Source organism: Tamandua tetradactyla, chromosome 7, assembly GCF_023851605.1.
Source record: "Tamandua tetradactyla isolate mTamTet1 chromosome 7, mTamTet1.pri, whole genome shotgun sequence".
Taxonomy (NCBI): Eukaryota; Metazoa; Chordata; class Mammalia; order Pilosa; family Myrmecophagidae; genus Tamandua; species Tamandua tetradactyla.
In genome coordinates this window covers 80,004,618-80,148,796 of record NC_135333.1, presented here as the reverse complement: position 1 = coordinate 80,148,796, position 144,179 = coordinate 80,004,618, and the positions used below count along the sequence as shown (strand labels likewise).

At 35.3% G+C, this 144,179-nt stretch overlaps 1 long non-coding RNA gene across 1 annotated transcript; it reads right to left on the bottom strand.

Annotated features, from left to right (window-relative positions):
* Positions 1-38,223: 38,223 nt before the first annotated feature.
* On the bottom strand, positions 38,224-104,004 carry LOC143689816 (uncharacterized). Its single transcript, XR_013178923.1, has 3 exons — positions 103,916-104,004; positions 81,932-82,086; positions 38,224-38,330 (listed from the first exon to the last, which is right to left on the bottom strand). It is a non-coding gene; the product is annotated as an uncharacterized LOC143689816 (long non-coding RNA).
* Between the last annotated feature and the right edge of the window lie 40,175 nt (positions 104,005-144,179).

Genomic DNA, 144,179 nt, shown 5'->3' with positions numbered 1-144,179 from the left:
ATGTTAAGACAGCAGAGCTAAAAGCTTTAGAGGAATTTATTGGTAATATATGCGATTCAAATATGTTTTAAAGTATTTGAAATTAAAAAGAAGACAATATTTTTGGGGGGTAAAAATAGTCAACCTGATTAAAAATTTCTGAAAAAGGAAAAATATTCATTTAATAATTTTTAATTTTTCTGACAATTGAAATCTAAACAAATGCTGTTGGTTCTCAAAATTTCCAAAAGTTGTGACTTTTATAATTTGGTGTCCACCAATCTCCTAGCTATCTAGGGGACAGAAAAATTTTGAGTTCTAGGAGTAAACCAACTTTTGAAAATTCGTCCATTATAAAGGAAAAAGTATAACTTTTCCATCCAACTTTATGGATGATATATAGAGAGCAGACGGTTAAAAAATAGAATTTTGATGCAAGACCTCATATTCATCATCAACACTCTTTAAAAAATCTTTGTAAGATTGAGGAAAATCTCCACTGTCTTATTAATATTATATAGGATATAGTGATGCATATAGAATATTAGTGCTGTAAAGCAAATCCAGAGCTTATTGGCCAAAAGTGTTACATGATTGCACATTATGAGTTCATTTTAAAAAAGCGAAGTGTGCAATGTCATTACATGGATAGTACTGTCGGGTTATTCTACAATTTCAATTATAATAAGTTTTATCATATAGTAAATTTTATCATATTATCCCTTAGAAAAGCAGGCAACAGTTTTACTGTAAGTCTTCCTATTATGCTATTGATTTCTTTGTATGTCTTGACCTTTTTCACTTTTTGGGTCTCAGCTATAACATTACTTCCTTGGTGTGCCTTCTGAGAATATCGAAGTTCATATTCCCTATCACAGAACCATGCATATTTCCTTCTTAGCACATTGCATTTTCTTGTTTGCTTATTAAATTTTGATTATTTGTTTCATACAATAGACCATAAGCTTTATATAGGCAAGTACCTAATATCTGTTTTATCAATATACAATATCTATCATAGCATTCAATGCATAATAGGTATACATAATATATTGTAGATTGGAAGAAGAAATGAATTTTACTCTTCTCTAATTGAAAAATTGAATATTCAAATATTGTTCATTGCTTCTTAAACTATTAATGCTATGATCAATTTTCTTATTCTATTATGTAAGAATATTTAATTAAAATGTAACTTTAATTGAATTATAAATGCTCCATATTGTTTTAAATATGATGAGTGATATAGGCGAATAGGCAGAGTGCTGGGCATTTTATAGTATTTCATTTAATCCTCAAAGAAATATTAATATATAGGTGTTATTTTCCACATTTTATATGAGATGGAACAGTATCCTCTCAGGAGAGAGTGAAAAGAAAGGGTGAGTAGGAGAATAATTCAGCATGGATTAGCTATGATATGGAGGATAAGAGAGAAAAGGTGGAAAGGGTGGGGGCAGAGAAAGAGAGAAAGGCAGAGAGGAGGAGATTTTGAGCAGCTACCCTGAAAATACTAAATGGAGAATATAACATGAATGAAGAATATCATTTGAGTAATTTTTTTCCGTCGAGAGAATTTAATATATATTTCAATTTCTATTTTGAGAAATGTGTGTATGAATAAACACATCCCTGGTATTTCTTGTGAATATGATACAATACTGAGGTAAACTGGCCTGTGGTACATTACAATTGAGAAGCAAAGTTTATTTCAAATCTTTTCCCTGGATTTGAAATTACATATATATATATATATATTTTTTTTTTTTTTGGAATTATATATGTATTTTTTAAAAGTGTGACTTGACAAGAAATGACCTCTGATTAGATACCACTGGGTGTAACAGACACAAAGCATTATCAATTCACAAAATTGAGGAAGTGAATTTTTTAAATTAAATTACAAGCCTCTATTACATTCTGTCCCCTAAGAATTTGTGATCCTCTCTGGAAGGAGAAAGAGCTCAGTGGGTAACATACATGCATGTATTTAGGAACTTTGCCTCTAGTAAATGGAGGAGACCATCCCTACTGCATGCTGGTGTGACTGAGAAATCAGGATTTAAGGGATGATTTTGAAGCGTGAATCGTTATATAAAAACTCCTTTTTACTTTCTGGAATATCGGAGTAAGCAGGGAAATTCCTGGAATCTCTGAATCAGCTGCTGCCTTGATCTCTGATAATGACTGGATAGCCCTTTTCTCCTGCCCCTATGATTGTAAAAACCTTATGACTAACCTTCATTTATACCTAGGTACTCAGTTTTTCAACTTTAGAATCTTGTAATCACTAAAGATAGCCCCTAATGGATGTTAATGAAGGGTCTTGGGTCCACCCAGAACTAACCCACCCTAAGTCCCAAATTATCTTGACGTCCAAAGCCAGATTTCACCTCAGTGGGCCCACGGGACACACGCAGTAGCTTAGACTTTAACCTCCAAGTCACCTATTCCCCATTCCACCATTTTCTTTCATACACTCAATGACTAAGCATGTAATCAATCTGCACATGCTCAATAATCAGATCACCTGTAATCACATCATCTGGGAACACTGTAGTCATTATCCTAAACCCTGCCCTCCTTTTCTCTAATAAAACCACCCAAATTACTGCAATTGGGAGAGACAGATTTTGGGCTGTGAGGCCATCTACTCTCCTACTACATGTGTGGTAATAAACTCTTCCTCTCTTTGAAACCCTGGTGTCTCAGGAATTGGTTATTAATCGTGCCAGACAGAAGAATCCATGGTCTTTGTCCAGTAACACTGGGAAGTCTCAGCATGCAGGTTTGAAATTCTTGGCTACATGCTACTACAAAGCGGAGAGGTGCTAAGAGAGTTCTGCACTGGGGATGTGAGCAATCTCTTTGAAGTGTGAGTAGAATATTTTATTGAACTCTGAGGGGCAGCAGATCTTGGAAGTACAAAAGTGCTAAAGATTAACTGAGAGTCACTGAAGTCTCACATTAATTTTTTTGTGCATGTTCTTAAAGTTAGTTTAGTAGATTGAATTATGTACTCCAATTTAGACATATTCTTAAGGTTATCCAAATTCCTGTGAGTGTGGACCCATTGGTAACAAGATCTCTTGAAGATTTTAGTTAATGTGTGGTTCACCTGAATGAGATCGGCATCCTTTTACTGGCATCCTTTATAAGCAAAAGTAATTCAGATGTAGTCATTTAAAACGGGGAGGAGTGGGATGCAGGAATTCAGTGGAAACCATCAAAGATAGAAAGGGGTATCTCCAAGAGAGGTGAGGCAGGGATATAAGCCCAGTAACCCCTGGGATCACCTGCAGGCAGAACCAGAATGTCATAGACTTTGGGGAGAAAGCATCACCTTGCTGACACCTCAAATTTGGTCTTCACCTAGCCTCAAAGCCGGGAGCCAGTAAGTGCCCATTATTCAATCCATTGTGTGGTATTTATCATAGCAGCCTGGCAAACTAAGATGATTCTTAAATATCTTTTGTTCTGTGACAAAATACTTTGCAGCCATAGATTGAGATGCAGTTTGATGAGTAGCAAACTGTTCAAGTAAATATATAACAATATGCATAAGAAAAATGTTCCATATGTTTGTTTTATCTGGGGAACTTCTGAAGATCGGAATTTGATAGGAAATTGTGATAAGAAATGTGGAGGCTCAGTTACCCCTGAATCCAGTCAGTGCAGTAGCAATGTGCAACCAAAAGCTGAGGAAAACAGTTTAATGTCATTTCAAAATCAAGAGACTTTTAAATTCTCAGTAATAGAAAAAACACTTAGAAAAGTGAAAGTGACAAAAAGAAAATAAAGCCAAATAGTTTATGGTCAAGACACCAGGGTGAATTTGTGGAGCAGAAGGTAACATAGATAAGACTTCATCTCTTGAAATTAAAACTCTGACAAGTAAGGTCTTTGTGCAGCAAAAAAGGGAATTCTTCAAACCCAATTATGAGATCCTTAGGGTTTTGATTGATGAGTCTGCCCCTATTTATTTTTCACTGATAAATGTGGATTTAGCTTTTCTGTTTCTTTGTTGATTTCAGAATGAGTGGAGTATATTTAGTTTTAAAGCAGATATATTCTAGGCTTTTGATGTTTGGAGGTGAGAATTTATATGAAGCCACCTGTGGACACAGGTTAACAGGATTGAGTACTAAGTCTGTTTCATTAACATGACAATTATTTGATGGTCTGTATGAATATGAATTTGTTATTCTAGGAAGTTTTCCCATGCCACTGTATTAGTTTCTATTGCTGCTGTAACAAATTACCACAAATTTAGCAGTTTAAAGTCACTCCATTTTTTTTATCTCACAGTTCTGTAGGTTGGAGGTCCAGGTACAATGTGGCTTCCTGGTTCCTCTGTTTAGTTGACAAGGCTGACACCAAGTTGTCTGCAAAACTTTTCTGGAGATTCTTGGGGAAATTTTGTTTCTAGGCTCATGCACATTGTTGGCAAATTCAGTTCTCCATGCAGTTGTAAGACTGAGGTCCCTACTTTCTTGTCGCCTGTCAGCCAAGAGTCTTTCTCAGCTTCTATAGGATAATCACATTCCAGATTGGAAGCCTTCTTCAGACTTCATAGTCTTCAACAGTGTGTCAGGTCCTTCTCATGCTTCAAATTGCCCCCTCAATTCTCCTCTCTTGTCTTCTTCCACCAAAGCTCTCTGACTTCAGTTGGATAATTTCCTCTGCTTTTAAGGGTTCATGCAATTAGAATGAGCCCACTCATATGATTCAGAATAACCCCTCCAACCCTGTTTTAAGGTATATAATCTTGAAAGTTTGCAGTCCCCTCACAGCAGTACCTAGATTCATATTTAATTGAAAAATCAGGGAGCATGATTTTAGGAGGGACATCTCGGGAATTCTGCCTACTGCACCAGGAAGATGAAGTTGTAAGTTTTCATTTGTTTGTTTTCCCAAGAACCTACTGAAAACACATTTAACTGAAAAATAGACTGGGCAACTAACCTTCAAACAATGCTGCCATTTTGGCACAATAGATTGCTCATCTGGTCTTATTAAATGGCTATTTATGCTTCAAACCCTCCCCCTGCTGGTCCCATCAATTTTAAACTATTGTATCATTAACTTTACCCCATCCCCATCAGGCCCCCTGATTGAAAGATCATTGAGTCAGATCCATAGAACCTTATATTCTATCCACCCCAATCTCCCCATTCAGAAATTCTACTAATATTTGGTCAAGGTAGTAGTTTTTGCTGCAGTAAGCAAAATCTGGCTTTCCTTGATTGCCAACTTATTTTGGGAAGTCACAGTCAACAGAGGTATCTTACATGCTCCTACATGACTCTGAAAGAAGAGAGATTTTAATTTTTTATTTCTGGTTTTGCTTCCATAAGAGTTCCAAATTCCAAAGTCTTGAAATATTGCTAGACACTACCAATATGGACACACCCAGGCTGAAGTAAGAGCACTGTCTGTAGTATCCCAGAGGAAGCAAATTAGTGGAAGAATAAAGGGAGGACATTGCTAAGATTTAAATATGTCCACGACTGACAGAAATGGGTGATGAGAAGAGAAACCTTTTAAAAAGTATTCTGTCTTCCTCCTATCCGGTTTGTTTTGGTGTGGGCCTAATAGACCGTGGAGCAAAAGTAAAATTGCAAAAAATTGATAGAGGATTAGAAGATATATACACAGCATTGTTCATGATAGAAATAATAGAATAGGAGAGCTGGAGAAGGGGAAGTTCAGGGAAAATAAAGAAAAGAAAGTCACCATTGGATTGTTACTTTGAAGAGAGTATGGGGGGAGAGAGATAAGACCTTTGAGTAGGAAAAGTGAACATTTTGGGGTATGACTGAAGGTATCAATTTTTTTTTTTTTTGCAAGTATGCAATGAAATTTAAAATTGCTTTTCAATGTCTTGTTTTGGATATTGTATTTGAGATATTTTGCAGGCTTTGGAGTGATAAAAAGGACCAGTAAAATGGGGCCCAGCTTTTTACAGATTACAGAGAGATAAGCAAAATGAGACTCAGAAAGGTTAAGTAACTTGCCCATGATCACTAGCCTGTAAATGACAGAGAAATGATATGAACAGAGCTCACTTCGAATCGTGAGTTCTTTCCATTAAACACTGTACAATATTCTTTCCCTTGTGAGGCAAGAAAACTTTTAATGTGACAAAAAGGAAACTGAATGTAGTCCAAAATGCTGAAGAACTCTATGTATTTCTTTGTGTACTGAATTTAAAGAAAATCTATTAATATGTTTTGTCTATTCTGGTTGAGATAATGCCTGCAAATTAAACTGGCAAAGATAATATAGGAAAGAAATTTGTACTCCTTTGAAATGAAATATAGATCAAACATTCTGCATTAATGGAATTAAAAAGAAAAAAAATCTTGTAAAGCAATGTTTTACTTGCAATAGTAACATTTTCCCATATTTAAAATACACACTTATGTAATATTTACTATGCATATGCATATGTATGCATAGACATACAGATAGATGAGATATAGGTGTCATGGTCAGGTTCATGTGTCAACCTGGCAAAGTGGTGGTACCTGTTTGTCTGGTTAGGCAAGTGCTGGCCTGTCTGTTGCAATGAGGACATTTCATAGAATTAGATCATGACCACGTCAGCTATATCCACAGCTGATTCCATTTGTCATCAGCCAAAGGGGAGTGTCTTCTGCAATGCGTAATGCTTAATCTAATCACAAGAAGCCTTTTAAGGAGGATTCGGAAGAGACAGGCTCTCCTCCTGCTTCAGCTAGTAAGCCTTTCCTGTGGAGTTCGTCCAGACCTTCCATCGGAATCACTGGCTTCACAGCCTGCCCTGCAGATTTTGGACTCTGCCTTCCCACGGTCACGTGAGACGCTTTTATAAATTTTATATTTGCAAGTGCTCCCTTTTGATTCTGTTTCTCTAGAGAACCCTAACTAATACAATAGGTAAGTAGACAGATAGATAGGCTGTGAACACTTTGAAAGCAAGTTTCTTATTTCACCCTTATTATCTCAGTTTCTTACAAAATTTTGGGACAAAGTAGGTACTCAATACATATTTGTCAAAACAATCTCTTTTACATCTCTTATATCTAACATTATTTTTAAGGTACAGTAGATATTTAGCAGATACTACTTTACGTGATGACATATGCATTAGCAACACCTATGAGTGAGCTCTAACACTTGGAAGTTACATACAAAAAAATTGGAAAAGAGCAGTAATATACCCAAACATCTGCACTGACCAAGGTACAAAGGACATGAAAACTGAGGCTCTGCTTACCTAGACATGATGGATAAAGTAGATTACTTCAGATGTAGTCAAAGTACAGGATCATGGCATTGAAACATATGCTATTAAGAGGTACACAAACAATAAACAAACAATATAAATTAAAATATGATGACAGGAGAGCCTGAAACTTCTCTTGAGATTTTTCTGTACTTTAAAGTGCTTGCTCATCATTAGCTTGCAAAATATTGTCCAAACTGAGAAAAAAATTAAATTTTTAAAAATTTTTGAATTATAAATCTGCCCCCAAATATTTAGGAATTGGAGTAAAAGATTTTGAAAATTATTTTGAAGTTTAATTAAACAGGAGCAAGAATCTTTTCTAATTCTAATCACAAATAAATGTATAACCTAGAAATACTAAATGCATGTAATACTAAACCTCAGATGGAAATAGGAGACCTGCTCTCAGGAGTCTTGGTTTATCCGTACATCAAAGTGAGACACCTTTTGAAAGGCCTTCACGCTTATTTATTTTTTCTGGGTCTCCTGACTGCTGCAGGGTCATCTTCTCTCTTATCTCATATGCATTTGTAACTTGCAAAGTTGGTCCTCTGACACCACATTTTCCCTACCATTAGTCAATTCTGATCAAATAACAACATCGTTTGGTTCAGTGTGACAGACAAAATTTAAGCTAGTAATATATGCGTGATCAGAATACACTTTTGCATTTTGTAGAAGTTTGCACAAAATTTCAAGCCCAGATTGGCGCACATATTTATGGAACTTGTCACAGTAGTCACATATTCCTTGTGACTACAGAAAAAAAAAAAAGGTAAACATGCATCCAAAATGAAATTTTGATAGCTTTTGACTGAGAAAATCACTTGTATGATTTACTGGGGAAATACCCAAATTGGACATAATTCACATCCATTTTCAAATGTATTCCAGTTTAAGCATTTTTTTTAATGTCCAGCATCGTCCCCAGTGATGAATATTTAGAATAGTGATATATATTTGTGTGTGTGTGTGTGTATATATATATATGATATATATTTAAACATACATAAATTACTTTTTCAGTAAGCTTTTAAGTTTAAGTGGGTCCCTTATCATTGGTTGCCTTTTTAAAATGCTCATTTACAATTAAAATATTAAGACAGTTATATAAAAAATCAGGATTGGCAGTAACCCATCATGGTGTCCTATTTAAGACTAAAATTCTTATAAATTGCTGTAGTAAAAAAAATCCCATTTGAGCTGAATTGACAATATATTAGGATTCAACTGGTTGACTTTTCAGCAAAGTACTAGTAGAAAAAGTTCACAAAGATTAGAATGATGGTCAAATCTTGGTGGGAAGAAAGAGCAGAAAAATATATTTTATAAAAATTTACTTGTTCATATTACTTCCAAGATTCACAAAAGATGAGCATAATTAAAACCTGTAATGATATATTGGAGGAAGTTATCAATTTTTTGGCAGCAGTGTTATATAAACTTAGAACCACATTGTGTAGCAACATTGTTGCATGTTGTATGACTTACACACATATTTTCAAAGTCTTTCAAAATTATATTAAGTATGTATGTTGAAAAGAAGAAGAAACTGAGTCTGGAGAGATTATGTAGATTGTCCAAAGTGACCGAACTGGTAAGTGGGATGAATGGGTTTCAAATTCAGCCAGTTTGATTCAGATCCTATGTTCCTACCACTACACTACTGTAACACTGGCAGATTTTAAAATTGGCCAGCATTCTACTCTTAGCAGTGGATAAAAAAAGAATCAAAATAATCTAATCAGACCAGGTATTTTTTTCCTCAGGTACAGTGATAATCATGGTTGCAAATAATGCAACATATCCAGGAATAGCAAGTCAGAGCCAAATGCTTCTTGCCCTGGTGACAGACAGGGCTACAGATCACAAAAGTGATAGGAGATGATTCATCACTTCTCAGATGATAATAAAATTTTGTGTCCATGGTAAATTTATGTTTATTGATAGGATGATTGAGTTGATTTCATAGAAATTGCAAACTTCCTGGTGGGAAGACTCAACAGGAATTGCAGCATCCTTATTCATTCTTTGGATTAGGTTTAGTACCTCAAGAGAACATTAAAGGGCATTTACTAAATCCTGAAGCATTGCTAGAATTTTCAAGATCCAGGAAGGAGTCAAGGGGGGTAAGAAATCTCCTGGTTAGAGATCAAGACATTTTTTTTTGGGGGGGGGGCAGTCGGAGTGTGGCATGGTTCCCAGATTGATACACTTCAGAGACTGTAATGAGTTAGGAGAAGCAAGAAGAGAAAACAGAGTAAGCCAGGTTTGAAATTTTGCAGAATTCTGCGTCTTCCTTTTTGCAGCCCAAGGAAAAATTTAAAATGCATATAAATTTTCATTCTCCCATATTTTTGTGCCTTTTTCAAGTTTCCATTTAGAGCATCCTATATACCCATTAGAACCTGAAATGCTTGGTCAGGCAGTGGCTGGCTGGCAAGCAAGCCACAATATCTCCTCATGAGTTTAGGCAAGAACATGCTGGAAGGGCGATAGCCCTTTCCTCTGGAATAGAATATGGTGTCAGTTACCTCTTGGTGAAAATCCCATGGCCTGAGAAGTACCAAGACAAACAAAGTGAGTAACTTTTTGATTGTTGCCTACCACCACCCACTCATACCCAATATAGGTGTCAATGATAGCTCTAAGGGGATGAAAAGAGTGTTCTTTCTTATTAAATCCAGTTCTGACATTTGTGTGTGCATGTCTCTTCATGTTATGTAACACAGAGTTTCATTTGTTTGGAATGGTTCAGGTTAATTAAGTTTGTATAATCCAGCAAACTCTTAAAGTGTCATTTTGGGCCTATGATTCCAGTATTATTCAGTAGTTTGCTCAGTATTGTCAAACCAATAAAAACTAGAACTTGTCATCCATGTTCTCCATAACCCTTTATCACGAGTTTGCAGATTTATTTGGTAGACTGAAGTGACTGACCTTTTCCAAAGAATAATTTTGCAATATCTGCCATTTTCACATTAATTAAATAATTTCACTTTAATTATAGATTGATGATTGGGACAGGAGATCACAGGAAATATTCACAGGCCAAGGAAAATGACAGGGACAAGAAAAGGGAAACTACCCCCATGTGCTTCCTAACAGAAGATTCTATCTTTATTTCTTTTAACAAAGCAGTTATTATCTTCCTAACCATAAAATGAGTAAGGTATGAAAGGGAAGAGAATGAAGTATTTCATGGAACTGTCAACACATGACCAAAGAGATTTCACTTACCTTATATGTGTTTCAAGCCTTTTAACCAAAGAAGTCATTAAAACTGCTAACATCATCAGTTAAGCAATCCCCACCCCCTGAAGTCTAGTCTGTCTTTCTGCTAAAAGTATTCCTAGCAGACAAATTAAATCCATGTTACAGAGTTCAGGGCCAGACTTGTCCTTCTTAACCCTGACTGAAAAATCAGGCCACCATATATAGTATAATTAAAAGTGAAAAGTCATTTGATCACAGAATTAACTAACAAGAAATGGACAACCATAATTATATATTGTAATTGTCCAGGCTCCACTAATTCCAATATTAAGATATTTCAAAAGAAGGTGGGAAAAAACAATGCCACATTATTTCGCCAATTCATTAATAATGATATAATTTTTTACCCACTGTTCTTCATGCTGTATTAACATGTGACAGGGGTCAAGACTACACTAAATTATAGAATAAATTACTACAGTTAACAATGCATTTGACAGTTTTGTAGGTAATTGCTGCTCTTGAATATGTTCTGCACAAGTTTTTTTTCCCCCTCTATTTAATGCACTATTGGAAAAAAGTGGATAAGCCCAAAGTAAATATATGTTGCATTTAGTTTGTTTAGATTGTACTAACTTATTAAAGCAGTAAGAGTCGAAGGGAATGATTCTGAATAAGGACTGCTCTCAATCCCTTGCTGACAAATAAAGAAAGAATTATAAAAAGTAAAGGCTCAATCTCTTTGTCTTTCAAACATTATTTTCTAATTGTGGACCTGGAAGGATAACTTTTACAGGAAAATGCGTATTTATATTGCATGGAAATGTGTCCCAATGCATATTTTAGAGCATATTTTACTAGAAACATGCCTAATGTTTGAGGAAAGTGGTACTGAATATACAACTCTAATAATATTTAGAAGGGTCTTACTATTTTTGTTACTATAGGTTAAAGCACAAATTGAAATTTAAAATAACAGCATAGTTGCATGCTATTTTATAGAAACTAATGTGTTTATGTCCGTAATTTATATCTACAGCTATGTTTACATCTCTCTCTATATATACACATACATGTATAGGTATATGAAATACCTATATCTGCTTTAAGTTATAGTAAAGATTTGGGTTTTCATTGTTATTTATTTAGAACACCTGACCATTTTAATTTGGCCATAATTAACTGGGTACAGCTTTTGACCTTAAAAGGGTAGCATTTATGTAGGAAAGCTCATCTTACCAGGATGCATCAAGATATTCCCCTAAAGGCATAATACACTACTGAAAATTACTAGAAAAAGGTCATTATTGTATTAAGTTAAATACAGTTGTTTTTTTAATTCAGAAGGTATTAGAGTCTCTCTAAGAAAACTTTGAAATTATACTTTCAAGCTTTCCCTAATCTACATAAGACTGTTTTAGAGCTCTTAAATAAAGTTTTATTTGCTAGATTTAAAATAGTTTCCTTTTTTTTTAGGTCTACAAATGTAGTACAAGGTGCTTGATCTTATGCATTACAAGCAAAGAATCACAATCTTAATTTTGGAAAAAAATCTAAGAGCTTATTCATTTTTAAAAAAGGTTTTGAAATCTTTACTTAAGATATTATTAATCAAATCTTATTGCTATGTTTTATAGTAATGAAAGACAAGCATCACTAATCACAGAGTTATGCAGCAGTAAAATATAGGAGTTGTGATTTATCTAATAATACCTTCTAATTTCTAATAGATATTCTTTAATCATTGCTTGCAACCTTACATCTAAATTACATCTAAATTTGGCTTTTCAAGTTTTTTTTTTTTTTAGTTCAGTGATTTTGCATATTACCAAGGCAGAATTGTGAAGATTCAACTTTCTTATTTATGTAGTCAGTATACATTTGATAGTGTTTTCGATAACAAAGCACTTAAAAGATGTCATAGTTGAATAACAAATTTCCAAATTTCATAAAATGTGGAATATTAGGTTTAAGAAAATAAGGGCATTTACAAATAAGCCAATATTAATGAAATAGCTAGCAATAACATGTTGTAAGATTTATCTTTATTTCTTGTGATTAAAATGCATGAAAAGCATAAACTTAATGGACAATGTTTTTAATAAATCTATGGTAAATTTAAAAGGGAATTTATTTAATCACTTTCATTGATTCAACAAATATTTATTGAAGATCTACTGTGTGTAACACTGAGCTAATGGTTGGGACTGAGTGTTGTAATTCACTTCCTCAGGAAACCCACAGTCTGGCAGAGGATTCAGATACAAAAGTGTATTATATGAAACAGTGCCTTGACTATATAGATGCACACAGTATAATGCTATTTACTTCTTAGGTCATTACAATAATATTCAGTGCTATGATGAATCAACTGCCAATATTGGTAAAATATTCTATTTTATTTTAACATATAACATAAAAATAATAAGTTAATAACCGTAAAATCATCGGTACACATTAAATTTCTTGTCTTCAGCTAGGAGTTATGTTCGAAGACTTAGCACATTGTAGTTTGATTCTGAATATTCAGTTATTTATTGCATGGAATGACTTCTCAAGTGAGATAATAAAGGAATCAGAGTATTATTAAATTAAATAGTTAAGATGATTTGGGGAAAGGAAGCCTTTCCACTGGCTTCTTTGAGAACAGCAATGAATCATTTGCGAAGTGCTCAACTCCACTCTGTGACCTAACCTCTCAGACTTGAGAAGCTGAGAATCTCTCTGTAGCACTCCAACAGATACTGCACACCTAGCCCTCCTAACCCCTGCCTTTTTCTTTTCTTCTACCTTGCATAATGCTTTTTAAAATATTTAAAATATTTTAGAATTTTTGCATGATCCTCAGAAACCCAATAAGATGCCTGGGTTGGATTTAAATGCAAATTTTTGGATTGGAAGAAGATGCTTCCACAATAAAAGAAACTAGTTAAATTTACAACTAAGATTCTGCCCCTGTAAGCAGGTGAGATCCTAACTACTCAATCCTCAGAGTCATATTAAATACGTATTATATTAGATTTAAATCCAGTTATTTGAAATGCCTTTAATCAATAGCCATACTATTGTACAAAACATATCTAAATACGTTGGTTTTTTGATAAATATATGCAAAATATTTGCATTTTGACGTTTACATAAATATCTTAAGTATAGAATTCTGAAATTCACTTTGGTTTTCTCATTGCTCAGCAACATCTATATTTTATAGATTTCTTGCAAAAACTATTTTCAGATATAGAAGTTATTTTGTTCATGTGTTTGACTTACATACTTCATTGAATTTTGACTTTGGGTCTTTCTGGGTCTATAATTCTTGTGCCATTATGTTCTTCATTTAAGTATGTTTGTGTTTTGGGTTTTCTATAAATCTGTGTTTCAGCTATGATCTGCGTGACTGAAAATGAGTCCTTTTTTTCGGTGTGTCTGCATGTGGTACAATGTATAATGTAGGCATAAAAATATAGCTACTCACAAATATCAAAAAGTCAATATAAATGTAGTGTCTTGAGTTGCAGACTCAGCTTCTCATTTAGACATTTAGCGGATAGATGGCAATTCTTTAACATCAGATGAGACAGGTCGATTCACTGTGTGAAAAGTCACCTTGCTAGGTCTGTTCTTCCAGAGAAGATACGTAGTTACAGATTCCACTAGTTGCCTTCAAATTGTCATTCCCCTAATTAACATTTATTCGGTGCAGGCAGGCATCTAAACACTGTACTTAGCAGTTTCCTCAAATAAGTCTGAAAGACAAAATAATTCTAACAGATACTACTATTAAGAAATCCCTTATCATTGTGATGCTATTTTTAGTGGCAAGGAATATGGAAAGAATTCTCTCTCTCTCTCTGTCTCTCTTTCTCTGTGTGTGTGTGTGTGTGTGTGTGTGTCTGAGACAAGCCTAAGAAGGCAGAGATAATGATAAAACGGTCTAAGAGCAACAAACAAATGGAAAGTAGTTCTGCCCTTTCTCTTAATTCCATTTCTTTCTAGTTTTCCACTTCCAAACCCCAGAAGGTGAAAAAAAAAAAATACTGACTTAAATGAAGAAAACACTGGCTGTGTTAAAATCAATTCCTTTACCTAGATACTAAGATCCAGAGAAATTATATAGGTCAGAAAAAGGTACTGCAAATAGAATAAGGACTAAAAGTGGAAACATACACATTACTCCACCTTGGCTTGGATCCTTAAAGTGTTCCAACTCCTCCTTGTATAAACTCATGACACTGCCATTTGTATAAGGTTCTTAGTTCTATTATCAGTGCAATAGGAATACAGACACTGCAAATCATCAAATGCTTCACATTTTATTATTGGACACATTTTATCAGAATCTGATTCTGTTGCCGTCTAATACCAAATATGTGATGCTGACCTCTTTTATGTTGGCTTTCTTTCTTACTTCAGGTGTTATGCACACAGGTACTCAGTCACATATACCCTGATGAAAAAGTTCACTGTTTTCTGAAATAAGAACTTGATACGTTTTTCAGCTTTGATGAATAACTGTATTTCTTTATTATGAGAATTGTACCTTAAACTTTCCTTTTCATTTCTGCATCTCTATTGTAGGTGCAGAATCTCTACCCAGAGTGGACAATTTTTTTAGAAAAAAATTGAAGTAGCATGTTTTTAATTGCATGAGGAAATTTTACAGTTGTCTCTTTACCTAAAAGTGGCTATTCTGCTATGTGTCATAAATACGGAATGGAACAAAGGTCTTAAATTAAGCGAACTATCATTCATATCGCACAATGTTTGTATTATGTCTATCATCTATAACATATAAAAACATAAAATCTAAAATATGTTATATATAAAATATGAATTGCATATAAAAATACAAGATTTTTAAAAATATATATGTAATATATAAAATATGAATTGCATATAAAAATACAAGATTTTTTTTTCTTTTTATCTGTTTGACTTCTGCTTGCCACAGAAGGCAGCATTTTAGGTTATTTCCTCCTTACCTCCTAGAGTTGGGAATGTACCTTTGCTGCATCCATCCATTATCTGTCTGTGTTGCTGCCTAACACCTCACCGTTGGCACTGGCAGGAGTATGTGGCAGAGTGTCCACATTCTAACATGCACCTGTACCTACCTATCTATAGATACAATAAAAACATTTTAAAGAAATGCTTTATATTTAAGAAACTATCATGTGCTTTCTGAATAATGTGATGTAATTCCTCAATTAATATATTTCACTTTTGAAGGACAATATTTTTCTTGGATTCTTTCTTATGAGTAGTAGAAATTCAATGAAGATAGTCCTATAGTTCAGAAAATAATCTTTTCAGACATGTCTATGTGGATTATTTATGATAAAGAAGAAAGGTCTTAAACATTCTCAGTCTACAGGATAATTTCAAAAATTTTAGAAGGAAAAACAAGAGAAACTTCTCTTAGAGCAACTTAAAACACCATATAATTCATTTTTAATCATTTTTTAATAAACTGCTAGGACCACATTACTACATCCTCCCACTAAATCTAAGCTTGAGCTATCCTAAATTCTAAATAATCCTGGCTGGACAGATCAAAGATACAGTTTAGGTAGAAACGTAGTGACAATATAAACAGTTTCTATAATATGTAAACCATGGCAAGGTATTTCTGCCAATCAATAATTTGTTTAACATGCATTTATCAAGCACTGACATGTGAAAAACCCTTTATTATACACTGTATCTAGCCAAAACAGACAAGATCCTTATTCTCAGAGAGCTTAGATGTATAACTTCATCTGGAATAATTTATAGGTATGAAACAAATAATCACACAAACAATTGTGGCATTTCTCCTGAATTGCATGTTAATGATGTGAGGTACAGAGTGAAATAAACTTTATACTGTGATGTCAGAGAGGACTAAGGGGTCTATCCAGAGGAAGTCACCTGGACTGAGATGTTGAGGAGGAGTCAAAATCAGAGTTACTTAGAGAAAGAAAGGACCTCTTCTGACAGAGAAAGCAGTATTGAGAAACTGAGGCAGGGGAAAGGGTGAAGAGTAAGTAGGAAAGTCTGAAAGAAGGACACTGTGACTGGGGTCAAGAGGGCATGGAGGAGCCCAATATGAGATGGATCTAGAGAAGTACAGAGAAGTTTGAGCTGATGGGACAATGGAGGATTGAATTGTGAGCCCTAAATTAGAGGACATGTTCTTAATCTTAACATGTGGGCAAGGACCCAATGCATAGGAGCTCTTGAAGATGTCATTTCAGTCATGGCATGGTCCAACAGAAACGGAATTAGAGTGGGCCTTAATTCAAATTCCTGGAGTCCTTTGTAAGAAGAAGGAATTCAGACATAGTCAAAGTAGGGCATGGGGAGGCATGGGGAGGTGTGGGGAGCTGGAAGTCAATGGGATCCAAAAGAAAAAGGAGAAGACATTGCAGTTTCACACAAGGCAATGATACAAGCCAAGGAACCCCAAAAATCTCCAGCAGCCAGTACCAGAATATTACAGACTTTGGGGAAAATTCATCATATTGCTGACACCTCAATTTTGGACTTCTCCTAGCCTTGAAACTTGAACTATTAAATTCCCATTGTTTAACCCACTGTGAAGTATTTATTATAGCAGATTGGCAAACTTAGACAAGGACCTTTAGGCCATTCAATATTTTTTTTTACTTATACCACATGCCATAGAAAACCTTTGCATATTTGAATCAGAAGGATGACATGATTAAATTTACATTTTGGAAAGATGGATTATAACACAGAGTGAGGAATGGATTGGTTGATGACCAGTGCAGATATATTTAAATCACTTGAGAGACTATAGCAGTGGTTCTGAGGAGAAATCATCAATGCTTGTATGGGATGAGAACTGATGGAGATGATAAGTAGACATTTTGAGAGATGCTCAAGTATATGATTAAAGAAACTGCTCTGCAAGATAAATATTACTCTATGAGATAAATATTATAATTTTGCAGTTAAAGAAATTGAGCTTAAAGAGGTTACGTGAATATTTTGAGGTGACAGAATCAATGATAAACAGAGCAAGGGTTACAGTCTAGATCTGTTGACACCAAGTTCATTGCTTTTTCTATCATTGCAGAAGTTCCAAATCTCTTCAAGAGAATCTCACAGTGAAAAAGCTAACCAGAGTACATAATCCTCTCTCTCTTCCATCCTACACGTAGTCCCAACAAAGAAAAGCCTTATTTTTCAATATTTAGGAAAAATTAATTCAAGAGATACTCTTTATATCTCAATTCAAGGCTCAAAGCTTTATTAGCTCCAGAGAACTCTGCATAGTAGGGGGAAGTCATCTCTTTGGACTATAGGTTTTTAAAAATGGGCAGGTTATGGACAAATGGCATCAGGGAAAGGAAACTGCAAACAGACCACCGTGGGATGTGGAAAACTGCACGAAGAGAAAAGAGAGGGGTTTTTACAGATGGAAAAGAGAGGGGTTTTTACAGATGTTGTGAATGTGAAATTTTAGATAGAAGAAGATTTTTGTGTTTTTTGTTTGATTGTTTGATGTTTTTATTTGGCAGGCACAGTTAATTTTAAATGTACTTTCATTAATTTTGTTTTTACTTTTAAGTTTGAAATGCTTTTAGACTTATAGAAGAGACTTACAGAAGAGTGGCAAAGATTATGCAGAGGATTCCTTTTTACCCTTCACTAAACTTAACCTAATGTTAAGATCTTACAGAATCATGATGCAATTATCAAAGCCAAGAAATTAATATTGACATACTACTATTATCTAAAATACAAATTTAATTCTGATTACCCCATTTGTTACGCTAAGGTTCTGTTTCTGTTCCATGAGTCAATCCAAGATAGCATATTGCATTTAATTGTCATATTTCCTTAGTCTTCTCCAATCTGTGCCAATTTACCAGGGAGGAACTTGTTTTATATAAACTCTAAACTTTTGAAGAGTGTGCAGGTTAGATATTGTTCCAGTTTGCTAGCTGCCAGAATGCAATATACCAGAAACGGAATGGCTTTTAAAAAGGGGAATTTAATAAGTTACTTGTTTACAGTTCTAAGGCTGAGAAAATGTCTCAATTAAAACAAGTCTGTAGAAATGTCCAATGAAAGGCATCCAGGGAAAGATACCTTGGTTCAGGAAGACCAATGAAGCTCAGGGTTTCTCTTTCATCTGGAAAGGCACATGGAGAACACGATGTCATCTTCTAGCTTTCTCTCCTGGCTTCCTGTTTCATGAAGCTCCCCAGGAGGCATTTTCTTTCTTCATCTCCGAAGGTCACGGGTTGGTGGACTCTGCTTCTTGTGGCTGAGTTGTTCTGTTCTCTCAGAATCTCTCTCATTCTCCAAAATGTTTCCTCTTTTATAGGACTTCAGAAACTAATCAAGACCCATCCAAATGGGTGGAGACACGCCTCTATCTAATCTAGTTTAATAACCACTCTTGATCAAATCACATCTCCAGGGAGATGATCTAATTACAGTTTCAAACATATAATACTGAATAGGGATTAGAAGAAATGGCTGCCTTCACAAAATGGGATTAGGATTAAAACATGTCTTTTCTAGGGTCCACACAACATTTCTAACCAGCACAATTATTTTGTAGAATGTCCCTTAAAATGCATTTATATGTTCTCAACATTTGACTGCTGTTATGGATTTGGGGGAAGAATACCACGAAGATGATATTCCCTTTTCATCACATCATATTAGCGGTACAGATATCACCATACCTCATTACTTATGTTAAACTTGATCACTTTGGTAAAGTGGTCTCTGCCAATTTTCTTCACTTAATGTTACTATTTTTTCCTTTCCATATTCTATTCTTTCAAAGTGGGTTACTAGGTCCAGCCTACACTCAAGGGAGGATGAATTAAGTTTCATCTATTGGCGGGAAGAATATAAAAGAATATGTGATTTTTAAAAGAAAAATGAATTTGGCTAGGCTGGGGGAACTGGAGTCCTCATATGTTGCTAGCGAAAATGTAAAATGGTGGAGTTACTAGGGAAATGAGTTTGGTGGTTCCATGTGACCTAGAAACTCCACTTTTAGGTATACAGAATTGAAAACAGACTCAGATATTTGTATGCCGATACTTATAGAATACATTTATAATTGCAAAAAGGTGGGGAAAAGCTCAAGTTTCCATCAATATATAAAATGTATATTAAAAAGGTGGTTTGACTATATACAGATACATAAAATAATATTCAGCCATAGAAAGGAATGAAGTTCTGATATGCACTGCAACAATATGCTAAGTGAAATAAAGTCACACACAAAAGAACAGCTATTGTATGGTCTATTTATATGAAACATCTAGAATAGGCAAATTCATAAAGAAAGTAGATTAGAGATTCATCACCAGGAACTGGGGAGAGGTGAATGGAAACTATTGCATAATGGGTTTCTGTTTTGTGTGATGAAAATTGTTTAATTGATGGTAGTGATGGTTGCATAGCATTGTGAATATAATCAGTGCTAATGAGTGGTATACTTAAAAGTGGATAAAATGGTGAATTCTTTTTAATATGTCTATTCATGTTAATTCCCTGATTGTATTACCCAGTATGGCAGATGTATGAATGTAAATTTGATATCAAGTTAAGATGGGAAAAAATCTGCTCACTCATTCACTCAATAAAAATGTATTGAGCAACTACTTGGTCTCAAGCACTAACAGGCAAACTCAAATCCATCTGAACCAGAGGATTTGGAATCCAATTGTTTTGATCTGAGTTATGCTGACCAACATTTGTCAGTATTGTGACCTTAGAAAACATCACAAGTCTTAGTTTCTCATAAAAATACCTTCCTCACTGTTGTGAGGATTGAATGAGAGAATCCATGGGGGGTAATTAGATCCATCCCTGACACTTATAAAGCTATTAATAAATGTTATTATTTAAGGAACAGGACTTTCCAATATCAATTGCAGAAAATTAGGTATTCATTTACATGGTATAATTTCATTTAGTATAAAATATGAAGAAATAATTAAGCTAAATATTCCCATTTAATTATCAGTAAAACATGATTAACTGCCAATATATAAATTATGTGTAATTTATGTATTTATGTATGTATATATTTGCATATAAACATATTGCTTATGTACTATATATGCCCCAATGTCATAAAGTAAACATGTATTGAACCTTTTTTCCACCAGAAGAAACAAGAAAATTAAATTGAACAAAAATATGTCCTAATCATAGCTTCACTTGATTTTATGAACAAATTAAAGATTTCATTTGACCATACTGGCTATGATCCATTGCTCAACTGATTGCCAAACCTATCACAGATTCATAGAATTGTTGTTTCAGGACAGCCCAAGAGTAATGAGATTATCAAGGGAATCAGTTTATAAACATTTCTATATTTGTTCCCGTGGTAATTTCTAACCCAATTCACATGGAATTTGGGAGTAAAAGCAAGTTCAGTTCCCACGTGATGATAAGAATTTTCTAAAAATATTCCTTCTCTTCTTTTACCTGCCACTGCTTTATCTCACATAGTCTTTTTTTTTTTTTTTTCCTGCCTAGGATTATTGTAGAAGCTGCTGAATTAGAGTCTTTGCTTCTTGTCCCTTCCATTCAAATTAAACTCTATATTGCTGGCAGATGGATTTTTCTAAGATGCAGTGTGAATTATATCACACTTCTGCTTTAAACCCTTCAGGGGCTTCCCACTGACTTTGGGATAAAATCCAAAGTCCTTAGAATAAAGCATGAATCCCTCCTAATCTGGCTCTGAATACTCTCTAGCTTCATCTCTCAACACTGCCATTTTAGATTGATGCCCCAATCTTTCCAAACTCTTTGTAGATTTCCAAACTGCCTTTGACATTTCAGGCCTTACACACCTCTCCTCTGCTCTCTGTTCCTTTTTGGCTGAAAAATCAAAGCTATTCATATTTCAAGAATAAACTTTTGCAGTGACCCTTTTCTGACCCCAACCCCAGTAAAAGTGACTTTATGTTTCCAGAGTATGAAAGGGAGTTGTTTCTGATTATATGGTTTGTGTTTCTTCCTAAAAGTATAACTGAATTGTGTTTTACTAGGGAAAAGATAGGGGTGTGTGTGTGTGTGTGTGTGTGTGTGTGTGTAGTGTAATTAAAGAACATGATCACTAAAAATGTAAACTTCTTTTTAAAAAGAATATGGTGATTCCCATATTCCTAGTCAATCTTCAAATGAATTTCCACATTATTAACACTGGGATTAAAACATGTAATTCCAGGAGTGGCAAAGATTAAATGAGGTTATACATCTCAAATGTTCAGCATGGCACTGGGGACATATAGGTTCTTAGCAAATAGCATTCCCACCAACCCCCAGCCAATAAGGGAGCTCTTGACCAATCTGAATTAAAAATAAAGGTAATGTAGAGAGTGACCTAATGGAAATGATCAGGATTAAAGATAAAACAAAACATATCAATGGGCACAATTTGAACACATTCCTGCTCACAGGAAAGAAAATGTAGCTTGTTTATTTTGTATAAATGATCTGGTGGTTTTTCCTCACTAGCCTCATCCTGGGGTCTGGGGAAAAAGTGTACATTTACATTTAACTTCTCCATTTCTCTTTTTCTTCCTGTTTAGGTAGTCTTTTTTAGGCAAATGCTTTCAAGAGGGTGTCTGAATGCTTTGTGCTTTTGACGGCCTCATGGCAAAGGGGAAGGGGTCTCAGGTCCCTCTGTTATCCTGTGCTGTTCTTTGTGGCAGTGGAGCATCTCTCGTCTGATCCTGGGGCCACTGCATTGATACCCTCTGAGAAGGAGCTGATGCGCGTGCCTCTTGTTGTCTTCATTCATGGTACATGTTCTTTCTGCATTGCCCTCTCTTTGGCTTTCATAGGAGCTTCAGGCATCGCTAAGTTTCAGTAAACTTCTTCCATCCCATATCTGGACTGACCACACATGGCCCTTGTGGCAGCATTATTTTACTCTTTGCTATGGTAGCCCCATATTAGGTATCCTAGATTTCAACTCAATCACTTTTGATTTCACCTGGTGATACAGAAAGTGAACTTCCAAATACATGGGATTCTTTTCCACCTCTCTTTGGAGCCAAGGAAGAGCCAAAGTGGTTCTATGTAACATGCTATGCTGTTCATTTTTACCCTAATATAACTGTTCTGAGTTAGCATAGAGCCATCCTGCATGACAGTCTCCTCTCAGCATTCCAAATCAGGTTCCCAAAAAAAGTCTCCTTTATTTTTTCCCTCCATCTATCAAACTGCGCGTGCACACACATACACACACACACACACATTACATGGGGATTCCAGGCCAGGTCCAGCGGAGGGAAGTGAGAATGATTGATTACTTCAAGCAATCTCAAATGTTTCTTTTATTCCACAAAGGCTATAAATATTCTACTGTTAGTTATTGGGTAGGATTTATTGGTTAGGATTAGCTAGGATTATATTCTTCTTTCTGAAGTGGAAGGTGGAAGAGGAGAATGCTAGGGTTGGCTTCAGAGGACTAGATGTAGGAAGAAAAATTGGTTTCCCGGTATGGGAACAGGCATTGGGTGGCATTTTGAAAATATTGTCCTCTTTACATACATCTGCAAGTAGTAGAACATAGTTTGGTATGTATATAGGTGGCCATGTGATTATATAGAGAAGGTTTGGATGCTAACATCATAAGGGATTATTAGTACTGCTATTATTTTAGTCATTAACCTTCCCTGTTAGCTCAAACTACAAATACTGGACCTTTAAATACCAACCAATCAACCAACAGGCAAACATATAAGCAATTTGGAGATTTAGTGTTCTTCCCAACAGTTTGCATAATTCTTTTTCAAGTTAGTCTACCAGTAGGGATTGAAGGGACAGACCATATGAAGAATGAGCACTTGCATCATTTTACGAGCTACCTTTAATTATGTACAGTACACAGCTACTAAAGGTCACAGAACTAATCAGTGGTAGGTTTATGACAAAAATCCACGGCTCCTGATTTCCTGACCAAAATTTCGTCAAGGAAAATTTTTTACTCCTTTAAATTTTTTTTTTATCAAATTCACTTATGTATATAAGGTTAGAATTTTTCTTTTCCTTAATTTTATTAAACATCAAAGCACTTGACTGCTTATAGCCCAGTGTTATCTACTTGGAAGCTTAGTTCCTATTAGATGAGGAGAATTTTGTTTTTGTTTCCTCATTTAAATATAGTAATATTAAGTAAGACAAAAGATATATATATATATATATGTTTGCTCTGTTAAAGAATTATTTAAAATAAAGAACTTAACAACCATCTGCCTCCTACAAAACCAGTGACCTTGACAATTTTTTTTTAAATAAACATGTATGACGATAATATGTACTTTCTTTGGATTTAAGTCCTGATACAGAGAACCCCATTTAAAAGAATTATTTAATACCAAATGTTATTGAGTGTTAGAACAGATATAGTATGTTTATTTTGAAATAAATAATGGATTACTTGCATATATTTGCAGGGATTGATTGTTGTCTGTTATACTGGAAGGTAAAAAGCCATATTTATGTTACTATATATATTATGTGTACAAGAAGAATGATGAAAAGAAAGAGATAGAAAAACTGTCTATTATTGTTGAATTAAATTAGAATATAATCATTTCTTCTTGTCTTCACAAAAGACATTTTGTAACATTTAAGATTTCTGCTAATTGCACAAGGTACATTATCATGCAAAAGAATGTTAGTGAAGGTTGAAAAGGACAAACCAACTATTCTCGTACATCACCATAATTATGCAGCCCCATGTTCGAACAATTACATTTATGTAGACCCACTGTTAAAATCAATGTTACTTGTACAGCTAGTCCTTAATCAATGAAATCAGTCAATTTACCATGGTCACATCCTTCTTCCTAATTAAGACAGTGATATCTCTGGAGCACAAGGTCTCAAAGAGATAAATAAGTACAGAGGTTGGGAAATGTCAAAGAGGTGACTCCCCAATTTTACTCCCGACGAACTTGGGAGGAAATAAGACAGTTCCTTCAGCTCAGAGAAGCAGTACAATCTTCTAAAGAGATGGCTTAGCATTCATTAAGAAAAGAGCAGGTAGTAGTGTCTGACAGAAATAGCACTAATGAGCAAAGAGGGTTTTCAACATGCATATCCTTCATAGTCATACTCTGAATTATGAAGGTTGTGCCACATAAGCCAATTTTAATTAGAGTGAGCATGGACCTCTTTGGACAGTTAGCCTTTCTTTCTAAAATCCATTTCAATATGGTGTCATTTTGTTGTCATAATCAAAATGGCAAAGTGATGGAATAACCTACTTAAAATGTCTGTGGTGTTAAAGCAGATATGGCAAACATCCTCAAATGACACATGTAATAAGGGTATTACCTGGAGGACATTGACAGCATGCTCTGTGTTGTCACTGGGGCACGGATAATGATAGCGGTGACAACAGAGGTCTTCAAAGATGCAGTTTTGCCTCTCTATCCCACCAAATGGAGTGTAAAAGTCCCATTTATTAGAGAAGAAAGATATGGAAAAAGAAAAAAAACAGCTCTATTAAAATAGCAAGTGTAGATCTCTCCCACTTTTTTGTTTCGCAAAGCATGTTCTCTTTACACTTTGCAACACGTATTAGTCATCGCTATCTATCCTAAGGAAAGCCCCTGTCAGACCATAATGGCAATAAGTTTAAGAAAAACAATGGATATATAACCCTAATATATTTCCTTTACAAAATGGATACACTAATTTTTTTTCTAACAAACTCATAGAAATTTATGTTTATAAAGGAGAGAATTATTGGGTCAAGGTATAAAAATAGAATTTAAAATATAAACATAATTTCTTAATCCAGGCTTGATTTAGCATATGCACACAAAGATGTGATAATCTGTTTGATGTGTCTCTGGTAGCAAATAACGTCTTTAAGAAATATGTAAGACAATTAATGGAAAATGATATTGCAGATTTGGAGCAAATATCCTCTACTAAACTTGGGCATACTGAATAGATATGCTGAAAAATAGTAGGCATGATTTTATTAATGAGTATTATTAACATAAGTTTTCTTTTTCTTTCTCTCTTACATTGAACACCTGAATAAATGTACACATTTTAATAGGTTTGAAAATGGTTGCTCTTTATTAAGGAAAAATGTGCTCATATCAGTTACTCTGTAAAAAATCGTCTTGTCTGTTTAATTTTATTTTTTAACAAAAGAAGTGCTGTAAAAATTAACGAAGTTATAACAGGTTTTTTTTCATTCCATCATTGGTTTTAAAACTAACGTTTATCAAAATTACTTTGTTGACCATCTCATTTTTAATTATGATTTAACTAGGAGACATTAAATGGTTGGAAATAGATTTACTTAGGGGTGTCAATCTCTCTGTTAGCATCAGAAATCTTTCATAGGGAAGGAACAGAACTGATTAGAATTTCAGTCATTCCTCCATAACAATATCAATAGATATACAAACTCAAGAGCACTTATACATGAATATTTAAGTAGTGAGAGAGCGGAATATTCACTGAGCAGGTAATTCAAAATCCAGAGATAACTCTGAAAGAAGCTGCTAATTGACAAGGAAAGAGAAAAGAAAGGATTAGAATGCATTTAATGGAGTGAATTTGAATGGAAGGAGAAAACAAGAGGAGAAGAGAAGAGATGGAAATTTTAGCAGTTTAAGAGTCAGGGATTAAATAACACATAAATTGTTAACATAGATAACAGTAATAGTTTATGATATTCTAGTCAAGTTAAAATTTTATTTCTTTATGATCTACATCATAAGGACAAGAAATCAACAGTAAAATAAGCTATCTTACATCAAAAACAAAGTAAAAAAAACATTGCTGTCTATTGTCAATTTGTTCATATGAACTTGTGACCTATTAAATGGGTAGAGTTGTTTCTGAGGCCTTTTTTGAGTAGCCATCAACCAAATGAATATGCAAAGAGCTGAAAACATGGTTCTAAAATGAAAGAGAGATAAGCAAAATGGAAGAGCTTCTGTACTAATCAGAACTTTAAAGTTATTAGGCACTAAGGAATAAACCATCACCATACCCTTTCACCCCCTAGTAATATCAGTAGACCCAGAGTATTTGTTAATTTGAAGAGAGAATCCTGAGTATCTATAAGAGGAAGCATAAGAATGTGCAGAAGGAGGTCAATTTTAATTGTCAATCTTATACATTTTTTGTAATTAATAAACTCATTTTAAAAATTAGCTAAAATGCATAGTCAAGTAAAAAGCAGATTATAAACTCTTATAAGATTAGAAATATAGCTTCATATATAATAGCTGCATCTATTATTTTCATGAGAGATTGGATAAACCAGTTTGTGCACTTTGGGCTTTACTGTACTCAATGTAATTTCCAGGCCAAATTAAAATAGGGCCTCTGGACCACCTCTTTAGACAGGCAGGCATTTAAACTTTCTACAATGAATTTTATTTTAATTCAAATAAAACCACCATAAAACACATAACCATATATATAGTTATGATATAATTGAAAAATACTCGACTCAATGGCATATTAATCAATTTCATTTCCATTAGGGAGGAGGTCGTTCTAAGGGCATGCAAACGATGCTTGAGGAAAGAGTCATTTTTGGTGGAAGAGGGATTCCAACTCTTCTCTCTATACTATCGAACCATTTTTGGCACATGTATGCAGCAATCACAGACAAAGCTTATGGCCAAGTAGGGTAGAATCTGATGGAAAAATTGCTACCTAAAAATGGTGTTTAAATTATATGATATTCCAGGCTGCTGCATGAATCTCTTAAATCTTTCCCACAACAAAAGTGACGGTTCCTAGGAAAGCCATAGATTTCTGGTCCACAAGCAGGTTTAGTCCTGGTCAGGCAGGAAAATTATATTTTCTCTCCCTAAGGAGTCAGCTTAGCTGGACTCCTGCCTACCAAGAGTAGAACAGAGGTGATTATTTCCATCCTTCTTTCTCTTTTTCGTCCTACTTTCTCTTTAGTAAATGCATCGAATTTTTCCTGTGTGAGTATGGAATACCACAATAGCATTATGTCACCTAGTGCTATAAGCCAAATTCACTTCCATGGTATTTCTTTTTGAATAGACTCTTCTTTCCCTTCCCATTCTAATGGGTTTCTTCATTTAGTTAAGAGCCACATCTAAAAACAATATATAAGATTAAACTAATTTTAGAGTGATATAGAAGCAGATGCTGACAATAAAAAATTGCTAAGTAGTAATAATCTGTATAATTGCTGAGTGATTATCAAGCTTATCATTTGTTGAACACAACTTATGTTCACAATGAACCAATTAAATTTATAACTAAAAAAAAGCTAATGGTTATAGCTTTATAGTATGAAAAATTTTATGCAGCGAGAAATTCCTGCTTATCAGTAGAAAAGGAATAGAAACCATTCCAAAGTTCAAAGGGTTATTCAACATACAGATGTAGAAATGTATTTTTTATTAATTCATTATCTCTTGGGTGAGGTTATAATATAAAAGAAGGCAGAACTATGGAAACTTTTAAGACCAGCATCAAAGTAGGCTAAATACATGGTTTTTATTCTATTATAAAGGTACAAGAAAATGTAAATAAGTTCCTTCCAAACATTTGGAAAACTTAAACATTAAGACTACATTTAGAATACTAAAGAGATGATTTTCTAATGGTAAAACCAAGGATTAAAAGAATGAATGAATCTTTCCAATGCATCTTAATGATTGGAAATAAGAAAAATGCACCACAGAATTTTTAATCTCCCCAAAGCAATTCCATCCTTGACTTTTATTTTGTTTCTCTGAGGTTTCAGATAAACTATATTTATTTGTTGGGGGATGGTTGTTACATTGTTTTTAAACATGAATGCAATATGCCTTATTTGATACAGAATGTGGAATTACTTCATGGACTTTTACTTAATTCAAATGAGAGGAAATTGTGAACTAAATATATTAGCATAGACTCTGGGGTATACAAATGTATGGAAGTAAAAAAGACTGGGATTGGAATGCAGAGCCCACCTCCCCCGTTACCAGCTTTACAACATCAGACTCACCATTTCACTGCTCTAAGCCACTCCTTCTAATTCTCATACAGTGGGAATACTGCCCTGCAGGAAATCGGTGAGGGTTAATGAGACAGATGCCAGTCAAACTCCCGGTATGGTCGGTGCTCGATATGAGGAAGAATTCTCTGCTGAGGTTGGAGTACTCTAAAAATTAGATGGTAAATATTGGTGCAATTGGAAGATTCTTTGCAAGTTCTTGCTTATAGGGCCCACTTCATTTATATAATAAACAGAAAAATTGTTCTTTGTCGGTCAACCTGAATTTCTGAATTACCAGAAGTTCTGAATTATCAGGAGTTAAAAAAAATAGAACTAATTTTTCTGTTCATCTTTTAAGAGTATAGCAAGTTAAAGCCATTGTCTGAAGGAAAGGAAAGATGAAAGCTTATTGCCAAAGCACCACTGTATTCAGAATGGCACCTGGGTACATTCAGATATCTCTGGTGAAGTTGAGGAACAATACAAGTAAAATATATAATGTACTTGTTTGTGTAGCATTCCTACAATGTATTGGCAGGCTTTAAAAAAATAAAAATAGTAAGTTCTACCATAAAAGATGAAGTATAAAACAGATTGAATCCATTTGAAAGAAAGAAAAATTATCTTTGAGAGTCAGATTCAGTATTATGTTTAACTATTCTAAACCTATTTGCTTCAGTATTCAGAAGCATTTGTGATAGGATCGGAAACTGTGAAATGGAAATTGTAAGTGATTTAATATTTGGAAAAATTATAATAAATGTAAAAAATAATCAGGTTATGTTTTCACAGTGCTTTCTGCAAAGAAAGAGAATTAAGAAGAAAAGCCAAGAAAGCTTTAGGGATTAGAAGAGATATTTTCTAAGTTTGAAAGCAGATGTTCTACCATATGTGCTTACCTGTTCTCTTTGTATTCACTTTGGCGGGATCATTACCAACCTGTCTTGTTTTTAATCTAGTAGAATCACTGACTGAATAACCAATTGTTTCACCTCTATATAAATTCAGTTAACTATGATACAATGCTCCTGAAATAGATTATAGGCAAGAGAAGCAAATTCATGAATTAAAAAATAAACACTATGAGTTCCCAATTCATCAGATTGTAAAATAATAATTAAAAAAACTGATTTTGTTTCATTCTATTGTTTTATTTCATGTTGCATGCATTAACAAGGAGATATTTAATTCTTAGCAGAAAAGGTCTCACATAAACGTAATCTTTTATGTATATATTTATTTCACATTTTTAAAACTTGTATAGATAAAACTATATCAAACACCCAATAGAAAGTTCTTGTTTAAAATATTGGAAGTCAATGGCTTTTTTACTTTTAAAAAACTAGCTGTGCCAGAGAATAATCTCAAGATTATATTTTAAATGGCATAAGTGGTTATGCCATTTCAGATCACTTTGCTATTAAAGAAAGGTTTTCAAGTTGTACACAAACAGACATGCTCAAACCAATTTGTATCATTTACTTAAGAACAAATGTATACTTTCAGGGACTTTTTTTTACATAAGTGTTTTTATTAATGTATAATTTGGTGAATAATTTAATGCATATATTATGCAGAAGAGTATAAAATAATATGTGCAACTTGATGAATCTCCACAAAGGGAATGCACATGCAACCAAATCAATCAATAGAACATTTCCATCATCCCAGCAGCTGCCAGGCTCCTTTTCAGCTATTACCACCACCACCACATACTCCAAAGGAAACCACCATCCTGCTTTCTATCATTGTCAAATTGTCTAGTTTGTTTTTGACGTGCTATGAATGGGATCTTGACTACAGATTTTTGATATTCGGATTTTTTCAATATTTATATTAAATAAAATGTTAAAGATTTTCCACGATGTCTCCAAATGTCTATTTCCACCTATACTTTAAAAATTAGAGAGCAGATTTTGGGATCTTTAGTAGCACTTAATATATTCAAAAAACCTCTCTTTTAAAAAATAATCCTTCAAGAAAAGTAATATAATTTCTAATAATTTTTCAACTTTAAAACCAGTGTAACAGTTTTGGTCATATGAAAGAAAACTAAATTGCTTGGAAATTCAAACATTTATTTTGAAACTGAAATGTGGAAGTAATATAGGAAGGGTTTCAAAGCATGAAAAAATACATTTTTTAAATTAACTGATGATGAAAACAAGGAGAATCAATAGTTAGAAATATTTTTCTAAGTGGTTCGTGAAGTGGGGCCCAAGAACTATCACCATCAGTTTAACCAGGAACTTGTTAGAAACGCAAACTGTGAAGCTTCATTCCAGACCTCCTGAGTCAGAAATCTGGAGCGGCACCCAGTCCTCCAGGTATTTCTGACACGTGCTGAACTTTGAGAAATATTTCTCTACTCAACACTTTTCAATTCAGCAGCACTTCTTTTCTAAACTTATTTCTAACCAGCATTTCTAAAACTATGGGTACATAATCTGCAACCATGAATTCTGTACACTGGGTTCATCATTTCCCTGTTTCTTTGGTTTTGACAGATGAGCATTTATTTATTCAATAAAAACTTATCTCGTCTATTCTTTGACAGTAACTAAGTGTATTCATTTTCAATGGCTACTATAAAAATTATTACAAACTTAGTGACTTAGAACAACACAAATTTATTATCTTACATTTCTGGAAATCAGATGTCCAAAATCATTCTCACTGGACTAATGTCAAGGACCGGTTCTTTCTGAAGGGTCTGAGGGGAAAATCCATTTCCTTGCCTTTTCATCTTCTGGAGTTTGCCTGTGTATGCTTTGGCTTGGGGCTTCTTCCTTGCACCATGCCAATCTCTTGCTACCATCATCATAGCTCCTATTATCGCATTGTACCTCATTGTCTCCCTCTACGGAACGTATGACTGCACTGGGTTTACAGGATAAATCAGAAAAATCTTCTAGTCTCAAGATCACTTACTTGATCACACCTGCAAAGACCCATTTGCCATATAAGATCAAATATTCACAGGTTCTGGGGACTGGGATGTGGATAACTTTGGAGGACCATTATTCTGTCTTCCACACTGTGCAAGTGAGTTAATGTTCTAGAGAAGGTGGAGATCAAATGGGTAATAAAACTCTCTTCTCTATAATCAATTATAAGATTATGGTAAGCAATACTGACAGATTAATTTTCATGTAGTTCAGTTTTAACTAAGTGAATATATGACAACCTTGATCAAAGGTAGTAAAATCAATGAAGTGCTATTAACTAATTAATTCCATTAATAGGTATTTTGCAGCTATGATACTGTGCCAATCATAGGGAATGTTACAGGTAACTGGACCCATAAAAGTATCTGATTTTCTGATGATTAAAGTCTAGTGAGGTATACCGAGAGCCATTACCACACAGTGTAAAAAGTGCCATTATAGAATATACAGTGAAGATAAATAAAGCAACATGTGATTTCCTATGAAGAGAGGTTACTGATTTGAGGGCCAGGGAGAGTGAATACTAAACCAAAATATGAAGTGTAACTCTATGAGTGTGCAATTATTCCAAACAAAGAGAACCTTATGTTATAGGTGTCTTGGTGCTAAGAAGCAGAGTGTACTCTAAAAATCGCAAATACTTATAAGAATGGGACTTTGCAGATGAGGCAGGAGATGATGAAATGATGCTAGAGAATTAAATAATTGCCACCAAAAAGGGTCCAATAAAATAAATTAAGAAATCTGAACTTTAAGCCAATGGCGAAAACAAGATTTTAATTATGGCAATGACATGGCGATTTTGCATTATGAAAGATAACTTTGGCTTGGGTGTGGCAATCCAGATCCAGGGAGGCTTCGGGTATTGTCCAAATAAGAGAAAAAGGAAAACTGGACTATTGTGGGGACAGCGAAAATAAGGATAAGTCTGGTGGAAAAATTACAGATTCAGCAGATAGAATTAACAGGATTCAGTGTTGGACGGGCTGCACTGAATGAAGAAGAAAGGTCAAAGGGAATGAGTGGATTTCCTGCTGAAGAGTCTTGTTATATGATGATGCTATTAATTAAAGTCAGAAAAAGGAAGAAGAGGATGTTTGGAGAGAAGATGACATAACACATTGTGTTTGTACATGTGCTTGGACATTTGTTCTACTAATATTTTCAAATTGGTAGTTTCCCCTTATCTGCCTACTGCAAGTCTTTCTTGTTTTATTCTCTCATAGAACTTTTCCACTGTTCTTTCATTGCACTGGTTAATGTCTGCATTTAAAATCTGCATACAAATAGAAAAGAATGTAAGTTTTTTGACAACAGAACATATATGTAGCTCATTTTTAATTTCATAGTCTAGACCTGATAATTTTATACCTAATAGACAATGCATACATATTTTAGGCATGAAATTTTATTTCCATGTCTAAATACTTTGTCAGAGAACTATACGCAAGAGAAAAATTAGACATCGCCCCTGTCTTCCTATTGATTAGCATCAGATTGAAGAGTTATACCACAAGTCCTTACCAAGATTACTTTTGTGCATTGGAAGTAACTGAAATTATTTTGGAAATTTCAAAATAGTTTCATTTGTTACTATAACATCATCTTCATTAGTAGTTTTGTGTCTTACCTTTGAGGTATAATAATAACCTAAACATAATTACATTATTGTAAAACTGCTTTCCAATTTCAATTTTAAATTAAACATAATCAATCATTTCTCATCTTTTTACTTCATAGAATTCTTGATGTAGGGGAAGGATTATACCCTTTGGAGGGAAGGAGAGCTGGGTTTAAATCCTAATTCTTACATATTAATAGTGGGAATTTGTGTGAGTTCCAAAATCTCTCTGCCTGTTTCTTCACTTTTAAGATGAGGGTGATAATGACTACTAGGTACTGTTATGGAAATTAAAAATGAAATATATGAAATGCCTAGACTGTGTATCTCAAGTATCAAGAAAATAAATTATATATATTTATATATTTAAAAAATATATTTTATATATATTTTATATATATTATTGTATATATTTTTTCCAGTACTTAGCTTACCTCCCAGAAAATCTTCCCCCAGTTTTATTTGTGGAGCACAGGAAAATTTGCTATAAAATGAAGTTTAAATCCATAAGACTTGAACTGTTTTAAATTCCCATTTATAAGATTAGTCTCCCTTTAATATATAATCAATTGAAAATTGTTGTACTCGTGTCACTATCATCTACAGATAAAATCTTGAAAAAAAAGTCTAATCTGTTGTTTAAATAAAACATCAGACTTAGGAGAAAATCCCAATATAGGAAGTCATTTTAAAACTCTACCAAGATATAATTCTTAAAATTTTAGCTAACTTTGCTTGTCTCGCTCAAACAGGTTATAACGTTCAAGGCTATAATGTGATCGATTGCTGAGTTCGTAATGACAGTCAAGTTTGCCAACACAATCACTGCACTACATTATCTAAGCCATTGCTCTGTAAAGTGCTTTGGGATACCTTGAGTATGAAGGGCCATATATCAAATGTATTATATTTTACTCTATCTGGTACCTGAGTTTCAGCAATGCATATTCAACAAGCTGAATAAAAGACCTTTAAAGGTACTTTATTAGTGTTCATATGCATTCACCATAGGATGCATAGGCTCAACTTGAACTAAAAGAAAAAACTGCATTGGAAAGAGGGGGGAAATGTACCTTTTTGCTGAAAGTGGAAACCCCAACTCAATACGTATCCCACTAGCATCCGTGACCTCAGACTTTGTCTGCCTCTCACATGTCACTCAGAGACCTGAGTTAGTTTCTTTTCCATACAAGAGTGATGTATAAGCGTGGGAAGTTTATCAGCATCATTTATCTTTTTTTTTGTTTTTAACTCTAGGTCTCTAACACTGTACTTGAATGAATGAATGAGTGAATGAATGATTGAATGATTTCTCTTGGTTTTATCCTTACTAAATTCTTCCCTAATATACTTTTAAAGCAGCATTTCCAACTTTGACAAACAGCCCAACCTGTGTTAGAAATGCTCTTAGACCTTATCAGGGTAACAGTTTTGCAAGGAAAAAACATTATCCCAGAGGGTAGGCAGCTAACATATAAAGTTGTCAACTCTTGCTATAGGATAGTCTTTCAGGAAAATTGATGTTTTATTGTGTTATATAGACACATTAAAATATATCCTTAACTAGAAGAGATGCGAAATGTTTGTAGTCTATCATTCAATAAATATGTATTGAAAGAATAGCAGCAAATGTGAATACATACATGCTTGCATACACATAAAAATCTATCTAGATATATATACTTTTTATAAAATAAGTTACACATATATCTTAGAAAATTAGAAATATTTCTCTCATCCCAAGCTTTGATTTGACTCACTAACTTTCTCCCTCTTTTGTTTTTGCAACATCTTGCAAATAGGAGTTTCCCCCTTTATTCACACATTCAGAATATATTTATTAATTATCTTCTATGTGTTAGAGTCTGTAAATATGCAAATATTATTAATACTGGCCTTATTTAATAGATTTCAGGCCACAAAGGGAAAATAAGGATAATGTTTTTGTTAAATATTAAACTGATATTTTAATGTTTTGGTTATAGGATTATGTGAATTATTCTATGTATTAACGTATTTGACTTGAATAGGAAAATGTTATTTCAGAGAAACCAAGTGTTTGCTTATTCTGAATAGATAAACCATTAAAAATCCACCAGTATGTCTAAGCAATATGTACTCAACCATCACTCCTATAGCCACGTTCAACCTTTGCTCAGTGTTGCTCATATGCCCAGAAATGCAGAAATTATAAAACATAGCTGTTCCCTTGTGTAGTTATCATCAATTGTAGAAAAGAGATAGCTTAACTGTGTCTAAATTGACATCGCACTCAAGAGTGAAAAGAATCATTTTTTCAATGACTGCTGCATCTATTTCCATAAGAAAAATGTGAATTTTTACCCTCACCTCAAATTATGAACAAAATCTATCACAAACTAAGTTAACAGCTAATTGTGAATGGTAAAACATTTTTCTTGAATTATAAAAAAGAGTATGTCTTTAAGAGCTTCTGATAGGTGAAAAATTTTTAAGCAAAATGCAGGGAATATATTTCCATGGGAACAAAATCACAAATCGGGCTACATTAAAACGGAAAACTTTTGTTCATTAGAAGATACCATTAAGAAAATGAAGAAACAAGACACAGTTTAGAATATATTTACAATGTTCATACCTTAAAGAGGACTCATATATATCATGAAATATACATATATATATATATTTTCTGTATATGTCACCTAACTAATAGAGAAGTAGGCAAAAACAAATATGAACATCACAAAAGACATCCCCCAAACCAACAAACATGTAAGAAACAGAACATTTTCATAATTCATCAAGGAAATATAAATTAAAATGCATATTTACTATTCACTGGAATGGCTAAAATGACAGTTGGATGATATCAAGTACTAGAGAGCATGTAAAAAAAATTACAAACTTTATAAACTAGCATCTGAATACACATTCATACCACCTCTTCAGCAAAATATTTGGTAGTCTTTATTAAAGCCAAACATACCACACTTTGTGACACCAAAGTTCCTCTCTTAGGTATATGCCTAACAGAAATGGTTAAAAGTGTTTCCAAAATACATGTACATGCCATGTGTACATGACACTATTCAAGAAGCCAAAACTGGAAACAATTCAAATGCCTAATAACAAATTTTAGTGTATTTGTATAATTGTATAATTCAGTGAGAATGAATGACATGAATGAATCTCACAAACAAAATGTTGAAAAAAAGAAATGAGACAAGACAGTACATATCTGATGCTATTCATGTGAAGTTTAAACAGGCAAAATTAATCTACAGTGTTAGAAGTTAGGGGAGTGGTTTCCTTTCAAAAGACACAATGAACAGGAAAGGGCTTGATGGAGTGTATCTCTTTTGTGAAAATGAACGGGAAAGGGCTTGATGGAGTGTATCTCTTTTGTGAAAATTAATCTAACTAGACATATATGAATTACACAGTGTTATGTGTGAATGTAACACTCAAAATTTTTTAAAATGTAAGGTAAGTGATACATTATAGACTAGGAATTTATGGGGATGACAGTGAGTATGATGTAGTTAAACCCAACTTTAGAGAACATTATAGTTTATCTATTTATTTAACAAGCACATAATATTGTCTTATTATCTGCCAACAACTCTTATAAGCACTCTACAAAGAGTAATGTTTTTAATTTTCCAACAGTCTAATACGTAGCTAATACTTGTTATCCCAGTTTACAGATGAGGAAACTGAGGTGTTGGAATATAATTAATGTGTCTCGAGTCTAAAATCTAATAAGTGGTAGATTCAAATCTTGGTAGTACAGTTCCACCTATGTGCTCTTACTTATATAAATTCAAAGTGATTCCTAAAGGATGAGTAAAAGTTATCTAGATAGAAGGAAAAGCGGAATGCAGTACAGGTGAGGGTAAAAATAATGTGAAGGAACACATGTAGAAATTTATGGATAGAAAAGCTGATGTTTATAAATAGTAAAGAACAATGTAAAGTAAGGGATAAGGGACACATGCAAAGCTTCCAACTGGGTTATGAGATGAGGCAATTAGTACTTAAAAACAATTAATGTGTTTGCTTTAATTTATAATCCTTTACAAAAGGAAAAAGAACTATCTGTTTAAAAAAGAAAGAACAGAGATACTACCAACTGACTAAGGATTTATAATTAAATTTAAAATATACCAAATACAAATGGCAGCTTATGGGGGGATTAGAGATGTGAGAATCAAAGAACTGACTCCTTGTCACTTTTGTATGTATCTTTTTTTTTTCTTTGCACAGGCAGGCACTGGGAACCAAACCCAGGTCCCCGGCATGGCAGGCGAGAACTCCGCCACTGAGCCACCATCGCCCGCTCTGTATCTATCTTTAATACATACAAAACCTGTTCCTAACTACAAAGTCTGGAATAGTTCATGAATAATTCTTTTTTTTCATAACCTCACCACCACCCTCTCCAATGTCAAAGATGTGGACAAGCACCATGAGTTCTCTCTCTTGCCACTGCTATGTGTAAACTCAGGTTACATAAAGCCTTCTGATCCCAGTAAAATTGGTGAGGCTATGGGATTGTTCACAATACTATTTGGAAGTTAATGTACTAAAGAATGAATACAGAGTGAGAAGTAAAGTAGAAAGCAAACTGGATTTTCCAAAGTGAGAATAATCCCAATATTCTTCATATTCATTCCTTAAGTCTATAATTCAAAAAGGGGTATGTGTGTGTGTGTGTGTGTGTGTATATATATATATATGCATCCTTAGGCTTTTGTTCATTCATCTTGAAACAGTATTAATTAAGTACAGTAAATGGACTAGACAGTATTCTGGATTTCAGGGACAGTTCAAAGAAGAATTAGAAAGAATAATAGTAATAACTATCAATTATTCAGCACTTATATTGTAGTCTATTCAGCACTAGTCTAATGCTTTACACTTATGTATTCAATAGAATAAGCATATCAAGTGGCTAGAATTAATATAATCAAGTCACACATGAGAAAACTGAGCTACAGCTCATTTAGGGAACTATCCCATAGTCACAGAAGTAGAATATGACAGAAATAGGACGTGCATGTTGACAGTTCAGCTCCAAAACCTGAGCTTTTAATCATTACACTAATAGCATTGTGTTGTTGGCATGGAACCTTTATTTATAGCAAATATCTAATAATATTCCACTCTTTAAGAAACACAGCGCTTGATGCTGAAAATGAAGGAAGGAAAGAAATCTTTACAGTCTGTGTGAGTAGGAGTGTGCAAGTTCTCAGTTCTCAGGTTATTGCCTCTTCAGTTCAAATCCTCCATTCACTGACTGCTCTGCAAAAAAAAGAAGAGCCCTTTAGATAGCTCTTCTTTGAAGCTCAACTGTTTTTGTCAGTAAAGAACAGGGGAAGGGCAGTGCAGGAAGGAAGGGTTTGTTTTCCTAGTTCCGGTGTACTTTCATTTGCTTCTTCTTTCTCCTACTCTGGTTGTCAGTAGAGAATTTGTATGATATCCAATGTTGCCCCAGTGCATTGAGTTTTGGTAACATCCCCGTGGAAGCCTTCCCATCAAATTTCAGTGATATCTGAAATTTGTGGGAATACTTTCAGTGAGTCTTGCAGGCACCCTAGTGGATCAGACTTAACTAACATGTACCCTAGGGGGCTATTTCCTACTTGTCTGCCCAAACCATGGTTTTCTGCACACCTGCAATTCAGAGTAGTATTTCCTACCTTGGGCTTCATGGACCCCAGAGGAGTGCTTCCAGATTAGACCAGCTCTGGCCCAGGCAATACAGCCAACTTCTCCAATGTGGTCTGAATCCCAGCTTTACAGAGGGGCCCCCCTTCAGGTGGATCCTTTCTTGGGTATTTTCCCTCAGTCCAGGATATTCTCCTCAATCTCTTTTCAGAAAAGTGTATTCTCTAATAGTTAATAATTCTTTGTATTTGTTAGCATCAATAATTCTTTATATTAAATGCTCCCTTTTTCAAATTACTGGATAGGTTCTGTATTCTGAGTAGTGTATAGCAGATTAAAGAGAGTAAATGAAGGTAGAGGAGAGGCTAGTTCCTGAGAATTGACTAAAAGGAGGCAAGATTTTATTCACTTCTATTAAATTCCATCTAAGTGAATTAGTTGTATGGTAAAGAGTCTTACCTGGGTTTGAGAATAAGAGAACAGATTTGGGAGAAAAGCCTCCTACATTTTGTCTAGAGATGTGAAGAAAGTAAGAATCTTATCCAGGTTTGATAACAGGGAAGATGCTGAAATATAAATTGGGTCATACTGTCTTTGCAGGATTTCTCAGTGTTTTTCCCACTACAATGCATACCATTTATAAAATTGGCTTCCTGAGGAAAGGTTTTTCCACCAAAAGTGATGAGGGATAATGGAGTTAGCAGGGGAACATCACGGAGATAATTCAGGTGAGCCACTCCTGGAGAATTACTGAAAGGGGTTGTGTGGAGAAAGCAAAATTCAAAGAAATGTAGACCAACTTATAAAAGGCCATTAAAACACATGTATATGAACCTCAAATCAGAATGTATTTTCAAGTATAGCATTTGCATTAACTTTAATATGTAGAAATTGTTTATATATGTATAGATTTTTCTACATCTCTCCTTTTCTATATATTATTTCTACAATAAAATTTTACTCTATTCTCTTAAAAATGTTTTTTTTTATATTTAAGGGTAATGATACCCATTAAAGGGTTATGTACTTTTTTTAATTTAAATATTTTTTCAGTAATATAACTTTGCATAAATCTTATATATACATTAAGGCTTGGTTTGTCTTCCCACATATTTTTATTTTATTTTAAAATTTATTAGTTATGTGCTTTTAGAAAGCATATTCATGGTCATAGGAAGGAGAGATCACGTTCCAGAAGGATTTTTCCATTTTTTAATTTTATACTGACATCTAAAAAAAAGCAGACTAGAAAATGATTTCATCTTCATTATTGTCATTATTTAATTAGTCCTCTTTGATAATTCATCTCATTTATTTTTGACTAAAATGCTTATATGTTATCTGAATCCCTTAGGTTAGAATTTAGGTCTGTACTTCAAATTTCAAAACTGTGTCTTCAGAAATCACCAATAAGGAAATATAAAAGGTTCACTGGCATTCTTATCACTGCTAAGTGCACATTCGTGGCACTGCAAACACTTATCCCTTGATCTCATACAATTTGAATAGAATATTCAAAGCATTAAATTTCTGTATGAAGGTTTGCTTGGAAAGAAACCTATGACTTTCTGCAACTTGCCTCCTGGCAGCAGTGTAAGATAAAGGTCAACTGGTAGTCTGGCAGTGGTCCCCAAACTAAAAAGTAAAAAAAGATGGACATGTTCTGCCAATATATGAATTTTCATTAATTCAGAAAATTTATTTTCTACCATATTAAAACATTATGTATGAAAACATGAGTTAAAAGCTAGGTAAAACATAAATACAAATCCTAATATTGTTCTCCTGCTCCCTGGAAGCACTTGCACCCCCCCATTTGGAAGACCATTGACCTGTAGGATTATAGAGTACAGGTTGTTTACTGGAATATTTTATTTGCTATCTTTAATGATGTACTTTATTCTTTATCCCTCTTCTCACCAGCCTCCATCTACATAAACACATACACAATCTGAAGTTTTTAATTGACAGCTCCTCCAGGACATGACTGCCTAATAGAAATCCTCCAGATGAGTAGTGGTTATGACCAAGAATAAGCTTCTTTGGAAAACTGCACTGTATTAACCCTGACTTAACTCATAGATTCATTTTAGAAATTATTCAGATTAATGAGTGTTACATATTTACATCAAGTTTAGGTTTAAACTAGAGAAAAATATACATGATATATATATATAACATAGTAATGGATATATAAATATATGGGTGAACATCCGTTAACATCAGTAAATATATATGCATGTAGATATATATGTATATGTATAGGTTTGTATATATTTATATATATATGTGTGTATGTGTATATATATATATGTATATATAATTTAATAATATAAGTTTCTTTTCTAGTGGCCCCTAACTTGATATCCTCTGTAAAAAAGAAGAGACGCAAGAGTTTGATATGCATCTGTTAATGTCTCTGGTGCATTCCCATAGGGTTTTGCTTTAGGTTTAGTCAGATATTGCACTAGGAGAAGTCAGACATCGATCTTGTGCTGCATTAATTGTAAGTTTAGCGGATGACTGCACATCTTCAGTATCCTTTTTTTAATGTTGTCATGGGTGTCATCTCTGTTTCCAGCTTTTTGGTTTTATTGCAGTTTTATTTTCTGTAATTTTCTTGAAATGCAAAAGATATAGTTCTGCTATGATAAATGAGTTGGAGAACCCATAGCTCAGTCACTAGTTTGTTCATAGATTGACCATTGAATGTAAAGTATGTGATGCTAAGAACAATTTTGATGAGATCCATTGTTGAATGTGCAATGATTCATCCCTCTTTGTGAAGTTTGGTGCCTTTATGTCTTAGTTCTGCACCATTTTTCATGTTTCTCTTTTAATAAGTATCTGAAAGGGCAAAGATTTTTCTGAAAATATAGCCTAGACTAAATTTGAATACAAGGGAGAGATATACAATAAGCATATCAGCAATACATACATGATTAAACTGCTTGCCCTGTTGTTTGAATGTATAATGCAGTTCTTGAATGGGAAACAAATCCTCAGTTTAATTTTTGTCACCCTTTGCTAAATCCTTTATGCCTTGTGTTAAGTCAGGATTCTCAAGAGAAAGAGAACCAACAGGATATATACATATCCTGATATATACATATACATATGTATATATGTATATATATGGAGAGAAAGAGAGAGAGAGAGACTTGTTATAAGTAATCGCCTCATGGGATTTTAGGGTCTAATAAGTCGAAATTCTGTATGACAGGTGGATGGCTGGAAATTCCAGTAGTAAGGGTAATGTGAAGTCTTTAGTTCTCATCTGTAGGAGACAACTGGGAGAAGTCAAGGTGTGATCTGTAAGGAAAAATTCCTTCTGAGTCTTGAAATCCTCAGTTCTCACTTTTAAGACCTCTAATCAATTGTATGAGGTCCATGCATGTTGCTTAGAGTAAATGTTAATCCCATCTACAAAACACTTCCACAGTAACAATTAGCCCAGAGTTTGGCCAAAACAATTGGATACCATAACTCAGCCAAGTTAACACATAAAATTAGCTATCACTTGCTTCCACCTGGAATATGTTTTAACTTTGATAACAATATGAAGTACAAAAGTCAGATATTATCTTTTCTACTGCAATTCAGTAGAAGTACTATTTTTCTGAAATGAGATGTGTATTTATTATTTATATGAATAATGTACTTTCTTCCAAAGACTGAGGTTATTCCTTCAATTCACTCATTAATCTTCTCCATGAAATCTAACCTATTGGCAAGTAGTCATCAATGCCAAGTTTCATTGTCAGAAAGAAGCAAAATGACCTCCCTGAATCAGTTCATGAATAGGAAAAGAATATATATATACATACACACACACACACACACACACACACTCTTTGTGTGTGTGCGTATGTGTGTGTGTATTCACTCTTATGGCCTTGAGTGACAAATAAACACTTTTTCAGAGGATAGTGGGGAAATGAAACCCAACAGGAAAATAGAGGAGGTATGAAAACTTTAATAAAACCAGTCAAATTAAAAAAATTCAAACCCACACCAGAATTACTATGCGGTTTATGTGTGCTTTTCCATCTAATTTTCCTGATGACAAAATAAATATTAAATTATTTTAATATTATTTTTTGCTTTATTTGGATATAAGGGTAATTCCTATGAAAAAAATTTTTAAATGCAGACTTTAAAGAAGAAAATATAAATTACCCATAATTTCACTGATGGAGAAAATAAATTGCTTAGTGTTTTTTAAAAAGTCTGTTCATAATTGAGGGATTTGATAAATACTACAAATGAGGACTAATGGAAAACTGGGTTTTTTTGTTCTGGGACAGTTCCCTTATATTTCTTCTTGTGGAATAGGCATGGTCATGAAAATTTTCTGTCTCTTTGCTTCTTAAGACGTTCTTATCTATAGATGGAAACTTGATCACCTATTTCAAGTTCTCAGTGAATAAGAGATGTCTTCTTGGAGATGAATCAGCTTAGAGATTACATGGACATATTTTCCTTGGTTGACAGGTTCTCAACGAGAAACTGACATATAATTGAAATCTGATGATCAGATTTTCAATTTATAAACTATGCTGTCACTCAATTTATTAACCGAAGGTTGTGTTGGGTTTAGACTCAAAACTATAACATTTAGATTTTAACATTTAATTTCTTAATTGGAGAAGTCTGCAAATATCTATCTGAAATTCTGTGAGTTCTCAATGTTTTCAGAAACAATGAAATAATGGTAATTATAACTATCATAGTGACAGTAATCATGTACCCATTCTAATAGAAGGTACATCTTTATGTTTTCATCAAAACATGATCCAAATCTCTTGATAACAGTGACTGTTAGGTTGGATTTGAAGAGCAGAAATTCTCAACTTTTGATATTTTTGACACAGTAAAGAGCCAGTGATAAGAGTTTTGAAAAGGGCCGAAATATCACAAAATGTACAACCTCCTCTGCCTGCTTTTTGATTCTGCATCAACCTTTATGGAGCTTCTTGTCACTTATATGAAGAAATCTTTATCCATTATTTATGCCTTGCTTTAAAAACATGCAAGCAAGGATACAAATAAATAAATAAGGCAATCTTCCAAAACTCAAAATTCTCCAGGTAAGACTGCCTCTACCTTGGCCTGACATTCCCCACAGTAAGATTTAAGGGGGGGCACTACATTATTTCCTCCTCTACTCATTCCCCATACCACACTCCAATATTCTCTTCAGCCACTACCAACACTTTTAAAGGAAGCTACTAGTTGGAATGATGAGTCACCTTCCCAAAAGAGGCCACCAGAACCAGTTCCATCCTGTGCTACTTCTAAGATCACCTCAGTCTTCCTCAGGTGCCCAAGCCTTTCAGTCCAACTCTCAACACCTGGATGTTATCCTCAAGATCTTTAACCTCCCCAAATCTGACATAAATTCCCATTTCTTCCTAATTCACTTGAGCTTTGGAACTCACAATCTAACAGCTTAATTCTCTATATTAAATGCTATACTGAAACATTTCCTTCATCTTCTAGCTATAAATGAAGGCCAGCAGTCTCCAGAACATACTGCTTCACCTACAGTCCTTTCTGTATTTTCCCAATTTTAAGTAACTTAGACAGGAGGTAGGTTAATGTCTTCTTCACTTCTCTTAGTCACTTAGGACAGAATATTTGTACTCTCTATTAAACACCAGTCTTTTCAATATACCTACTTTTGGTATATTCTATCTCCTGTCAACCTTGATGTGATCTATTCTCCTTCTGCTCTTTTATTCACTGATGATTGTATCATGTGGTTGACTCTATCTACTGCTTCTCTTGCTAAAATCCTTTGTAACTTCAATATCCAGTTAGTACATCTTTCTAATACCCTGGCCTCTGAGTTCCTGATCACCTTGCTTACAATAATCAGGCATTCTATCTACCTCAAACACTCACTATCATGGGCTGACCCTAGATCATATTAAAACCTAAGCTATATGTTATCCTGAACATTGAGGGAATACCTTAACTTTAACCATAACTACATGCTTCCATAATCGCCATTTCAAGCACAACAAGCTCCATCCACCATTTCTACCTCTCCCTCCCTAAAAGACCCTAATATAACCCTTTGACCAACAGGGATTTCCAATCAACTTGTCATTCCTTTCACAGCATTCCATCTTATGCACCCGGCTTACATTTTGTGACTTACTACTATAATCTCTCCCATGCATATCTCTGCCCTTGACATTTATTCCCTCCATGTGAACTAGGAAAATATGATCTCTGGTTAAGCTTTCATCTGCACTTAAGCTGATGAATATTTCTGGTTAAAAATGCAATCCATGATGAATGGGCTCATTTTAAATATGTGACAACTAACCTCAAGGAAGCCCTCAGCATTGCCCTTTAATCCTATTGTAATATTCTGGGTGATTCATTATTTTTTTTCTTATGAATACTATCACATTTCTTCCTTCATATCTCAAACTTCAATACTGCCCTTTTTCCTAATTCCTGTAACTCCTCACATTCCAGTTGATGATTTTAAAATTTATTTCAATGAAGATATAGAAATAACAAGTTTCCTTTCTCTTTTCACAATCAAATCTACCAATATTTCTTTATCAGGACTGTATCTGTCTTTCATTACTGTGGGTGTATTTTCTTGGATCCCACCTATAGCTTAGCCAACATTTCTGAATAGGATCCCATTCTTCTACCTTGCTCGAGGATTTGCTCTTCTTTCTATTTTTCAAATAATCTCTCTTACTTCATAATTTGGTTGTTATTATGATTCCAAGTCCTCCTCCAACAACCGCTCTATTTTCCCTGTTCTTCTCAAGAATAAGTCTCCCAGAAAAGTGGTCTACATACCTTGTCTTATTTTTACATTGGCACAATTTATTCTCTAAACAACCCACTCAAATCAGGGTTTTATTTCCTACAACTTCTCTGAATTAGCTCCTGCAAAATGTATGGACCAATAGTCATACTTCCAAGTCCTCATGTTAAGCCCTTATCAACTCTGGACATAGTAGATCATGCCCAACTACTTGTGAACACTTTCTTCACTTGTCTTTTAGGCTAACGTATTTTCTTGAACATTTCCTCTTTCCTCACTATACCTTCTCAGAAAACTTTAGTAGATCTTCTTCCTGACAGCTACTCTGTCTTGACATGTTTTAGGACTTAATAATTGGACATCTTTAATTTATTTTAAAAATCATGAGGACTTCTGGGAAATATGCAGAGTAGCGAACTCCAGAACTCAATCCTTCTACCAAAACAACTATTAACCAAACAGAAATTGCTTTAAACAACTGTTATTTATTTATTTATTTTGCATGGGCAGGCACTGGGAATTGAACCCAGGTCTTCAGCATGGCAGGCAAGAATTCTGCCATTGAGCCACCATTGCACCACCCTAAACAACTGTTTTGAAACCCCAGAGGCTGGAAGAATACTGTATAACTTCCAGGGAAGAGTGGAGGAAGAGGCTGATAAATTATGGTGAAGAACTCTAAATTGTTCTCTCCACATGGAGGCTACTGTTGCCTATGCCCACCCTTGTGGCAGGTCACCATATGGTCCAGTCTCTGGCTGGCTCACTGATGAGAGAAAAGGGCATAGAAATCCTATTCCCCAAGAAAGGGGATGTGCATGGCTGATCATGAATTTGCAAATTCAGATTCCTGGGACCTAGCTCTCAGAGAGCAGATACTCTTTCAACCTCAACCCATCAAAAGTGGCTGGCAGCCATCGTTTCAACCCTTCCTGGAGATAAGCGGAGGTGGTGGCAGTTTGAAAATACAGCACTTCCTCAGGACTGTGTTATTGCAGGGGATATTAGCTGAAGGGCTGCATTTGTTGGGCAGTCCAGGAAAGCTCAGCGTTGGTGAGCCATCTGAGATTATTTTGGTGCCGTTCCTAAATCCCTCCCAAAGAGAATTTGGAGCCAGTCTGTGCCCCCTACATTGGTTCCTGGACCTGGGAAAGATGAACTTGAGAACGTCCTCTCATGAGTGACCCTCCTTCAAGAATTTGCCCTCCCAGGCAAAAGCAGCTGTGGCAACAAAAGAGGTATAAAAATCTACAGAGGTGGGCAGTCTGGGACAAAGGCCTGCCAGCCTCAAACACAGGGGAGAGGGATCTATGACTCTTGGGACACGGAGGGGGCAATCAAACCCCAGTAAACAGGGGAATTCCAAGGCAACTAATTAGCAAAAGCCCAGGACAAGACAGAGGAAAGACAGATGAAGCCCTGAACACTACACTTGCCATGAGCAGACCTTCCTGATAGGCTAAAGTGCAAGAAAATCTCTGTCTTATCACCAGCTGTTTGCAAAATGAAGAAACAGAAATCCCAAGAAATAAATCCCAGAGTTAACATTTTTAAATATTAAAATGTACAGTGCAACAAAAGAGTACAAGACAATCAAAGAAACAAGAAATGATGACCCATCCAAAGGAAGAGGATAAAGATACAGAAAACACCAATGAAGAAGACAAGAATGTGGACATACAGAAAAGAAACCTTGGGAAAAATTATCTGGCAAATGCTCAAGAAGATGAAGAAAACTATAAAGAAAGAACTAAGTGATATCATGAAAATAATGAATAAGCAATATTAGAAACTTAGTAAAGAGATAGAAATTTTATAAAAAGAACCAAACAGGACTACTGGAGTTGAAGACCAAAATAAATGAAATGTAAAATTCCCAGGAGGATTTCAACAGCAGATTAGAGCTGGCAGAAGAAAGAATCAGTGAACTTGAAGACAAGACACTTGAAATGAGTCAGACACAGGAGCAAAAAGAAGAGAGAGATATTAAGAGCAAAAATAGCCTAAGACAGCTATGGGGTACCACATAGTGTACCAATATACACAGTATACGTTTCCCAGAATAAGAAGAAAGAGAGAAAGGGCCAGAAGGAATAGTCAAATAATTAATAAAGAGAACTTCTCAAACTTAGCAAAAGATGGGAATATGCGCATCCCAGAAGCTCAGAGAACACCAAACAGAAAACATGAGGAAAAAATACACCCTGTCATATATTGATTACAATATCAAATGCAAAGGATATGCAGAGAGTTCTGAAACCTGCAAGAAGAAAGCAATGTCTTGTGTATGGCGGAGTCCCATTTAGATTGATTGCCATTTTCTCATAGGAGAACACAGAGGCAAGAAGGCAGCAGATTGAAATTCTTAAACTGCTGAAAGAAAACAATTGCCAGCCAAGAATTTTATATCTGGCAAGACTCTCTTTAAAAAAAAAAAAGAGGGATTAAGACAGTCTCAGGTAAAGAAAAGTTGAGGTAGGCCATCACTACTAAACCTTCCCTACAGGCAATGCAAAAGGAAGTTCTTCAGACTGAAGGAAATAACACTAGGCAGTGGTTCAAAGTGGCATAAAAAAATAAAGATTGGCTACAAAGGTATCCATGTAGGTAATTATAAATGCCAATGATATTATATTGTAGGTTTTGGTATGTAACATCACTTCTTACTTCCTATAAGTGCTAAAATTCAAATATATTTTAAAAATGATGAATTTAGGTTTGGGGACATAAAATGCACAAAGATATAAATGGTAGCAATTACAAAAAAATGGTGGCAGTCAGAGTGGAATAAGAAAATATATGTGCATGCTATTGAAGTTGTTAGTGTCAAACCATATATGTTATTAAATATTTAGGATACTAAATTTTAACCACATGGTAAGCACAAGGAAAATGAAAAATATATCCATATAGAATTAGAAAGCACATTATAGTATTAGAAAATACATTATAATACAGAAGGGAAATGAATATAAAAGTAGGCTTTAACAGAGTGAGGGACAGAAAAAGGTATGACTTACATAGACTAAATAGAAAAATGGCAGAAGAAATTTCTGACAATCAGCAGTGGCTTTAAATGTAACTGGATTAAAGTGTCTGATTATAACTCAGAGATTGGCTGAACAGGTGAGAAAGCATGCTATCCTCTTAGAGCAGTCATATATATTCAGGAGTTATAACTATTACTTCTAAATTCTGAGATACTGAGCTGTTTGTATATAACCTAGAAGTCCCCAAAACTTTGGATATTTATGTGACACCTGAGACTCAGTGTTAGAGCTCTGAAGCTATTGAAAGTCAGCATTACCCCATACAGGAGTTGTTTTAAAAGTTGAAAAATGGATCAGACTTTGACTGGAAATATGAATGAAGCTGATCTGGATAGGTAAATTTGGATGCATGGTAAAGGATAGTGTGGGTCTATATTTTAGAACTTCAACTTCTGAATGAGACCAAAGGGAGAGATGTTTACTGAGTGCAAAATTTGTATTTTGAGTAGCACATTATCTAATTTAACTTGTGTGTTCAGTTGAACACCATATATACAGGTAAACTTGAATAGGGTGTGAGATCTTGTTGGTTTGTCTAGGTTAATGTGATGCCCTGATATATCCCAGAATAATTTGGGCAATGAATGAAAAAGTATTTGCAAAGTCCCATTGGGGAAGTATGGAGAAAAGAAGAAATATTCAATTTCCCCATTTGGGGAATTTCTGATATTCTCACAAGCAGTGGGGACAACCAAACCAATAGGTTGATCCCTCAATCTTGGGGTTTGCCTCTATGAAACTTATTCCTGCAAAGTATAAGGTAAGCCTACTCATAGTTATGCCTAAGAGTCACCCCCAAGAGAACCTCTTTTGTTGCTCAGATGTAGACTCTCTCTAACTCAACTTGGCAGGTGAACTCATTGTTCTCACCCAACCATGGGACATGACTCCCAGTGGTGTAAATCCCCCTGGCAATGTGGGACAGAACTACCAGGATGAGACAAAACCCAGCATCTTGGGATTAAGAAAGCCTTCCTGACCAAAATTGGGAAGACAGAAATGAGACAAAATCAAGTTACAGTGGCAGAGAGGTTTCAAACTGAGTCTTGAGGTTATCCTGGAGTTTATTCCTATACATTATATAGATAGCCCTTTTTATTTTATGGTATATTGGAGTGGCTAGAAGGAAGTCCCTGAAACTATGTAGCTGTATTCCAGTAGCCTTGATTCTTGAAGGCAATTGTATAACAATATAGCTTTTACAATATGACTGTGTGATTGTGAAAACCTTGTGTCTGATGCTCCTTTTATCAAGGTTATGAGTAAAAAAAAATATGGACAAAAATAAATAAATAGTAGGAAGGATGAGGGGTAAAATAAATCGGGTAGATTGAAGTATTAGTAGTCAATGAACATGAGGTGAAAGGGACATGTGATGTATGAGTATTTTCTTTTTATTTCTTTTTCTGGATGATGCAAAAGTTCTAAAAATGAACATGGTGATGAATACACAGCTATGTGATGATATTTTAAACCACTGATTGTACACCATATATGGACTGTATGTTTGTGAAGATTTCACAATAAAAATATTTTCTAAAAAAAAAATGCTATCTGCAAGAGACTAACCTTAAAGTCAAAGTTACAGTAAGTTGAGGAGGAAAGTAGGGAAAAATATATACCGTGCAAGTAGTAACCAAAAGAGAGCTGGGGTGGCTATGCCAATATTGGATATAATAGGCTTTAAGTAAAAAAGTTATGAGGGGAAAAGATGACCATTATATACAGATAAAGGCCCAATTCAATAGGAAGATGTAACTATATATATATATATATGTACTTAACAACAAATTCCCCAAACATTGTAGCAAATACTGACAGATATAATGCAAAATTGGTGGGTTTATGTTAATAGTAGGAGACTTTAACACATCACTCCCAAGAATTGATAAAACATCACCATAATATCAATAAAGAAGTACACTATTTGAATGATATGCTAAACCAACGACATTTAACACAATGATATTTAAGAACCATATAAAGAGCTCTGTACCTAAAGAAAACAGAATACACATCCTTCTCAAATGACAACAGACCACTCTCCAGGATAGATCATATGTTGTGTAACAAAACAAGTCTCAACAAATTAAAAAATATTGAAATCATACAGTCTATATTCTCTGACCACAATGGAATGAAGCTAGAAATCAATGACAGAGGTATAAATGGAAAATTCACAAATATGTGGAACTTAAACATACTCTAACAATGAGATTCTGAGTCTTATTTTCAGAGACCTCAATTCTACATCTACAGGAAATAAGATTTTCCTTCAGGATACTCATAGAAACATCTACATCTGTCAGACCACACTTAAGCTTCTCATTTGAAGACTTAAGCCCATCCCTTTTACTGCTTAAGGTAGCCTATGTATCTAACAACAACCATTCAACATCTCTATACCTCTTATTTCTACAAAACTCTGTAAAGGTGTCAGAAACTTAATTCCCCAGAGCCTGGCTTCATACAAGTGAAGCATTAGGAGAATCAAATGGTGATATTTTGACTATCTCTTTTGCCAACTCACTCCATGGATTGGGAGTGTCATTCTGATTATGGGAATCAGAGTCCTTAGTGTCTTTGTGTCCAGTCAGAGTAGAAAATCATTCATAAAAACCCATTTTTAAGATTCTGTTTCTTAAGAACCACTCCTGGTACCAAGCTGTATTAGTTAGGGTTCTCTAGAGAAACAGAATCAATAGGGAACACTCGCAAATATAAAATTTATTAAAATGTTTCACATGACCGTGGAACACAGAGTTCAATCCGTGAAGCCAGTGATTCCGATGGAGGTTCTGGACGAACTCCACAGGAGAGGCTCTCCAGCTGAAGCAGGAAGGAAGCCTGTCTCTTCTGGATCCTCCTTAAAAGGTTTCTGGTGATTAGAGTAAGCATCACTCATTGCAGAAGACACTCCCCTTTGGCTAATTACAAATGGAATCAGCTGTGGATGCAGCTGACGTGATCATGATTTAATTCTATGAAATATCCTCATGGCAACAGACAGGCCAGCACTTGCCCAACCAGACAAACAGGTACCACCACTTGGCCAAGGTGACACATGAACCTGACCATGACACTTAAACAACCACTGGTTAAAGAACAAATCAGAAGCAAAATTAGGGAATACTTTCAGGTGAATGGAAATAATAATACAACATGCCAAAAGTTATGGGGTGCAGTGAAGTCAGTGCCAAGGGGAAATTTAGAGCTGTACATGCTTGTATTGAAAAGGAAGAGAGATTTCAAATCCAAGATTGAGCCTCTAAAATGGAAAAACTAGGAAAAGAAGAACAAACTATACCCAAATTGAGCATAAAGAAAGAAAAAAAGATCAGAGTGAACATAAACAATATATATACAAAACAATAGAATCAACAAATCCACAAATTGATCCTTTGAAAAGATCAATAAAATCAACAAACCTTTAGCTAGGTTGATGTAGGAAAAGAGAGAAAGGATACAAATAACAAAAATCGAAAAAAAAAGGGAGACATTACTATCAACCCCCAAAATAGCTTTCTATTTCTATAATAATATGAACACTATATGGTAATAAATTACTCAGCTTAGATGAAATGGGCAAATTCTTATAAACACACAAACTACCCACATTGATTCAGGAGGAAATAGAAGATCTCAACAAATCAATTACTAGTAAAGAGATTAACCCAGTAATCAAAACCTGCCAGCAAAGAAAAGCCCAGGATCAAATAGCTTCACAGGAGAATTCTACCAAACATTCCAAGAAGACTTAACTCCAGTTCCTCTCAATATTGTCTTAAATATTGAAGAAGAGGGAACACTCCTAAACTCATGCTATGAGGCCAAAATCCCCTTATTCCAAAGCCAGATAAAGAAGCCACAAGAAAAGGAAGCTATAGACCAATATATCTTATGAATATAGATGCAAAAATCCTCAACAAAATACTAGCAAACTGAATCCAACAGCTATTAAAATCATCAAACACCAAGATCAAATGGGATTTACCCCTGTTTTGCAAGGTTGTCCAACATAAGAAAATTAATTAATACAATACACGCCATTAACAGAATGAAAGAAAATAAAACAACATGTGATCATCTCAATTGATGCAAAAAAAAAAAAAAAAAGACAACTGACAAAATCTAGCACTCCTTGATATAACACTTAGAAAACAAGGAATAGCAGGAAAACTCAACATGAAAAAGGGAACATAAGAAACAAACACAGCTAACATCATACTCATGTGAAGGACTGAAATCTTTCCTTTTAAGTTCAGGGACAGCACAAGGATGTCTACTGCCACCACTGTTATTCAACATTGTACCAGAAATTCTAGTCATAGCAGTTAAACAAGAAAAAGAAATAAAAGTCAAATCAGAAAGGAAGAAATAGTCTTACCTACTTGCAGATGACATTATCCTAAATATGGATAATCCTGAAAACCCACAACAATGCTACAAGTGCTAATAAATGAATTCAGTCAGTGGCAGAGTACAAGATCAATACCCCCAAATCAGTAGATTTTCTATACACTAGGAAGGAAAAATCTGAAGAGGAAATTAAGGAAAAAATCCATTTAAAATTGAATAGAAAGAATAAAATATCTAGGAATAAACCTGACCAAGTATCTAAAGGACTAGTACATGGAAGGCTACAAAACATTGCTAAAAGGAATCAAAGAAGACTAAAATAAATGGAAGGACATTCCACATTTATGGATTGAAAAACTAAATATCATTAAGATGCTAATACTATCCAAAGCAATTTACAGATTCAATGCAATCCCAATCAAAATTCCAACAACCTTCTTTACAGTATTGGAAAAGCCAATCATCAAATTTAAGTGGAAAGGTAAGGGGCCCCAAACAGCTTAAAGTACCTTGAAAAAGAAAAATGAAGTTGGAAGACTCCACTTCCTGATCTTAAAATTAATTACAAAACCCCAGTAATGAAAACTGCATGGTACTGACACACAGACAGACATATAGACCAATAGAATTGAATTGAGAGCTAAGAAATCAACCCTCACATTTATAACCGATGGATTTTTGACAAGGTGGCAAAGCTCACTCAGTTGTGAAAGAATAATCTCATCAATAAATGATGCTGGGAAAGCTGCAGCTCCATTTGTAAAAGAATGAAATATTTTGTTCCTCAAAGGATTTTATCCTGAAAGTAAAGCAACAATCTATACAACGGGAGAAAATATTTGGAAACCACAAATCTGATCAGGGTTTAGTATCAAAGATATATATATATATATATATATATATATATATAAGGTATATATATATAAACCTTCCACTCAACAACAACAAAAATATACCACCCAATTTAAAAATGGACAAAAGTGTTGAATTGACATATTTCCAAAGAAGGTACATAAATAACCAAAAAGGTGAGTTACAGTTTAAAATTGCAATCAAAATCCCAACAATTTCAGTTAAATTGTTCCTATAAAAGGCTACAAATTGGAGAACTTGTATTTAAATGTGATTTACATCTTCTGAGAGAAAATAGAGTGAATACATTTACATGGAATTTCTTCAAGAAATTATACACATAAAAAGAACATTAATCAGGTTCAGTCAGTATAGTAGCGATTGTTATTGAATGACTCATTGCCTATAAAATACCTATAAATAGTGAATGTGGCTTACAATATTCAGAAATCTCTTCCTGTTTGAAAATTTTCAGTAGTTGAGAATTCATTAGGATAGCATGCAGAGACCTTCATGTAGCTTTGCCTTCTGCTGCAGCCTTATCCTCCACCCACCCAGGTTTTGTAACACTCAGTGCCTGTAACTATAATAAACAATTTTTTAGCTCTTCAAAAATGCCATTCTCTATCTTACATTCCTGACATTATACAAGTGATCCTTCTTCTTCCTTTTGAAATATAAATCTATTCAATGTCCTGTTCAAATATTTTAATATGCTACTTATTTTTCCATTTGTATCCCTGCCTTTCTCTTCCTTACATTCTAGGCTGCAGAGTTTTATTTGCTGTTCATTGAAGATGCAAGACTTTGTCTTTCCTGCTTCCAGATATTTATACTTGCTGTTCCTTTTGTCTAGAATAACTCTGTCTGTAACTCCTTCATAGTCCTAGTCTGCATCGGTTAAATGGTTAACCAGAAAAGTGTGGTGAATTTCCCATATCAAATTATTACCTGGATTAGCATAGAGATTGATAAGTAAGTAGATGAAAGGAGACAGAGAAAGATAGTGCATCTTTTCAAAGTTCAAACATTGTATTGTAAATACAATACAAAATACATTGTATTGTAGAGAAGTGATACAGTATTCTTCCTGTACCTAGGATGCTCTACCCCTATTCTTTCCCTGTTAATATCTTTATTCATACAAGTCAAGCTGCAATATCTTCTTTTACTGATGCTTTTCTTACCCTAGTTCTCTAGGTTAGGAGCTTCTCTTCAATATTTAATGCACACAGAGCTATATTACACTCCATAATAACTGTATTTTATTTTAAATTACTATAATTCAACGTCTGCTTTTTATATCGCCAACAATTAGCACTATACTTTACAAACAGATAGCACTAGATAATGCTTCCTCATCTTAAAACTTATTACAAACCCTAAGAAATGAAAACAGTATGGTACTGATACAAAGGCAGACATATAGACCAATGGAATTGAATTGAGAGTTCAGAAATCAACCCTCACATTTGCTGCCAACTGATTTTTGACAAGGAGGCAAAGATCACTAAATTCAGAAAGAATAGTCTCTTCAATAAATGGTGCTGGAAAAACTGGATCTCCTTTTGCAAAAGAACGATGATGTTGAAAAGTCAATTTTGTACAGATCATTTCGTTTTATTCATATGCTTTCTGAAACCTAACTTGACTTTCTCTTTGAAATAGACTATTTCCTATAAAATTTCTTGGCTTGAATGCTAATAATCAAACTACCACATTTATTTCACTTTCAGATAATGGTGAGTAGACTAGAAAGAAAAAATAAACAAACATCTAGTTCCTCTAGATTCAATTGGATCAATATTGACACACCTACCTACCTACAAAGATCTGAGTGAGGTATACAGGTATCCTCAGTAGATATACCATCCTATAAATCCCTCTGGGTGCAACATTGAACTTAATCAAATTAATCTGTAATACAAATATCTTTTTGTGACAGCCTTTATGGGTTAATAGTCCAGGCATCTCTTCCATGGAAACCTCCACTAAACCCTAATACTCCCTTAGACACTAGATTTCTATATTCCTTTAGATAACTTTCACTATATCTTATAATTAATAGCCTCTAAATATCCACAAAGCTTTATTCCAAATACTGAAAGAAACCCAATACTGGAATAATTTGCACCCATCATTGTTTTACAATTTTTTTTCCATCAAGAGTTGAACTAAAGTGTGCCTGTGGTGGTAGAAGTAAAAAAAAAGAGATAGATAAAAGAGAAAGCGCATATGCTGAATCAACTAAATTTGAAAATCCATAGAATATAAGGAGAAAGAAAGATGGAAGTAGAGGTTTAGTGCACAGGAGTTAATATAACAAGAACTGATAGTCTACATGTAAAAATTTAATTTAATTTATCCATACTTCCTTGGTTTTAAAAAATGAACTAATGTCTAAAGTTAAATCTCTTACTTTGTGTTCTTTTATAGTGAGGATATACTATTTTTCAGCATTTAAATGGACTGAAAGACAAAAAGGGATTTTCTTTAATGAATATAAAATGGAAAAATACTCAAAAGTAGAACCATGATTAAATAATAAGACCACTGTTTATAGAATTCTCCAAGGAAGCAAAAGTATGGAACAGTTAGCATAATTTTGAAAAAGAAAAATAAAATTGGAGGAATAAATTGTCCACTTTAAAAATTTACCCTAAAACTATGGTGATCAATAAAGAGTGGTATGTGAGGAAGGATAGATACACAGATCAATAAAGCTAAACAGAGAGTCCAGAAATAACTACAAAAATATGGCCTACTGATATTTGACAAAAGGTTTACGCAATGGAGAAAGGAGAATGTTTTATTAACAAATGGTTTAAACATCCATATAAAAATAAAATTAAATAATGGAAGCAATCAATTTAAAAATAAAGTAGAATTTCACCTTAAATCTCAGCCTAATTTAAAAATATACTCAAAAAAGTTCACAGATTAAAAAAAATAGGTCATAGATTTAAATGTAAAACATAAAACTATGAAATTTCTAAGAAGAAAATTTTCATAACCTGGGGCTGGGCCAAGAATTCTTAGATATCACCCCAAAAGCACAATTAATAGAAGGGAAATCTGATAAACTTTATCAAAATTAAAAAATATTTATCTATAGAAGACACTGTTAAAAGAATAAAAACACAAGCTATGCTGGGATAAAAGGTTTACCAAATACATATATGGCAAAGGAATTATCTCCAGAATATATAAAGAACTCTCAAATCACAATAGTAAAGACATTAAACCATCAAATTAGAAAATGGGCAAAGTCATGAAGAGGATAAACAAATGACAACATTTTCAGAAGATACTCAACCTCATCAGCCATTAGAGAAATACAAATTAAGACCATGATGTAATATCGCTACATGACTATTGGAATAGCGAACCTTAAAGATGCCCGATGCATGGGTGGGTCAGGGAAAGAATGCTCGACTTCCATCGGGGGACCCGGGTTCGAGCCCCAGACCATGCATTGCCCCCCCCCACAAAAAAAAATGAAAAAAAAATCAATGGTATTTCTATTACTAGCAATATAAAAATTATAAATTGAAATTTGTAAAAAAAAATATTTACAGGCTTCTAGTCGAGGTTTAAGACACTGACTGTCTTTCAAGATCCGGTGTGGTCAAACCTTGCAAGCCAGGACTGGAATGAAAAAATAAATGAAGAAAAAGAAAGAATGCTACCACCACCAAATCTTGATGATTTAAAGCTATGGGCTAACTCATACATTGTTGGTGTGAATGAAAAACAATAGGGCCACTCTAGAAATTGGATTGGCAGTCTCATATTGAAATAAATATACGATTTGAATCATCTCCTGATCATTCAGCCATTCCGAAGAAGGAAGTACAAGAGTCAAGAGTAGTTAGGAGTCACAGTTTATCTTTGGGTCGTTAAAAGTACATTGTAATGAAAGAGAAACAAAGATAAATAGAAGCACTGGCCCGGCCAAATACCACCAACAAATAACACTTGTAAAATGTTTTTGGCAACGAAAGAAGAAATAAAAACACAGAGAAAGAATATTTAAAGGGCAGAAATAAATGTAGTTAAAGAAAAAATAAAAGGACAGGGAGTATGGGTGGTTCAGTGGTAAAATGCTCGCCTTCCATGCAAGAGACCCAGGTTCCATTCCTGGACCATGCACAATCCCCCCCACTCCCCCACCCCCATCTACCCCCCCACCCCCATCTACCCCCCAACCCCGTCCACGCCCCCACCCCCACCCCTACCCCCCACAAAAAACAGACAATGAAAAGATTTAATTATAGCTCAATGTCAAGTATTCTGGCAGGCCTCTAGGGGAAAGGCAGCGTGAAAAGATATTTTATATATTGAGAAGAGCTTGGCTTTGGGAAAATGCCACATTTTAACAGAAAACAAATTTAAATCATTTAATCAAACTATCCTAGTAGACTAAAAATCCAAATCATGTGACAAGCTAAGTTTATCAAGTAATTGTACAATGATGAGATTAATTTGGAACCATTATGAAATAATATTCTAGTATTCAAATGAAATTTGAAACAAAAATAACAATAAGTAGAAAAGTTATTATTCATTTATAATTTTTAAAATTGCATTTACTACAATTAACATGTTTCTACAGAAACATGTTAAATTCTACTTATATGGTGCATGATCTAATAGAATTTAGTGTACAAAATAAAAGTAGAATGTAAGCCAGAATATAAACTGCATGAGCACAGGGATATTTTTCCTGTTCATTGACATGATCTTAATGTCTAAAATAGAGGCTGTTAAACAATAGGTGCTAAATAACTAGTTGGTGAAAATGTATGTTTAACAATAGATGTTCTAAAGGAAGTATTATGCAGTAATTAAGAATATTAGCTTAAATGTCACCTGTTTCTGATAATCTGGATCATGAAGTTTCCCTAATGAAAACAATTTAAAATAGTAAATAAAAGATATTTACATGTTCTGAAAATTATTTAATATTATGCATAGTGGTAGGGAATGACTAAGCCAAAATCTAAGTGAAAGAGAATCTAAGAAAGATAAGCAAAGCACTGAAGCCTCTTTTTCCTTGAAAGCACCTGTGGTCACAAAAAGAGGAGCTTAATTTTGATGACGTCAAATGGCACAAAAGGCTGAAAACAAATCCCAGAGAAATTACTAGGAAATACTACTTCAATTTTGGGGGGGCTCCAAAAGACAACATTCTCATCTTAGTGTGAATAAAAAGTAAACTCATATCCACCCCTGTGATGGGCTTACAGAACTTATGAAAGACCATTTATAGAATTGAATCCCAAGCAGGGAAAGGAAGAAAGAAAGAGAGAAAGAGAGGGAAGGAAAGAAGGAAGGAAGGAAGGGAGGAAAGAAGGAGAGAGGGAGGGAGGGAGGAAGATGAAAAGAAATTCTTACCTAGATGCTTTACACAGAAACCATGAGATATGAAAGACAAACACAATACCCAGAAATCAGGCATAGAATAAAGAAAGAAAAAATTTAAGTAGTTTTATGTATATATATATATACACACACACACACACACACACATAGCATACAATCTATCCAAAGCATGAAACCAATGGCTTTTAATATAATCACAGAGTTGGCCATTCATCACCACAATCAATTTTAGGACATTTTTATTACTCCAAAAAGAAAAGAAAAACACACTCCTTAGCAGTCACTTCTCAGGCCCTCCTCCCTTCCCCAGCCCTACATAACTCTAATCTATTTCTGTCTCTATAAATTTATTTATATTTACATCTTATATAAGTGGAATCATACAAACGTAGTAATTTATGTATTGTTCCTTTCACTTAGCATGATGCTTTTTAAATTATTACTAGTTTTTAATTGGAGAAATGTAATTTTTCAGAAAAGTCATGTAAAAAATACAAGATTTCTATACACCTCTATTGTTGACACTTTGCATTAATGTGGTATCTCTGTTACAATTGATGAAATAATATTAATATATTACTTATAACTACAGTCCACAGTTTACATTAGCTGTATTTTTTCCTTATACCACTCTATTAATAATACCTTGTAATAGTGTCATACATTTGTTATAAGTCATGAAAGAACATTCTTAAATCTGTACTATTAACCGCAGTCCATCATCCACAGCAGGATTCACTGTATTTCACAGTCCCATGTTTAATCTTCTCTTATTCTATAAACTTCGCCTTTTAACAACATTCACAAACATAATAAACTCTGTTAATTACACTCACGATGCACTACAATCATCACCATTCATATCCCAAACCTTTACAATCGGCCTAAATAGAAATTCTGCACAAATTAAGCATCAGCTTCTCATTCTCTACCCCCAATCTATCTCCTGGTAACCTATATTCTAGATTCTAACTCTACAAGTTTGCTCAATATGTATAGTTCATATTAGTGAAATCATGCAATATTTGTTCTTTGCATCTGGTTTATTTCACTTAGCAAAATGTCCTCAAGGTGTATTGACGTTGTTGCCTCCAGACTTCATTCCTTTTTACAGATGAATAATATTCCTTCATGTATCTATATATATATCATATTTTATATAAAATATATTTATAGATATAAAATATAAACTACCATATAAATACACCATATTTTGCTTCTCCATTCATCAGGTGATGGACACTTGGGTTGCTTCCATCTTTTGACAACTGTGAATATTGTCCCTATGAACACGAGTGTGCAAATCTCTTTGAATCGCTTCTTTCAGTTATTCTTGGTATATACCAAGTAGCAGGATTGCTGAGTAATGTGGTAATTCTATATTTAACTACTATGGAGCTGCCGAATTGTCTTCCACAGTGGCTGCACCATTTTACAATCCCATCAGTAATGCACAACTTGATTTTAACCAGTAGCAGAAGTGCTGCTGGTATTAACAAGCTGCATACAGTGTTAAAAGCTGAGTATATAAATATTATGTTCTTTCTTTATCAAATTGGGTTAATCTCCAGAATTCAAGACACCTGTAATGCTCGAAAACCAATCTCATTAATAGAGTAAAGGAGAAAACAAATTATAAACTCATCTGAATAAATACAGAAAAAGCATTTGGCAAAATTAAAACTCCCCATATATACCTTCTATTATCTCTGTTAATTCCTTTCTCTCCCTTGCTTCTCTCTCTCTATATGGATTAAAAATCTTTATTAATCTGTTATTTTCATATTTAGCTATATAGAGAGAGAAATTAGAGATAGAAAGGAATTTCCCTAGACTGATAAAGGATACTTTTTGAAAAACTTAAGCAAACACCATACTTAATGAGAAAGATCAAAAATTATACTTTTAAAATCTGGTTCAAGATAGGGACAGCTAATTTTTATATTGACAGTACCTAGAGCCTAGCCTGGCACATATCAAGCAGCATGTAAAGCCAAGGCATTAGGATAAGTAGAAAAATATAGAGGTGTAAAACTAGAAAAGAAATACTGAAGTAGTCAGTTTTGTATAGCTATGATTGAGCCTCCAAACTTTTAAAGATAAATTATTAAAATGAATGAGAGTTTAGTAAGTTTCCTAAATAAAAACTCAATATCCAGGGATACATAAATGTAGTTCAGTGATAGAATTCTCACCTGCCATGTGGAGACCCGGGTTCAATTCCCGGTCCATGCACTTCCCAAAAAACAAGCAAGCAAAACAAACAAACAAACAAACAAAAAAATAAAAAATGGTGCTGCAATAATGGGATACTCATATGAAAAACTAATGGAATGTGACCCCACCATGCAGCATACAAAAAAAAAAAAATATATATATATATATATATCCTAAAATCAATTGAACACTTTATACCTCAACAAACACTTAGCAAAATAAAATTTAAAACAAGTTATGATTTTCAATGACATCAAATTATAAATGTAAGAAAACATATGCAAATATCTACAGAAAAAAATTCTTTATGCAATAACTTAAAGAATGGTGAGGCAAATTTTTATGGATCGATACTATATTAATTCTCCCTAGATTTATCTAGAAAGTATAATAACAATCCAAATCTCCAATTTTCCCTTCTTTACCCCTCTCTCTTTCCCTCCCTTCCTTCTCTCCTTCCTTTCATGCCTGTACTCCCTCTCTCTCTCTCTCTCTCTCTCTCTCACTCTGTCTCTCATGGAACTGATAAGCTGATTCTAAAATTTACTGGAAGGTTGTATAAATTTATGTTACAAAGCACTTGTTAATGTCTTCTTTTTTCCATAACTAACGAATAGATCAATGGATGATAAATAAAATCTGGAAACAGATGGATACTTAAAATATTTTAAATCCATGGAGAAAAGAGGGTCTTTCCTGTAAATGAAGCTGTATTCATATGAATAAAATGAAATTGATGAAAAGATCTATATATGTATACATATATACATACACATAATATATATTATTAGAAATCAATAGGAAATAAAAAGCCCAGTAGAAATATGGGCATATTAATTTAAATAGCACACCACAAAACTGGCCATCCAAATATCCAGTAAATAAAGGAAAGGTGCTTTACTTCACTAGTAATCAGTAGAATGCATGTTAAAATCAAGAGATTCTACATAAATATTTATTAGATTGGGGGGAAATGTTTGACTATATTAAATGTTGGAGATAATTTGGAGTAAGGGAACCTGACATGCATTTCTAGTTAGAGTCTAAAGTGTGCAATAACTTCATAAAAACAGTTTAATATTACCTAGTAACTTCAATCTAGTTGAAATTTTACATGTAGAAGTGTCAGCAATTCCACTTTTGGGACTATTGCCAGAGTTAACCTAACAAAACTGCACCAGGGTAAATGTGTAAAAAATGTGCATAGAAACAGAAACATTTTTATCACCCCAAATACTAGAAACCACCCAAATGCCCATTATCAATAGAAGAGATAAATATATAAACATCTAGTATATTTGTACAATGCACTAATTTAATAAAAATGGAAATGAACAACTGTAACTGCACACAATAGCAAGAATGGATTTTAGAAGTATACTATTTAAAACCAAAGAAATAATTCAGAAAGACTGCATAAAGTATGATTACATTTATATAAAGTTGACTAATGGACAAAATTTAAAGACATGTTTTTAGGAATGCAACACCAGTAGACTCTGGGGAGGTGAAAAGTTTAGACATGATACATATCCATGTTACTTAAGAGCTATAGCACTGTACTAACTAGCGCAAGCTGAGTTGCGGAGATGAGTTCTCTCTGCAATTCATCTTCCTGATCTGTGAATGGATAATATTATACTTATTTCTATCATCACTTTTGAGTATTAAATGAAATATTAATGAAGCATGTAGCACATTGCCTAGCCAGCATAACAACCACTTGATAAATAAATAAGCACTGGGGACAGACCACTGGCTGAATCCATGGTACTGATTCTCAGTATTTGCATTCTAGTTGAAATTCAAAATTAACTGTATAATTAGTGAACAAAAACAGGCAAGATATCATTTCTGCTTAAATGGTGGCAGTTATAAGACTATATACAGTCATATTAAATAGTTAAAAATAAGTCTATTGGAGCTCTGGGAAGATGGCGGGATAGATCGAGTTCAACCATGCTCAAAGAACAGCTAGAGAAGGGACAGGAGGTGATTGAGACACTGATTCTGGAATAGGTGACCTGGGAGAGCACCTTCAGCAGTGCAAAAGCCACAACCTGCAACTCACCCAACACCCCACACATCTGAACCCCATCACCTGCCCCCTCCTCCCACGCTTCAAGTGCCCCACCCCGCCAACCAATCCAGGGTGTACCTGCCCCACAACCCCACCCCAGGCACTGTGTGCCTGCCCCATGCAACCCACCTTTCCTGCGCAAGCAGTCTCACCCCACCCCTCCTGAGCCCAACCTCCAAGTTCCTGACCCCTGCAGGCAGTGCCAGCACATAAAGGCTGCGGGCGCTTACCTCCATACACAGGCTACACCCACCCACCCCCAGCCCATATAGTTACGCAGTCCTACCCCACCCTCCCTGAGCTCTTCACCCATATACATCAGTTTACAGTTTTGTAAAGCACTGACCTACGCAGCCTGGCCACATCCACCCCCAGCTCAAACAGGCACACCAACCTGCTGACCTAGCTCTCCGCATGTGCACAAAGGGCTCTGTCCCCCAGGCCCATGCACCCACACAGCCACATTCTCCCCCATTGCTGGGCACTCACACTCACAGGCACCCATGTAGCATCCCCATCCTGTGCCTATACCTGCACTGCAACATATTACTGCACTGTTATGCCCCACCCACCCCCTGTCCTGCACCCTGCTCCACATCCATCCCACAAATACAAGGCTTTAGACTTGTATTTAGAAACCAACTTTCAAAGTAAACGAGTCAAGATATTTTCATGCCTCAAAGACAGCAGAAGATCACTGAGAATATCATGATGCTCACAGATATAGCGTAGCCTAATGACCAAGTTAAACACCAGAGGAGACAAAGATGTTGGAACAACTAATCAAAGATGGCCATATAACTCTACTAGATAAAATAAACAGGATGGCTAATGACATAAAGGAGATCAAGAAGACACTAGAAGAACACAAAGAGGAATTTGAAAGAATAAATAGAAAAATAGCAGATATCACAGAGATTAAAGATGCTGTAGACCAAATAAAAAATACTAGAGACACACAACAGCAGATTTGAAGAGGAAGAAGAAAGAATAAGCGAACTAGAGGACAGGACAACTGATTTTGAGCACTCAAAACAGCAAACGGCAAAAAGATGGAAAAATTTGAATTGGATCTCAGGGAAATGATGGATGAAACAAAGTGCACAAATATAAGAATCATTGGTGTTCCAGAAGGAGAAGAGAAAAGGTTGAGGATATAATAGGGGTAAACTTCCCAACCCTTATAAAAGACATAAATATGCAAGTCAAAGATGCTCAATGAACTCCAAATAGAATCAGTCCAAATAGGTATTCCCCAAGCCACATACTAAACAGTCTGTCAAGTGTTGAAGAGAAACAGAAAATCCTGAAAGAGCAAGAGAAAACAATCTATTCATTCAAGGGAAACCACATAAGACTGAGCTTAGACTACTCACCTGGCACTATGGAGGTGAGAAGGCAGTGATATGATATATTTAAGATCCTGAAAGAGAAAGACTAACAGCCAAGAATTCTGTACCCAGCCAAATTCTTCTTCAAAAGTGAGGAAGAGATTAAAATTTCCGCTGACAAACAAATCCTGACAGAATATGCCAACACGAGACTAGTCCTACAAGAAATACTAAAGGGAGTTCTGTCAGTTGAAAAGAAAAGACAGGAAAGGGAGGTCTGGAGGAGGGTATAGAATTGAAGAGTAACAGTACATAAAGGATAAAAAGAGAAAGAGGGAAAAGAATATATAGATCTGACAAATAAAATCCAAAAGATAAGATGGGGGATTCTAGAAATGCCTTTACAGTAATAACTTTGAATGTTAACAGACTAAACTTTAAAAGATTAAAAGATACAGATTGACAGAACAGATTAAGAAATATAATCCAGCTATATGCTTCTTACAAGAAACTCATTTTCGACACAAGGATACAAACAGACTGAAAGTGAAAGGATGGAAAAAGATTTTCTATGCAAGTTGTACCCAAAGGAAAGCAGTAGTAGCTATACAAATATCAGACAAAATAGACTTTAAATTTAAAGACATCATAAGAGACAAAGAAGAACTCTATATATTAATAAAAAGGACTATTCACCAAAGAGAAATAACAATCATAACTGTTTATGCTCCGAATCAAGGAGCTCCAAAAGTACATGAGACAAACATTGGCAGAACTGAAGGAAGCAACAAATGTTTCAGCAATAATAGTAGAAGACTTCAATAGACCACTCTTCTCTACAGATAGAACAACCAGACAGAAAATCAACAAAGAAATAGAGAAGTTAACAACTTGATCAATGAATTAGACCTGATGGACATATATAGGTCATTATACCTCAAAACACCAAGATATACATTCTTCTCTAGTACTCATGGAACATTCTCCAGGATAGATCATATACTGGGGCACAAAACAGGTCTTTATAAATTTAAAAACACTGAAAGTATTCAAAGCACTTTTTCTGATCACAATGGAATGACATGGTAATGGATATCCATAACCACCAAAGAATAAGAATATTCACAAATATATGGAGATTAAATACTGTACTCTAAAAAAATAGTCTATTTTCCTATTCAATCCATGTGATATTTTATAATACTTCTTTGACATCCATTATTTTCTATTTCTTATTTGTAGTCATTTATTTGATTTGATTTGTGAAATTTTAAGCCCTTTTACATCCAAAAAGTGAGATAGGGAGATATCTGATAAATCATGAAATTCATCTTGGATTAATCATAGGAACTTTCAATGGTTCCTAGAGTAATACTCTCTATAAATAACAGGTACTAAGTAAATATTGATTAACCTAATGAATGAATCAGTCAGAATTAAAGCTGTAAGAGATACAAGATTGGGATTTTAGCTTATAATTTTAAAATTTAGCTAGACAGAAAACAAGTCTTTCCTGTTTTTTTCAGAGCTATCATGCCAACATTTATATAGAACGATGTAGGAAATGTGACTTCCAGCACTAGCAGGTAGTCTAAACGGGCTTCCAGAAAACTTTTAAATATCTTTACAGTCTCATGAAAATATGTCCTTCTAAACTGATATAAGTTGATGATATTAATGGCCTATTTTTATATTCTTAATAGAAGGATGATGACCCAATTAAAATGTGTTTTGAATATACAAGAATATCCCAAATAGAAACTCTCTTTTAGTTTAAAATCTAATGGATTGGCATCCCTAAACATTTTTACATTCATTTTTAAATGCTTACTGCAGTCCTTAAAATAATGTTGCACCTGCTAATGTCACACCGAATACCATATGCATCTACAAGCTCTGTCTTTAGGGGTCTCTTCTAAAATTGGTGATATTCCACCCTAGAGATAGAAAATGCCACAGGAAAAAAAATACTATGGTAAGATATTTTCCTCATGTTAAGCAGATGTGCTTTTCAACTGGTTTCTTTCTCATCATGCCTATGGCTATGCAATTAAATAAGATCTGGCACACGTTAACGGGAGAAGAGCATACACACAACGGATTCTAAAAATGTTTTAGATAACCAGTTAATCTTGGAGAAATACAACTATTGGCCCAGTGGTCCTTGTATAGAAAGCTAGAGAACTGGTTTGCTTGGATGTGGTGATGTAGTCAGACTCTAAACTTGCAACTAATAAGTATCAAAATGCAATGAAAAACTTTAATGATATGCAGAAGTAACACCCCATAACACAAGCTTGTACTGTCCTTTGTGAAACTGAGATAACCTGAGAAAGCCATTTCCAAACAAAATAGTTCTGCAGGCCTCTATAATAATGACAGTTCCTGCTTTGAAGCACCAGGGAACTTGAAAATATAGAACAATTGCAGCCAAAAGTTATTTCACAAATAAAACTTGAAGGATATTATTGTTCATCCCATTTCTAAGACCTGAGGGTGTAGGAGATACAGAAGCTACACAAACTCAGTTGGCAATCTAGAATGGGAGAAAATAAATCAGTATATAATTAAGTTATTCAAATATAACAGCAACAAAGTAAGAAAATAAAAGCTATATGATAGAAATTATGTATTTTTCTCATATTTCAATTCTCCCCCTCCCTGATAATTTTATCTAGGCAGGTATTGATTGTGGACCAATTAAATTATTTTAATTAAATTAAATTATAAATATTATATTAAGTGTGGACCACTTAAATATTTAATCCATGGATTACAGAATATCTGTATGAGATTATGAGAGGTAAAACAAAAGGAAAGTTGATTTTTCCTTCTGTTTTGATGATATACAGCCATATAGAAGGACTCTGGTGTATATTTGATGATCCTTTTGGCCATACAAAAACTAAATGTCTAAAACTCTTTCCTATCTTGGGAAGTCCCATAACTTCTGAGACAGAGCTCTTATCCCATCACAGAAGCTACAATCTTAACACACATTGAACCTAAAGCCTGGTTTTAAATGCCAATAATTATATAAATGTGCTCTAGACTCATATGTGAAGAAATAGGAGTCATATAAAATTCATTCCACTGAGGATAGTAGAAGTTGAGGAAACAGAATCTAGTTCCAGAGCAAGCAATGGTTGCAGATCTAGCAGCAGTATTCAATAAACAGTGCCAGTTGTTTCAGGGAAGGAGTAGAACTGCAGAACTTGTTCTTAGGGGCAAAAGCATTTATTGATTTATGGGACAACCTATTCAGTGCCTTTCAAAGTACAAGCTAAAACAAATAATGAACAAAGAAAAGTTGATCAATAGGTAAAAAGTGAAAATATTAAAAATGTAGAAAATTATAGCAAATATGAAATAAAACTACATCTGGAAAAGAAGTCATTTCAATTTTCACAATATCATCATCAAAAAGATAACTTAGAATAGTAAGAGAGAGGCTGTATTAGTTAGGGTTTTCTAGAGAAACAGAATCAACAGGAAACACTCGCAAATATAAAATTTATAAAAGTGTCTCATGTAACCACAGGAATGCAGAGTCCAAAATCTGCAGGGCAGGCTGTAAAGCTGACGATTTCGATGGAGGGTCTGGATGAACTCCACAGGAGAGGCTCGTCAGCCAATGCAGGAAGAGAGCCTCTCTCTTCTGAATTCCCTTTAAAAGGCTTCCAGTGATTAGATTAAGCAGCACTCATTGGAGAAGACACTCTACTCCCTTGGCTTATTACAAATGGAATCAGCTGTGGATACAGATAACATGTTCATGATTTAATTCTATGAAATGTCCTCATCACAACAGCGAGGACAGCACTTACCCAACCAAACAAACAAGTACCACCACTTGGCCAAGTTGACACATGAACCTGACCATAACAGTCCACCCCTTGTCAACTTGGCAGTATACATATCACCTTAAACCATACCTAATTTCTAAATAAAAAACAATAAAACACACAATTTTTTCTTTCACCTAACAAGACTCAACTGTCCTGCGTATAACTGGAAACACATTAAATCTCTCCAAAATAGGGTGCATGTCCTTAGGTAACATTCATTCTTAAACTTGACATCTTACAACTTAAACAGTGTAACAGGAACAAAACAGCATTACAGTCCTCATGTCTGTAACTGATCACGTGGCCGTAGTTTATATTTATCACTACCTTCTTCCACTATCCATTCCATGTTCCCTTTACCCTCAGTAAGCACTTCAGCTGGCCATGGTTCTTTGCCTGGTGGGGTGACTCAAATCTTCATTCCTGAAGTTTCAGAGCCATCGGTAGTCCTGCTTGGATTGGGTTGTTGCAGTTTTCCATTGATTTTAATCACAGGGCATGGTAGTACAAAAGACACCCTAGGGGATCTATATTCCAAGAAAACTCTTCTTTACCTCCATTGTGTAGTTGCAGTCCTACTTGCCCCTGATAGTCAGGGTCAATCACCCCAGACAATAATGTAATCCCCTTCTTGGCTTGTTGATCCAAAGTCATAAGTAGCCAAAAGTGACCAGGTAGCAGTCTTAGATTCCAGTTCAATGGAATCATTGTTGTTTCTCCTGGTATAAGCACTCCCCCTTTTGGAACTAAAACCTGTAAACAAGCAGAACTCTGGGTAGCAGGGACAGGAAGCAAAAATTTTCCTAGCGGATCACTAGGGGTAATATTGAGTGGTACCGCTCCAATTTCCACTCCTTGGTTCTTGGCTATGGGAGAAACAGCACCATACAGCGAATGCTGATTCAGAGCATATAAGCTTCCTGGAGAACATTACCCCAGCCCTTCAAGGTATTCTCACCTAGTTGGCACCATAATTGAGTTTTCAAAAGGCCATTCTACCATTCTATCAATCCAGCTGCTTCTGGATGATGGGGGACATGGTAAGACCAGAGAATTCCATGAGCATGTGCTCATTCCCACACTTCATTTGCTGTGAAATGTGTTCCTTGATCAGAAGCAATGCTGTGTGGAATATCATGATGACGGATAATGCATTCTGTAAGCCCATGGATGGTAGTTTTGGCAGAAGCATTGCATGCAGGGAAAGCAAACCCATATCCAGAATATGTGTCTATTCCAGTTAGAACAAATTTCTGCCCCTTCCATGAAGGGAGTGGTCCAATGTAATCATCCTGCCACCTTGTAGCTGGCTGGTCACCTTGGGGAATGGTGCCATATCAGGGGCTGAGTGTGGGTCTCTGCTGTTGGCAGATTGGGCACTCAGCAGTGGCTGTAGCCAAGTCAGCCTTGGGGAGTGGAAGTGCATGTTTCTGGACAGATGCATAACCTCCACCCATACCACAGTGACTACTTTGTTCATGAGCCCATTGGGCAATGACAGGAGTTGCTGGGGAAAGCAGCTGATGGGGTATCCACAGAATGGGCATCTTATCTACTTGATTATTAAAACTTTCCTCTGCTGAAGTCACTCTCTGGTACGCATTCACATGGGACACAATTATGTTCATGTTTTTAGCCCAATCAAGAAAGATCTATCCACATACTTCTTCCCCAGACCTCTTTGTCATCAATTTCCCAATTATGGTCTTTCTAAGTCCCTGACCATCCAGCCAAACCATTAGCAACAGCCCATGAGTCAGTATACAAATGCACCTCTGGTCAGTTCTCCTTCCAAGCAAAATGAACAACCAGGGGCACTGCTCGAAGTTCTGCCCACTGGGAGGATTTCCCCTCACCACTGTCCTTCAAGGACACCCCAGAAAGGGGTTGTAGTGCTGCAGCTGTCCACTTTTGGGTGGTACCTGAATATCATGCTGAACTATCTGTAAACCAGGCCCAAGTTTTCTCTTCCCCAGTCAATTCACTGTAAGGACCTCCCCAAGAGGCCAAAGCTCTGGTCTGGGAAAGAGAAGGTAATGTGGCAGGAGTGGAGATCATAGGCATTTGGGCCACTTCTTCATGTAACTTACTTGTGCCTTCAGGACCTGCTCTGGCCCTATCTCATATATGTCATTTCCATTTTACAATAGAATACTGCTGTGCATGCCCAACTTTATGGCTTGGTGGGTAAGACAACATCCAACTCATGATAGGCAACTCAGGTCTCATGGTAACTTGGTGGCCCATGGTTAAGTGTTCAGTCTCTACTAAGGCCCAGTAGCAAGCCAAAAGCTGTTTCTCAAAAGAAGAGTAGTTATCTGCAGCAGATGGTAAAGCTTTGCTCCAAAATCCTAAGGGTCTGTGTTGTGATTCTCCTATAGGGGCCTGCCAAAGGCTCCAAACAGCATCTCTATTTGCCACTGACACTTCCAGCACCATTGGATCTGCTGGGTCATATTGTCCAAGTGGCAGAGCAGCTTGTACAGCAGCCTGGGCCTGTCGTAGAGCCTCCTCTTGTTCAGGTCCCCACTCAAAATCAGCAGCTTTTCTGGTCACTTGATAAATGGGCTGGAGTAGCACACCCAAATGAGGAATATGTTGTTGCCAAAATCCAAAGAGACAAACTAGGCATTGTGCCTCTTTTTGGTTGTAGGAGGGGCAGATGCAGCAACTTATCCTTCACCTTAGAAGGGATATCTCAACATGCTCCACACCACTGGACACCTAGAAATTTCTCTGAGGTGGAAGGCCCCTGTATTTTTGATGGATTTATCTCCCGTCCTCTGACACACAAATGCCTTACCAGTAAGTCTAGAGTAGTTGCTACTTCTTGCTCACTAGTTCCAAGCAACATGATATCATCAATATAATGGACCACTGTGATGTCTTGTGGGAGGGAGAAATGATCAAGGTCCCTGCAGACAAGACTATGACATAGGGCTGGAGAGTTGTTATACCCTGAGTTAAGACAGTGAAAGTATGTTGCTGACCTTGCCAGCTGAAAGCAAACTGTTTCTGATGGTCCTTACTAGCAGCTATTGAGAAAAAAGCATTTGCCAGATCAATAGCTGTACACTAGGTACCAGGGGATGTACTGATTTGCTCAAGCAATGATACTACACCTGGAACAGCAGCTGCAATTGGAGTTACCACATGGCTGAGCTTATGATAATCCACTGTCATCCTCCAAGACTCATCTGTTTTCTGCACAGGCCATACAGGAGAGTTGAATGGGGATGTGTTGGGAATCACCACCCCTGCATCCTTCAAATCCTAAGAGTGGCAGTGATCTCTGCAATCCCTCCAGGAATCCAATATTGCTTCTTGTGCTGGTTTGAAAGGAAGTATGCCCCCTAAGAAAAGTCATGTTTTAATATAAATCCCATTTCTTAAAGGTAGAATAGTCTCTATTCAATGCTGTGTATTTGGGACTGTGATGGGATCATCTCCCTGGTTGATGAGATTTAGTTAAGAACGGTTGTTAAACTGGATTAGGGGATGATATGTCTCCACCCATCTGAGTGGGTCTTGATTAGTTTCTGAAGTCCTATAAAAGAGGAAACATTTTGGAGAATGAGAGACTCAGAGAGAGCAGAGAATGCTGCAGCACCACGAAGCAGAGAGTCCACCAGCCAGCGACCTTTGGAGATGAAGAAGGAAAACGCCTCCCGGGGAGCTTCATGAAACAGGAAGCCAGGAGACAAAGCTAGCAGATGATACCGTATTCGCCATGTGCCTGTCCAGCCGAGAGAGGAGCCCTGACTGCGTTCACCATGTGCCTTTACAGATGAGAGAGAAACCCTGAACTTCATCGGCCTTCTTGAACCAAGGTATCTTTCCCCAGATGCCTTTGATTGGACATTTCTATAGACTTGTTTTAATTGGGACATTTTCTCGGCCTTAGATCTGTAAACTAGCAACTCATTAAATTCCCCTTGTTAAAAGCCATTCCGTTTCTGGTATATTGCATTCCAGCAGCTAGCAAACTAGAACACTTCTGATTTACTATTTGGCTTGGTAGGGGCAGTTCTAGTGGCTTCCGCTTGGCCGTTTCCACCATAATAGCTCTCACTGCATGAGTTAGAGAGTCAATGTGGGGATTCTGACAGTTACTCAGTATATCTATTCCAATTACACATTCTGGAACTGGGGAAATAACTACAGTATGGGTCCAGGAGCCCAGTGGACCCACTGTGAGAGGGACCTGAGTTAAAACTTCATTGATCACTTGGCCTCCATAAGCCCCCACCCTGACTGGTAGACCAGAGTGATGTTTTGGGTTCCCTGGAATTAATGTCACTTCTGAACCAGTGTCTAATAATCCCCAAAATATCTGATCATTTCCTTTTCCCCAATGCACAGTTACCCTGGTAAAAGGCCATTGGTCTCCTTGGGGAAGGCTTGGAGGAAGATTAACAGTATAAATTTGTGGCAGCATAACCGGGTTCCCCCCCAAAGGGACCTGGCCTCCCCTTCATTCAAGGGGCTCTGGGTCTGTAAACTGTTTCAAGTCTGGAAATTGATTAAGGGGCTGTGACTCTGTGTTTTTGTAATTCAGGTTAGACTTCTGTTCACTTGGCCTAGAACTCTTTTGTTCATACAGCTCAAACAAAATTTAGTAGACTGCCCTTCTATTGCATTTCTAGGTACCCCATGATTTACTAGTCAATGCCACAAATCTTTGTGAGTGATATAATTTTGACTCCTGTTTTGAGTTTGCTGTCTATTATAATAGCCACATCTACTCTGTCTTTGGTGAGTAAGTGCTGCCACCTGGCTTCTGCCAACTCAGGATCTGGTCATCCCCATTGTGTTTAAGGCTCAGTGACAGCAGTTCCCACAGTAATATCTGACCTACAGAGAAGTGCAACTACAGAGCTCTTCAGGGATGATGGCACTAGTCTCACAAATTTATTTCTCAATGTTCTGGTAAAATGTACATTCTCCAGACATTCCTGGGGTGTAAGAGCAGCTTTGTATGATAAATCCACTCTAACATTCCAATCTCTCTAAGCTTCTGGATCCCCTCATCTACATTATACCAGGGCAGTTCTGGCATTTCAACCTCAGGTAATGTCGGCTACTTTTAATCCATGTTTCAACCAGCCATCCAAACAAACTATTAATACCTTTTCTAACCCCTCAAGCTATAACATTGAATGTAGAATCTCTGCTTAGTAGGTCCATATCAATAAATTCCACCTGATCCAGGATTATATTCCCCCCACCATTATCCCATACCCTTAAAATTCATTGCCACACGTATTCCTCTGATTTCTGTCTATATAAATTGGAAAACTCACACAGTTTTTTTGGAGAATAATGTACCTCCTCATGTTTGATACTTTGTACCTCACCTTTAAGTGTCAGTTGGGACTTCAGTCTAGTTATAGGTCTGGAAGAAATGAGGGGTGGTGGGGGTGGGTCATGAAAAGAATTAGAAACATCTTCCAAGCCATTTGCTTCAGGGCATTCATTTGCAGTTTCATCTGGTGAAACAGGATTAATCACTCAAGGGCTAATCCCTTCAGTAACAGGTTGGGTGGCCAACTCCTCAAGGCAGGTGGAGGTGGGGCGGCTATGTCCTCAGGGCAGACTATTACAGCATTATCTAGAGAAGACTCAGCATGACCTAGGGTTTCAACCTCACCCCAACAACATTATCAATCCATATGTCACCATCCCATTTTTCAGGGTCCTACTCTTTTCCAATCAATGCCCTCACTTTAATGACAGACACCATGCAAGATTGAGATTTCAGTTTACATTGTAAAGTTCCTACTCTAACAGTAAGATTCTGAGTCTGATTTTCAGAGATCTCAAATCTGTGGCTACAGGAAATAAGATTTTCCTTCAGGATAGTCACAGAAACTTTTACATCTGTCAGACGGTGCTTAAGCTTCTCATTTGAAGGCTTAAGCCCATCCCGTTCACTCCTTTATGTAGCCAGTGTATCTAACAACAACCAGCCAATATCTCTATAGCTCTTATTTCCACAAAACTCCATAAAGGTATCAAAAACATTATCCCCCAGAACCTGGCTTCTTAGAAGTGAAGAATTAGGGGAATTGAATGGTAATATTTTGACTATTTCTTTTGCCAACTCACTCCATGGATTGGGATCATCATTCTGATTATGGGAACCAGAGTCCTTAGTGCCTTTGAATCTAGTCCGAGTAGAAAACCATTCAGAAAAACCCATTTTTAAGATTCTGTTTCTTAAGAACCATTCCTGGTACCAAGCTGTATTAGTTAGGGTCCTCTAGGGAAATAGAATCAGCAGTAATCAACAGGAATCAGGAATCAACAGGAAACACTTGCAAATACAAAATTTATTACAGTGTCTCACGTAACCGTGGGAATGCAGAGTCCAAAATCTGCAGGGGAGGCTGAGAAGCCAATGATTCTGATGGAGGGTCCAGCCAAAGCAGGAAGAGAGCCTGACTCCTCTGAACCCTCCTTAAAAGGCTCCAGTAATTAGATTGAGCATCACTCATAGCAGAAGACACTCCCATTGGCTGATTACAAATGGAATCAGCTGTGGATGCAGCTAAGAAGATCATGATTTAGTTCTATGAAATGTTCTCATTGCAACAGACAGGCCAGCACTTGCCCAACCAGACAAACAGGTACCACCACTTGGCCAAGTTGACACATGAACCTGACCCCACAGAGACTGATTGATTAAACCAAACAAAAATAAGTAATAAACACAAGAAAATCCAGGTTTGTCTTTTTTTAAAATAGATTCAAAGTGAGTACAGAAAATGTCTTTTACTTTTTAATGAATTCATTAAGGTGGTATATCTGTTACTTTCATTGAATTTCTTTCTCATGTCTTGCCAGTCATGTGAGTGACTGTTCTACTCCATGATCACCTAGCACTATCATCATCTTAGAATCTATCTTGGACCTGTTTTTATCCTGTGATATGGAGAGACATCAATGTCCATGCAACATAAATTATGATATAGAACCCAGAGATGACATAGATCTTAATTCAGATTATGAAAGTGCATTGCTGTGCCTGTCCGGTGAAAGAAAATGGTTCCTTGAGTTTTCCTGTTCATTGGAATACAGGGGAAACAAAATCCCTTGACAGCACAGAAACTGCATAATAGCTGTCAGATGCTTTTGCTTCTTTTTTCCTTATAGTATAGTGGCTATGCTGCTCAGCAACAAAAAAATCCAGGTCAAAAATTAATTTTCTCTCAAGAAATTATGGTTGTTTTTCAATGTCCATTTGGATTCTGGACTGATCAGATTTTTTTTTTAATTGAACCCAACAATCTTTATTTTAGACTCTATTACAAAAAGCTTTGTAATTATTATCTCATTTAATCTCTGGTGGATAGAGGGTGTGTTTTTATTTGCATTTACAGATAAGGTAATGGAGGTGTGGGATGGAAAATCAATTTGTTCTATGTCATACATGTAGTAAGGGATAGACTATGGATTTTAACAAAGTTGTCTTTCTACAGCAACTATGCTTTCAACCCCTCCATCATGACACCTGAAAGCATCATTAGAATGTGCTAAAAAATTTGTCAAATCCTGGATAATTGCACTGATGTATATGACTTCAGCAGAATGTGAAAAAACTCTTGGTTTTCCAGAAAGGGGGGACCTCATGGATCTCAATTTGTCACTTCTTATCATAATATCTCTTACTTCACTACTCAAGGAGCCAATGAAATTTTTACAGTTTCTAATTTTCTCTCTTGCAACTATAAACACAGAAACTGGGTAAAAAAAAATCAGATATTTTCAAGTTGTTTAAGCGATGTAAATTCTCCAATAGTTAGTTTTCCCTTTCATTAGAGAGTTCTATTATTTTCAAACCTATCCATTATTTTTCAAATAAATGCTTTTGAAGGTCTAACAAAAAGTGTTGTCATAATTTAGAAAATCGCTGAACCAATTTTCTTTAAGAAACAACAGAATCTTTTCTACAAGCTCTCTGAACATGCCTTGAGCCAAAATTTTGAACTTTCATTTAACTCTTCAGTGCAATTACAAGTTACAAGCCCACGCCATAGACTTTCAATTCTTATTCATGTCCATAATACTGTTTTATGCCAGTGGCTACTGGATGCCTCAGAAGTTCCCCTTCAATACCTACTTTATTACTGATGATCAAATTAAATTAATTTACCAATTCTGAACATTCAGTGCTGCCAGAGCTACATCTTTTTTCACTCTTAGCTACAATATTACTGGCAAATCTCCATTTTATGTTTCTGTGATCAACTTTTACTCAGCATAGACAATTCTTAGTCTTTGTATATGATTTATAAGTCTTTACTTTGAGATCTGACTAGTCTTTAATATATGCTAAATTTCTCTATCTAGATAGCCTAGTTTAAGCTCAACATGCATAGAACTGAATATACTTACACAAAATTCCTGTGACAAAAATAAATAAATAAATAAATGAATAAATAATTCCTTCTATGGATTCATCTTCCTACTACATAGACCCAAAATTTCTGAAAAGAGTTTTCCTGATGACATTTTCTTAACCAGGATAAACTGGTTCAAGAATAAAGGGAAGGGGTGGGAGTGGTCCTTGTTCCTGTTATAATAACCCACAGGAAATAGTTTCCATTTGTATTCTTAAGGTTAGACATTTCCACCACAGAACTTCATCACGATTCTGGTTCACAAAATGCTTGAGAATGGCTGATGGTCATTTCAGTCTTATCTTGCCAATGACAAAAAGGCAGAAAAAGGTGTTCTGTACTTGCTGGTGGGACTGATACCAATTATCACATAGAAGCTGGGATGCATCTAAACAAGGGGAACAATTGAAAATATCTTTGGAATTCAGGGGTTCAGTGGGGCACCTCTTACACTTCCCTGCTCAAAATCTTGATCAGTGGAAAACGATCTCAACTGAATAAAGACATCATTAAGGATTTCAATCCAGCAGCTTTTGCTACCTAAGTAGGTAAAGACCTAAATCTGGCTAAGATGCTATCACAGGGTATAAAAGTAACATGAAATGGATAATTGAAGAAGTGAACTATGGTTACCAAACTCAGTCCTCAAAATTAGCCACAGAGATTGGTAGTGTGGTGCACTACGTTGCATTGTGCAATTGCCTTCGTTTTGTACCATTTTCCTCCTTTACCTTTAGTAAGAGCTCGAGCAGAGGCTAAGACTTTGGTTTCAGGTTCTTGTCATTACCTTGTGATAAAATAGGTAAGACTCTGCATGTTCTCTGTGTTAGCGAAACAATCTTTTAATTAGATTCAGCATGCAAAAATGGAGGTTAAAGGGCAAATGCAGGAAGGGGGCCTCTGTCAGGTACCTTCTCTTGGCTTATTTGTACCTGTCCTCTACACATTTTCTCCATGCTTTATCCAACAGAAGGTTGATCTTTACCTACTGATTCAACAGTTTCCCTCACTCCTGACTTCCAGTTAAATTGACCCTGAAAACCCCCAGCGGGCAATTACAGGAAGGGAGAACTGTAAATTCAGGTTATTTATTCCTTTGATTGTAACTGTGTTTTTTACTAGAAAATTACCGCTCAATTCAGCAACTTCTCTCTCCTGTCATACTTGGTTTAGCATTGGTGTCCGCTTTGCTGCTGCAGATCCATATTCCTACACTATACCTCAAAGATATCCTAAATCTCATTTATTCATTTATAATTAGTCCTATTTTAGATAATCCCACTTCATCTTTTCTTAAGTTGAGTGAACCTCTTGTTTTCTCTTGGGACCTTGATTCTCCATCCTCCAATTCTAGAAGTAATCACTAACCTGAAATTTGTATGACTTTCTCCCATCCATAGTTCACATTTTTATTATCTATGATTGTATCTCACAAATATTATTTTGTGTTATGCCGTATTTTTTTTAAATTCAGATGTATAATTGCACACCCAGAATGACCAAGCAGCTCCTGTTTTTCCAAGAATTCTACAGGTAATAGCTAAGAAGTATGAATATGGTGTAAACATATTTACCTTAAAGGATTAGAGAGACAATAAAAGCGGGGATAAAGAGGGGTTTTGACATATGGAAAAGGAAATTTCACTGGGTGAGTTTCCTATGTTTTATGGCTTTTAGCCAAACAGCAGGCACTGTTTGTTGAACAACTCAACAGAAAATCTCAGTATAATTGGCTTGAAGACGTAGGGTTCTGGGAAACCACAGGAGAAGGAAAATAAACAGAAAATCCAAGGATGGACAGAGTCTCAGAGAGACAATTCCAAATTCCGTGTATAAAAATTGCTCAAACCTCTGAATTGCTTCTGAATTATGCATGCACAAGAAAGGACACCTACAAGAATCCCGCTAAAGGCAAAAAACTTAACTTGAGATTTCAGAGATGGGAATTTCAGTTGGGCCAATTTGAGAGCCTACATAAAAAAGGAAAGTACTTTTAAGGGAAACATACAGAAGATAAGTCTCTATAAAATATCATTTACAATGTTTAGGACACAATCTATAGTTATTAGCCATATAAAGAAACAGAAAAATGTGACCCACACTCAAGAAGACAAGCAATAAAATGGACACCAACTTTGAAATGACCCAGATGTTGGAATTAGCAGACAAGGATGTTAAAGAAATGTTAAAATAATGCTTCATAAGAAATTAAAAGGATCATCTTTGGAGTAATGGAAGCTCTAAAAGAGAACAAAAGGTAAATCCTAGGAATGAAAAGTACAATAGTTGAAATTTAAAGTTACTAGATATGATCAACAGCAGATTGGTGTGGAGGATGAAAGAGTTAGTGAACTTGAGGATAAATCACTAGAAATTATTAAGTCTAAAGACCAGAGTTAAAAGGTAGAAAAAGTAATATAAAATATGACAAGAGAATATCACTAATGAATCCACAGTTTTTGAAAACATACAAAGAGAATGTCATGGACAAAACCCTATCAATATGTATACAAATTTAAATGGAATGGACAAATTCCACAAAAGCACATCTTATTAATGTGACACACACAAACAGAAATTAAAATCTGAATAATCTTTATCTGCTAAAATTGGATCATTTAAGAAAAATACTTCTGACAAAGGAAATTCCAAGCCCATGCACCAAAATAGGTACAAGTTGAATTCCACCAAATGTCTAAGAAAAAAATAAGACAAATATTTTAGGAATTGCTCCAGAAAATAGAAAAAGAGGAAACCAATACAACTTATTTTACAAGGTCAAATATACATAATAAGAAAATCTGGTAATTCCATTGCAAAAAAAAAAAAAATTATTAGGGTTATCCAAAATGACATTTGCCAACCAAATCCAATTCTCTCTCTCTCTTTCTATCCATCTATCTATCTATCTGTCTATCTATACAAAATATCGTCACATACATGTGCACATATGTCACCATCAGTTTTAGCTTATTTCAAGAGTATAGGGACAGTTTAACATTTGAATGATCTGTCTAAATTTACCATATATTACAGAAAAATGTATAAACATATGACTACCTCAATAGATACAGGAAAATCATTCAATAAAATTTAATTTCCAGTCTGCTAAATTTCCTTAATCTTACAAATATAACTTTAACACACACACAACACAGCAAAAAATATTATACTTAATAGAGGAATGTTGAAGACAACATCCTTAAGATCATGAAGAAGACAAAGATGCACTCTAGTACTTCTACTCAATATTGCACTAAAGTTTCAGTCATTGAACTAATGAAGGAAATAAGGTATAAAAATTGGAAATACAGGAATAAATGTGTGTTTATTTGCAGATGACATGAATGAGGATGTAGAAAATTCCAAAATATCTTTATACATACCATTACTTTATAGAAGTGAATTTTTTACAAGTCTGTAAACACAAAAATGAATGCTCCCAATTGTTTTCAATATAACACAAAAACAAAAAAGTTAATGACACTATATTCAATAACTTAAAAAATCAAATACCCTAGAATAATCTAACAAAATATGTGCATGATCTCTGCATAGAAGATTGTAAAATATTAAAAGAAATTAAAGTTAACAAAGATAAAATGAAACATGTCAATTATCTCCAAACTCATCTATGGGCTCAATGCAATCTGAATCAATTTCCAATTGGGTTTTCTTTCGGCATTAGTTAGAGAGCTGGGGGACAAAAGCAGCCAAAACAATCAGGAATAAGAACAACGAAACAAAAAATCTTTGCTAAATAATATCAACTATTCTAAATATAAAATAATTAAAACATTCTGAATTGGCATAAAAGTAGGTAAATAGATTAGTACATTGGAACAAGGAGTCCAGTAACAGCCCCACATATAGGTATGGACATTTGATATATAGTAAATGTGGAACCAGAGAACAGTGATATCCATATATACGAAAATAAATAAAATTGACTCCAATCATATTCCATTGCATAGAAATCATATTCAGGTGGGTTATTTAGTTATTCGTTACATATAAAGTCAAAAATCTTGTAGAATATAATATAGATGTATAAAATAAGGAAATTTGCATAGGGGTTAATTTTTCATACAAAGCAAAACCCACGCTATTGTGAAGAAAAATACAGAAATTTGAAATATATAAAAAATGTGAAGCTTTTTTACTCCAGGATAAATAGAATGTAAAATGAATCTACAAAATGTAACGAAATATTTGCAACATATATAAACCACAAATGCCTCGTATTTAGAATTTATAAAAATTCCCATGACTCAATAAGAATAATAGAGACAGCTCAACAGAAAAAAAACAAAACCAAAAAGCAGTTTACAAAACTGAAAGACAAATAAATGGCCAATAAACATCCAAAATTGCATCCAATCTCATGATAATCAGCAAATTGCAAATTAAAGCCACATTAGATCCCACTATATATCCACTAACAAGTGTTGGCAAGGGCATAGAGACGCTGGACGTTTCATAAAGGGCCTATAAAATTGTAAATTTGCACATCCACTTTGAAAACTCTTTCACATTCTTACTAAATTTCTGCATATGCATATTCTATAATACAGTAAATACACTCAGCCATATATCTGAGTGCACAAACATACAAAGCAATAGAAATGTTCAAAGTTTTTCTTAGCAACGTTAATTACAACATCCAAAACTGAAAACAACCCTAATGCCTATTAGCAATGCAATGGAAAAATACCATTTGGCATGTTTGTTCGATGCAGTGTTAAAGAGCAATGACAATTAAGTCATGTAATAACATAAATGTATCTCACAAATATGTTGAGCATAAGAAAAATATGTCAGGCACAAAGAATTCATATAGCATGATTCCATTTATAAAATTTTAATGAAATGGAAAATTAGTATATGTGAAAAAGTTTAGACTAGTGGTTACCTTTATGTGGAAGGGCGATTGGGAGGAGTCATAAAGCAACAGCTTAGGTAGAGGTCACGTTCTCTTTAATCTGAGTTGTGACTTCTTGAGTGTGGCCACTTTGTGGTTATCCAGCTGTATTCTTATGAATTGGGTTTCTTTGAAGGATAGGAAATCTGTAAAACAATGAAATATAGGTATGGAAAAGATATTAAAGGAACTGTTAATCAGAGAATAATGTAATTAAGCTTTGGAGTGCCTGAAACCAATTCCAAGACTTGATTTGAGGTTTGAAGAATAAGTGATAATTTACTAGGTAAACGTCCTGAAAGAATGTTCCAGAAAAGAGTTAAAAGGGTCTTTTCCCTCAAAATCAAGTTTTTACTCAAAATCATAATTATGTAATTTTGAATTAGCAAATTCTTACTGCACAGAGTTCAAAATATACTTTGCATCAGTAATCATAAATTTGGATTTAATAGCATGAAGTTAATGAAGATCTTTCTGTGGTCTTAGCATTGAGCCACGTTCCATCAAGTAAATATTTTAGTCAATGCCACATTATGAGACAGAAATCACTAAAAATACATTAATTATTCATGTTAATATGGTTGTCGGTATGTAGACAGTGTTTTGTTTTCTTTTTCTTTTTAGTTACTCTTGTCTTCTATGCCTAGGAGAACATAAGGATCACGGTTCCTGCCTTTCTTACTCAGTTTATTCTGGTTCATATTTCTTTCATTTCACTCAAAAATCAAGAAAATTAAAATGAAAACTCATAGGATACAGATTATCTAGAACTCTGTTAAAATTGACACATGAATTCTGACACTCCATAGAAAAGTATTACAGGTAACACACTGAAATTTCCGAAGGTAAAATTTTTTTAAGGGCACACACTTTCTAAGTCTGGTTTTTAAAGGCATTTATATTGAATCATGGCAGACTTTTTTTTACAGCAAGTTGTGCCCTAAAAGAAAGACAATCTCTTTAAAGTCATGATCTGTCAGGCTCACTACTAGAGACTTAGTTTACAATGAAAAAAAATTTTGCCACATCAAGGGTATGGCCTTAAGTATGTATATGTGAAGATAATATCTTATACTTAGGGTATTTTTGATTAATCAAGGAATGGTTTTCAATTTTTTGGTGTCAGTTGTTCTCAGATATAAAATATATAGGGCCTCAATTCTTTTAACTTTGATAGAAAGCATCTGACTTATTTCTTAATCATGGTAAAAGCAAATAGTTAAAAATCAATGGCAAAACAAGGGCACCCTGTTTTTATAAGTGTGATATTTACTATTTCAGTTATTATTACATTATCATATTTACATGGCCATTAACCACAAAATACTGATATGCTAATAAAAAGATGATCATGAAAATGAAAAAATGATAAAATAATTCCAGTAGATTTTTAAAAATATTTAGTACCTGGGCTTTCTTTGGTAAATATAATTTTTTTTCTTTTAATTATATCTTAACAAGTAGTGATTAGGATGTGTACCTCCTTTTGGGAAATAAATGACTTAAATTGACCTACTTTAATTTTATTCATTATCTCTAACTGTTATTAAAACTTGTATTTGACATATGTGAATATTATTTGATCCTTTCAAACCACATTCATTCTCATTAAGAAATCCCCAAGACATTTTCTTTCAGAATATTTCTCCAATATTCTGAGATTTTACTAGTTACGTGAAATGTGACAGCACTTTCAAGTTCTTTATTACAGCTTCCTTTTATAGCAGAGGCAATTATTTCACACATATTAGTGTCTGGTTTTGAACTCAATATTTAGGCAATTAGTATCTGTATCTAGGAATTAATACACTTTTATTCCTAATGTAGTTTTAATCATACAAAATGAATAGAAACTGTCTTTTGGGTACATGAGTGTTAAGATAAAGACTGTTTATTTGATGTTAAAGCTCAATTAAACTTCAGTTTGGGAAAAGTGAAGGTAAGTTTTTGACATGCTTCTTGCCCATTTTAATTTCTAGTTCTTCATGAAAGAGGACAACTAAAGAAATATTCATATTACTTTCAAAGCAAAAATGTCTACTTCAGACAAATTGAACTTGTTTTCATATTTCTATACTCAGTAATTGCTGACAAAGATGTTCACATAATGACACCTAATCCACTAAAATTATTTGAACCTTAATGTAAGCTCTTTAACTTTGAAATAAATAATTCACTTTGCTACGAAAAAACATTTTTAAGCACTAAGATGTGAGTTTATATCTAATGGTATAGATGGATTCATATATTTCTGATCAGGTTAAGATTGATATAGAGGTTAACATTTAAAAATGAATTTGTCTAATCTCTTAGCAAGATCAGGAAAGTACTTGTCCTATACCTTCAGCAATCATAACAGTTGAAAAGTAAGTGCTCTTTAAATACTAAGTCCGTGAAATAGAGTTTGTGAACATTAAAATTAACTGCTTTATATTGTTTTCTTATCTGGTCTGCTCATATTAATAATTCAACTCCATTTCATATGTCCAAATTCAATTATACTTTCATAATTTCATTATGCTTTTCTATCTCTTCATTACAGGTCTACTCACAAGTGCCCTACCAAATGAAAGTATGCACGGTAATGAAAGAAGCCTAAGGATCAGACAGAAAGAAGGTGCAAGCTACTGGGCAATGCTTTCCACACTTTACCCAAAATAAGATTCTAACTTCTGGACAGAGCTCATCCTTGTTCAACCACACCGATCTAACTGTGCTGTTCAGGCCCATTATAGAAGGCAAAACATCCCATACTCAATCAAATATTGTATCCTGCTAAAAGTTCTCAACTACTTTGGAAATGAATCCATTTTTTTTTGCTCCTCACTGTCATTACTTTTTGAGGCTGCCATCATTCCCAAGAGCCTCCTGATTTATCTACCCACGTCCATGCTTGAACCGCTCCTCTGTGTGTTTTACTGGAAAGATAGGACTTTTTCTTTTTTTTTTTCTTTTTTTTTTTTTTGAGAAAGAGGAAAATCACAGGACAAAATTTTATGCTTTCGGAACTCTAAACCTCAGAAATGATTTTCTGCTTACAGATGTAATATTATTTTATTTCAGAAGGCATTAGTTTAAGAGATAGGGAGTGCAGATTTATGAGGTTAATGTAGGGAAAACATTTCTAAAACATTAAACATTTGATTTTCATTACTAGCCAGGATATAAATCAGGCAACAGTTCTGCTTCTTTAAAGAGACAGTTCAGATTTTGTCCCTTTAATATATAAAGAGCTTGATTTTGACCATTTTCTCCAAGAGAGTGTCTTAATCACCTAATCTATGGGGCATTCAGTGGGGAATGTAATATAAACGCAGTGTGTAGTCATATCAACAGATGACAGTTAAATAAAAAAACAGGTAAGGGAGATGAGTGGTAAAACAACAATATTATTGATGATAAAACAACGACAATAAAATAATAAATTCTAACCCCAGATCCAAAGGCAGTCTTATAGACAGGCAAAAGATCACAGAAATAATTTGGTTTATGTACATTCAATGCCAAATAACATTTTTAATTAAAGTGATAAAAATGTCCCCAAAGCATTAAAAAAATTTTATCTGAAAAAAATTATATTAGCCATCAAAAAGAAGGAAACATATCTTATATGAACAAATTGAAATGGGAAAAAAAATTCTTTTAGCTAGAATTTAATACAGCACTAACCTAGCAAGTATAAAGCACAATTCAAGCCAAATTCAAGAACCACAAGGTTGTAAATTCAGTCACTGGGGGATTCATGTGGAATGCTTGTGAACCTCCAAATAGAAATTCTTTAGTGTTGCATTAAGGACTACCATAAAATTCATATAGTAGATGGAGCAAACTTTTCCCCTTTTAATTCTTCACTTTGCTCTCCTTTCTTAAGCTTATTTCCTTTTAAGTTCTTTATTTTCTGATTAGAATTCACTGGGAATTTGACATAACCGATCAATTTTCATGTCTTTCTGATATATCCATTTTCTTCTAAGTAATCATTACCTAGCAGCAATGAGAATGTGGATTTTGTGGGGGTGGGGGGGAGGATTTCTTCTGCAGTCCCCAAGCCCCAAGTAAATATCCTGCTATTTGGGTTCATATAAAGAAAAAATATATATGGTATTACACCATATGTTTTTTAAAAGTTTTCATTTGCCTTATACAATCGTACAATATTATTTAAGAGATAATCATTTAGAACTAATTTCTTATTTGCTGAATTTGCCAGTGAGGCAGTTAAGGATACCCTAGAAAATATTTGCATATTGATGCAAAGAAGATATATGCTTTTCCTTAACTGATGCCTAACAAAGCTACCGATTGTGGCAACTGTTAGGGAACCAAAACATGAAGGAAAAACATCAGCATCTCCTCTTGCTGCTTCTCCTATAGTGATCTCCAGGACCCTTCTTATAGAACCATCCCCTACCCAGGATCACAAAGCCTTCAAAATTAAATATAATGATGACTTAAAAAGGCACTAATCCTGACATCAGCCCGATAAAAACAGTGTATATTTTGAAATGTGAATAGATATCCACTGGACTTAAGTTTTTTTAAACGCAGTTAAGTTAGTGTTTGGGGGGCTTTCGAGCTGTTAGCTTTAGTCTACTTTTATAAAAATTACCTTGGCCTAGCCAACAAATAGAAAGTTGTATAAAGTAATAAAGATAAATGATTTTCAACTTCTTATCTAGCCAGTAAGCAGCCTGCAATTGTCTAAAAATAAAAACCGATTTTACACCTACAGTGCACATGTCATCTACCTGGAAAGTTGTCAGCTGACAACTTAGAACATGCATTTTGTGTTTCATTATTTAAATTTGAAGTTTTTGACTTCCATTTGTATAACTTGACACAAATTGCACCAAATGCCATGCCTTGTAACTATATAATGTTCTTTTAGATTTTCATTTTCTTTGACTTAAAAGTAACTGATTAGGCAAAAGAAAACAGCAAAAATCAGTTTTTTAATGGCCATCTTGTAAAATGTGGTCATTTTAACATAAATTTAATTTTGCATTAAGATATTTACAACATACTTATAAGTTTATTATAGAACATCCACAATCCAATAAATCAAAAATTTTCACAGGTATTCATAAATACCTAATTACCTAATGCCTAAGTATTTTTAGATATTTTACACATAAATATCTCATTGATTCATCCCCTTCAAATCCGTGATACGATTATGGGAGCAAAGAGCCTCCATACTAACAGAGATTAGTCACTTAGGTTCAAGGAGCCACTATTCCCTTCATATTGAAATTGTTATACATCAACTATACTGATATTTTAAAATTATTTTTTATTTTGTAATAATTGCAGAACCACAAGCATTTCTAAAACAAGCAATTCATAGAGACCCCTTATGCACCCTTTCCCAGGCTTCTGTCTATGGTGACATCTTGCAAAACCATAGTACAATATTACAACTAGAATATGGACATTGATATCACAACCAGAACATTTCCATCTGCACAGGGGCCCTCATGTTGCCTTTTATAGCCACCCCACTTCTCTTTCACCCCATGTCCTCCTTAACCTCAACTTCCATAACTTTATCATTTCAAGAATAATATATAAAGGGAACATGCACACACACACATATAAAATGAATTTAAAGATGCAATTTGGGAGATTTTTTTTCACTAAACATTTTTCTCTGGAAGTTCATCCAGGCTATCAAGTATATCAATTATTTGTTCCTTTTACTGTTGAGGATTATGCGATGGTATTGATATACCACAGGTTGTTTTACCATTCTTCCGTTGAAGGACATTTCAGTTGTTTCCAGTTTTTGATGACTATGAATAAATCTGTTATAAGCGCTGAGCTGCAGGTTTTTTCTTGTTTGCTTTTATTTGGGGGAGGGTGCATGGTCTGGGAATTGAACCTGGGTCTCCCACACAGAAGGCAGGCATTCTAACCACTAAACTACCTGAGCTACAGGATTTTACTAATGTATCATTCTCGATGATAAATGCCTAGAAGTATAATTGGTGGATCACATAGTAGTTACATGCTTAGTTTATTAAGAAACTTCCAAACTTTTCCAGAATGGCTGTACCCTTTTACAATCTGACCAGAAATGCAGGAGTAATCCAGGGTCTCTGCATCCATTCTAGCATTTTGTCATGTTTTTATTTTAGCTGTTCCAATAGGTATCTCATTGTGTGTGTGTGTGTGTGTGTGTGTGTGTGTGTGTTTTAGGTGTATGGTCTGTTGATTTGCATTTACCTAATATTTAACGATGCTAAATATGTTTTTATGTACTCATTTGCCATGCTCAAATCCTCTATCATGAAATATCTCTTCAGGTCTTTTGCCATTTTCTAATTGGATTTTTTTCACTTTTACTATTGAGTATTGAAAAGTCTACATATATTCTAGGCACCAGTCTTTTGTGAGATCTGTGTTTTGCAAATATATTTTCCAAGGCTGTGGTTTGTCTTTTCATCCCCTTAACAGTATTTTTCCAGAGGAAAAGTTTATAATTTTGATGAAATCTAATTTATCAATTTTTCCTTTTGTGGATCAGGCTTTTTATTTCAAGTCTAAGAACGCTTTGCCTAATTCTATATTTAACTGAAGATTTCCTCCTACATTTATTTCTAAAATTTTAATATATATACATTTTTCATCTAAGTCTGTGATCCATTTGAGTAAATTTTTGCATAAGGTGTGAGGTTTAGGTTGAGGATCACTTTTTTTTCTGCGTAAATGTTCAATTAATTGCTCCAGCACCATATGTTGAAAAAGTTATCTTCTTTAATAGACTTGTTTTGTATCTTTGTCAAAAATCAATTGGACATATGTGTGTGGGTGTATTTCTGGGTTCTGTATCTTGTCCCATTTATCTATGTGTATATACTCCCAGCAAAATCACAGAGTATTGACTGTTTTCTAAGTCTTGAACTTGTATAGACTGAGTTCTCCCACATTATTCCTTTTACAAAATTGTTTCAGATATTCTAGTTTCTTTGACTTTCCATGCAAATTTTAGAGTAATTTATCTAGGCTGACATAAAATCTTGCTGCAATTATGATAAAAATTGTATTAAGCCATATATAAATTTTGGAAGAACTACCATTTTTACCATGTTGAATCTTCCAATCCATGAACAGATCATGTTTCTCAATTTACTTAGATTTTTTCTTTATTTCTCTCAACATTGTGCTGTTTTCAGAACACAAGTCTTATGTGTGTTTTGTTAGGGCTGCACCTAAGTATCTCATTTTTGCAGTGATTATAGTAACATTTCAGTTTTAATTTTGGTGTCCATTTGTTCGTTGATAATATATAGAAATACTACTAAACTTTTGCTCATTTATCTTATTTCTTCTGACTTTACTGAACTCACTTCTTAGTTCTTGTGGCTTATTGGTATATTCTTTGTGATTCTCTGTGAAGACAATCATGCCATCTGCAAAGAGAGACCATTTTATTTCTTCCTTTCCGATCCATATGGTCTTTAATTTTTTTCCTTGTCTTGCCACACTGGCTAGAACTTCCAGCACTGTGTTAAATATGAGTGGTGACAGTAGACATCCTTGTCTTGCTTTTGATCTTAAATGGAGAATATTGAGTCTTTCTCCATTAAGTATAATATTAGCTGTAGGATTTTATAGATGCTGTTTAAAAAGTTGAGGAAAAACTACTCTATTCCTAGGCTGCTGGGAATTTTGAACATAATGGGTATTGAGTTTTCTCAAATGCATTTTCTACTTCAATAATATGGTCATGCGATTTTTCTCCTTTAGCCTGTTAATATGGTAGAGTGCATTCATTGTTTTTTAAATATCGAACAAGCCTTGCATCCCTAGAATACTATACTTATTAAACTGTATAATTCTTTATATGTTTCTGTCATCTTGGTGTTGACATTTATTGCCTTCTTCATTCAGTTTGAGATCATCCTTATTCTTAGTATGGTAAGTGATTTTTCTATTAAAACCTGGACATTTTTGTCTTATATTCTAAGACTGTATCTTATATAGACCTTCTATTTTAGCTGGCTTTCTCCTCTGATAGCAGAAGGGTTGGAGGTGTGACCTCATTACTACCAGATAGAGGTAGAAATTATGATTCCTACCTTGGCCTCTGTTGACATCTTGAGTGGTATTGGGCTTCCTTCTTAGTGCAGGGCCAGTGTGGGAGTTCTGGCTTTTCACAGGACTTCTACTGACATTGTGGTGTGGGTGGCCTTACCAGAGCAGGACTCTGGAGAAAGTCCTGATTTGCACTAGCTTTCTATGACACCATCTGAGCTAAGAGGGTGTAGGCCATCTCCTTACTCCCGGGGGGAGTGAGATAGGGAGTGTAAGTTCTGGTCCTTATTTAGCCTTCTCTCCCCCACCCAGGGAAGATGTTGACTAGTTATAGCAAACTTGTTGGGAATTGCATTTTCTGCATCTATTTCACATTGTTGGTTTTTTCAGCTTCATATCTAGCACATACAGAATTCAACACTGAGTCCCTAGCCTGTCAACCTCTCTTTCCCTTCAGAATCTTTTCAAGTTTGTTTTATTATAATATGTATAATGTCCAGGGTTTTTTGGCTATATTCAATGTAAGTAATAGGGGAAAGTATATCTGCATCATCTTCCACAACAACGTCATGTCTTTAAGTTCATATTTTATTTTTTCTTTTCTTTTTTCCCTTTTTCTTTTTTTATGTATGGGCAGGCACCGGGCATCGAATCCAGGTTTCTGGCATGGCAGGTGAAAATTCTGCCACTGAGCCACTATCGCACCACCCTAAGTTCATATTTTATTTTATTTTATTTTATTTTTATTCATTTTTATTTATACTCTGTACCAAGCATTTTATTTTGAGCTTCCTCTAGCAAGGGCTTGATATTATCTGGAAAGAAAATACTTATTCTAGTAGAGATTTGTGTTCAACAATTTTCCAAATGGACACATTTGAAATACAGTTAAATTTTATAAAATATTTAAATTTGTAATCTTTTATTTTAAAAATACAGTTTGTTGAATTTGAAAACAGATCAGTTTAGGATAATGGAATGTGAAGATTCTATCATTCTATCATTAAATGAAAACTAACTACCCCCCAAATCAATGGTTTAGCTTTAAAGAACTTAGAAAACAAAACAAACAAGAACCTTAGGATGTCCATGTCTCTCTAAATACCTTCTGCCTTTTTTCTCCACCCACTTTTCTTCATTCTTCTTTTATGTTCCTCTGTCTCTCATTTTAATATTTTTCTTATCTCTTTCTGAGTTAGTTTAACCTTTTTATTCCAAGTTATTTCTAAATCTTTTTCATGAATTTCCTTTTAATTACAGAAAAAGTTTTTCAATGCAAAATATAAACAATCAAATATTCCAGAAATATCGGCTTCCCTCCATCCCTCGCAATACATGATCCCAAACTTCAAAGGTAAATATTTAATGTTCTCAATTTTGAGTGTATTTTTGGTTTAATTTCTGTGTAACTGTATATCCAAACACTCACATATGCAAACTTTGTAACACATATGCAGTCATAGATGATATTTATGTTACAACTACAATATTTCATGTAGTGAGGCCATAGGCTTAGCTCACATTAAGCAATTAAATTTTTAAAATGGCTTTTGTTATATACAATATTTTTACTTACTGGATTTACGTAATGGATAAATAAATGTAATTAATTATTGATTGATGAAAATTTTAGATATTTACTTTAATTTTATATCATTTCAAATGATGTATATATCATACATATATGATATACCAAGTTTTCAAAAATACTCTGCAGGAACATTTTTCTTAAATCTAGAAAAAGTGCAATTAGTCCTGTTCTTATAATATGCAAATTTAAGGCAAAATGCTCTAAGTTCTCTCCAATGTGTGAGTATTAATGAGTTCACATATGACAGTAATTACCTTCATTTATTTATCCAAAAATTGTACACTGAAAGATAAACTTGCACTAGCCATTCTTCTAGATATTGGGATTAAGTGGTGAACAGAACAGAATAAATTATCCTGCCCCTATGCGATTTGAATTCTGCAGATAGCAGAAATTATAACATAAATTAATTGTATAGCACATCAGAGTTTGACAACTGCTTAAGGAAAAAAAGTAGTAACATGATAAAAACTGAGTGGAGAAGGGTATATGTAATTTAAAATAAGGTGTCTAAGGTAGCCCTCACAGAGAATATTACATCTAAACAAACTTGAATAGTATAAAGGAGTGAACAATGTGACTTTTTCTGGAAAGATTTCCAGCATTAGAAAAACCTATCTCAATAGCCCTACAGTGAGATTATCACTGATTTGTTCCACAAACACTGAAGTGATCAGTACAGCTAGACCAAAGATAAAAGGGGTTGTAAAATGGTAAAAAACAAAGCCAGAGACTTAATGAGTGCCCAAATCATGTAGGTCCATATAGGTCATTGGAAAGAATTAAATGCTGTTTGTTCTGTGAAATGAGAAGTCATGGGAGGATTTAAGCAGAGAAGAAACATTTTCTACTGCCTGCTGTGTAGAGGATGGGCTGTAAAACAACAAGGATGGAAACAGAGATCAGTTAGGAGGCTCTTAGAGAAAGCACTTCAGGTGAATGAAGCAGCTGGTTTGGAATAGCAGTGGAGGTGAATATAGTGTGAAGGAGAAGCCAGCACGATCCTTCACAGATTGGATGGGAGGTGTGAAAGAATGAAAATCATCAGTGGTGGCTTGAAGGAATTTGACCTCAATACCAGGAAGGATTAAGTTGCCATTAATTGGGATTGGAAAGACTACTGGTGGAAAAGATGTGTAGGGGATGACAAGAGTCTAGCTTCGGACATTTTAAGTTTGAACTATCAAACTTTTATGAAAAGAGATAGCTGTAGAAGCCATCTGTAAAAGCTGTTTCATTCCATAACACTGGATAAGCTAACCAAGGCACCAGGTATAGGCAGAAGTTCCAAGCATTGCCCATGGGGCACTCCAAATATATAATTTTGGAAGAAGAATTCCCAGAAAAGGATACTATGAATGAATGAATGAATCTAGAAAGGGTGGTATCTGAAGACAATTATTTCAAGGAGAAAGAAGTAATTCACTCAACCAACCACAGTCATCTGGCTTCTTGAAAAATATTTTCAATTGAAAATATTTTTGCCAAAGTACCTACAGGCCAAAGTACCTACAGTCTTCTTCATTGATGCATCCAGTGGGAGCACTTCATTTCTTACTTAATTTGACCTTCAGCAACTTAAAACACTGTCAACCACTGCCTCTTTAAGATACCCTTTTTTGTGTGTTTGAGTCCACATCCTGTGGTGAAATGAATAGAAGGGTCTGAAAATGACCTTAGGCACTTACTCTGGTTTGCTTGAGAAATGGACCAGCTGGATTGGGCAGGGGCTAAGGCAGCAGTTCCTTCCTCTTCTAATAGTGGGAGGGCTGTACTCATACTCATCTTTGCACTGGGCTACCTCATTCCTATTCTTAGCAAAACAGGACTGCAACTTCCCATTAGCCCCAAGAACTCTAAGTGCCAGAGAGCTGGCATTCCCAGACAAATCTTGTTAATAGCTGATATTTCAAGTCTGAAACAGTCTATAAATTCCTGCTTTATAACACTTCATCAAAATTAGAAAAGCAGGGAGAAAGTTCCTGCCAAAAGAGAACAGACCCATATTGTGGGACAATAGGAGGGTGAGGGGACTGTTGCCTTCTCTCTCTGACTAATGCTTTTGCAACTTTATATTCCATATATAATATCTCTATAATGTGTAATATTACATATTCATCCTGAACTCTGGTGTGTGACAAATGTTTTTCCTCCCACCTATCTGGATACTTCATATTTGCCTTTTTTGAAATGTGTTCAATGTTGATATTTTTTCAGGGCTCTGCCCTGGGTCCTTTTATTTTCTGACTCCTGCCATGTTTTCAACTGTCTCTCTACAGATTACAAAATTTGTAACTCGAGCCTAGCTGTGTCAGTTCTAGCCAAAATTCCAACTTCAATTGGATTGCTCAAGCACCATAAATTCACATGTCAAAAACTTAACACACGATCTCTCCTTCAAATGTGCTTTTCCTTCTGCGTTCCTTTTCTCAATGGATGACATCTTCATCTAGCTCCTTGCTTAAGCCAGAGATGAGGTGTCATCCCAGATTCTTCTTCTCTATATACAACTAATTCATTCAATTACCAAATGTTTTATATTTTAAATGTCTTTTCAAAGAAAACTTTTTTCTTCTTCACTATCACTTTCTAGTACAAGTTATCATAATATTTTTATTATTGTATTATCTTAAGTATTTCTATCATTGTTCCCTCAGATTTACTTACCAACTTCAGTCAGGGTTTATTTTGCAAAAATAAATTGATTCTGATCATATAATGGCTTCCTCAATAACTGTACCTTTTCTTCAGGACAGAGACTAAATCTACCCCAAGGATTCCCCAAACCTCCATAGATTTGGTCATTCAATAACTCTCCATTGTTTTCTTCTACCAATTACAGTATGTGTTTGAGCCATATTGAATTACTTCCATTATGTCATAATCTTTCTACCTTCTATACATTTTGTACAGTTGTTTTGTCTGCCTGTAACACAACTTCCCTTGGTTTTATTCCTGATTAATTTTGACTCACCTATTAGAAATCAGTTTTGGCAGCCATTTCTCCAGGAAGCCTCCCATAAATCTTTAAATCAGGGTTAGTGGAGTTTATATGTGCTTTGCAGCATCCATTATTTCCCCCATCATAGCTCATATTATGCAATATTTATGTGGCCTATTTCCCTGACTTCTTTATTGTATCATAAACTCATTCTGCCTTGTTCCCTTATTCCCAGTGCTTGGCACAAAGTAGGTCCTCAGTAAATATTGGCGGCATGAATAGGTGAATAGAGGCTCCTATTCCTCACCCCAAATGAAAGAGTGCAAATTGATATTAGTGGCAGCCTGCTGGTCCCAAACTTTCATCAGATAAACCCAAGATCTTCCTCAATCTACATTCTGTTACAGTCATTTCAGAAAACTTCCAAGGATGCCCATAAAACATCAACAGTCATAAGTTATAGTACAATATATTTTCAATTTCCATTACTAAATTAACCTCTTAAGTCTTTCTAGTATAGTCTACTGCCCTTTCCTAACATTTTCCAGGAAGCGACTGTAGTGGAAAATAAAGTTCACAGCTTTTGTAACCACTTCTATCTTATTTTGTTTGTTTTTTTCTTTCCTGAAGATATAAGCACACCACAGTATTAAAAGTCAAAGTGATTTTGACAAACTAACAGCAGTTCCCCTGAACTTATGGTTTTCAAAAGAGTTGGGTAACACTGCACTGTTGACTAGTATGGTTGTACCCCAAAACAGGCATGTTCTTAATATTAATCTACATTTTAGAGGGTGTGAACCCATTGTAAATAGGACCTCTTGAAGATTTTATTTTTAGTTAAGGTATAGCCCAGTTGATTGAGGATGGGTTTTAGTAAGGATTAACAGAGGCCTTTTAAAGACAACAGGAAGTCACAGAAGCTTAAAAGGAGAAGATATCACACTGTGAAGACAGGAGTTAGAGATGCAAGTGGAGAAGCCCAAAGAATGGCCAGCAGGCAGCATTAAAACATAGAGACTCTGGGGAGAAAGCATTATTTTGCTGACACCTTTATTTTGTGCTTCTGCTAACCTCAAAGCCATCAGCCAATAAATTCCTATTGTTCAACCCAACCCATTGTTTGGTATCGTGATAGCAGCTCTAGAAAACTAAGACAACCAGTTTATGTAAACTCTTTATATCCATCAAGAAATCATGGTTTGCCTACTTAATGGCTATCCAGGTAAATGTAAGAGTATATAGGTTGCAGTTATCTTTACTGACACATTCCACATTCAGCCATTAAGTTAATATATTATTCAGAACTCTTTTGGTTGCAAGTGGCAGAAATCCTACTCAGCAAGCTTAAGCAAAAATTAAATTTGTTGGTTAACATAACTGAAAAATTAAGGAATGGCACTGCCTTTACACATAGGTGACCCCGAGATTCAAATAACAGGATCTTTCTCTCTCTGTCTTCCTCTCTCTATCTCACTCTCCCACACCTACCCCCTCGTTTCTGTGTTCACTTTCACTTTCATCTCTTAAATATCTTTTCTCTATTTGTCTTTGTTTTCAGTCAAATTCTGCCCATGAGCTCACAAGATGGATATGTCGAATTACAGAGTATGTAGTTTTAGCTAATGATTCTAGAGGTAGAATTCTCTCTCTGAAAATCCTTCCAGCAAATTGCACAATGATTTCTTAGGTAATTCTTGGTATCAAGTGTCATATGATCAACCAGGCCCAAGTCTCATGCTTCTCTCAGAGGCCAAAGCTGGGCATTGTACCAGGTGAATTTGCAATTGTTTCACCAGAGCTACATAATTAAGAGAGGAAAACTTTCCATACAGAAAAAGAGAAACTAGGACACAAAAAGGAAAAGAGCATTGCGAGCATCTTCTCTCACCAAATTGATATTTCACTAAATTTGATCAATATTTTTATATTTAACTAAGATATAATTCCATTTCTTAAATCACTATATATCTAAGTCCTGGATTAAAAAAAATCCTTAGGCGGGCCGCGGTGGCTCAGCGGGCAAAGTGCTTGCCTGCTATGCCGGAGGACCTCGGTTCGATTCCCGGCCCCAGCCCATGTAACAAAAACGGAGAAACAGAATACAATAAAACAAGAAAATGTTTAAAAAAAAAAAAAAAAAAAAATCCTTAGCAGCAAAATATTTGAGCAGATACATATAAATAATTGATCTTAAAGAAAATTGTAAGAGAGTTGAATGTATATCCACATGCAATGCTTATTTTTAAGTAATATGTTGTTATCATCATATGAGTTTATTGGTAGTATAGCCATAACACCTACTGATAGAACATAATAAAGCAGAATTAGGATCTAGTTTTGAAGATGCTGAACTTTGTCATATATTTTGGAAAGAGAATTTAAATGAATAGATTTATCATTTTTATTCATTCTACAAAATAATTGACAGTCATCTCCATCAATTCACATACAGTAGTAAATACACACTTGTCCATGTATCTATATTAATATTTCAGCTTATATGTGAGGTATTAAGTTATGCAAAATACATTTCTCATCAGTTGCATATGGGTTAGCAATCTACTAACGATGGCAGTAAAATGTATGCCCATATTAAGCTATTCTAATAATTCAGAAAGGCACTTAGTACTTTCAAAATGTTTTTGAGTCTAGTCACCATATTTTTTTCCTATGATCTCGCCCACAGTAAACTGATGGACTTGCCTTCAATTCATTCCCTCCCTTAAGTCTATCAGTTGGACAACACAATATCATTAAAGACAAAAGACCTCAAATCCAAGTCATAAACCTAGGAAAAGCCTCAGGTGCTGACAGATTTCCCATCAATTCTAATAAAACATGATTGTGGCAATTATATCTAACATCAGAGAGTCTTTTCAGAATTTTTTAAGACCAGAATTATGTCTCAAGACATGAAAACTCCTTTGATCCCATAATCCTTAAAAAGATGACAAGGTAAGGAACAATTGGGAGATTTTCATCCTCTTTTACTCTCCTGAATAGAGAATACAAGATTGTTTCCAAGGTTTTAGCTACACACCTCAATGATATCATACCTGCCCTCATACACTAAGATTAGGAGGGATTCACCCTGTGTAGCTCTAAGCAGATAATACCTGAAAAACATTTCCATTTAATCCATCAGTCACATTTCTTCAAAATCATACTATGGATACATCAGTTTCTATTTTAAAGGAAATAAATAAACTTAATAAAAATCCATTGAGTAATCTTGTCCACCCCATTAGGTTGATTTGCTCATAGAAAAGATTTAAATCTCTAATTTGCTCATTATGCTTCAATGCTCGTTTTACTTCCAGCCAAATTACCACAGCTCTCCTGCCATCTGGTCATCATTCAACTGTTATTTTTCTGGCGTCAGGAAAATTTTAAACACATAGCAAAAAGACCCTAAGGGATTCTGGAATGGCTAGTATTCATGCCAAACTCAGATTCCTTAGTGAAAATAAAACAGGTTGGGTGGGGGGAGGGTTGGAATAGCTGACCACGACTGTCCTTTTTATGATGAAGATCTCCAGTATTATCATTTTAACCTGTGGTTTGGATCAGGATTATTTACCCACTGATACTTATATTTTGACGGGGGGTTATTGATTCAGACAATCAAATATCCAGTATCCACTCATTAAACTGCTCCTCCATTTAATAACCTATTATACAACGCTCACCATGTCACAGTGTACGGCAGTTGAGATATAAAGAGGAATGAAACACAGTGCTGCTTATGCACTAAGCAGAGAGGTAAACACAGATTTAAGTCACTGCAACTTAAATTACAATAGGTGATATGAAGGTCATCATTTCATGAGGAGGATACTCTTCCTAACTTCTACCTGAGAAGTGTATGCTATGGACTATAGTTATCCAATCTCATGGTCAAAGGGAAATCCCAGAAGTATATAGGAACACTAGCTGAGACAAATTCACTTAAGAAATCACTCCCCACAAATCAATATGGCTAATGAAGCTTATATATTTGTATAGCCAGAAGACAGATTAAATTATTGCTACATAGTTTTTAACATAGATAGCTTGTATCTCTCTGAGCTAATTCACTTAGGAATTGTCCACATGCAAAACAAAACGGTATTTACCTGGAACACGTGTGTTAGCTAAATTTACAATCATTCCTTTCTTATCCTAAGCCTCCTCTACCACAGTGAACTTCAATGAAGAGCCTTAGAGGAGAGTTTTCAATAAAGGTAAATAACTGTATGGAAAACTCAATGAACAATTTACTGGAAGGAGGTTCAGATTTTTACGGAGATGCTACTGCAGGTGAATATAGCTGGCTGATTAACATAGGGAAGACAAAGATGGTTATGCCAACCAAATGGTCTAATAATGGATTGGTTTGATTTAGACAGTTTGGTGTGTAATCTTGACCGGCATAATTTTCTCCCAGCTTATGATTTGGTATGCAATGGTGTCTATTTAAGAAGAAAGTATTGTTTTCAGGATCTGTAGCCTAGTAAACAACATTATGCTATCCAGTCTTCCTTTTTTTCCCCTGAAGTCTGTGCCTTTTTGGCTAGGAAGGACTATTTGAGGAAAATGAAGAGGCGGGAGGGGGCCGGCTAGACTGCTTCATGTGGGTGATGGCAAACTCGTCACGTAAAATCATCTGGGCCTTGATTTTATTTGGTTAATGTTCCCGCGTTTGGAGACGCCCACCTTGCCGCTTACCAGCAGGATGATCAAGGGGTCACAGGTGTCCTTCACCTCCCGCTGCTTCTACACCCGCCGCGCCTCTTTCTTGGCCTTACGACTCCGCTTCAGCTGCCAGTGCTGCGTCCACCACAAGCCACGCATCAGCCGCCACCGCAGCTGTGCCCTGCAAAGCTGCCCCGGCTGCTCCTAGGACGTGTCCAGCCGCTGGCTGAGGCACACGCTGGGGTGAGTAAATTTGTGCAAAGTCTGCCTTTCCTTTCCCCACCCCTCCCCCGCCACTTCTTTTGCTCCACTTCTGCCATCTTGTAGATTCTTGAGTTTTCTAAAATATGTCCCTTCCTCTCTATCTCTGTCAACTTCCTAGCTCGTCTTTCAGGGCCCTGAATTGTATGGTTTCTGTTTTTACGTCCAGTTATTTATCTTGCCTCTTTCTACCTGACTCACTCACTGTAGCCTTACCAAACTTTTATGATTCTCTGAACTCACATGCTGTATAATGCTTTGCAAGCACTATCTTTCTCCCAGAAATATCTCTTCATGACACTTCTGTTCATGTATTTATCTTTCACACTGAAGATAATGTGTTATATAATGGAGGAAACTTTTAATAAACTCTCCTTTTCCCTGAAACAAATTGCATTGCTCTTTCCTCTTTGAATGTCCCAACATGTATTTTAGAATAATGTTAGCTGCATTGGGAAACAAACCCTAAAGTATCGGTAGCAAAATATAGTAAATATTCTCTCATCTACCAGCAAAATGCAGATGTGCTTGAGTAGCTCGTGGTTTTCCTTCCATCATGTATAAGTGATTGGCTTCATTAGAGAAATTCACCCTTTTCTTAAAAACTTTGATCCATAAGTGAAACTTAGTTTCTATCTAGTTCCATTTCTCAGAACTAATTATTTACACCTGGGTATAAAGAGCCAGGGAGCACCTGCTTAGGCATTTCATCTCCCGAAGACAGCTGGGAAAAAGATGAGAATTTAGTGAACAGCTAGCTTCTCTATCAAACCACTGTAGTTATACTTTCCTCTCAGCATGCCTATATTTAACAACAACAACAAAACAGTGACTAGCTAACACTTTTTTGAGCATTCATTTCCGGACGGAAATTAAGATAAACTCAAATATTCCTCACTTCATCTTACGGAGTTAGGTATTTTTTTTTTTATCCTTATTTTATACAAAAGGAAAATTGCAACTAAAAAGTTCAACAACTGGTTAAAAGTCATACTTAGGAACTTAAAATCTTGGGGTTTTAACATAAGTTTTATGACTCAAGTGTCCATGTTCTTATTTATTTATGAAACTCTCTCCTTTGTCTCTCTTATTAGATTACACATTCCTTGAGACTAGCTTGAGCTCCTTGCTCAAGTCCTGTCCTATATTAAGAGGTCTATAAAAATTCTGGAATTAATTAAAATAAGGGATCAAACCTGCATACAGCGGAAGTCATATTTAGAACATTTCTTTTAGAAAGAAATAGAAAGGCGATGACATACAAAGAGTTAGGGTAGAGAAAGAAGACATAAAACGGAGAGAATGTTATTGCAAAATTGCAGCGAGAGATAGTATAGACCACAGTTGAAACTAATGCATGAGAAATTAGGCAAGATTTTTTGCATAATTGTTAAAGATTGTGTGTGTTTGCAGATATGTGTGTGTGACCAATGAGATGTGAGAAGTAAGAAAAAGAGTAAAAAAAATGGACTAGTGTGTTAAGAGAACATACAACTAAGATAGAAAAAAATTAAAAGGTTGGAAGCGTTTCTTTGGTTTAGACAATAATTTTGATTTGAGATATACTGAGTTTTCTCTACAGTAGCCCAATTAATATGTTCTACAGACATAAAGCTCAACAAATGAAGATATGGAAATGGGTGAGAAACCCTATCAATAACCTTGGAGATAACATTTCTGATGATGAAGAAACACAATTAGTAAAAGTGAAATAGAAGGACCAGTAAAGAAGGTAGGAAGAAAGACAGAAGTGATTTTTAAGATAAACCTTTAAAGTTGTAGAGAAATGAGTAAAAAAAATAGACTGAAAAATTTCCAATGAAATTTAATTTGAATTATTATAAGAAGCAAGACAATTTCAATGGATTTACAATGGCAGAATCCAAAATGTAATGGTTTCAAGAGTGAGAAAATAGTACTGTGATTTTTTTTTCTGACCATTACAAGAAGCCTGTGTATTAAATGGTAACTAGAGGCATATGCAGGAAAAAGAGAGGGATAGATTAGAGTAGGAAATGAATATATCCATAGAGTGCATAAATAAAAAGATGAAGAAAAAGTTAAAGTCACAATAAGTGTACCATTGATGCTAGAGAGTGTCAGGGAGGTAGGGAGGATGAGATAAAGCCAGAAGTGAATTTGGAAATAGAAAGATTGGGACAGTGTCAGAGTTGGTTTTAATTGTCATCTCCTTTCTCATTAAAATAGTAAGTAACATAAGTAGCATAATTTGCTAAATAAAATAGATGGTGCGTCGTAGAAGGTTGGAGTAAAATTATATCGGATTAAGGGGAGATAAATAGAATTGAACATAGTCTCTACTCAATTTTTAATCATCTGTCATCTGCATGATCAATTTCTGTTGCGTTGGCATCCCAGTACAGGGTTCTGTAACGAGTTTCAACTATGTGGAAAATTTTTTTTCTGGATCTAAGATAAAAACATTTATTTGCATTCATTTTGTTCAAAATGTTATGAATGCTTTATAAATATAATTTGAATACTTTATAATGTGGCTGTTATTTACTTAATCTTCACCACAATCCCACATAGTAGATTGTGCATTTGTTTTTGTAAATTTGGTTAGAGAAGGTAATTAATTTTCCAAAGGTTTTATTCATACATTAAAAAATGTTTCTTGGGTACTTCCTTGGTGCCAGGTCCTGTGACCTGCACTTGCATTTCACAGAAAAAGACAAACACTCTATTGGGGGAGACGGACATGGAATTAATATATGTAATTAAATAAAATGGTTATGTGATTGTGTAAGATCGCTGAAGGAAATAAAGTAATGAGGTAGAGAATAATGTTGGCAGTGATACTGAAAATGCCCCGGTACAGACAGTAGCCAGGAAATGACTCAGTGACATGCAACATAGCATATAGAGCCTGAAGAGTAAACAGTAACATGCCATTTGAACATTAGAAAGAATATATTCCATGCAAAGAGAACATGTACGAACATGAGTATGTACAAAGTTATGAAATGTTGCAGTATTTGATGTTGGAATATGGGAGATAAATATGGCTGGAACATAAAAACCCAGATTCTGCAGGGCTTTGAGGCCATATGGTAGTAATGAGGACTCTGCTAAAAGCAAAGGGAAGTGGGCGGGCAACGGTGGCTCAGCAGGCAGACCTCCCCTGCCATGCCGGAGACCCAGGTTTGATTCCCAGTGCCAGCCCATGACAAAAAAAAAAGAAAAAAAGGCAAAGAGAAGCCACTGAATGGTTTTAAAGGGAGGTCTGAACTGATCTGGCCAAGTATGTGTCATGTATACATTTTGGAGGTGCGTAAGAGTAGATGTTGAGCAGTGGTCTGTAGAGATAATGTGAACCTGGAATACAGTAGTAAGTCAGCTGTTGGAGGTTAGCACTCAGCCCACTTCAGCCCCCTTTGATGTCCTCCCTGGTATAGTGTGTCCTTCTTGGGAACTACATTTTGAGTTTGTCCAATCTTTGTTTAATTCTTCAGTTGACTCTTAATGTTAGCTTTTGTTAGCTAGAATTTTCTTTTTAAAAAAAAAAAAATGTCAATTTTACCCTTTCTATTTTCTTCTGACATTTTCAAGTTTAAACACAGTAAACATAGTTGATCTTGTCTGTGCCTGAAAATTCCAATATTTGGTGTCCTTGCAGGACTAATTCTGTTGTTTCGTCTTTATGAATTGTTCACTCCATGTTATTGTTTTCTCCTCAGATGCCTGGTTAGCAAAACATATGTTTTTGTAAACATCTCAAAAAATGTTGAACACATAAATGCTCCTTTCTCTATCTTTGTGAACTGTATTTACATGTGTCATTACCATTTACTAAATAGGTCATCCATCCTTCTGGTAACTAGAGTGTATACCTTAGAAGTTATCCTTGTTTCTTTCCCTAACCATCCCTCACAGTTACTAGTTTCAGCAAATTCTGTGGATGCTTGCATCTAATAAAAATTTAATACGTATTTTTAACTCTTTATCACTACCATTACTATCTGGATTAGTCAGTGTTCAATTAGAAAAAAATAATTTAATATAAAAAATTAAGAGCTTAAAGACCTTTGGAAAAAGAGAATATGAATGTCTGTAATGAAGTCTGGGGGAAAAAACAGTGAAAAACACATAGAGAGAAAGTATTAACAAAAATAGAGGTAGAAGATATGATATATATTTAGTCAAAATTTCAAAAAAAAATAATAAAGGGAAACACAGGTAAAAGTAAGAAATGAAGAGAAAATTACAGATGACTTTCCAAAACTGGTAAAAGATACCACTCATAATGTTGAAAAGCCCGACAAATTACAGGGTAAATTTAAAAACAAAAATGAACAAACAAAACTCTATACTCATCCAAACCTGGAAAGCAGATCCAGACACAATGAGAGTAATTTACCCAAAGAAGTAATTCATGAAAACTCTCCTGATATCAAGTTCCTGAATTTCCCAATTGTGCCAACACAATGGGTGAGAATAGACTCACCAAGATGCATCACTGTGAAGTGTGGATGAAGAGAAGATCCTGATTTTTTCTAGAGGAAATAAAAAGAAAACATGCATTATACAAAGGAATGAGAATCAGAATGCCATTGGACTTTTCAGAACAATATGATGGAAGACAATGGAGAAATGTTTCAAAATTCTAAAGAAAAAATATTTCCAAGGTAGAATTCTGTACCCAGCAAAACTATCTATCAATGCAAGTATATAAGTATGCTTTCAGACTTACAGGACTTTACAAAGTTACCCTTTTCTCAGGAAGATACTGGAAATATTTTTAAACAAAAAAAAGAATAAAATAAGAAAGATAGGGAGTCCAGGAAATAGGGTCTCCATCACAGGAGAATGTTGAAGGAAATCTATTTAAGTGTCTTAGAGGATAAGTAATCCAGAATACTCTGATGGAAGGGTGGAATTTTATGTTTGAACACATTGAGAGAAGTGTAGAGTTAGAGATAAATGAATAAAACACATATGACAAATAAAGCAATTGTTCATTTCAGGAAAAGTATAAATTGTTCAGGAGTGGAAAAATAAACAACAATATTCATGGTTCAAGTAATCATCGCATTTAAAGAGTTACAATAATGTAGACACTAAATATTAATCTTCTAAGTTTCAATAAAACAGTGAAGGAAGAATGGTAGTAAGGAGTGTGTTTGTGTTTGTGTTTGTGCAGATATCGTGCGTTGAGTGAAAGAGAATCCTTTTCTTTTGCAGAACAATTCAATAGTCGATGCCTACAACTAAATCAAGATATTGCAATAAAATCATCTTATTATAGAAAAGGATGTAATATCAAAGGAATCTGAAAAAATAAAAATGAAAGCCTCTGGGGATCAGGAAATGGCAGAGGGAAGATTGGGGGTTAGGGGATTACTTTTTTTTGCGTAAGCTTTCCAGAACTCTCTAAACTGTATGGATTTATAACTTCAATTAAAAAAAAAAACTAAAAACAATCGAAAAATAAAAGGTAGCAGTAAATACCACTATGAGTGGTAAGGAGAATGAGAAATGATGGAAAATGTCCCAGACCAACACCCCACCTCTTTGCAAAGTTGGGTTACCCTGAATACTAAAATCTGTTTCTGTCCTAGATCAGTCCTCAATACAGGACAATTTGCTTCATTAACTGCATGAAGATTTTTCATATCTATCACATGATAGCTTCATGTTACCAACCCCATGAGTAAAAAAAAGATTACGTGTGTGTGTGTGTCTGTGTGTGTGTGTGTGTGTGTGTGTGTGTGTGTATTCCATGTTTTCTACTGGCAGTGATCCTGGCCTTTGAGACTGGGACCTAGACTTAATCTGAGGATCTTCGGTATGAGAAGGGCTAATTTGGGGCCAGAAACTGGTTAATGCTACAATCTATCATTACTCAGCTATCCAGGCATCAAGTAGAAATCATGGGCAAATGCTAACATTTTGAAATTAGTGGAAACTTTACTAATAATGAGTCCAAATATGAAGGATAGCCAACCTAGTTTTTTTTTTTTTTTTTTTTTTTACAGTGAATTCCCCTGACTAAGGTAGTATAATAAGGAAAGGATTATACATTCTCCCATAAGAAACCATCTCAGCACATGGTGATCAAAAGATACCGTCACTTTTGGGAGTGGAAATAGGGCAAAATCTGAAGGAATTAACATAAGAAATCTGTACCCTGGAAAACACTCATAAATAGCTAGTGAGTAATAGGAGGCAGGTAATTATCTGATAACTGAGCCCATATGACTTGAGACATTATATTAAATATTTAAGTAGCATTTCTCCTTACCTTTGAACACTTATCCCTTCTTCTTTGTTCAATACATTCTTCATATATATTCCAAAATGATCTTTCTAAAATTTACATCATGTTTTAGCCTAACTCTCTAGAAAAGCAAACAACACAACTTTCTTTGCCAATGTCCTCAATCCCTATCTCCTATCACATCTTTCCAAGATGAATTTCATTCATACTGAGCTCCTGAAGTTTCTAAAACTTCACATATCCTTATTTTTAAAAATGTCTTTGTATAGATTGATCTATCTATAAACTTCCTTCCCATTATTCTAATTGGCTTCTCATGTTCTTCCAAAAATGGTGTCTCTAGGAAGCTTTCTGTGACTTACCCAAGAGGGCCCTCTTACATATTTCACTAATATTTTGTGCATACCACATAACATGTATCACAATGTGCAATAACTTTACACTTGACAGTCTAACTCTACCACAGACCTGTTTATAATGTATTAAGGGTAGGCAACATTTTAGTGTTTAATACATTTTCAATAACTGTTAAATAAGTGTTCAATTTGGAAAGAAGGCTCAAGATAAACTTCACATAGGAACATAAACTAAGTGATGTAATTGGGCTCCTAATTTATATGAAAATAAGGAGGCTTAAATACTTAAATAAATTAATTGCTCTTTAATGATCATATCTGAATTATTTTTCATATCCAATACTGTACTTTTCATCAGTGTATCGTTTCATCATTCTACTATTTTCATCTTGTCTTTTTTACATCTGTCAGTCCATTAAGCATTATGTTCATGATTTCCTCTATCTTTTTTATGTCTGTGGAATATATGTATTATTATATATCATATATATTTAAGATAATATTCATAATACCTACTTTAGTGTAGTTCTCTACCAGTTATATCTCCTGTGACACTTAGGGGTCTATTTCTATTACTTGATTTTCCTCTACTTTTAGGGTTATAATTTCCTGGTTTTTTTGCATGTCTATTTTTATATGAATGCCAGATATTCTGAATATTGCTTTGTTGGGTACTGGAGTTTTAATATTTAATTAATTATCTAGGGCTTTGTTCTGGGACAGAGTTCATTTATTTGAGCATTTTTATTCTTTTGGAGTATGCTTTTACATGTTATTAAGAGGATCCAGTACAACCTTTAGTCTAGGGCTAATTTCCTCACTGCTGAGGCCTTCCACTTCTGCAGATTTCAGTGGCTGCCTCATGCTTTAGCACCTTTCTCACTTTGACTATTGGGAACTCAAATTATTTCTGGTCTTGTGTGAACCCTGAAAATTGCCTCACATTTTCCTTTTTGTAATTCTTTCACTTGTCCCAGTGACTTCTTCACCCTCATGTGAATTATATTTCAAGGAAACTACTTTTCACATCCCTCGAATTCTCCCTATGCAGCTTCCTCTCCTCTGGTGCTCTGCCATATAAACTTTTTGCAGGAAGGTCTTCCTCCCTGAACCCCAAATTCAGACTTTTCAACTCAGGGAGACAACCAGACTCTGCTTGGGATTCCCTTCCATGACTATGGCCTGGAATATTCTTCTAGACAGTAAGCTAGAGCGGTGAAACCTTACTTCATATTTTTTCTCTCTTAGGGATCACTGGCCAATGTCTGTGAACTGTTGTTTATAAGATATCAAACCACAAATTCAAGAATTTCAGTGGGCTCCAAGCAAGGTAAAGCCATACCAAATCATATCAAAGTAAAATTTCTGAAAAGCAAAGGGAAAATATAAAAATCTTAAGATACAGAGAAAAAAGACAGATTACCCTCAAAGTGACAACCATGAAACTGACAGGTGACTTTTAATAAAAATGATAGAAGCTAGAAGTCAATGGAAAAATGATTTATTTAGTATATTAAAAGAAAATTACTGGCAACTTAGAATTCTATTTCAAGTGAAAATACATTCAATATTGATGGCAAAGCAAAATATATATTCAGACAGAAAAAAAAGAGTGTGTCACAAGTAAGTTTACCCTAAGGAAAATGTTAAGGAATATTTTTCAGACAGAAATAAAGGATTTTATTAAAACATCAGTTAATGCAGTAAGGAATGAAGAGCAACAGAAATAATAACCACATGGTATATTTCAGTGAATACTGGCAGTACAGAACAGTAATTAATATATCTGTGTTAATTAAAATGTGGAGCGAATGAGAATAATGACAACAGCAAATAATCTGAAAGGTGGGAGTAGATGAAGTTAAATTGTTCTAAACACCATGAATTGCCTTTAAACTAGTAAAAATATAATTATGATAATTAAGGAATGTAAGGATGCATATTGTAACATCTAGGACAATATTAAAGTGTGGTATAATAATGATAACTAGCGAGGTAATAGAAAGGAAAATAAAGGAATGTAAAATACTTAATCCTACTGAAATCCAGGCAGGAAATAAAATGGAATACAATACAGGTGGGTCAAATAGAAAGTTGATAGTTTTGAAGTTAAGATAAAATAGATAGTTAATGAATGAAAGGCAAAGATTGCCATACCAAATAACAATAGTCAATGTACCTACGTGCTTTGAGAAAGATTCATCATAAATATTAGACGAAGAAAAATTGAAGGTAAAATGATGGGAAAAGATTATGTCATTGAAATATTAACCAATAGAAATCTATGTAACAATACTTACCTCTGATGTGTAGAAAACTACACAAAAATGGTAAATGTACATTCTTTTTGAGTACATACAGAATGTTCACCAAAACAGACCATTGGCTAGGCCAGATCAAGTACAAGAAAATTTTGAGAGTGACATTTTATAGAGTATATTCATTGACAACATTAATTTAAGCTAGAGATTAATAAAGGTAAAAATAATTTTTAACGGTTTGCAAACTAAGCAGTGTCAAAAACATTAAAAATGAAACTAATATTTTGAACTAAATTTTACAACATGGCTTATAAAAACTTGTGAGATACAGCTATAGCAGTGTGTACAAAGAAACTCACAGCCTTAAATAAAAGTACTAGAAAATATTCTAATAAATTAAAATTATAAGCATTTTTCTAGAATTTAGAAATAGAATTGCATTCCAAACACTAAGACATATGGGGGATAGAAGTAGCAAACATAAAGCATGCTATTAATGAAATAGGAAAAATGCAATAGGGAATCTTGATAAAGAAACATTTTCTTCTATTCTTTTTTTTTTTTAAAGAATAGTAAACCTGAACAAATCCTTGTCAAGACCAACCAGAAAGAAAAGGGGAAGGGTGGTGGTGCTAAGAGGGTTGGGTGAGGGAGACATAGAGAGAGAAAGAGGAACAAGTATGATATTGCAGTTGATGAAGGTGGAATCAATGAAATTCTTATGGATACTAATTTAATAATAGAATTTTATGAAACTTTATTTACTGAATTTGAAAATTTAGGTACCACATAACAAATTTCTAGGCAAAAAATTCCCCTATGCATTCTGATAAAAGAAGACATCTGAATGGTCCTATAAAATAATATTAAAGAAAATGAATCCATAATTAAAAAAATTTCCCTTGATGTACTCCCCAGACCTAGAGGAATTACCAATGAGTTCTTCCAAACCCTTAATGAAGAAATGACACCAAAGTAATATATATTCTAGAAAACAGGAGAACAAGAAACACTTTCAAACTCCTTCTAAAAATGTGTTGGAATCTGTCATCTGCTACTCTTCTATCCATTTGTTTTTTCTGTCATTTTTTATTTATCCAGTTCCCATAACTAAACTGTTTTCGTGGGAATGTGGGAGTTTGAGGAGGAAAGGAAAATATAGATCTTTATTTACTGTACCAATTTTGATAAGATTTATCCATAAATTTTACAATAAAAATCAGTGTGAAAGGAATAGAACAAATGACAATGTTTGTGTGCTAAATAAACTGTGCCCTGAATTCTTGTTCTTGCTTTTCTCTATGGCATGCCATTGCAGAAAGGGGGAAGAAAAAAGGAAACTCAATAGTCAGATAAAGGCAACATGCAGAAGATTTATTAACAAATATAGGGATTGGGCCCTTGAAATAAGATGACAAGTATAGTCTAAAGAGAAGCACAGTCAAATTTGTCTCAGAGGTGGCTATGTGTGGAAGATACTTAATATTTAAATTTTAGATATGTCCTTCTGCAATTTTTTTGTGGCATGCTATGATATATTCCCATGATTTCTTAGGGAGTGAAGGAGAAATTACGGGTCTCTGAGTGGTCAAAATGGAGCAACATTGTAGAAGGTGAGTTACTATAGGAAATGAATAAAAAACAATAAGTAGGAAGTAGAAATTATGGGCCAGTAGGAACAGGAAGAAAATTTGTGCTTCCCCCTTTCCAATTCATCAGAGCTTGAGAAAATTAAGAGTTATTGGTTACCCTAGCCCCTGGAACCTTTGTAGAATCTTATATAATAGTTCCGTGCACTAAGATAACTTTCCAGAAACCTACAACCTCCAGATGGGTCCCTGGACCAAATAACTCCTGAAATGCAGAGGGGCCAGCATCTCTAGAACATGAACTAGTTCCATCTGCCTATCCCATATTATTGACAGCCCCTTTGTGGTAGTTAGATTCAGTTGCCAACTTGGTCAGGTGAAGACACCTAGTTCTGTTGCTGTGGACATGAGCAATGGTACGTGAACCTCATCTGTTGCTGATTACATCTGCAGTCAGCTAGGAGGTGTGTCTGCTGCAAGGAATGATGTTTGACTTAATTGACTGGTGCTTAAATGAGAGAGCACAATGTAACACAGCCCAAGCAGCTCAGCCAAAGCCTTTGGAGGTGCAGAAAGGAATCAAGGCCAGCAGAGCTCACCTTGTGCCTTCCCCACATAAGAAAGAACCTCAGTTGAAAGTTAGCTGCCTTTCCTCTGCAGAACTAACGAAATAAATCCCCTTTTAATAAAAGTCAGTCTGTCTCTGGTGTGTTGCATTCTGGCAGTTAGCAAACTAGAACACTCTTCCAACATGAAAAAGTTAAAATAGGCAGAGGCCAAATACCCCTAAAGAGTGGGAGAAAGATCAAACGTGATATGTTGGATTTATACAGAGAAGGTAGGGTTTAACAAACGAGTGTGAGTGCTGAATCATTACACTGGTTTCTTTTAGTCTCCAGTGTTTTAAAGCAGCTAGAAGTAAAAACCTAAAATTATGGAATTGTAATCCATACCAAACTCTGAAATCTGTTCTACAACTAATTGTTGCGATATGCTTTGAAAGCTATTGCTTTTTGTATATATGTTATTTTTCAAACATAAAATAAAATATTTCTTCTAGCCTCCAGTGTTTTGGAGCAGTTAGAATGAAAAATCTGAAATAGTGGAATGGTAATCCATAACAAACTCTGAAATCTCTTCTGTAACTAGTTGTTGAGGTGTACTTTGAAAATCATTGTTTTTTTCTTTCTTTTCTTTGTATACATGTTATATTTAACAATAAATAAAGTTTAAAGATTTAAAAAAAGAATGGTGATGGAACTGGACTTCTCTGAGTACTCGATATGGTAGTTTAAGTCATTTAATGAATATATTTAAAGAATTGCCAGTGAGCCTCATGGTGTTAAAACCAGTATCCTATACTGAGATGACAAATTTAATTCTGACGTAAATATCTATCTGGCAATAAGACTGAGAGATCATTGCACTAAGCCATCTATTATTTTAAGAAGATACAAATCTAAGCCACCCAAGTTTTGTGAATCTCTACTCCTAAAAAGAGCCCATTTGCAATCTCACTTGAGATACCAGGCTTTTATCACCCTGATAGTCAAGAAGTCTATTTTAGTGTAAGACAATTTCTTTTTAAATGGAAAAACAGTGCCATCAAATAGATAAAGCTGTGTTCTTTGGATTTAACATAACAGAGTTCAAATTTCAGCCACTGATGCATGAGGCCGTCTGAAAAATTTTCTGAATCTTTTTGTCTCCACACACATTGGTAAATTGACAGTAATATCATATAAACTCACGGATGTGTTATCAAAGATCATTTATTTCAGTATGTGGTATATCCAAGATTCAGACAATGGCTATTGTTACAATTATTAACGATGTAGTTGAAAGTTTCAAAACTAAGTGGAAACTTGATAACAAAACAGTGCTCTTAATGTGCCTACCCACAATAAACTGAGTTAAGGAGTGAAAACATGTCTAGAAAAAGGATTTCTGTGTAGTGTAAAATACATTAAACTGGGAATGAAATAATATGTATCTCAGTCCCAACTTTATACAGTAAAAGCAACTTTGGACTCCTTTGTAGTTATGTTACCTCTTTGGTCATCAGCTATTTGGCCAGAGGAACAAAGAAACAAGCAGAAAAAAACCCAGAAGGATTTGGGTTACAAAATGTAAGGTCCTTCCTAGCTCTGACACTAATTTTATTGTCTTATTCTTTCAAAAGGCTGGTGTTATGTCTAAGAAAGTAAAGGCTTTAGAGGCAGCAGGCTAAGTTTCTGAGGCCTCTCTTTTAACCATTAATATCAGTCAAGTATTTATTTTCTAAAAATAAAGATGACTCTAGGAACATAAATGCCTGAGTTGAGTGAATTGGATTTTTCCCCCTCTGGTTTCAAGTAAGAATGGTCCCAGTTTAACAGTTGTAAGGTGTTTTTAAACAATTTATCTCTATCTCATTTTAATTAAACATGTACTCTCTGTACTTTCTGCACTTGTAAAAATGTAGTTTGCAATTTGACAGCATGATATTATAGTATTGAGCAATATGTGAATTGGTTTAGAAGTAACTGGAGTTGAAGCATACATCAATCACTGCAAGTGCAAACGCGGGTCACTAAAGCTGTCAATTTCAATCAGCTCCGTAATTAAATACATCACCAATATGGATTTTGTGTAAGAATGTCACTTGTTCTTCAGATGTCTGCTATGAGGACAAATCACATTTCAGTGTCTCTGCATGGACATTCTAAATATAGTATTTTTAAAGGCAGAACATCTTCATCCATCTTTCTCTGATTTGTTAAGTAGAAATCCATTTACTAATGTGTAGTTTAAAAGCTGTGTTTTTAAATATGCATTTATATTTGTGTTTGAACTACTTCCTCTTTAATTAAAATGTTGCAGTATCTCAGCTGGCATTTTAAACTCATATTTATCACCTTTAGTGGCATTTGTTATGAAATAAATAGATAATGAATAATAATCACCTTTTAAAAGGCTGAACAATTTGTAATTGTGGATAATTTGTAATTAGAGATTCTTTATGTGTTCAAAAAGCAGAAGATGCTTCTGGTTATGAAGAAATAAATTATTCATTCTGATTTCAGCATGAGAACAAAACTATTTCACATTTAGGAAAATCTTTTTTTTTTTTTTTAAAGAGCTATAAAGTGTCATCTCTTTCTATTACACTTTCTACTACATGGGAAAAGACTGAAACAAAGCCGTATTACCAAATATATATTGCCTGCCATTTGATTTAATCTTCAAATAAGCTCCAGGAAGCAGGTCCCTGGACAGTTAATCTTTAGTTTTGTAGCCCATGCACATTTTCAATAAGGTTACTAGGGAATTAGACCCAGTGGGGAGAGGAAAAGCATATTGTCTTATTCCACAGGCAGATGTTGTGAGCCCTGTTAGCAAATTAGAACTTCCTTAATTATGAAATACTTTATTAGTAGAATCACTCTTATCGCATCAGTGCTCATCAAAGTAAGTCATTGTAAATCTTTAGCATATAGCTTCAATCATTCTTAAAATTGCCTTAGCTAATAACATACCCCATATAATGTATTTCATTGCAAGTGCAATCATAAAACAAGGCCCAATTATGTAACTTGAAATCCTAACAGAAACAATAGTTAGTGCCATATTAAAGATAAATTTCAAAATAAAACACTTGGAACAAAGGCGTTATAAAAATAAAAAGTGATAGTAATTGTTGATTTTGGATTGTGATGCTGTCCTCATTAATAATACACAGACATCCTTTCTCAAGCAACTTTTAAATTATTCCCATCTAAACCACAACCTTGAAAAACAACAAATGATAAACATTACACGAATCATCTGGGAAAAAATCATAAAAACTTAATATCAATCTGAGTGCCATTCAGAAAAAAGTTAAATAGTTAGAGGAACATAAAGTAAAGGGACACTAACCACAAATTGCTGACTTGAGGTTTTTGTCTGTGTTTATTTTTCTCTCTCTCTATGTCAGCAGGAGCATGCAATAACTCAAGGAGCAATTTTCAGTGAATTATTGTACCCACCCAGTTTATTTTGTAGCAATCTTTGCAAGCTAAGGCCCCATTTATATGAACCTACATGTTGGCTTTGGGTCCACCCAAAGCCATCTTTTAGTTCCTTCCTTCAATATTCATGTTTAGCCTTATCCATTGTTCTGGAAATGCATGTGTAGCAAGGAATCATCTTTTCCAGTCCAAATAGTAAATAAATAGAAAATATGAAATTGATTTAAAAATTGAGTTAAAATCATGGAAAAAGGTGAAATCAGTTGAATTTTCTCTGACAATCTTGGAGATATCTGATACTCGGTCTGAGAGTTTTTACCTATTTTCTGAAATGAAAGTGTAGCCCTTCCCTCAATGCTACCTTGTAAATTTTCTCTAAGTACCCAGTTAAACACTTCTTACATAATCCCAGCGATTCTTTCAATTATTTTACCAGATTCCTGAAGTCCCCTGCCTATGTCTTTCACCATTCACTTCAGCACTTGTGTCCTGTTTCATGGAAAACCCCAAAAGCAAGCCACCAGGTAAATAATAAAGACCAACAGGTAGAAAATACCACTCCAAAGCATAAATATCAATGATTCCTTTCAATTTAATGGAAGAATTAGTATTCTCGTGTATGAAAGTTAAGATTTCAACCATTACTTGGAATTAAATCCTCCCATATCCACCCCCACTTGCCTCCCCATTAATTATCTTTCTGCGCTGTCTTTGTAACTCCCCACTGATTGTTTCCCTTCTGCGTAGAAACAATTTCAATGTCCCTCCATATTTAAAGATACAATGCCCTGTCAGCTGTATATCACTCTGTAACTACTGGAATTCTCTCTCTTCCTGTTCACGGATAAAATGTAGTCCTGAGCAATGTACACTTACTCTCCACATTTCATCTCTGCTGTCTGCAACCATCCCTCCCTTGTCAAAGTCTCTAATAATCTTCTTGTTAAAGTCAATGGCCATCTTTAGGCAATATATTATTTCCTCTCTCTGCTTATTCCCTTAGAGTAAGACTTTCCTAGCTACCTAGTATTGGATGGTGGACCTCTGAGGCTTTGATCTGATTCTCTCACACTTGTGGAGTAAGTTAATCCAATCTTGTGGTTTTAGCTACCACCTATACTTGGATGACTCCAAACTATCTGCTTCATGTTGCTGAAAATGTTTTCTTCTGCGTTCTAGATACATACCAACAAGTTCATTTTAGATGGCGCATATCATCTCCATTCTCCCTCCTCATTCTTATGTTTCCCTGTCTTTAGATGTGATAATTCATTTTATATCAATTGAGCTAAGCTATGGAACCCAAATATTGGGTCAAATATGAGTCTAGATTTTGTTGCAAAAATATTTTTAGATGTGATTAGCATCAGAAATCAGTTGACTTTAAGTAAAGGACATTTTCTTCAATGTAGATAGGCCTCATCCAATCAGCTGAAGGTCTTAAAAGCAAAAACTGAAGTTTTTTTGGAAAGAACAAATTTATTCTTAAGATCTCAACATCACAACATACTGTTTCCAGACCTGTCCTTCAGATTTCTTCAGACTTGTCAACACTTACAGTTTCATGAGCTAGTTCCATAAAATACATCTCTTAATGTACATGTACACACACACACACACACACACATACACATACACATATACACACAATTGGTTTTGTTTCTCTGGAGAAACTTGACTTCTGTATTGGAAAGGAAAGATCCCTTAATTGCCTGTCAGAGTTACATGGATGTCGAACTTGCTTCCTTCTTTTCCTTATCCCCTGCAATTAATTACACACATCATAAAGGTCCTACAGTCTGAGCATCTTCTAAGTCAGCTCTTGTAGATCTATTAGATCCATGACTGATGCCTTAGTTCATTTTATAAACTTCTTCTATTACTTTAACCCTCTCTTACTATGTTCCCCTGACTCATATTTATTCCTTTATAGCCATTTTGCACACTACTTTGACAGTGATGTTATATTTGTCAAATGCAAATCTGAGTATGACCTTCTCTCACAAATGATCTTCCTTTGGATTCCAATGAGGTTTGTGGTGATTGGCCCCGTTCTTCTCCAAGCTCATTTTTTTCCTCTCAGCCTAACCCTTCTATGTTCGGTGACTATTACCTATGTTACTAAAACATTATCAAACTTATGCTCCATTCCACTGTTCCTTGTTAATCCAATCTTTAAAAAGATGCTCAAGAATTACTTTTCTCACTACTTCCCTCCTCCCCTCTCGCCCTCTGCATGTATTTGTGTGTGTGTGTGTGTGTGTGTACATCCTGTCCATTTCTGTCTTAAACCAAACCCAAATGTCTTGGAATGGTTGTTCATTCCACGCATCACCTGTGCTTCAGCCTCAACCTTTGTAATTTTCAAATAATTCTGTTTTCTTCCATATCTTCCTTTCTCTTAGTGACTGTTAGCTCCTTGAAAACAGGTACTCTTTACCTTGTCTGTCCACTGTAAGTTCCATTTCTGGCACAGAATAGACATTAACTGATTAGTAAAACAAATGGCTCTTAGACCTCTACATAATTAATAATGTACAGGAAAAGTATTTTACATTTAAAGAAAGATACCTTCATCTCTTAGCTAGAAACCTGACTGTTAAAGAGTTTCAGGGTTGTGCTACAATGTTTAATTCACAAATGGAACTGGAATGTGTAAAAGATAAAAGTTTCTAAATGTCACAACAGTTCATATACAGTTACAAAATATATTTTCTGCTGAATAATTTAGAATTAAATCGTGTTAACAACCCTGATGAATAAACTGTCACTTCTTCAATGCTTCTTATTCTTCAGAGGCAATGAAGTGTCTGGTCAATAGTTAGGCTCTGAGGTCAGTGAGGGGAAGATTCAAGCCCCATCTCACCAGCTGTATGCCTTTGGACAAAATACTTTGCCTTTCTAGTCTTTAATTACCTTTTTATAAACTAGAGAAAATGCCACCCATCTTTAGAAATTAAAGACGATAATGCATATTAAGGTCTTAGAATGATTCCTGGTGCAAAATAACTATTCTATTAGTATATAGTGGGAGCTGGGTTTTCCCACTCTGATTAAGGTGTTCGAAATGCCCTAATTATTTTCCCTAAGTAGATTGGCACTTCACTTAGCTATCCCATGAGATGTTACAAGTACTTCGAACTTTATCCCACCCTAGTATAATGCAAGGTCTTGCGGGGGAGGGGTCTTGAATTTTTCTTACAACATTCAGGGAGGACAGCTCTGGTTGTCATTCAGAAGAGGGTCACTGCAGAAACCCTCATTTTCTGATTTCTTTGAAACTTTCAAAAATGGTTGTCTTGGTTTCCCAGGGCTGCTGTAGCAAAGTCCCACAGACTGGGCAGTTCAAAACATAAGGAATATGTTTTCACAGTTTGGGAAGCTAGATGAATTTGGTTGTGGTGGGGTAATCCTTGCTTGCCTCTTCCTACCTTCTGATGGTTTGCTGGCAGTCCACGATTTTCTATCCTCCGTTATCACATGGGGGTCCCCTCTATCTCTGTCTCTTACAGACTCTCTGCATTTCCCCTCCTTATATGGACACCAGGCTCACTGTAGTACGGCCCATCCTAATCCAGTTTGGCCTTGTCTTGCCTAATAGTATCCCTGAAAAATCCTATTTCCAAATTAGTTCACATTTACAGGACAGGGGTTAGGACTTGGAAGTGTCTTTTAGGGACATGGTTCAGTCCATATCAAGGGTCAGACTTGGGTATATAAAGCCTTCATGTAGCTGGACTTTGTATATAAATGCACAGCTCTTGATGGGGCTCCAGGCAATCTTTCCCACCTAAGTGAAGGAAAAAGTAAATCATATGCCACTGAAGCTAAGAAATCTTCAGCCAACCATGGTCCCTTCCCTCTACTTCAAGACTAGCTTCCAAATCTCGTCCCTCAACCTCATGGAGGACCAAACAGAGCAAATTCTTCTTGGGGAAGTACAGAAGCAATGGAGGTATTTGCTGCTCATATCCTAATAGAAATAATGTTATTTTCTCTTTCCTGAGAAGGAGCAATGTCATCAGATAAAATGCAATGCAATGGCTATATTAAAATAACATGTTTTTACTTCTAAAAATTCTTTGTTCACATGAAAGTTATAGACCACCTAGTTATATATTAAAATGATTTAAATTACGTGAAAAAAAGTGTATTTTTCTTAATATTGGACTCTGTTACAAGTGACAGCATTTACTGCTATTAATGACAACAACAATAATACAACTGATAACATCCATAGCTCTTAATTCTCTTGAGAACATGCACGGATATTGAATTAAACTTGAGCTCTTGTGCAAACACCAATTTTATGGTTATCTTTCAAAAGACACATTATATAATTATTAGGTTTTATTTTATTTGTATTCATCTATTTTCTGGCTTATCACAGTAGTGCTTTGAAAAATTATCAACCACTTTTGTACTTGGTTTCAATCATTTAGTAAAATACCACCAAATAATAATAATTACTTGTCACTAAAAGTAGATAATACATGGGAAAATTAAAATTCAATTGTACATTTATGGAATGGAAATCGACATAGAATAGGTCCAACATATTAAAATTATCCTGTTATTAAAATACCTCATATGGGATCCAACTGGAGTAATATACCAAGTTCCCAGAGACTTTAAACAGGAAGATGAATATTATTTTCAAAATAAATCCATATTTGTGACGTAATTTTTAAGTGTATAAACAGAATATTGTATTATAATTCTCCTAAAAGCTCTCATCAAATAAAGAACAATCATAATATTGTTATTACTGAATAAAGAATTAAGGCAGAAAATTTTTTTAATCCTGAGTGCTTAGTTATCTATTATTGCTAATGAATTTCAAAATCAATGAAAAATGTATGTAAGGAAAATGGGTTTGAAAGGCTTACAAATACTTAGAAAAATAAAGAAACAGATTATAACACAACAGATTAGAAGATTTCAGGCAAATTACTATATTCTATCTGTTAGGAATTTAAGATAAAGCGTAATAGAATATTATATTGGATAATAGATAAGGGCCTGCTTGAAAGGAAGTAGGTGTTTGCTTCTGGAGGTCTATATTCTTTAGTGAATTACTAGCTGGCTAGCTGTGGATTAAAATGATCAGATAGTCTGAAGGCCTTGGGCAACCACTCACCTTACAATGTAAAACCCACGCTTACAAAATTAAACATAGAAGGCATTGCATTGAACTCTGCACACTTTTGCTTTGTTTCTTTTGTCTGATCTATTTGAAACTCAAGAAGCAATGCTGTGTGAAAGCATTAAGGTTGATTTCATTTGTGATTTGAAGAATATCCATATTACAGATTATTAAATTAATGGCAATCTAACCTTGAAAGTACCTCTATCTGCTGAAAGAGCAACACTTCATCACCTGTTTTGATTCATTAATGTATCATTTAACTTGGTATGACACATGTTCAGCAGTTATAATTACATTATAGCCTTCCTATTACATCAGCTCTGCTCCAAGTTTCTGTCACCACTAGTCCAATTTTCAACATAGAGCAATCCACTGCACTCTTTCCTTATTAGTGTCATCTTTAATGTAGCAGAGAGGCTGAACCATTACTTGGCACTGAGAGTTTAACAGCAATTAACCCCTGCTCTATCCCCAGGGAGAAGTACATCAGCAACTTGCCAAAACACTGTAAACAAGCTGGCCAAGATCAATGTGCAACCATGCTGGCTGCAGAGCACCTAGTGTATTAATTTAGGATTGATATATGGGGGAAAAAAAGGAGCGAATGATCTGCATGAAATTAACCTGAGTCATTCCCCTTAAGTTGGAAATTTTCTTACCAAGAATAGATATAGAATTTAAAAAAAAGAAGAAAATCATGCTTATTGTTAGCAGACACACTGCATGTTTATTTGACTTTATTGCCATAAGAAAATAATTATTGAATTGATTATTTCAGAGTATGAATTCTTAAAGATGGGAAATGAAATACATCTTTAAGAATAAATTCACAGAATTTAAAGATCCAATTCAAATAGCAAATGAAAATACACAGCCGATTTTGAGATATCCCTTAGTTTCTCTAATATACAACTGACTGGCAAGGGGAGCCATATATAGAAACCTATGTATTTCAACATTAGGAAATTCTCAGCATGGCAAGGTCAGTTGATGTGAAAGTTGATGGTCTAAACTCTAAAACAGTACAGAGAGAGCAGCCAGAACAGGTGTTATCTGACATTTGCTAGACCCATTCTGCCATAACTTGTTACTGTAGATAATCTCAGTAGAAACCTGGATACCTTAACATTGCAGTCTACTGAAAGTGCTAGTATCATAATATTAAGATGAGTATTTGCTACAGATATAAGAAATGTGAAAACATTTGGAGAGCATACATGGTCTAGACCAAAGATCTAATTTATTACTTAAATTTATTTCATAATAAATAGCATTGAGTCTAAAATGTCCAATTATTTTTCCATTGTTACTTGAATTACATTTATTTGCTTATACTATGTATTGTAACAATAACATCACAAGATAAGCAGCACACAATACCACTTTTAATATGATAAAAACTACACCTCGTAGTGAATGGAGCCTGCATTTTGCTTTGGAGTGAAATAGTAATCTCTGAGCTATGTAAAATCTCTTCTGCATGTGAACACTAATTTATTAGTTGTCTACATTGCTTTCCTCTCCATATTTCTTTGCAGCTATGGTGGTCTTTGGTACAATAGTCTTATTTCTATTTTTTGTTTGGTTGTTTAAACAGAACCATGCTTTTGTGGGTCATGGGAAGCCCTGAAATCAGAAAGCATCTAAGAAACAAACAACAGTATGGATGATTTTATTTCAAGTTGGTTATTATTAATTTTACACATCAAATCCTAATTTCCTTTAGAATGTGAACCTAAGAGATCTATTCAAACAAGTTTGGCTTTGTTCTCATGCCCTGAGACTGGAAAAATCATCCTTGGAGACGACTGGTGGAACTTAATTCACAGTATGAGAAAGACTGGCTTTATATTACCAGGCACCATATGTCTTTTTATTCTAAGTTGCCATAAAATGCTACACAGAGAAATTAAATATAGGAAGCCTAATTTCCAAGTTGATTGTTTACTTGCTTATAGAGAAGCTAGTTTTATGGAACATACCCAACTCTGTCATGTCTTATTCAATTTCTCAGCTACTTTGTGACAAATGACTACTCCCACCTTGAAGTACTGCCTTCATTTGACCTCTACAGTATCATACTTCTGGATTTTCCTTCTAAGTTAAAATTTTCTCTTTTTCGCCTCCTTTGCTGGATTCTCTTTCTCTTCTTTCCACTCTACTTTTGGCTGTCTCCAGAGCTTGGTCTGAATTTTTTTTCAACTCTCTCAGCCTGGTTCAATTTATATACTTAGTCCTAAGATTTACTTAGGTCCTGAGGTCCTAAAAATGTATGTAAGAACTGGTAATTCCCATAGTTCTCCAGTTGTAAATCCTTCCTTTAGATCCACATTTGTTCATCCGATTCCCTGGTACACTGCACCGTAGGATGGGTGTTCAAAGGGACTTGGAGCTTACCAGCACCAAAACAGAACTCTTGAGTCTCTCTTGGGCTAAAAAGGTAGGCAATATACTATTTTCCCTTTTTTTCTTAGATCTCACACAAATGCATTACTAAGTTCTATTAGTTGTAGTCATGATATGTATCTTTCTAATCACTTCTGATTACTTCTAGTATAGAAAAACACCCTTTATTTCAAGCTCCATAATTTTTTTCTGAAAACAGAAATATTAACTGTTCTTTGTGTTTCTACTCTTATCTCGCCAAGTTCTATCTCCACACAGCAGCCAGAATATTACTTTTAAATGAAAATGAAATTATATCACCACCTTGCTTAAAACTTGTCAGTGTTTTATTACATCTGGAATAAAATATGCATTATTTTTCAAAATTATAAGGCCCTCCAGTATATGCCCCTGACTCTCTCTTTACCCTTTTTTCCTACTTTCCGCCTACCAGATAGGACTTACCTCAGCCCCTACTATTCCTTTCTTGCTCAGCCATCTTCATTTACACTAACCTCATTTTCACCAAATATGTTCCACTCTTTACCCTTTCCTCATGGATTTTACATTTTTCTGCCCTTTCCCTGAATCCTTTTCTCTAAGCAAGATCTTCTGATCTTCTCACTCTTTTCTTATATGGGTCTGTGGCAATGTCACATGCACAGGAAGGCTCTTGCTGACCATCCTTGTATAACACCCTCCCCCCACCACACACACACGCACACACACACACTCCTGCCAAACCCATATTAGCTCTAGGAACCTATACAGTTCATTTCCTTCATAACCTCATATGTTATTATTATATATTGCTGCATGTTTTTAAATCAGAACATCTGCTTTAAATTATTTGCTTGCTTGTCTGTTTTCGTTTTTGGGTTTTGTATTGTTCATCTAGGACAATGCCTAAGACATCACCCAAAAGAAGCTTTTGAAGCTCAGAAAAAATATTTGAATAAATGGTCAACTAAGTTAATATTTAGTATATGATAATGTATATACTCTCTGCTATAGAAATCCAAGTACATTGTTTCTAACTTGAGGAAAATATGTATGATCTTTTATATTGAATAGAAACAGAAGTGTCCAAACACTGTAAGCACCCAAAGAAAAATATTTTCTCAAACTAGAATCATTAATTTTTTCTTATGAAAGTTCAGTTTGGGTGTTCTTGAACATCCAAGGATTAAAAAAAAACTATTTGGAATGGAAAAAATTGAATTAAACATATTTAGAGAAGTATGCAGGCATATAAATTTAAAACGATAGGAGTCTATGACTGAATCTATCTTAAATTCTAATATCGATCAAGAGCATTACTTAAATTAGATTATTAATACAAAACAAGCCAATATTCTCATTTCTCAAAATGTTAATATCATCATTTTTGATAGGGAAATTGCATTGAAGCAAACGATTTTCTGCGTTCTCAACTCATAAGATTAAGATAGTGCCACCACTAAACTCTACTCATATATTCCCTTCTAATGGATACAGGTTCTCTGAGATTATCTGAGTCAATGCTATATGCCTCAAGTCAGCTCAGATCCTAGTAGCCTCTCAGGACTGCGGGTAAAATACTTCTAGGAGTCATTTATCTTCTATCCCAAATTCAGTGAGGTGACCTGAAGAGACTGTGGAATGGGGGGAAAGGTGGCCATGTAAAAGGATTTTCCATTCTTTTTTCCACAGAGAACTGAAATATAATTTTAATTTTGTACACTGTTTCTTCTTTCCCCTGCCCCTTCCTGATGGCTTATACAGAAAATTATCATTGGGCACATACTATACTCCAAGTACTGTTCTAGCAATTGGGAATACACAGTGAGTAAAATCCAAAAATCTCTGACCTCATAAATCTGATAGTAAGTGCAAGGAAACACTTTAATAAATAAATAAATACATGAGATACATAATAAGTGAGATGGACATGGTGCTGTGTAGAAAATTGAAGTGGAGGAAGAGTATAGGAAATGCTGGGAGCGAGCTGTATTTTAGAACATGTTGGCCATTGAAGGCAATATTTAGAAAGATGTTTGATCAAGAACTTGAGCAGCGCAGGTAACAGTCGAAAGGGGCACTACAAACTAAGGAAGCAGTGGCGGGGGCGGGGGAAGCATGGCTAGGATATTAGACACACAGCAAGGAAGCAAGAAAACCTGGCTTGACATGAACTGTAGAGGAGGTTAGGAGATGGAATAGGTACCATGTTGGAAATTGCTTTGGAAGCTACTGGGAAGACCCTGGTTTTTACTGTTAGTAAGATGGGAAATGATTGGATGATATTGGTAAGAAGAATAGCATAGTATGACCTGTTTATAAAGGCTTACTTTTATTTTTAAGTTTATGTTAAAGAGGGGAGGATAGAAGCAAAGATACCAGTTCAGAAACTAGTGACATGGTCCAGGAAAATAAATTGTGGTATTCGTAAAGGTGATGAAAACTGATTGTATTTTTAATAATTTTTGAAGCTAAAACGGTGGAATTTGCTGATGGTTTAAAGGTAGGGTGTGATAAAAAGACAGGGGTCAAGGTATTTTGACCTGAGCAACTAAAGAATAGAGTTCCTAGTTACTGGAATGAGATTGCTGGAAAGCTGATTGATGTGTGGGTGTATACAGACAGGATCTCAAGTTGGAGTTTTTGCATCTATTAGGTAGATAATCCAGTGGGAATCGCCATGTAGTTTATACTGGCGATAAGCTCCTGGGATTGCAGGAAATGATTCAGACAGAAGATATAAGTTTGAGATTTTCAGCATGTAGATGGAATTTAATATTATAGGTTGAGAGATCATGGAGACTGTGAGTGAGGAGAGAGAACAGATTCCTATAAGACTGGGACCTGGGTCATACCAATGTTAAGTGGTCCAGGAGATAAGGAGACACAAGTAAAGGAAACTGATAAGGATCAGAATGGTAAGTTAGGTAGAGAGAAATTCAGAAGAGTATTGTGGTGTCCTAAATGTCTTGATGTTGAGTTTTACTAAACCTTCTCATCCTGAACAGTGTAGGTTCAGAAACTTCCCATTCCAGCCATTGTGTTACTCCCCAAGTAACTTCTCTTTAACGTGACTACACTTTGCATAGGCTTCTCCTTGACTCCAGGCTCCAGACCTCTCTCGCTTTGGCTCCTACATTATCCAGATAGAAGGTGTTCTACCTAACTTGGACAGTAAACACCATTTATGACATCCTATAATCAACACACCCCATTGCTTGAAGTCCCCCTCCAGTACTTCTCTATTAGACCTTCTTAGTCCTTACAAACTCTCCTGCCCTCTGCTTCAAGTTAATGGTGCCCCACCCCCTCCTATTATGATAGACTGAATAATATATGCCTGTCTGTCCATCCGTCTCTCACTCTCTTTCTATCACAGTAGACTTCTGGTCTCTCTCTTTTCTATAGTATATAGTTTTGAGTAAAATCATCTTTGCCTGTTTACCTTTGATTAGTGAAATTTTTTCTTTGACTAAAGCCAGTGAAGACAGCATTTCTATGAAAAGGAGATCAATTCTATCATGGTCTACTTACAGGTCACTTAAGTTGGGGTTTGGAAATTGACAACTGGATTTAGCATTTTGGAAGTACTAACTGCCTGTGACAAGAGCAGTTTTCGTTGAAAGGAAAACCAGATTGGAGTGGGCTCATTTAGTGTACTGGATAAGAGGAATTAGAGACTACAAGTTTGGACCATTCACGCTTGGTGTTAAAGCAAACAAAAACCTAGAAATGTAGTAAACTAGAAAGGAGTTATTATTTTATACCTTATATTCTTTTCTTGCAGTGGGAGAAATTGCAGCCCATTTGTTTGACAATGGGATTGATTAGGTCATAAAAATTATTTTAAAAAATGAAGATAGTTTCTATGGCAATGTCTCTGAATAGATGAAGAGAGATGGACCTATAACAAAGATAAGGGATTGTCCTTAGATAAAGTATATACAGTTCATCTAAATTGACAGAATAGAAGTTACATCTCAGAGCAGAGATAAACTATGTGAGTCTATGTGATGATAGGACCTTGTAGAAATCATCTGATTGTTTGACTTTTCACAGTAACATAGTAATAGAAAGCAAAGATATCACGCAAGTAAGTAAGGGAAAGAAGATGATTTGAGAAAGGAAAGGAGATACGGAAAATCCATCTCTGGCTGGGGATTGGATTAAAAAGGGTAACAGAAGTGCCGGTCACCCTAAGGGCCTGGGACGCCAGTATTTAATGGTAATGGATTTTATGGGAAATAAACCAGAATGGTGGCATGCTTTCTCTAGGTGCGACCAGCTGGGTAGGTGCCTAGAAGATATATGCCAATAGTTGGATTTAAATAGGGTCAAAGTTTTGCTACTTCAGTATGGTACAATTAGAATGACAGTTTTGTGGAGTCTGCTTCTCTCTTCTATCTTCCTCTTGTCTTTCCTTCATACCAAAAATTCTGTAGAAGATTCATAGTTTAACATTCTATTAAATGATTTATGTTGGAAATGCAAATTGAATTCCTAGTATATTAATCCAGATTATTCACACTATTTAAAGCAAAACCAGGGAAGGAAACTTCTTCTTTGAAGGCATATCATTATAGCTCTCTTGATAACATAATAAAAAATGTTAATAGTTTGAGAGTTATGCTAAGTGGTATTCTAATACCCCTTTCCATTTACTACCTAAATCCTGCAATTCACATGTCCTTCATTGTAATTATTACTAGCCAAACAGACATATTGTTAACTCTTGATTTCACACACTCTCTCTCAACGCGCATGTGCGCGCGCACGCGCACACACACACACACACACACACACACACACACACACACACACACTGAATAATTTGGCAATGATTAAAGTTCTGCCCAGTCTTTTTAGCTATCTCCATGTCAAAAGTCGAAGCTGTCAGGGGTTGCTGTGGTGCCAAGTTAATTACCTGACAGTGAGCACCTGAATTCACACCAAGTAGAGGTTCATCAGCATCCAATACCAGTTATCCTAAAGGAAGCCAAAACCAGGGGAGATTTGATAATCATTGTTTTCCTTAATGGAAAATCATGCAAACATTAATTCTCCAGGTTTTGGCCCATCACACTGAACAAAGTAATGCTTGTGTAGAAGGAAAGAGAAGGCATCCTTTGCATTCTTCCTTCAGCTTGGTGTTTAGGTACTAGCATCTCTTTACAGTATCCTAGATTTGTTTATATGCCAAAATTAAGGCCAGAGTCCCACTATACTAATAAGTCACTGCTGGACTTCCTCCAGTGCCAGTTTCCTGGTAACTGAAGAGTCTTACTATGTCTGGGTTAGATAAAAGCATCTTTATGATTATAGGAAAAGATAGGAACAGAGAAAAAGTTAAATTACTACCAAGTGACTTGAAATAACACTTTCCCATTTTCCTTCTGCTTTAATATTAACAATTAAGGACAGTGTGTACATGCATATGTGTATGTTTGTATACTTAGAATAAATTTTTCAGAGATGAAGGAAAAATAGAAAACATATCTTAACTAAGTTTTCTTCTAAGGATTTAGAAAAAAGAGGGCAGTGGGCTTTATTTCAGCCTTTCAAATAATGAACAAATAGAAGCTGAACAAATACAGAATGTAGTACCACTGTCAAAGGACTCAGCCTTTAATAATTGATGATTTGGACCCCTGTTACTAGCAAAGAGAATTTTTTTAAAAAAGAATTATTGACATAATGTAGTGCATTATACTTTTTAAATAAAATCTTATTTATAATTGAAAATTGGCACCTTGCCACTAACTAAACTTGACTTCAAAAGCAACAGCTGGGAAAGCATCTTTTTAGTTCTTAATTAATATAGTACATAAACCGATTTTTTTCTCCTCTTTGTAAGGCATTTGTCTAGTTGAGGATGAGATCAAAGGGTAAGATGTGGGAAATAAATTATGGCCTAGACCATAAATATGAAATCTAATAAAGAGCCACAAGGAGCCTCAAAGAATAAACTTATAGTAGACTTTATTCATTCTATGAGAAGAATCGTGCTGTGCAATTAGAATGAGGTTGGGGACAACCTTTGCTCAAACATATATTTTCTTCCGAAAGGCTATTACAGAAGTAGAAAGGGAAATAATGTACTATGAGGATACAGATTCCATTTCACTTCTCTGGTGCTTGGCTCTGGTGCTGTCTCTTGTTCTTCTTCACCTGTTTTATTTAATTGGGATTCCCAACTCTAATATTTTTTCTATAATCCTAGGGGAACTTATAAGAAATAATACAAGACCAAATTAGGAACTTGTTTTTCTCTTCTGTTTAAGATGAATTAGCTTTTGAGCCATTGCTTTTCAAAAAGTGTAATGAGGTCGCTAACCAAAGAAGACAAAAGGAATATCATTCTTTCCATATAACGTTGCAGATGGCCATCCTTTGAAGCTTTACAGGTTTTTAACAGCTTAACGCCCACAAAGAGACTGGAGAATCAGATAAATATGCACAAAAACACATATACATGCATGTGTAAAATATATATAAATTATATGTGTATATATATAATATTTTCTATACCACTTAACCCAATCTTAGGCACTTTTTCAAATGACTGTATTTTTATTAATTAATTAATTAACACAGTGGTAAATAATTATCTTGCTTCAAGTAAAACACTATATCTTAAAATCAATATAATAATTTCTTAGATAACAATAATTTTCTCCCTTATGTATAGCTTCGACACTCGATGTAACATAGAGAAAGGAAAACCATGCTGGAAAACTTCGATATGAATATGCATTATAATGGAATTATTTGCAATATGATACCAAGTATACTAATAGTGTTTTGAGAGACATCTAGTGAAATGTTACTTAAGGAGGCTGGAAATGACACTACGTAGAGCATGAGAATGGAACATGATATTATGGGGAAGAGAATAAAGGCTTCCTTTTTTCCTTTAAAGTAAAGTGCTAAGACAGCCTGGCACCACCAGACTAGAGCTGATCACTTCCACTGCACCTACAAATCTTAGCACTGGGAAAGGTACCTGTGGAAGAAGACAATGGGAACCTTTCTTGTGAGGAAGATATGCTATATTGTTGAGGGCTCCCTGATAATGCAGCCATCATAAGTTAGGCCAGATATTAAGATATCAATATCGATACTACTATGTTGCTATAATGGCCATGGTTTGCCCAAGTACTAACTTGGATCTGTTTTTAGACAGTCACCAAAAGCTTGGGAGAAGGTAATATACTAATTTTTATATAAACGTACTAACAGTTATCATATGAGGAAACGAAAATAACTTGAGGTAACACACCCACCCATATAAAAAAAATTGCATGGCATGCAATATTGTACTAGGTTTACAATAATTGTGGGCAAGTTACATTTTGCCCCAATGACATTATCTTTAGAATCAGGAATTTGAACAGAGTGATACTTATATAGTCCGTTCATTTCTTACAGACATACTTTTTCGTCACCTGGCTAATACTCTCTTTCCAGTACAGTATGAATACAAAGACACAAACCTTCTCAGATTATATCAATAAGACAAGTAGAAAAGTAATGTTTTACAAACTTTTGTATATACTCAGACATTTAACTTTTTATGTACTTAGACATTTCTTTGAATTGTCTAGTTAGAAGCCACATAACAATGATTTCTTATGTTTAGCTTTTTTTACTTAGTGTTTGGTACCTATTGATCTCATGAAGGATTTATTTATAAGTAGTTCATGTCCTAAAATATGGGAGAAAAAGAATTGTTGATTTTGTATCCAGGGAGAATTCTATTTGAATTTTTGTTTCTCTGCCCCCTCTTACTAACCATGTGGCTATAGACAAATAATTTTATCTGTCTGTATCTCAGGTTCTTCCTCTAAACATTAAGATTAATAATGACATCATAAATTTGCAGTATTTATGGATTAGTTAGTATATAGTAGTTAGGATTTACTATGTTATTTTTCTCCCTTCTCTTCAAACTTTATAAATATAAATCGTCGCACAAAACGAGGAACAAGGCTGCGAGCCTCCAGGAACATTACATGGAAATAGAACAAACCGGGGTCGAGGCTCCGAAGTTTCAGGAAGTAGGTTTTATTCGTCTATGGCCATAGGGCTCAGCCAAGTAGCCTCTGAGAGTCTGAGCCCCCAACAAGGTTGTCATAGGGTTTGAAGGAAAGTGTTTGGCTACGTGCCAATGTGCAGAAAGGGAGGGGTCTCTATAAGAATTTTTCTTATCCTGCCTATGTGCAGTTTCAAAAGTTCCCGAGGCAGGGGCGGGCCGCGGTGGCTCAGCGGGCAAAGTGCTTGCCTGCCATGCCGGAGGACCTCGGTTCGATTCCCGGCCCCAGCCCATGTAAAAAACAAACAAACAAACAAAATACAATAAAACAAGAAAATGTTTAAAGATGTTTCCCTTTCTTCCTTCCATCCTTCCTTCCTTCTCTCTGTCTTTCCTTCCCTTCCTCCCTCTCTCTAAAAAAAAAAAAAAAAAAAAAAAAAGTTCCCGAGGCAGGAATCCTGTCTACAGGCAGTTTCAATCCCTCCCAGGGCAAGTGAGACTTCTCAAGGGGGATGTGGCCTGAGTAAACAGGGCTGCCTGCTGTGAGAGGAAATGGCTTGGGCAAACAGGGGCTGCCTGCTACATTCCCCTTTTTGATGCTTGCCCATGCCAGTGGGCAATAAGCATCACCTATCCCTTGTTCTCTTCTTGTTGCACATGTTGGTATGGCCCTATCTGAGCTGGGTGTGGGAAACAAGGTAGCCATGCAGGGTTCAGGCCCCTGCAAATTCAGGGGTGGAAGTGAGATTCTGTGCCCCACCTGTGTTGGCCCCAAGTTTTCTCCTGATAGATCCTTTGTGACTGTGCCTGTCTTAGGTTGTTCCTTCCCTGAGGAATCTTACCTGTCTTTGACTAACCAGCCATCCTCCAGGGCCAAGCAGGGTGATGTGAGTTAAATGAAGGAGGGACAACACCCCTGAGAGGGTCTGAACTGTCTTCTCAATAGCCTGTGTCCCTTGGCATTGCCTTGGGATTCCCTCACCTGCTGGCAGGGCCCTGGCTCTGGTCACATGTTTTGGGGAACCCAGGTTTTTTTCTCCAGTGAAGGCCCAGCTCATAACTTTGGGCAAGAGACAAACTGCATGGCACTAATTCTCAGGAGGCCTCCACCTCAGCACAGCCAAGAGCTCCCCCCAATCTCGTGTGCATTGTACTACCAGGAAGACTGCACCAGGAAAGGTGTCAGGTTCAACGGGGGGTAAAACTGTACATGTGTTGAAGGTCAGGTGGACTTGGGAACTGCTTCCCTTTCTAGTCGTTATGGCAATAGCCTTGCCACTCTAGAGTAGCGAAACTGTACTTCTGAACCTGGAGAGGTGGGATTATAGCATCCTATGGGACCTTCCTTTAGGGTGCATACAGAATACTGGGTTCCGTTAAGAATGCAGGTTTGAGAACTGCCTTGGCATGAATACTGGTTATAGAAAACTATGGTAATTTCCACCTTTTTCCCCAACATAGGTGGTCTTGAGGCATGCCTGGCATGGGTCATTCCCCTTAGAAGGGCTTATGACCATGCTGAGCAGGAACAGGAGTGAGGCACGTGGTACTGGCTGAGTGCCACTACATGGACATACAATTAGCCTCAGGGAAGAAATGGAGACATACACTCTGGGCAGTGGCTAGGAAGGGGAAAGTTACCTGGGTGAGAGGGATTCCACCAAATTAGGGTAAAGTTGGTTTTCGGGAAGAACTTCAGGCAACCTATTTCTTGGAGGGCTAAAACTGCTAAATGAAAGCAAATGCAAAGAGCAAGAAAAGACACTTAATCAGCCCACAGACTCAGCAGGCCAGATGTCCATGCGCCAATTCCTCAGTCTTCAGCCATGCATAGATCAGTCAGCTTCCAGGGTGACTGAAGCAGGGCTTGGAGGTCTCCTTAGGCTTTGGCCATGTGTTGACTAGCTGCTTCCGGTGAGCTAGAGCAGGGCAACAATGGTCATTCAGGCCTCAGTTGCAGGCTGGTCAGCTAATCTCAGCTGCGATGGAAAAGGGAGCAGCGGCTTCCAGAGAATGATGTGCGTTGGGTGTTAGGATCAGGGGTGCACTCCCAGGGGTCGTCTGCATTGGCCCTCTTGACCCGAGAGTGGTGAATCCACAGGATGGTCTCCATGATTCTGACAGCTGTTGGGGTTACCAAAACAACATGGTAAGGACCTCTCTATTAAAGCTGGAGGGAGCCTTTTTTTTTTTCAGTCTTTACCCATACCAAGTCCCCTGGCTCAAACTCATATAAAGGAAGGCAGATGCTAAAGGGTTCGGGTCCTGCTTCCAACACTTTCCCTTTTAGTTTACCTAAAACTTTTTCCTAACTTTGACCGTAATTTCCTTTTCCACAAACTTTTGGCAGCTTACTATGTTTGTTCAGGCTTTGTCTTACATTGTCCTCATTCTGTAACAGCCATTTATTTTATCTTAGGACAAAACTACTTTCTTTTTCCTTTTAGTAAAGATACATCCTTTTTAAGTCATTACTTCAAGCAAGCATTTCACTATATGCAATTGCCATCAAAATCGAATTTGTCAGAATAATGTTAAATACTTGAAATGCTTTAGTTAATGCATATTTGAAACAGCAATATACATTTATTAATAAGAATTAATAGTACATATCAAGACTTTTTCAAAAAAAGTTAGGATAAATCTTGCAAGCAAGGAGCTTTTCAATATTAGGCAGCTTCCCAATTCAAAAATATGAAACATAAAATCAAATGCAGCCAATGCCAGCAAGTTAGAACTTTCTCCAGTCTTTTGACTCAACTGCTGAAAAGCCATCTGTATAAAGGGACTGGTGCTCATTCCTATAAATTTCATGTAATTAGCATAGTCTAGCACTGTTCCTCCAGTCCCTGCATCAGCAATTCTGGCCATCCAGGTAATTAATGGCTCACCAGTTTTCTGAGTAAAATGCCTAAGAACATCAGTTATTTCTTGTTTTTTTTTAATAGTGATTTTGAAAGTAACCTGATTGCCCTGTTTCTCTTCTTTTTGCCTTTGTATTGGGTGAACTCCTGTTTCTGGAGGATATTTATTTTTTCTTTCTGACAAACTTTCTCATCTAAAATAGTCCCATCTTTTTTATCATCATCTGTCTCATCCCACACATCACTGTCTCACTTATCAGGCTCCCAATCAGCTGTGGCAGTGGCTAGTACCCTATGTACTTTCCCTTTATATACCTTACCTCGTCTTTTTTTAATATTTATGTTGGGTGACAGGGACGTGGCCCTCTCACCTACTGACTGATAATTAAAAATTTGATTTTACAGAACAAAATTTTGATTGTGCAACATGGACAGTTTTTCCTGTAATTCTGCCAATTCCTTTTCATAATACATTTTTTCAGAGATTACCCGATCTCTCTGTTCACACATTTTTCTGTATACCATTAACAAAGCCCATCCTCTTTTACACACTCCAATCATGTTTTCCCCTTTTTCTAATGGAATGTTTTCTAGACCCAGAGCAACCTGAAAAGGCTCTCCCTATTTAATTTTATTCCTCCAATCTTCACGGGGTCCTGTGCATTTTGCCCATTCCTTTGCAAGTGAGGAGTAAGGTAAATCACCCCATCCAGGGATTTCTTGGTTCTTTACTTTGAGTTTAGAGAACTTTTTGAAAAATGACATTATCTTCTAATTTATGTCCAAGGCTTATGGCCCACTATTAATTTATTTCAAGTAAATCTTGAAGAGGGGTTACGGACTTAAAAATTCCCAAATGTCTTATGGCATTAGAGTACAAACCAGAGAGACAAAACGTTTAAATCCAAAACATTCTGCATACAAAAAGGACAAGAAAGCGGCAACTTCAAATTTATCAAGAACGGTCCTAATAAAGCATTACAATATTCAGAAGAACATAGTATTTTCTGTACAAATTTTCTAAAGCTTTTCTTACTGACCTTTACCATTATGAAACCATACTGAAATGTGAATCCTGCTCACAGCACCAATTTTGTCGTATGAAAGACAATGTGACATTTGTGGCCACTAAATTTATAGGTTTGGATTTGCAGACAACACAGACTTCAGTGATATAAAAACATTTTATTAGGAAAGTAATTAAAGAAAATAACTAAAAGATGGTAATTAAAAATTTCTTCAAAAATAAAGCATAGTTACATCACCCGATAAGATGGCACCAACACCTGAAGAGAAGTGCTGGAGAGTTTCAGAAGCAGCATTCCAACTCTAATTAGTAAAAATCCATAGCAATTTTGGAGGTAGCATTCAGAGTCTCCTTAGTTAAGATCCATAGCAGAGTGTAAGATTCTGATGAGGTGCTCTCCCTCTCTCATAAGATTCTTCTCTCCCTTCTTCTTAAGCTTCTCTTCTTTTTCCCTCTAACTGCTTGCATGCAGTCTTTTTTTTTTTTTTTTTTTTTTTTATATCTTCACACAATAGTGGCTAAATTCCAATTAGCTTATGTGACTGGGCCCAGTTTGGTTCTCTGGGAACTGGCTAGGAACCAAGAGGAGCTTTCTGGGACATAGATATTTTTATTAAAGTACACCTCCTTCTGGAAGGATAGCCAGTCCTCCCAGCTAGAGCATACATTTTAACTGGTTATTTTTATTATTTTCTTTTTACCAAGGTAACACAATGGCAACATCAGTTGTACAGAACAGACTCCACAAATTTATCTTTTTCTTACTAGGTTGTAATTTCCTTAAGGCAGGAATGATGACTTATTAATCTTTGTTTTCTTATTAGTATTTAAGCAGTACCTTGCATATAGTAGGTACACAGTTTTCCAAATCATACATGAATGAAATGATGCATATATACAACGCTTCATACTTTTAATGGTTGTGTTAAGGTAGATTATGCAATTCTTATTTTGTGTAGCAAAATCTTGTATCAACACTGTTACAGGCCTGTTTGCTTAATGAGATAAATTTTAGAACCCCTACAAAGATGTTCTCCTCTTACTCTGAAATGTGAAAATTTTAATTTATTAGACAGAGTGTTGATAAGTCATAATACAAGAGACTTTCTTTTTATCCTCCCCGAAAGTTGTCCACTCGAATTCACACAGTTTCCTAAGTCGGCTGGGGGTCAGCTTGACTCCCCAGTCATCAGCAAAAGCCTTCCTAAATTGGACATCATGTACCCTAACCGTGTCTTACTGACTTCCCCTCCCATATGGGCAGCACCACCGATGAGGGACAGGGCTTACAGATGAACAGCAAAGGCTTTTGAACAAACTGCTGCTTTGTTCGATCTGACCTGGCCTTTAGCAGGGTCGCAGGAACTGCAGGGTCCAAACTCGGTGGTGGCCTGGTGCTTGGCTCCTGTGGCCCAGGACGTCCCCTCACTCACACAGCTGCACACACTCCAGCACCCCTCCCCCACCACCACCCTTCCTGAAACCAAACCTGAAGACTTCCGTTTCCCCTGGTTCTCCAGATGGAGACAGTACTCGGATGGTCTCCGGGAGGTGATCAGGCTCCCCTTCCACTCAGGCTCCCCCAGCCTTTTACGAGTGGGCTGAAGCTGACACACCCGGGTGCTTACCAGTTAGATTGGCAGTGCTCCCAGGAACCTGGATCCAGAAACTTCCCAGGATCTGTCACCACTCCAGAAGTGATGAGTGCTCCGACCGGGGAGGTCAGGTATCCAAAAGATGGGAAAAAGCCCCATTGCCAGCGCTGGAATATGTTGGGTCTCAGTCTGGGTGATGCTGCTGTCAGGGCAAAGGAGGTGAGAATATCACCAGCCTCTTGATCTAGGACGAGCCCCCAGAAATGTTGTGTGAAACCAGGAACAAGGCTGCAAGCCTCCAGGGATGTTATGTGGAAACAGAACAAATCGGAATCAAGGCTGTGAAGTTTCAGGAAGTAGGTTTTAGGTTTTATTCGTCTGTGGCCATACGGCTCAGCTGAGTAGCCTCTGAAAGTCTGAGCCCCCGTTAGAGGTTGTCATGGGGTTTTAAGGAAAGTGTTTGGCTATGTACTGATGTACAGGAGTGGGGTGGGGGGTCTCTACACGAATTTTCTTATCCTGTCTATGTGCAGTTTTAATCATTCCTGGGGCAAGGGAGACTTCTCAAAGGGGAAATGGCCTGAGTAAATGGGCCTACCTGCTGTGAGAGGAAATGGCTTGGGCAAACAGGGGCTGCCTGCTACATTAATTGTTGACTTCGTAGCCAGGGAGAATTCTATATGAATTTGAAAATTCTATTTGAATTTGTGTTTCTCTGCTGCCTCTTACTAACCATGTGGCTGTAGACAAATAACTTTATCTGTCTATATCTCAGAATTCTTTCTCTAAATATTAAGATTAATAATGACATCATAAATCTGGAATATTTATGGATAAGATCATATATACTAGTTAAGGTTCATTATGTTATTTCTCTCCCTTCTCTTCAAAGTTTATAAACATAAATAAGGTTGTGTATATTGCTGTTTTAGCTTCCAGGGCTGCTCAAGCACATACATGCATTGCTTCTGCTTAAACAATGGGGATTTATCTGCTCATGATTTTGAGTCTAAGTGAATGTCAAACCAATGCCTGATCTCGGTGTTGCTTTCTGCTCAAAGACTGCTGGTAAACCTCAGCCCTTAGTTTGTCAAATGGCACCGTTTTCTGGTCTCTCCCTTCTCTTCTGGGTTCCAATGATGTTCAGCTTCCGGCTACTCCCTCTGGATTTCTCTCTCTGTGTCTGACTTTATTCTTTTATAAAGGACAACAGTAGTAGGATTAAAATCCATCCTGGGCCACACTTTAACTGAAGTAACCTCATTAAAATGTCCTACTTAAAATGAGTTTACACCACAGGAATGGATTAGATTTCAGAACATGTCTTCTGGGGTGCATAAATCTTCAAATCTCTACAGTTGCTAGAAAATATCAACAAGCCATGATAATTAGGGAAAACAAAAATGTACTTTGGGATCAAATGTATGGTATATTTTAAAAATTTTTCGTGACATATTTTTAATTCTCCCACTTCATTTCTCTCTACTCTCCTACTATAAGCATGTTAATAATTCATTTGGTAATAGTTACTAAGGGTTAGTTGTCTAAAATGCTCCTTCAAGAAAACTGCTTACTCACAGTACAAAAAATCCAAAGCATAAGGTGAAATAAAAAACTTGGTATGCAAATATCAGATAATTTAAATATGTGATTTTTCCCTGAGTGCCAGAACCTCTCAATCTAGAGAATTCTGCTTAATAATCATGCAGATGATTTTTAATCCAAACAGGGATGATCCAGGGGTTTATATGTTAACTCAGCATTATAAAGCCGAAGATATTCTGGATAAGACATCCTAAAGGAATTGTTTTATACCTACCTGTTAAATGTTTTTACAAAGCAGTGCTTCAATATTAGCATTTTTTTTCACTTGAGGGAAAATGAACCCACTGAGGATGTGGAAAACAGCATTTCTAAAGATTCTGGCATTTGTCTTTACAATTGTTTACAGACTGAAAAAGTGGATTGAGATGCCTTTTGAATGATGTGCAATTGCATAAGCAATACCCTCCCCCAAGTAAGTGAGATGAGTAAGTAAATATGTAAGGCTGTGATGATGAGAGCTTGTATCCCTAACACATTCTTCCCCAGGTTAACTTGCTAGGTTAATTCATCCCTAGGTACTCATTCTTAAACTTCCTTTAATTGGCAATTGAGAGATATTTTAGCAGACAGGCATGCTGCAGATACCCTAAAGACAACAAAAGGGGAAAAGTTAACAAGGGGTTCTGAGGCCCAGCGACAAGGGTGACAAGGTTTGTTAAGCAGGAATAAAGGGGATGAACATTGCAGGAGGTATTATGGATTGGCAGCCTTTTCAGAAAGGTCAGCAGCTTCCTTTTATAATTGCTTCCATTCATTTCAATACAGTTTGCTGGAATACTCTAAGGCCAGAAAGCTGTCTAAAGGCACTGGTAACTTCCCTTTCTGTTAGCAGTAACTCTTTCATTCAAAATCACTTTCCCTTTAGTGTGCCTAAAACAAATCACATATAAGAATATCATATTTTTAAAAAACTTGGGTTAAAATTATCTTATAAGTCGCTAGTAAATATTGTACTAGAAGGACCAGGAAATGACTTTGTTCTACAGTGAAAATTCACTTTCTTTTTAAACAGTACAAAAAAAAAAAGGTCATCAGCTCAAATATGTTAGCTTTTGGAGCACTTAGGTGATAAAACAATTAGAGAATAAGATTTCAAAAAACATCTGTAATTCCTAATGCTTTAAAAAAATTTTTTTTCTTATTTAGAGAATTTGGTCTAACTCAACCTCAGGTTAAGCAACTAAAAATGATATAGAATGCATAAGTTCTTAAATTTTCATATAAAACTGAAGTTTCTTTAAAATTATATTTCTAGCCACATAACCCCAAATTCAGATTTAATTGTTCTAGATTGGGGCGCAGGGACCCACATTTTATGCAATAGTCCATCTCCTAAGTGGTTCTGATGTAGAAGTTTCCTAGGCAATTAGAAAAATGATATGTAAAACCCCAGGACATCAGAAGAAAAATCAGTTTGAAAGGAAAAATTTTTTCTTACTCTTTTGCAAATTTCTGAGACTAATGAATTAGACAAAAGCATTCCTTTACTTTTTATGTTTTGGTAAGCTTCTTCTAGGTCACTATGATACTTCTTACATTTTGTAGTCGTACTAGTCCTGTACATACATTCTGTGGAACCTGAAAGACTGCCAGGGATGCATAAAGAATAAAAAAGATAAGCATACACAATTTTCTTGGAAGAAAATTATAACAACAAATTCAGATATGTACATAAAACTACTGTTTTGTTTTCTTCAGTAATATATGTAACAAAAATAGGAAAATATACAATTAGTGCTAAAATTTTTACAAATTATACTTTTAGGAGTACCTTTGTGTAGTGCATACTTTATTTATATTTGGTTCAGTATCTCACCCCATTCCTTCTTCTCACACCCTGATACAACATTACCGCTTTTGCAGGAATTTCACATTGTATATTCTTAGCTGGGTGGCAATCTCTGGTTCTCACCTCCACTGCAAATTCGTATAAACTGGTTTTGTATTGGGAAAGGCAAAGCAAAGTATGTTCTTTCCCTTTCCACCCACAGTTACAGCCAGGAGATGAGCATGCAACTTAATCTCAGTCAATACAAAACCTCTGGAAGCTGCACCTTGTGCTAGTGACTCAAAGGCAGAAGGAAAACTCAGAGGTCAGATTTCACGCAGCAGCCCTGATGGTGCACCAACCACAGGATTCCTGAAGTGTGCCCTTAGGTAGTTCCTGCCACTTACCCTCTAGAGCGCCTTTAGCTTCTGTCAATTTTCTAACTAGATTAGTCAGCTTTCTGCTGATTTTCTGAGTTTAAACCCCCTTGTAATAATTGTCCTTTTGTTTAAAAATAATCAGTTTTCCCCGTTACTTTTAACTAAGAATGCTGAATGAAGCACTGTTTTATGGATTTTTTATAAAAATACAGAACTATTTGTAAAACAGTATTCTCCATGTGTATGTATCCTCTTCATATTATGAATATACAAGAAATAGAATATCTAAAATCTGTTTCAATAATTTCAGCTATGATAATTTATTATTTTATACTGTCAGCATCTAGCTTCAGTGTCATGCCAAAATCAGCCTCTCTGCTGACTCTTTCTTTAAAGCAATGCATTTAACTACTTTTTGTTCATTCTGAATTTGGAATGTGTGCAAAAGTATATTATTTATGGCACTTGCCCATTTAGATGTCAGAATTTCTATATGTCCACTAAATTAAAACAATCTAATCATTGGTTGTCAGGCTTTGGAGAACTTGGCAGTACCTCCAAATTCTATTTATGACAGCTCCAGAGGGCATACTGTGATCTGTTTTTCCTGCTTGGGACTCAATTAGGGGTGACAAATGTGGGAGTTTTAATACCTCAAACACGTATTTGTGATATTAGGCATTTGTATAGCAGTAAGATCATTAACCTATTTGCCTGTGTCCAACATCCTGAAAGAGAATAGCTATGGTTCACTTTGGTAAATTGGTAAAACTCTAGATCTACCAGTCAAAATATTGCTTTTCAAAGCAGGAATGAGTCCAGGAAAATAGATTTGCCTGAAGGTACCAAGAATGTGATTGGCATTTATGCAGAAAAAAATTATAATGGGAGGTTAAATTTCTTTGAGAACATTGAAGAAATATAATAAATATTTAGTGGGCCAGGCAGGTAAAATGTATAAAAGGGGAAGAATTTTATTTGATTGGTATTGGAGGATCTGCCAGAAGATATTTATAAAATTATTATAGCAAACAAAAGGAAAGATATCCAAAAGGAATATAGAGTCCAGTATTTCTATTACCTATCATCAACTGATGAATTATACCATACATTGGGTATATTATAGAATTTTATGATAATGGAAAAAGGACTAATTACCTTCATTAGGAGTGATTTTTAAAAATAACTTTGATAAACTGTGTACCCAAGCAAATTATTGTAGATAAATGTGTTTCTTTATTAGGTCATAGTGTAGACATTGAACTATCCCATCTCACAAAGCTTCCCTCCTGTGTCTGCAAAGAAATATCTGTAACTTCAGGCAGTTAAGGAAGAACAATCGACATTGTCATATATTGTGTATCTTGGGATTTTGTGAATGGTGGGTTTTCTACCAGCAATAGCTACCATAATAATTCTTTATATTATATATATATATATATATAAAATACAAAGAATTATATATATAATAATATATATTTATAGTATATAATTATAATTATATATAATTATAATAAATATATACACACACGCAAACACACAAATATGTGTGTGTATGGGTGCATACATAAACTCTTAATACTGCCTTGTAAACACAAGCACAGATAGGGATGATCGAAACCCTCCAGTTCAATCAACTCTTATTTTTTGCCTTGAAGCCTGATATCCCTTTTGTAATATAAAACCTGTAAAAGTGTGGACTTCCCTCTCGTTGCAAAGATGCCACTGAGCCACTGAGGATATGGTTTACTGAGTTTGTTACAGTACATATAAGTGTTATCATTTCAGTCAACTCTGTTATTCATGAGCTGATTATCTAGATGGTGGATTTAACTCTGCTCTTTCTTCTCTTCTTTTTTTCCTTTACTTCCTGCCCTTTGGCTATTCACAAGCTTGTTAGCCTGTCCGCCAGTACGGGAGCAACAGAAGGCATGCAGAATGAAATGCCAATCAGTCCATTTTATTACATGTTACCAGCCCTTAGAAAGGCTTTGGCAGAAGAGGAAATTTTAAAATAGCTTTTAAAATGAGGTTTAGAAGGGTGGGCCATGGTGGCTCAGAAGATAAAGTTCTCACCTGCCATGCCAGAGACATTCTTAGATTTCTGGTGTTTTATAAGCATTCAGGTCACTATAATTTCCTGTTTATAATGCACCAATAAGGTTTAAGCCTATGACACTAATGATATGTCCTTTTTGCATAGCAAATTGGACATGATGGTATTACAGACAACATACTTTTGTAATGTCAATTTCATTCTTTACATCATCTGTCCCTTGCCTCTAGATTGGTATTCTTGCTTAGATGTTTTTAAAAATATCAGCATGTAATACAATGGGATGCACTATTTCAAAACAAATAAACAACTTTACAATCCAAGTTACCAAAGTTTGACAAGTGCCTGTTTATCATGTCTAAGAATATAAAGTTCCAGAATTATTGTCTTTGCAATCTACCATCCCATATCTAGGGTAATAGTAAAATAATACTTACTGTAATCTTGCCACAGGGACAAAAATGACCCACTGTTTATGGATTGCCTGAATTCTGAATTAATTGTAAAGTTTAAGTACCTCACTTTTAAATAATTCTTAGTACACAGGCCACCTTCCTGGCAGAGATGTATTAACCACTTGAATGATCATTTTCAAGCTATTGCCTCATCTGGAATTATTTTGCTGGCCCTATTACTGCTACTGTTATTTTTCTTGATAATTATTGCAGGACAACCAATAGTCAGTAGTAATTTATCTGAGCCTTTTTGAATTTCTTCTCACCTGGGATAGATAAGATGACCTGGATGAGAGAATAAAAGTATGGATTTAAATGAGAAATTCCTACCTGAGTTAATACAGAAATACCCCCCCCCCCCAATTTTTTTTTAAAAGTTAACAGAGCTGCAACCCCCACAGCAGAATTAATGTCATAAACAAATGAATTAATAGTAAACAAATAAAGCCAGAAGTGGGTATTGACATTATCCACACATCAGTAGTTCAGACTTTAGCTATCATGCAATCCATTCTTGTATGGAAGTTATCATTTATATAAGTCAGATGGAGTGTTGTTAGTGGGCAAGGTATATCAGGAGAAGATGGAAGATTAAGTAGATTCTCATGAATGAAAATGATGTTGGGAAGCCAAAAGATCAAAGCCTTCAGATAATACTTTTCCAGATTTTCGCAAAGGCAGGCGGTATTTATACTGAGAGGAGAGCTAAGCAGTATTGTTCGCTCAACTGTGCTCCCACTCCCTCTCCCACTCCAAGCCCTGATGCCCTACGAATCCACCACCCACATTTTCTAGAATCAGGGAAAGTTTTGTACTGCTCCTTGACTCAATATCTTACAAAATATTTTGTAGTTTTCCAGGCTCAAATATACTGGGAAAGTGGTGATTGTAGCAAGTTATGGGTCTGAGGGTTGTGAGCAAATCAGAGTGTAGTAAATTGATGTAAGCAAATTCTGCAATATCATTGCTGCCAAAAGTGGGCTCCATTCACACAGAAGCCACTATGGAGTCACCAGGATTTAAAGAGAAAGAGTTTATTGCATAGTCAACTACCAAAGAGTTAGGAGGAATAATGTCAAATCAGTCTCCCAGAACAAAACAGAGTCTGTTTTGGTTTGTTTGTTTCTTGTCTTTTAATTTATAGTGTCTGGGGAAGGCAGCTAAAGGAAATGGCTAAAACATGGGGTGATATAATGTAGGCTAATCCAGTTGAGAGAAGGCAGTTTTAGCATAGCCATGCTCTGTTGCAAATCATTCTTGGTCCTAAAATGGAGGCTTAGCATGTTCATTGCTAGAATGGGTCAGAAGAGCTTAGCAGGTGCTGCAAAGGGAAAGGAAACAGTACCTTTACTTGCAGCCAAGCAAGCTTCATCTGCCAACCATTAAGGAAGGGGCTACTTAAATGCAAAAGAAGTTGGTAAGTGACAGTTTCAGTATTGACATTGAACAATAGTTCCAGTTTTCTGATTGTAGCATTCTTCTAGGGCTCAGTGAATAGATTCCTGGGCTTTTTTTCCTGCAGATATGTAATGATTGTACTGCCATGGGGTTTTCGAATATTTCACTCAGAAAATAATATAACATAGGGAAGGAAAAAATTTATCTGTTAAAATGGAGCATTCATATGAACTGTGTAATGTTGGTGTGGATGACTTCAGGGATTGGGGCAGTTTGAAGCTAAATGATCCCAGAGGATCGTGATCTTAAAGCTGATCTATCTCTGTGGCATAAACCTATTGTGGTTGGGACCTTTTGATTAGGTTATTTCAGTTGCGGTGTGCCCCTAGTGGAATTTAATCCTCATACTAGAGTCCTTTATCAATGGGATAAATATGGAGAGAAACATGAGAAAAAGCCATGGAAGCAAGTAGCTGAAAACAACAAAACCAAGAAGAGAGGAGACACCATCAGACACCATCAGGTACCTTGCCATGTGACAGAGGAGTCCAGGGTCGCTGGCAGCTAGTCTTTAGGAAAAAAGAATCATGTTGATGATGCCTTGATTTGGACATTTGCATGTCCTCAGAACTGTAAGTTTGTAAGCTAATGAATTCCCACTGTTAAAAGCAAACTCATTTTGTGGTATCTGCTTTCAGCAGCTTAGCAAACTAAAACAGGGATTACATGTGCTTTCGTGGTGAAAATGTTTATTACTGTTAAGACAATTTCATTGCTGTAGGAAGAGGAAGAGCAAGACTAAGGTAAAGATCACCATGATTGTAGCCCAGGGGAGCTTTAGTATCCAATGTTTATAGAATATCATCTTAAACTTCTTGGGACATATTTCATCTCAAATCTGTTATTTGTGTTGACATATTTGCCAGATGCTATAAAGCAAGACCAAGGTCATTATATTGAGTGACCTATTGTTCAGGATGGCATTAGGGTAAAAAAATTTGAATCTGAATTTTCCCTCCATGTCAGTATACACTGCTGGAATTCATGACTACCTAGCTCCAAGATTTTACCATCTGTGCACTTATCTCTTGGAGGATCTGGATCTTTGCCAGGGCTACTGCATTGTTTTGTCCTGGTGGGATTGCTTTAGCAAGTGAAATAAGGTTGGATGGCTACATAATTCTCAGAAGAATCTACTGGGATAGGATGGTCTTTGCTGCCACCTGCTATTCTAGTTTCAGTGACAAGTTCAGTCGTTAGTAGTTCTGGCTGTTCCAGTTATAAGCAATGTAAAAAGACAGAGCTGTTGATGAAAAATGCTTACCTTACTGGTACATGCTGGACTTGTGGGTTTTTCACATGAATGAAAACTTCCAAAAAACCAGGACATATTTTGTCTGGATCATTGCTATATTCCAAGGCTACAGCATTGCCTGGCAAAAAGTGGATTATTAAGAAATGAATGAGTGAATTATGCAGCTGTGGTCAGATGGAGGCATCAAAGAATGTTGGATTTGCACAAAGTGCAACTCCAAGCATCAAAGGCATGAAATACTGTTCCTCCCAAGTATATGATAAG